At 44.7% G+C, this 144,179-nt stretch overlaps 1 protein-coding gene across 3 annotated transcripts; it reads left to right on the forward strand.

Annotated features, from left to right (window-relative positions):
* Positions 1-40,985: 40,985 nt before the first annotated feature.
* TUNAR (transmembrane neural differentiation associated intracellular calcium regulator) lies at positions 40,986-113,035 on the forward strand. 3 transcript variants are annotated; one of them, XM_083440698.1, is made up of 3 exons: positions 40,993-41,475; positions 52,309-52,585; positions 112,138-113,035. In XM_083440698.1, the coding sequence occupies exons 2-3, from the start codon at positions 52,550-52,552 to the stop codon at positions 112,321-112,323; spliced, it is 222 nt and encodes a 73-aa protein (XP_083296824.1). In that variant the 5' UTR covers positions 40,993-41,475; positions 52,309-52,549; the 3' UTR covers positions 112,324-113,035. The 3 variants fall into 3 exon arrangements, with proteins under 3 accessions (XP_083296826.1, XP_083296824.1, XP_083296825.1); XM_083440699.1 differs by having other exon boundaries at positions 52,314-52,585; XM_083440700.1 differs by lacking the exon at positions 52,309-52,585 and having other exon boundaries at positions 40,986-41,475.
* The last annotated feature ends 31,144 nt before the right edge of the window (positions 113,036-144,179 follow it).

The raw sequence follows: 144,179 nt of genomic DNA on the forward strand, positions 1-144,179 counted from the left end.
TCCAAAAAATGATAATAGAGCAAGTTCATTTGGCATCCAACTGAACTTAAATAACCCATCCAAGGATTGCAGTTCTGCCTCCTAAGCCAGTCAGAGTTGCCAAGAAGCACACCGTGGTCTCAGAAGTGGTTTGCTGTAAGAGCTTGTCAATTAGCGCTAAAGCTAGCTAATTGCTTAGAATACTAGCAATAACAATGAGAGGTTACTGCCAGGTTGGGTTTGTTTAAATTAAATTGCCCTTGAAATGAAAACTCTTGCTTATTAGATCCATCAGCTTTTGTTAAAAGCAAGAAACATGCTGTGCAGTTGATGCAGACTCTCTAAATTGTGCTTAATGTTTTTAACATCCTGATGGGCTGCTTGTCTCTTAGGAGTTCCACTTTTAATGCTGGTTTTTAAATAGCCCAGAAGGCTAGCATGACTCGAGACGTGCACACCTTAAAAACAAAAACAAAACACCTTATTGATATTCCTGAAGCACCTGGAGGGGAAGGCAGAATCATGGATGCTGAATATAGCCCCAGCATGGACACGTTGACTGTGCCTGGGTTGTCTCTGCACAGTAATTGGGAACCCTGCAAGTGGTGGATTCCTTGTTGCAGGTACGGCACTTATGCAAATTCAACTGCACCAGAATCTCAATTCAGATCTTCAGCTGAAGGCATGGTGGGAGAATAGGAAAAGAGACACAGCAGGTGTTCCACAACTTGCTTCTCCATGCATTCATTGTGTATGTAATTGTTACCTAAATAGGGCTTCCATTATCCCTCCTTGTGGTTTTTTACCATCAGCAGAGAATGACCTCTTGATAGTGCTCTCTGTGTTGTACGTTAGAAGAGAAGTAGACTGTAGAGAGATGTGTTTGATGGTGATTCTCTGGACCAGCTGAGAATTAGAGCCTTTTCATGCAATTACTGACTTATTTAAAAGATTAAACAACTCTTTTTGTTTTTTTAATATTGTTGCCCACATCAAGCCTTTGGGACAGGGAGGTCCCAATATGAGCGAGTGGTATTAGATCTCAATTTGTGAATGAATGGTACTGGACTTCATTATGTGAATGAAGGGCGCCCCTAAGAATTTTATGCCAGGGCAACTGCTGCTGTGGCCCCACCCACACTTCACAACCATCCACAAGAGGTCCAGAGGGCGGCAACATGAGGGCCTTTTCTGCAGTGGCTCCCCGCTTGTGGAATGCTCTCCCCATGGAGGCCCACCTGGTGACTTATATAGCTTTAGGCACCAGGCGTATTCCTCTTCTCCTGGGCCTCTGGCTAATTAAAGAATCTGCAGCCTTTTAAACCATGTGTAGGCAGAGGTTATTGTTTTGTTCGTTATTATGTTATGTCCTCTTGTGTTTTATGTATTGTTACAATAAGTGTCACACTTTTAAACTAAAAAAAAAAAAAGAGGAACAGGTACTAACCATGAAGTTGTTAGATTAAGTGTGCCACATTTTTAACAACAACAAGAAAGAGGTGCCAGTGCTGGGTACCCTTGAGTACCCCCTGAAAAAAGCACTGCCTAACCCTAATGATAAATCTAATCCTAACCCCAGCTCCAACTCTAAACCTAACCCTAACCCTGGCTCCAAACTTAACCCTAGTCCTAACCCTAAACCCAACCCTAACCTTACCTCCAACCTTAACCCTAACCATACCTCCAACACTGAACCTAACTCTAATACTGCCTAGAATCCCAACCCTAACACTAACCCTAATCGCAATCCTTGCCCAACCCAAACCTGAACCCTAAAAACAACCCTAACCCCAACCCTACCTCCAACCCTGATCCTAACCCCTTGCTTCTGCTGAGCCTCTCACTATCAGGCAAGCCAGTCCCAGCTGCTGACAGCAGCATTATTGTTGTGACCTCTGAACCTGCAGCCAGTCTTCATCTCCTGGCTGCAGCACCAGCTACAAAGCAGAGGCAGAGCTGCTGCTACAAGAACTTTTAACTATTTAAACTGTTTTTAACAGTTTTCTTTCTGTGATTTTCGGATGAAGGTCAGTATAGAAATTGAATAAACAACAGCAATGGTAACATTTTAAAGGTTTAACAGCCACACTTTTACTTTGCTGCATATTTTGCGATTTTGAATTTTGGAGTATTTGCTCCAAACTTAGAACCCAAGAATTCACCTTTCTGTATTGTTTTTCTTTGTACCAATCTTGGCTTGGAGTGAGCCCATATATCTGCTCTCCACAAGTTATCTGAAAAGCTAGCTCTTGCGCTCAGGTCCTCCCTGCGAGGCGTCTAGTTGGCCACTGTGAGAACAGGATGCTTGACTAGGTGGACCATTGGCCTGATCCAGCAGGCTTTTCTTACATTCTTGTTTTACTTGTTGTGTTAGGGAGATAAGCTATGGTCTCCAGCCTTTCCTTCCTGTGCCCTCGCCTCCCTTTTTACCTTCCCATCTACCTGAAAAAAACATCCTGAACTTTGTAGCTCGGTGTTTTCCCATGGTGTTTCAGAGAACAACAACTTCCACACGGAATATAGGTTGGAAGGGGAATTCAAGAAAACATGCAGGCAGCCATCAAGCAGGCATTAAACACTACAGAACATTATTAGGGGAACATAATGGCCTGGAACCTGTTGCCTGGCAACAAATGCTTAGCTAACCAACTACCGGAGCTCACCTGCTCCAAAAAGCACCGACTTTAAACCACCGCACCCTCTAGGCCTACACAACTGCATATTCACCATGCTTCTTAGACTGAACTCCCCGTGGAGGTAAATTAAGACCTTTTTGTAGGTTGTAAGAATAAGGTTGCTGCTTTGTTCCTTGTAGCTGGAAAACCGTATCACCCCGGTATCATTTGGATGATGAAAGTCATCTGTGAACAGGGATGGGCAAATCAGTCTCTTTTCCCTTTTTTAAAACAGTTCATGTCAAAATTTGCATTTCTAAATGTATTTTCTCTCAACGCACACCTATATATTGAAAGGTGATTTGGAACATTTCAGAAGTGCAAAAGCCACTAGTTAATTAAGTTCTGTTCTGCACATCAGTCCAAAAGCTGCAGATCAAATCTGTTCATGTTGGAATTTGCAAAGATCGGATTCCTTACGCCTCCCTGGTATGGGAGTGCCCATATCAGTTTTCATCTCAGATCGCTTGGGAGCTGTGAAGTAGAAATTGACATTTCCCATACGAGACATCTTTTATCTTGTGTTTTGGGTCATCCAAACATTGCAAGAGTGGTGCATGACAGAGAAGGGGGAACCAGCAAATATGAGTTCATGCATAATAAGGGGAAGTGGGGGGGAGCCTCTGCCCCCATGTCACATGCTTGCATTCACCCGACCCCAAATGTTGTGGACTTTACGCAAGTTCTGACTGCTTCTTTAATCCATCAAGCATTCCACACTTAAATGCAGAACCGTAAAGCACCAAATTGGGGTCCTGAGGAAGGTCTTTGACTCTCTGAGCCTTCTTGTCAGCTTGCCTGAAGAGGGAGATATTGGACTAACCTCTTAGTTACCAGCACAGCGGATGTTTAGAGAGTGATACTTCAACTCCCCAAGGGTCTTATGAAGGGTCAGTGATATGAGCAGCTGGTTCAGTCTGAGCAACTTGACTTTCAGGTGAAGATGCCCCATCTTACTTCTCTACCTCTCCACTCTCTTGATCAAAGTTTGCACACTTGCCTGCCCAGCTCTTCTTCCTGTCTTGCTTTGCCTTCTCAAGGTCTTCAGCCCTTATTGAAACTATATGAAGTAGCTCTAGGAACCACAGGAACGTCCTGCAGTTCCCAGGCCATGTTCCATTCCCACCACTCTGTCAAGATAAGCCACTTCTCCCTTAGGGAGGAGGTGGGGTTGCAGGCTTCACGCCCCCTTCCACGTGACCAGGGGGTGGGAGGCCAGCCCCTGCATGACTGGGGGATTCCTGGCTGCGTCACCCCCTGGCCGGCCAATTGGCTTGCTTCAGGAGTGTGGCCTGCCCCTTAAAGGCAGGACGCAGCCGGGGATCTCCCTCTTTGCCTGCCCGCCAGCTGCTCCGGTTTTTCCACCCGCCCTTTAAGGTTGCTTCCTCTAACCTTGCTATGGACCTTGGTTGGTCGCCATTGAGGGGCCTGGTAGGAATTTTTCCACTTGGCAAATTGGCACCGGCCACTTGGTTTTCGCCTACCTCGTAGCAAATCGTCACAACTTTCTGTGTATTGGCAGGTAGGCATTGGAATAATTCTGTAGATGGAAAAAGGGGAGGTAGCACCATCACCTGCCCCGCATTTTGAAGGGTAGTCCATTAAAGGATTGGGGGGGGGGGCTGTCTGAAGCCTAGAGAGGTCAGGGCCCAAGGCACGCCCCCGAGTGGTGACCCGGGGGAGCTCCTAGTTGATGTGCATCAGCAGGACTCCCCCTACTGGTGGTTAACCCTTCCCAGACTTCCAGCAGATGGCCTGGAGTCAGATATAGTCAGTTAGGTCCAGTGCCTAAGCCAATACCGCTCATCACCTGTAACCAATAAAGTTGTGGCCTTTTTTAGCCCATTAACCTTAATAATTGTGTCATGTGTCATTATTTCTACATGGGGAGTACAGGAACTCGCCACACAAAGTTGTATCTGTTGCCACTGTGGGGCTGGAAGCTTATGGATCCAAGGGAAAAGGCCAACTTCTTGTGTATGTATGCAATGAAATTTTGTGCCAGATGTTATGCTTCAAGAGTTTGTGTTCTCCCACCAAGAAGTACAGCAAGGAGCAAAGCTGTTCTGTTCCATTCTTGGGTCTCTGTAGCAGCAAACATGCTGCATGGCTTCTCTATGTGCCCTTTGCCAGATGTTCCAGTGGGCCACAGGGAGCCATCTATTACCCAAACAGCTGTGCCAAAAGCTGTTGCACAGCTGAATAATTAAGAGGGCATTCTCAGTTGGCTGAGAAATCATGGTGGAATACAGAGCAGGTAAAGGAAACAATTTCATAGCAAGATGATCTCAAAACCATGAACTGTGGAGGCATGCAGTACAGATGGAGATTATGGAAGAACAAACTTTTTTTGCAGTGAGTGGATACTCTGTGAATGGTAAGGAACATATTTAACTAGAAATTCATTAATTCTTACTAACAGCAGAGAACAATAAAATCTATCAGTGTTATTATTCACCACAAATATACATTTGAGAGATCACCAGTGATATGCCATGTGCAGCTGGAGGCTTTTGTACACAATCCCTTGTTTTGTACCCCCTTCATATGGCATATGAGTACAAGTTAGTTAGGCCTGGGGATGGGAAGGTACCGTACTTGCAGATTCAAAAGCAGGCAAATCAGATTTGATCCAAGAGGATAATGACCTGGACTGGATCACGAGGCCATTTTGCGAGATTACCCAAGGGCTACAATGCTGCCGCTGTCCTTTGACTTTCTAACTTCCATTTTTGAAAGCTCCAAAGCAGTCATCCAACTGCCCACAGCCTGGAGTGGCTATCACATGAGGTTCCTTGCCATTGCACATTTTGAATTACAATAAAGGAAATCCACCTGGGAGAAATGCAACTTGTTGACATTCTGAATTGTATAGAAAAAGTCTACGGTAAAAATTGTCTGGAGAAGGCAGCACAGCAGGGAGCCCTTGAACTATCTTATACTTTAAAAAGCAACAACACCTTTGTATTTCCATACAGGTTTTTGAGGGTTCCCCCTGTTGAATCCACGAGGAAATAGGATAGGACAGACTTAATTCTGTCCTCATGTAGAGCTGGAACAGACCTGCCCATCCATCCCTAGTTACATGCTTAACTGTTGTGCCTTCTTACTTACAATAGATTTTTAGCATTTGTGTAAACAGCGGAGGAAACCTCCACGTAAGCATCTTGCAGCCTTGATTTGCCTGCCAAAGAGTTGTCCTTTGGGAGAAAACTCAAATAAAGCACCGTCTCAAACTGCAGCCCAGAAACCGAGGGGAAGAGAGAGAGAGAGAGAGCGAGAGAGCAGAACTTTTCAAGAAGATGCTGATGAGTTAACATTTCTTCAGCAAGGCAGATCAAACAAAGGCAATTCTTTAGGATGATGTAAACTCAAGACTAATTAATAGCTGCTCTTTTCAACAAATCACATGGCTAAAAACATCCATTCCCTCTTAGCTGATTGAGACCAAGTGCTCCCCAGCCTTCATCTTTCCTAGTTTATAGGCTGATTTGTGAAACATCCTTCCTGACACAGAAAGAACAATTTGAAAAGGTAACAGAAAATCCCTAAAGGCACCCCCTCTCTCTAACACACGCACCTCAATAGGAAAAGCAAACAGTAAATTAAATTTGTTAGCACCACAAAAGGGTAATTTGTACGCGTTGCAAGGGCTGGGAGTTATAGCTTCCCACTTATCTACATCACATTCTTTCACTCCAAACAGAACAGACCAAACAATTTTTTCCTCATGTAATTTTGTGAAGGCTCCAGCCATCTGAAATACCCGATAATTTTGCCATGCTTTGTTATGATGATGAATCACTGTGTATTTTTCTGCTGCACTTGTTAATCTCACTCGGCAGTCCAGGGCCTGTATGTGCACTAAGAGATAAATTGGACAGTGACCCCCATGTAGCAGTGTCACAGCCAACTGTCTAAGGACGTTCTTGAAACATATTGCTAAAGTCATGCAGGTTCTTGCTTTGTGGGATGTTGGATTCGCCACTGGCCAGGAAAGGCCTGGTGCCAGTGGCTCCAGCTGAATTAGAAATCGCATAATAAACCTATGAAGAAATGGGATAGCCATATAACCAATCCTTCTACTATTCATTGGTTACTTAGAAATCCAAAGAGGCCAATCTCAAAACAAAACAAAAGCAGGTTTCTTGTCACCACAGAAGACAACCATGAATTCAAGAAGGGTCTGGGCTGTTGCTGTTGTTTTTTAAAGCTATTTAGCAGAACAGCATTATGAATAAGTAAGACAATGATGAAGACAATCTATCGTGAGCAGCTCCATCATTTTATTTCAACTGGTCGATTGTTTACCACTTGGAAGAGAGCCACCATAGCCAAATATGAAAATGAATGCTCTCAAGAATTCTGGATGATACAACCGTTGTCAGTTGAATCAGCAACGAACAACGCAGAGAAAAGAAACCAGTTTAATGCCCTTTGCCTCACTGTGATCACATCAACACCACACTCTGATGCAACTTTTAACAGCCAAGACTTCCCCTTGGAATCCTGGAAACTGTAGTTTGTTAAGGATGCTAGGAACTGGAGCTCTGAGAAGGGTCTCCTAGCAACTCTCAGCACCCTTAACCAACTGCAGTTCCCAGAATTCTTTGGGGGAAGCCATGACTGTTCAAGTGGCATCAGAGAATGATGTGGATGTGACCTGTGTTGATGAGGCCACATTGCACACACATTGCACCTTTGACAATTGAATGATCTCAGATTGACCATCAAAGACACAGATGCTGACGTACAAGGTCTTTGTCCTCGGCATCTAGCTGCATGGCAGTGCACTCTCAGAACACCTATTGTGGCGATGACTCAAGAGAAGAAACCCAGTGACTTCCACAGCCGCTGTTGGCAAAGTGCCTTGGCACTCCTTGGCATGCTAAGATAATCACTGAAGGCCAATCCACCAAGCACCCTCATACTTTGACTTGCGTATGTGCTTCAGGTGGAAGATGACCATACACCTTTGGCTCTCTTGACATTGCTAAACTACAGGTCCCATCATCCCTGGCTATTGGACATGTTTGCTGGGGTTCATGGGAGTTGCATTCCAGCAACATCTGGAGGACCAAAGCTTCTCCACACCTGCCTTGGTATATTTTTTAAAAAATAAGGAGAACTGCTTCGCTACCAGAGGGTCATCCTATTTTATTTTATTTTATTTTATTTTATTTTATTTTATTTTATTTTATTTTAATTTTGTATGAACACAGCGAAGCCAGAAGTACAACAGCACATGGAGAAAATGTAGTGGCCAATTTTCATCAAGTACTCTTCCTCATGTCACATCTACCCTGTTTTTGCTTTCATTATAGCAGTGGGGCAAGCTCATCAGTTTCTTGAGTAAATGGGAATGCATTTGCCCTGCAGAGCAATTTGTTCACCCTCTATGAATGACAGTTAACGGTTACTTTACTTCGATACATATTTTCATTTCAAAATGGAAATAACTTTTCACTGTTCTCATACCTTTCACCACACCGCTTTGGACTATTTACAACCGCAAATTAAGGTATAATGGGTTTCAGCTGCTGTTCATCCTAGGTTGCATGCTACTGCCCAAAGAGCCCAAACATTAAAAAAAAAGAAAAAAAAGTAATATATGGCAAATGGAAATTGCTGCTTTGGAATTGTTTGCATATGATTGTGTAGAGAGTGGAATGGGAGGAAGCAGATAATGAAAAAGAAGCCTTATATATTCACATGCACACACCTCAACCAACCCCATTCCCCCAACAAACCCTGGATGTCCAGAAACTCAATCAAAGAGAGAGCATTCCATGCTTTGTCTAGCAAACTCATGGATAATTAACTCATTAGACACCAAGTCCATATACCTAGGAAGTGCATGGTGGTCTTGTAATAAGGTTAAAGCTTACTGGGAAACTATATACAGTGGTACCTCTGGTTACGTACTTAATTCGTTCTGGAGGTCCGTTCTTAACCTGAAACTGTTCTTAACCTGAAGCACTACTTTAGCTAATGGGGCCTCCCGCTGCTGCCACGCCGCCACAGCGCGATTTCTGTTCTCATCCTGAAACAAAGCTCTTAACCCAAGGTATTTTTTCTGGGTTAGCGGAGTCTGTAACCTGAAGCGTATGTAACCTGAGGTACCACTGTAGAATGAATTGAAAAAGATGTTTAAGATAACATTTGTAAAAAAACAACAACCCAGAAGCTTTCCTCTTGGGGATTATGGGATCAGAGCTACCTAAACAATATAGAAATTTACAGCTGCAAGAATGATATTTGCCCAAAAATGGAAAGGACGAGTCCCGATGAGAGAAGAATGGCTACAGAAATTAATGGACTATGCAGAAATGGTGAAACTTACTGGAAGAATAAGAAATCAAGACAACAAATTGTATAATAAAGGACTAGAAATCATTTAGTGAAATTATATTTTGAGGCATCTTGTCTTTGCTATTTAAAGGAATGGATATCATTGGAAAATGGTTCCATATTAGATCTTGAAGGACACCTTAACAGATTTGGCTGGCACACCTATTTGTGGTATGACAAGGTTAAAGTTCATAAGCTTTTTTGAATCATGTTATATGGAAACCCCACGTGACCTGGAAGTGTCTCCGGACAGCGCTGGCCCCTGGCCTCTTAAGTGAGATGGGCGCACAACCCTAGAGTCGGACACGACTGGCCCGTACGGGCAGGGGTACCTTTACCTTTATATGGAAACCAGTGTATGAAGTATGGGATAAATACAAAAATACAAAATACAAAAAACACCATGGTGGCTCTCTCCACTTGAAGCAATATCGGTGGGGGGGAAAGGAATATGAGAAATGATTGGGCAACATATAAAGAATTATTAATAGAAGTAGATAAATATTTAAAATTAAGGAGGTTCGAAGATATAAGGGACTTAGGAGAGGGGGGAAAGTTTGGTTGTGCAGACAGAAATGCTTGCGCTGATGGAACTTAGTACCATCTTGGATATAGTTCATTGGGTTGGACAGGACCTTAGAAGTCATCTAAACCAACCACCTGTGCAATGCAGGATCTACAATGCAGCATGCAAGGACAGCATCCTTTTCTTGGACCATGCAGCCTCTGCTCAAATACCTCCAGAGTAAGATAGCCAACACCTCCTGAGTCAGTCTATTCCACTGCTGAACTGCTGTTACCATTAGGAATTCCTCCTGATGCTTAGCTAACTTCTGCTTCTCTGTCGTTCCCATCCATTCATTCTAATCCTGCCCTCTGGAGCAAAGGAGAACAAGTCTGCTCCATCATCCACATGACAGCCCTTCAGATCGTTGAAGACAGCCATCTTGTCTCCCCTTAACCTTCTTTTCCCCAGGGCTAAATATACCCAGCTCTTTCAAGTATTTGTCTTAAGATGTTTTACTTTGGCGGCTGCAGGAAGAAGTGACTGCTAGATGTTAACATCTAGCTACCTGGAAAGCTGCCTCCAAGCAGTGGCTAGTGGTAATTCATTAGATGTGAGCAAGAATCTGGCAGAATATAACTCAGGATGGAGTTTTCTGAAAATCTCAGGGTTGAACTTACTCAACACAGATTTCTCCCCTCCCAATTTCTGTCTCACTCCTTGGTGAGTAATGTTATTTCCCCCCACTAGTTCTACTATAAAAAAAATCTTGCACATTACAGTGGTACCTCGGGTTAAGTACTTAATTCATTTGGGAGGTCCGTACTAAACCTGAAACTGTTCTTAACCTGAAGCACCACTTTAGCTAATGGGGCCTCCTGCTGCTGCTGCACCGCTGGAGCACGATTTCTGTTCTCATCCTGAAGCAAAGTTCTTAACCTGAAGCACTATTTCTGGGTTAGCAGAGTCTGTAACCTGAAGCGTATGCAACCCGAGGTACCAACCACTGTATATGCATTTTTTTCTATGAACATATATTATTTGTATCTGAATATACACACCCAGTGCAGATATACATACAACAATGCATGTACTGGAAGTATATTAAAATACTTTTAAAATCATGATTCAGAACTAGAGTACCACATGGGGCTTGAATCTCTTATGTATATTTCTTGCATGTAATGTATATAATTAGGCTTTCTTTAAAAAAAGAGAAATAAAATGAGCCTGCTGTTTGGACATAAGCTCAATTCAAAAAGCAGTCTGGTGTGAGAAAATCTTGATTGGGCAAGAACCGCCAAGTTCTGTGTATAATTCCATTTGAAATGGAATCCTTTCCCATTCCCCGAATTCACTGGAACCTTTCTATAGCCCAACAATTCACTCACATTTGATGTCATATGCTACTGTTGTTGTTGTTTAGTCGTTTAGTCGTGTCCGACTCTTCGTGACCCCATGGACCAGAGCACGCCAGGCACTCCTGTCTTCCACTGCCTCCCGCAGTTTGGTCAAACTCATGCTGGTAGCTTCAAGAACACTGTCCAACCATCTCGTCCTCTGCTGTCCCCTTCTCCTTGTGGCCTCCATCTTTCCCAACATCAGGGTCTTTTCCAGGGAGTCTTCTCTTCTCATGAGGTGGCCAAAGTATTGGAGCCTCAGCTTCAGAATCTGTCCTTCCAGTGAGCACTCAGGGCTGATTTCCTTCAGAATGGATACGTTTGATCTTCTTGCAGTCTATGGGACTCTCAAGAGTCTCTTCCAGCACCATAATTCAAAAGCAAATACTACTACTGTCATATTATTATAGTAGTAATACTATAAGGGCGGTTTGCAACATACTAGCATGCCACATTGAATAACTCAATGAATGAATGAATGAATGAATGAAGAAGCTATATGTTGTACTTTTGCATGAATCACTGATTTGGATTGCTCCTTCCAATGAGCAGGCAGGCACAGAGCAGTGACTCAGACACAAGAGCAGAAATGCAAGGCAAAGGGAGATTTTTCAGAGTGTTCTTACTCTCAAATTCGCCTGTTTAAAGAACACAGCTACTTCAGTCATTAAAAGACTGACACTATATCTCTGAATACCAGTTGCTGGGGAGCACCAGAGAGTGCCGTCGCTCTTGTGTCCTGCTTGCCAGTACTGGACTAGGTAGGCTGTTATTCTAATCAAGCAGGGCTATTTTTCAGGCTCTCATATTGCATGAATTCTGCAGATTTTTATAGTCTGTCCTGCAAGGTTCTTGTTTCCTCTGATCCTGTTTCAGGGTGAGTCAAGGCTAACCCTTGTTTACGTTTCCCCGCCATAATCACCCTCTCCACACAGGAAAAACAAATGTAAGTTGTATTGTACGGACGGTGACAGAAAAGCCCATTATTTACAGCTGCACAAGCATTTGTTCACTGTTTATAAACAGTTGCACAGGTCCAGTGGTTGGTGAGTCATTTCTAGATATTCACTTTCTGCTACAGCAGGCAGGTTTTAGGATTCTGCTGTAGGCAATCTGAAATCTAAAACCACCCAGTTTAATCAATCTCTTTATAAACCTGATGCCCTTGGAAAGTGCTAGGAAGCTTCAGCTGATCCAAAATGCTGTGGCCAGACTGCTGACTGGAGCTAGTTATGGGAAGCATGTTAAAGGTAAAGGGACCCCTGACCCCTGACCAGTCGTGACTGACTCTGGGGTTGCAGTGCTCATCTCGCTTTATTGGCCGAGGGAGCCGGCGTACAGCTTCCGGGTCACGTGGCCAGCATGACTAAGCCGCTTCTGGTGAACCAGAGCAGCGCACGGAAATGCCGTTTACCTTCCCGCAGGAGCGGTACCTATTTATCTACTTGCACTTTGATGTGCTTTCAAACTGCTAGGTTGGCAGGAGCTGGGACTGAGCAACGGGAGCTCACCCAGTCACGGGGATTCGAACTGCCGACCTTCTGATCAGCAAGTCCTAGGCTCTGTGGTTTAACCCACAGTGCCACCGCATGTTACTCCTCTGCTAAAACTACTTCAATGGCTTCTTGTTCGTTTCCAGGCACAATTCAAAGTGCTGGTTATGACTTACAAAGCCCTTTATGGCTTGGGCTCAGACTACCTGAGAGATCGTATCTCCCTATATGAACCTGCTCAGGTGCGATGATCCTCAGGTGAGCACCTTCTCTTGGTCCTATCATCACCAGAGACATGGCTGGTGGTGATAGGAGAGAGGGCCTTCTTTGTGGCTGCTCCCCTATTGTGGAATTACCTCCCAAGAGAGGTTACTTTGGTTCCCTGTTTGTTAACCTTGCTCTGGCAGGCTAAGACTATTCAGGCAAACCTTTGAAAATTGAGGTGCAGGAGATGCTGATCACTGATGCTGATCAGGACAATCTGTAGTTCAATTAAATGTATTCTGCTGTGTTTTAATTATTGGTTTCAAGTAGCTTGTTTTTATTACTTGTATTTTATAATGTTGTTTGAAATGTTGTAAGTTGCCACGAATCCCAACTCAGGCAAATAGTGGAATATAAACAGAGTAAATGACGGTGATTATAATGTTGTTGGGCAATGGGGATATATGTGTGTGTCTGGTTCTCTGTGCTTTAATAGATACCTCACCTAAGTCATCCTATCTAAAACAAACTTTATCATTCTAGGTCATGGGTAGGCAAACTAAGGCCCGGGGGCTGGATCCGGCCCAATCGCCGTCAAAATCCGGCCTGCGGACGGTCCGGGAATCAGTGTGTTTTTACATGAGTACAGTGGTACCTCGGGTTAAGTACTTAATTCGTTCTGGAGGTCCGTTCTTAACCTGAAACTGTGCTTAACCTGAAGCACCACTTTAGTAATGGGGCCTCCTGCTGCCGCCGCGCCGCCGGAACCCGATTTCTGTTCTTATCCTGAAGCAAAGTTCTTAACCTGAAGCACTATTTCTGGGTTAGCGGAGTCTGTAACCTGAAGCGTATGTAACCTGAAGCGTATGTAACCCGAGGTACCACTGTAGAATGTGTGCTTTTATTTAAAATGCATCTCTGGGTTATTTGTGGGGCACAGGAACTTGTTCCCCCCCCAAAAAAAAATATAGTCCAGCTCCCACAAGGTCTGAGGGACAGTGGACCGGCCCCCTGCTGAAAAAGTTTGCTGACCCCTGTTCTAGGTCTTTGCTGAAGCTTCCAAGTCTCAGTCAGCCACAGATCAATATTATTAACAGGGCTGTTTGCGAAAGGAACATGTTTGTGGAATAAATATGGGGTTTTTTTTTGGAAAGCATTTAGTGTGATGTAACTAAATGATATTTCGAAGAAGCCTGAGAGTGCACAGTCCTTTGAAAGATCACAGACGTCCGGAAGGCATAGCGTTCAATTCGTCCATGGTGGAACTTTTGGAACGATGTTTGATAACAATGAATCTTATTTACATCCCCTGTGGCAGATCTTCTGCAGACGGTCCATGGTTCAATCCATAGGACTAGGAGTGTTTCCTGGAGAGCTGCTTCCAGTCAATGTAGAAAATACAGAACGAGAGGTCTGACTTCCAGTAAGGCTCCCCTTGTACCTGTGTCTGGTTCCAAGCATCTGCTAACCACCACTCGACATAGAATTCACATAGAAATTTATCTTGGCTTCAAGTACCTAATTTCCTTAGGCTGCAAAGCTTTCTTTGAAGGAGTCCCAGTCGTTTCCATGATTCTCATTCATGCCGTTCTTTGCCTTTGAAATATCGCTGCCTCAGAATCAAAGAAAGATTGAATTAGATGGCACTTGTTATAAACTCAAGCAAATCTGATGAAAGAAGTACCCATTGACCCTCTCCTTTTTCTTTTTTCTTTTTGTCCTTGGGAGTTTGAAAGACCGAACTCGTATGAGCTTGTGCTCTCCTCCACCTTTTTCCAGTTGAACAATTAACTTGCCATTTTAATTCAAAATTGATGGAACATGCCTGTATTGTTTTGCTGCCCTATTTATTCGCTTTTAAAAAGTGGACTGAGAACATCTCCTAAAGCGCCAGCACTAATATTTCAGCAATAACCCAATGATCATTAGAGCAAAAAGAAGACTTGGGGGGTTGGGGAACCCAGTAAACAGATCTTATGAATGCTGCACCATGCAGATTTAATTCAGATTCCACCCTGCCCCCCTTTCTATTATTAACTAATTTTTCTAGAAAAGAACCAGATTGTCACACTGGAGTAGTTAAGAAGATAATTTCTGTCGTTACTAATAGAGAAAGAGCAAACATTCATTATAAAGACAAATGAAAATTAAGCCATGACGTTCTGAGATTATTTAAAACATAACTCATCCTTTGAACATTTGAAACCTTGAGTTACTGTGTGGGTGGGTGTTATATATATTTTAAAAAGATCTAAGAATGAATGGGGAGGATGTAACACATGGATGGAAGAAAAGATGCTTGTTTCCATAATTCCGATTGTACATACACTATTAAACTTTGGGAAGAGCTTAATGGCAGCATAGGACAACCACCATGGGAGTCAGAGGGGTGGGAAGAGATTTAAGCAGTTCAGCACAATTACAGTGGTACCTTGGTTCTCAAACTTAATCTGTTCGGGAAGTCCATTCCAAAACCAAAGCGTTCCAAAATCAAGGCACACTTTCCCATAGAAAGTAATGCAAAATGAATTAATCCGTTCCAGACTTTTAAAAACAACCCCTAAAACAGCAATTTAACATGAATTTTTACTATCTAATGAGGCCATTAATCCATAAAATGAAAGCAATAATCAATGTACTGTACTATAAAATAAATAAGACAATACTGTAGATGATAAAAATTAAAATTATTATTTTTTTCTTACCTGCACTGATGATAGTCATTGTTTGGATGGGGGGCTTTTATCCATTTTTGCAGTCACACAATCATTCAATCAGTAGCTGAACTGGGTTCCATACAGTCACAAAAACAAATTAATCAAAAAAGCCTCAAAAACAAAAACGCAAAATAAATAGCAAAAACAAAAGCGCCAAACTTAATCCCTTCCAGAAGTCCGTATGACTTCCGAAATGTTCGAAAACCAAGGCACAGCTTCTGATTGGTGCAAGTGCCCCAGAAACAATGGCTGACAGCTGCATCGGATGTTCGGCTTCCAAAAAACGTTGGAAAACCGGAACACTTACTTCTGGGTTTTCGGAGTTTGAGAACCAAGGCGTTTGAGAACCAAGGTGTTTGAGAACCAAGGTGCTGGGAGAGAAAGAGTGGGAAGCACCTTTGATCCTATCCACTGCCATTTCGGGCCCCATCCATTGCTGAAAGAATCCTGCTCTTGATAGTGGAAAAGCGAGGGACTCTTGCTTTCTGATGATATGCACCCCCCCCCCCAAGGCCTGTTGGAAAATTGAGAATGTTCACCCCGCCCCCGGTATATATCTTTATTGAGTTTACAAGAACACAAATTAAAAAGAAAGCAGTGGAAACTCATCTGGGAAAATACAAATAGTAAAGCACGAACATATGAGAAGGGAAGCAATTTAGTAAGTATACATTATAACTTCATCGTTAATATCATTATCTAAACATTAACTTTTACAGGGTTTGAGAAGGAGACGTGAATTAAAAGTTCCATAATCAGAAGAACGCTGGGGGTGGCAAAGAATAATCTTTTTTCAGGCTCACATAGCTAATGAACATCTTCCATGTTGTCTCAAATTAGTCCTTTTCCTTTTTGTCGCATGATAACTTTTAATTTTTTGTGTTCATTTCTCTAAAAGAGTGCATGGCCAAACTCTCCGGTACTGCTGATCAGTATGTATGCAATGAAATGTCATTGAGTTCTGTGTTGTGACCGCTCTCGTGGCTGAAAATGGATGGTTCTTTATGACTGAGATCTAAACTTGCATCAAGAAACCAATGTAACAGTGTCAATGTTCCGGAGCTGTTCCGCCAGGCCTTTGGTCGGGGCTCAGTCTGACCCCTCTCCTTTTACAAGACCCTGCATATAAGTGGCCTCTCTAACTCTTCTCACCGGCTGATACAAATAGCTGAGCCTGGTGAGTACGGAAGGTTCCCAACCCGTATAGTAAAGGTAAAGGGACCCCTGACCATTAGGTCCAGTTGTGGCCCACTCTGGGGTTGCGGCGCTCATCTTGCTTTATTGGCCGAGGGAGCTTCTGGGTCATGTGGCCAGCATGACTAAGTTGCTTCTGGTGAACCAGAGCAGCGCACGGAAATGCCGTTTACCTTCCCGCCAGAGTGGTACCTATTTATCTAATTGCACTTTGACGTGCTTTCGAACTGCTAGGTTGGCAGGAGCAGGGACCGAGCAATGGGAGCTCACCCGTCGCGGTGATTTGAACCGCCGACCTTCTGATTGGCAAGTCCTAGGCTCTGTGGTTTAACCCACAGTGCCACCCGCGTCCCTATTCCCTACCCCTATAGTTATAATTTGCGGGTAGCCATCTGATCTTATTTTGATTTTAATCTGATTTTAAGCTGTATCTCCGTTGATTGCTGAATTTTATGTCTTAATGCATTATATATTTTGATGTTAGCCATTCTGAGCCCTGTTGTGGCCAGGGAGGGCGGGATATAAAATTATTATTATTATTAATGCTCAGGAGGGGTGTACCCGGCCCAAATCACCATGTGGGGAAAACTGTGAAGACAGCCAATGCCTCTATATAGCTCCATCTTTATTTCAGACATCGTGATATACCGATATATCATGATGTTTAGCAGGTGACATATCATGATGTTGAAAATCAGATATTGCCCATCCCTACCTCATGCATGCCAAAATTGGGCCAGGGTGTGTGTGCAAGAACCCATGGAACAGCATGCAGTGGAGGAGAGGACAGTTGAAATACTTGTGCAGATGGGACGATAGGAAGAGCACGGTGTTGAATTCTACCCATTGCATATTGACCTGGAAATGTGCATAGTTCCCTCTTCCTAGAAGGGTTATGTACACTTTCCCCAAGTGGCCTGGTGAATGTGCACACTAGCCAGTTGTTCTGCACATTAATCACTCAACTTACATTCATATATATATATAATGATTCTGAAGGCCTTGGGAAAAAGCAGACTTAAGAACAAAAAACCTATCAATTAATGGTTATAACTCTCTCCGGGGTTGGCCAGTTAGTGAATAAAAAATAGATTTGCTTACTGCCTGATTCCTTACAGCATCCTTTTCCTGGTGTAACATCACACAACCTTCAAGTTTTTGATGAGCACAGCATATGGGTCCATGTATTGAGCTGGCCTGTGCAAAATATCTGCTGCAAGGTTTGTCAGAAGGATAGGAGGAGTTCTTTGATCTTTTCAAATACGCTCCCCCACCCTCGGCCTGGATAAAGTGCATGCAAATCATAATTAAAATCATGTCAGCTTTTTCATTTCCACCCTCCCCAACTTTCTCCACTTCTTTTGCTAATAGGTCTTCTCTCGCGTTTGGTTATAGATCCAGGTGGCACAATTCATTTCAGCTACGGAAGAACAATTCCTTCCCTTTCCTAAGGCGTCAAGAAATAGGCAGCCCAATGCTTTTCATACCATGAATACAAACCAGATATTAAATAAAAGATTAAAAGAAAATCTGGGCAGCTTCTTCTGGGAACCACTTCAATGGCCCTTATAGGAATGGGGACCATCTTTACCACTGCACACCTTCCTCCATCACTTCCTGTAGTCATGACTTCCTGGAATCCCTCTTGCTGTCAGCGGTTATGAGATCACATAGGGCAACAGAGGGAGCTACTTGATACCAAGACAGACTATTGGTCTATCTAGCTCAGCACTGTCCAGACTGACTGGCCATAGCTTTATGTGGTTTCAAGTGGTGAATGTTCCCAGCCATACCTGTAGATGCCAGGGACTGAACCTGGAATATTCTGCCTGCAAAGCAAGTGTTCTTCTGCTGAGCTACAGCTCTTCCCCAACACACAAATTTCCTAGCAGCTAGAATGTATTGTATATTTTTTTGATAATACTGTAAATTGCTTTGGGGTGCCTCATGGGAAGTGATGCATAACTGAAATAAAGAAACAGCAACAACTCTTAGACTATCATGGCAAGACTGATTCCTAACTTTCGGTGTGGAAAATAAGAGCCCATGTTTAATGCCCCAATGCTTTCCCCAGGATCATTACTCTTCACCTGCTGCTAATGTCACATATGGTCCAAGGTGCTACTTCCACCCACCACTTTTAAGAAAGGCATTTGTACTTTAGGTGCAAAATATACTGTTGCAGTACAGTTGTACCTTGGAAGTCGAACGGAATCTGTTTTGGAAGTCCACTCGACTTCCAAAACATTTGGAAACCAAAGCGCAGCTTCTGATTGGTTGCAGGAAGCTCCTGAAGCCAATCAGAAGCTGTAGAAACCCCACCAGACATTCGGGTTTTAAAGAACGTTCACAAACCGGAACACTCACTTCCGACATTGCGGCGTTCGGGAGCCAAAACGTCACTAGAGACAATCCTCCCATGCTTTCTCCCACTTGGAGGGTCAAACGACATGTGGTGTGATAATTCAGTTATTGACAACTTTTTTTTATTTTGCAGAAAGCAGCTGTCTGGGGTGTGTGTGTGTTACAGTTTGAATTGAGGCTGTTGTACACGGGGTTAGCTAACCCTTTGCTGCCAGGCCTTGACCTTGGTCCAAATGCCAACTTGGGGGGAGTTTAGTTGGGGCAACAGTGCAGGAGAAAGGATTAGACACCCTCTTCCAACACCACAGTCCTAATCCAATTGCAAGGTGGAGGAATGTTCCTGCCATTTTTTTTAAATATAGCATGAAAACAAAAACTCTCACATCATGTACTGTTTGACCCTGAGTTCTATATCAGTGTATCTGAAGCACACAAAAGCTCATACCAATAACAAACTTAGTTGGTCTCTAAGGTGCTATTGTAGCACCCTGCTTGTGGTTAACGCTTAGCTGGAATGAAATATTCAACGCAGCAATAGAGAAATTAAAATAATAATTTATTTGTCAGACAAATAAATGATTGGCACAGTGGTATATTTACCAAAAGCTCTGCACACCCCAGCCCTGGTGGCCAGCACTTATATTCCCTCAGCCCAGCCTCCTTACTCCTCCTTTGGCTGCCTCTGTCCAATCAGCCTGGTTGAAATTCCTATTGGCTGTTTGCTAGAACCAATCATAAAAGATACACCCATTTCCTATTACCTTTTATGGGAGACAAAGAGCTATATTTCCTTCTATCATATATCTTACATTTGCCTTGACAAGGCATCTTAATTATGAGATTACCCTATGCCCTTTGCTCTTCTGCTCTTGGCTCTTCTGCCCTTGGCAACAGGGACAAATGGCTAAAACAGATGGCTCATGGTTTTAAATCTTGTCATATAAACAGAGGTCTTGGGTTCACCTTCTCACACACCATCAATGAAATAAGAATCTAACATAAGAATCTAACATTTCTTACTTTCTAGATTTTGCATAATTACACTAAAGTCAATACATTTCATATATATATAACATAGATTGATTTTTTGGAAGAAACGATTAGTAAAGAACAGTTTCTAAAGTGACCTAAAAACAACCTCAGAGCAGTCTCTCTTCCTCACCAGGCTGCAGCTGTTGTTGCTATTAGCTCTTTGCCTTTTAACCTTCTCAGGATATCTTAAACCTTGGGAAGATATGGCTGAGTTTGAGTAATTACCAACTCTAATTAATGTTTTTGCAGCTTGGATTGTATTCTGTAATTTGTATGACCTTTGTTCCCAGCTTTTGCTCCTTTTTACAACTTTGAAGTACTGCAACAAATCAATGAGGGGCCCTGTTCAGAAAAATAAACATCTGCCAAGGCTAAACCTCTGCCAAGGCACTCAGCCAGCTTTTACTGCCTCGCCTGGAGCAAGCATCTGAAAATATATTTTTAAGCTTATTTTAAAATACAGATCTTTGATCAGATGCCTCACTATTGGAAGGAATTTTTTTATTTTGTTTGACCCTGACTTTTGGTATCTGGAGACTTTGGAGGAAGGATCTGAATGGTGAAGAATGACAGCCGTGGCATCTCCAGCTCGGCAGTCCAACAAACCTATCAAGTTTCGCCTGTAGGCCTAGATCAGATGTGGATCTGGCCCATGGAGCCAAAAAGGTACCTTGCTTGTGTCTTAGAGGAAAACTTGGCACCTATCATTTTCCCATTCCCGTGCTGCGAAAGCCTATTTGATTGCAGGGTATCTGCTATTGCAGAAGATTTTAGCCTGCTCTGTATTTTAAGGATTTGGGTTTTAATTGTATTTGCCTTAGATGCTCTTGTCCTGAAGCCAGTTTCCGACTGTGACTGTTTAATTTGGATGAGTTTTAATCGTATGCGACCCACTCTGGTGCCAGTTATGACGAGGGGCGGGTGAGGGTATTTAATAAATATTCTTATTAAGTAAACATTTACATTGGCTGGAGTCTGCCCCATAGCCATGAAAGGGAGCACACCTTAGGGCAGTTCACATAATCAAGCTGTTACTGGAATGTACTGGGACCAGGTGCACCAAATCTAGGGGGCCAAAGGCACCTGGGACCCCTCAATATTTGCTTCAAGGGAGCTGGGCCCCTCAATCTTGAGGCAGCCCTGTGCATGTTGTGTGTGTGATGTCACACCTGTGCCACAACCTCCTCCTTTGCACACATGATGTGTGTTGCACATGTGATGTGTGCCATTATTATTTTTTATAATTAATTTTTATTCAGTTTCCAATATACATTCCATCAATATTTAACATTCGTCTTTTACATATACATCTTTTGGACTTCCATCAGCCTATCTGACAATTCTCCCTATTATCACTACTACTCACATTTCTTAAATTTATATTGCACTTTACCAACCTTAATCTTATCATAGCACTCAAGCAACATTTCAATCGATCTTTTTCACAAAGCTTCTTGAAAGCCAACAAGCGTTAGTTGCTCCTCACATACATTTTTGATATATTCTGTAAATTTATTCCAGTCCTCGGAAAATCTCTGGTTGCGTTGGTTCCAAATTTTTCCAGTCAATTTGTCCATCTCTGCATATTCCATCAGCTTCATTCTCCATTCTTCCCTAGTCCATTCTTCCCTGTTTCCATTTCTGGGCCATCAAAATTCTTGCTGCTGTCATTATTAATGTGTGCCATTATTGGGATCAACCCAGTGCCTCTCACTGGGAGACTGTGGGTAGAGAGAGAGAGAGAGAGAGACAGACAGACAGACAGACAGGCACAGAGAGAGAGAGAGAGAGTTCAGTTGGTGGAGGTACACACATTTCGTTTATGAGCTTCAGGGAAGTCTGGGTTTGCGAGAGCAAATGATTTGTCATTTGAACTTGCGTTAACTTTTGCAAGTGCACCTTTCAGCAGGACTCACCATGCAACATTTATGAAACCCGCACAAGCCTTTTGGAAAAAAAGCAAGAGTGGAAGTTTTAGGTCGGATATCTGAGATTTCCAATAGGGCTCGCAATGTGTCTGTAGAACAAGGCCATTAAAAGTGATTTGGTGTGACATTCCTAGCACGCCACAAAAGAAGGGAGAAAGGAGCCTTTTCATTAACAATAACCCTCATGCTCTTCAAGCTCCTGGAGCAGTGCTGCATGGGACGAGGTGCCTCTTCAGATATGGTCACCTTCTGCATCTCCTTGATGCAGAGAGGCAATGTGTAATTAGGAAACTGGCTAGAAACATCAAGTTAATATTTTTCTTTCCATCCCAGCTCTGTCCTCTGTGATCACAATAGCAACTCCCAGATTCTCTCCAGCTGTGGCAGCTGTGGCAGGCATGGTATTTATTCATTTAAAATCCGCCTTGAAACATTCCTCCATTAAAAATACTTTAATGCTGCATTTCAATGAAAAATTGCCCATATATGCAGGCATCATTTACATTTATATTTTGAGTTGTTTGAATTGATTGTTGACTGCTGGTTTGTTTAATGGATCTAATGTCACTGTGTGCTTTGTTTTTATTTATTTAACAAAATCACCATTAAACAATTACAACTAGAAAACAAATAAGAGCAGGTACAATTAAATACATCCATCCAGCCAGTGATCTTGGGTTTCCCAGCAACCTTATCCTTGAGCTACCAAATGCCTGCGTGAAAAGTAAGCAGTGGCCATGAAAAAGGCAAATTCCATGCTATGGATCATTAGTGGATCTACATTGTTGAGGCCCTGAAGCTTGATCTGTCATGGGGGCTGGCAGGCATTGGAGCCAGCAAGAAGGTCATCTTCAGTGGACTTGTTCCATGACAGATCACTCCACCTTTACAGCATCTGTGCTACTGACACCCAAACCTTTGGCTTGTTGAAATATATGCAACACAAAACTGAGTTGTGCAAATCAAATTGGGTCTACTAGACTCCCCCCCCCCCAAAAAAAAATTAAGCAATGTGGACTAAAGTCACTTTTGGAATCCCTACAGGACTGGGGCCCTGGAGCTTAAGCTTCATTAGTTTCATAGTAGATCCGTCTCTGGTAAACATCCAATGAACCTGAATGCTGGGAGATTCAAGACAGATAAAGAAAAGTGCATCTTCACAGAGTGCATAGTTAAAGTATGGAACCTGCTCCTTCAGAAGGCAGTGAAGGCCATCAACCTAGGTGGCTTTGAAAGAGAATTAGGCAAATTCATAGAGGAGAGAGCTAATGATGTCTACTTGCCGTGATGGCTATACTCTGCCTCCATGGTCGTAGGCAGTAAATGCTTCTGAATACCAGTTGTTGGGAACCACAGGAGGGGAGAGGGCTCTTGTGCTCAAATCCTGCTTGCGGGTTTCCCTCAAACATCTGGATGGCCACTGTGAGAAGAAAGTGTTTGACTAGAGGGGCCATTGGCCTGATCCAACTGGTTTTCCTTTTGTTTTTATACCTCACAAAGCCAGCACCCAGAGGTGTGTGTTTCTACACACATACACCTCTGTCCTCCATCCATGCAAACAAAATGCTTTCTTATCACAGTTTGGGGATACCCTCCTGCTAGGGAACAACAATCAAGGAAGGTGTGGAGCAGGACCGGTGGTGGATGTAGCCTGGGAGGGGATGTGATTTAGTGAGAGTCCACAGGCTAAGGTTAAAAAGGTAAAGGTAAAGGACCCCTGGATGGTTAAGTCTAGTCAAAGGAGACTATGGGGTTGTGGCGATCATCTCACTTTCAGGTAGAGGGAGCTGGTGCTTGTCTGCAGACAGCTTTCCGGGTCATGTGGCCAGCATGACTAAACCGCTTCTGGTGCAACGGAACACTGTGATGGAAGCCAGAGTGCACAGAAATGCCGTTTACCGTCCCACTGCAGTGGTACCTATTTATCTGTGTCTCTGAAAATTTTTACACAGCACTTGGGAAGACAGGCGAACCAATATCAGTGTACTGGAAGAAGCAAAGATCACCAGTGTTGAAGCAATGATTATTCAACATCAACCTTGTTGGACTGGTCATGTTGTGCAGATGCCTGATTATCGTCTTCCAAAGCAACTACTCTATTCCAAACTTAAAAATGGAAAGCGTAATGCTAGTGGTCAACAAAAGAAGTTTAAAGACTGTCTCAAGGCAAATCTTAAAAAATGTAGTATAAACACTGACAACTGGGAAACACTGGCCTGCGAGCACTCCAGTTGGAGAACAGCCTTTACCAAAGGTGTCATGGACTTTGAAGACACTTGAACTCAGAACGCAAGGGAGAAACGTGCTAAGAGGAAGGCATGCTTGGCAAATCCACAACGTGATCAACTCCTGCCTAGAAACCAATGTCCCCACTGTGGAAGGACGTGTGGATCCAGAATTGCCCTCCACAGACACCTACAAACTTATTGTTAAAACCGTGTTTATGGAAGACAATCTTACTCGGCTACAAGTACCTATTTATCTACTTGCGCTGGCATGCTTTCAAATTGCTAGGTTGGCTGGATGTGGGACCGAGCAACGGGAGCTTACCCGTCGTGGGGATTTGAACCGCCAACCTTCTGATCGGCAAGCCCAAGAGGCTCAGTGGTTTAGACCATAGCGCCACCTGCATCCCCTACAGGCCTGGATAGAAAGTCCCCAAGCCCTAAGGTTCTGCATCTCTGGTGCTGATGGTGGTAGGCGTGAGCCATTAGAGATGCAACGGAGGTGTAGGGCACCAGGAATATGGACTTGCACTTCCACTCATGCAATTCCAATTTTGTGAGGGGCAAATGCCCAACTAGGACTACCGTTTGATGGTGCATATCATGATTATTTCTAGTCTGATTCTCTGTCTGACGTGAAATATTGCACATGGGCATAAGGATCATTTTCAGTCTGCTGCATGCACTGCAGTGACGGAGAGGAGAAAGTGTCTTTGGTTCTCCAATCTTGCAGATTTAACATCTGCTCAAGCCCTTCTTCTTATTCTTATTATACATGCATATGATACTCAGGCTTCTCCTTTTCTTCTGGGCATGAAATTAGAGAAAAATTCCAAAGAGAAGACAAACGCTAATAAAAACCACATCTGTTCAAGGTACTTGAATGGGGTTTAGGCAGATATGATTGAAACAAAAGTCGAGTCCTGGAGGCTTATATGGAAAGCAAGAGCCGGAGACCTCCCACGAGTATGCAGAAATGTAAATTAGAAGCAATCAGATTGTTTCTCTAGTTAGAGGCGTAGGGAGTTTTTAATCACCGGGATGTATTTGTTCCTGACCTGATTTTTGTACTTTACACTAAAGATATGCCAGAAAAGCAAAATGGTCCAAGAAGCTATTACCAGCCATTCAAAATGAGCCCCACTAGCATGTGAAAAGATTGATTACGCTGCATGGAATCAGTGTTCGCGCATGTGTGTTTAAAAAGACAGGTGCATTAGAGATGAGGTCTATTTCTTTACAGTCCAATTACGCAGAGTTAAGCCCATTTAATTCAATGGGGCTTACTTCGAGGTTAGGAACAGTGGCAGAGCATATGCTGCTGCTGCCCGGGGCAGGTGCGCAGTGCACTGGGGGCGGTATGTGCAGGAGGCAGTGTGTAGAGGGAGCCCGCTGCAGTCACAGCAGCCCAGCCACTGCTTCAAATCAGCCTGTTGAGCCTGATCGGTCTGGTTGTGCCCCCTCAAAAAAATGTGCCCAGGGCCACGGTCCCCCAGTCCCCCATGCTATGCCACTGGTCAGGATTGCAGCCATGAATATAGTCAGATATTCACAACATATATTTAAAGCATGCAGCTTCCTCCTAAGAATCCTGGAAGCTGTAGTTTGTTAAGGGTACTAAAACCTCCCAGGGTGGTTTAACAATTAATCCCTCCCAATTAGGGACTCTCACCTTCTGTGGTTTCCAGCAACTGGTAACCATGGGACTGTGGCTGCCTACACCTCAACCCCTGCCCCCAACTACAAGATCTGCATGTGTCAGGGAGCGGGCAGAGGAGGAATGGTGGAACCGCCTCCCCATCCTGACCCTTCCAGGGAGGAGGAAGAGGAAGACGGTATAGATTTACAACAGGGGTTGGAGGGAGGTCAAAGCTCAGAGGCAGGTGAAGAGAAAAGTTGGGAAATAATGGGAGAGGAGGAGCAGGCAGGGCCGGAGCAGCAGCTGGCTGACACATCATTAGAAAGCATTTCAAGACCCACCATCTCCCAGAACCCAGCGAGACTTAAAAGTAGGAGAGCAAAGAGCTCAAAGACAGAGGGCATGTAGCAGCACTCATAGAGGAGATAATGAGAATGAGGAATGAGGAAGTAGGAGAGATGTGGGTGGAGATGATGATGATGATGATGATGATGATAATTTATTATTTCTACCCTGCCCATCTGGCTGGGTTTCCTCAACCACTCTGGGTGGCTTCCAACAGAAGGTTAAAAATACAATGAAACAGCAGTCATTAAAAACTTCCCTAAACAGGGCTGCCTTCAGATGTCTTCTAAATGTCATATAGTTGTTTATTTCTTTGACATCTGATGGGAGGGCGTTCCACAGGGCGGGCGCCACTCACCCAGGACAATGCCATTATCCAACAGGCTGGGTTCTACAGCCTCTCTCCATAAAGTTTGAAATAAAAAAGGACTGTAAGAAACTTTCCCTTGTCTTTATACTTTCCAGGGCGACCAGCCGGGAGCCACTGACAGCATCCTGACAGCCTGTTGGGTGTAACATCTGGAAAAGGTCACTGATTCACATACATCTGTATGTCCATAGGCTTGCTTCTTTCCAAGGCCATAGAGTGAATGTGTAAACTCTAAGAGGGGGTATGTGATGCACTGAACTGGGGGGTGGAGCTGGTTGCTGTAAGTCCTCCTGTTTCCCCCATGTGTTGGCTGTATATGTTGAGGGATTCACTTGTGCTTCCTTCCTTCCATGGAAAAAGCAGGACCACACCTGCTTCCTAAATCATATGTTACCACTACTCAGCCAGCCCAGCCCCTTAGACCAATAAATAATGGACTAGCATTACTATGCTGCAGACCTCCTTTGCTGACCTTTCCTCCTCCCGACACCATCCCAAAGCAAACATCTAATAATAAATTACACAGTTATGTTCTCATTTGTTCCTGTGAACATCCAGAGTGAAGGTGTTCAGTGGTTAAGCTATTCCTCTTGAGATGGAATCAACCAGCTTAGCCTGAAATCCATGACACCATCATGTCAATCAAATAATTCTTTGTGGGCATGTGATGGGCATATGGAGTTCCTCTGGTCACAAAGGCATGGCCATTCCTTCCAACAAGGTGATAAGTTCAGTGGCCTCACAGAGATGTGCAGTTTTTTTCTGAAGCAAATGAAGAAGCTGGCTGACTAAGAAGCACTGAGAGTGTGTGCAATGTGTTTTGTGCACTGGAATGAGTAATGAGGGAGCAATTCAATTCACTTCTCATTTTAATGCAGACGTACCTAATCTGCACTCCCTGATACAATATGCAAACTGAGACACAGCTATCCTTCAAAATCCACTTTCTTGAATCTTGTGATGCCATTCTCCAACCAAAAAATGTGTACAAATTCTCTCTCTCTCTCTCTCTCTCTCTCTCTCTCTCTCTCTGTGTGTGTGTGTGTGTGTGTGTGTGTGTGTGTAGTTAGGCCTCAGCACAGAAGGGTTATGTGCAACTTCATTCCATGTGGCTGGTATTCATTACAACACCTCTGGCTTGGCCTTTGCCTACTAAACAGAGAATAAATTCTTACTGAAATATACTCGGAGTCGAGTGTAGATTTCATGCTCTATATTCAGCTCATAGTAGCGAGGAATGGAAGTTTCCCCAAACTGTCTGCTTTATATACATTATTTACACAATGGGCCCCACGTGATTGGCTAGTTCCGGATTCTCCTGTGGGCCAATCAGGTTGCGGATTCACTTCCACCTGGAACTGGAATGGGTGGCTCCTGCGGTCAATCGGACTGCTGCATTCTGAATCCTATTGTTCTAGGACCAATCAGACTGCTGCATTTTGGATCCTATTCAACTCAGTACATAACACTTTCCTTCCATTCCTGACCACATCCTCATCAAACATTGAAAACACTTTAGGCAGGCATGGCTTCTCCCAAAGACTTCTGGAAGCTGTAGGGTGCTGAGAGTTGTTAGGAGACCCCCCTGTCCCCCTCACAAAGCTACAATTCCCAGGAGTTCCCTGTGAAGTGAAATTGTTAAACCACTTTGAGAACTGTAGTTCTAGGAGGGGGAAAGGGGATCTCCTAACATCTCTCAGCACCTGTAACAACCTACAGCTCCCGGGATTCTTTGGGGGAAGCAATGAATAATTAAAGAGGCATTATGATGCTTTCATTGTAGGGTGTATGTTATCTATGTATGTTATGTTTGCCTGAGCTTGAGTCTGAACTAGGATCCAAAGTCCTGTGTTTTGATTCAGTACATGATATCCAATCACATAATATTGTCAGGGTTTGGGCTACTGGCATTGACTCTTAAGCTCTTGGTTATGATTTGCAGCTTGGGGATTTAGATAGCCAATCACGCTGAGAGTGGGTGTGGCCCAGGCCTTCAGAAATATATATAAGCAGTTGCTTTGCCCTTGTTTGACTGTTCTGTGCTGTTAGTCATCAGCTCGATAAAGTCTCTTGTTGTAATCACTGTGTCTCACCTTGCAGAAACCCATGTACACATCCGTGTGAATGCAGCCTACGTATGTTGAGGAGCATATGCTCCAGGTTGCAGCAGGGTGTACACACATAGTTGAATGAAGTAGGAGCAGGGCTTTCTTCAGCCGGAACTCAGTTCCAGCACCTCTCAGGTGGGCTACATTGACATTATAAAAGAACAAGGGAAGTGTTCATGGTGAGTTCTGGCACCTCTTTTTCTAGAAAAATAGTACTGATTAGGAGCATTCTGAGATGGGAGAATGGGCCGCAGTAAGGGGTGCCATTTTGCAAGTATAAGATTAACAGACCAGGGACAGGACTGGTCAAGAACTTCTCTTCTTGGAGAAGTCTGTTGTTGTTGATTAAGAAACGGCATCCCGGCCAGCAGTCTGAAGTGGCACAGTCCATTCTACCTCCTCAATATTCTTCCATCTCATTTTGCTGCATGCATAGAGACTAGGCGTTTCTGTTAGAACAGCAGCTCAGGGTACAAATATAATGCGCACCCGCTCCTCGTGACAGAATTTGAGAGCGTCTGCTTTGGAGGAGATAAATATGTCCAGTTTAGCAAAACGGCAACTGGATTGCTTGCATTCTTCAATATGCCCTTGACACATTTTTATTTATGAAATTTGCTGATATATCTGAAACAACTTACATCTGGGAGTCAGAGGAGAGAAAAAAATCGATAACTAAGCATGTCTATCTTTGCCACTGGTGTAAAGGGAGACAACAGAGGCAAGCCCTTCTGGAGGTTAAAACCAGCTTTCTATCTGAAATACAATAAGGTTGGTGGGCATGAAATTTGATAAGATCCTTAGCAGACCATTCTTAAGGCACAAGGGATTAAAATATCCAAATTACTTTGTGGTTTAAAGGATGCCCTTCATCGCAGCTTTTGTTCAGGGTTGCAAACTTTGTTATGAAGCAATTGTTGTGCCCAATTATTTGATCCTATAATGTTGGTTATTCCTTAATTTAAAACTTTTCATTGTGTTGCATTCTTGAAAAATGTAAAGATATACAAAAAATAAAGGGGTGGGTCTAGACTTCCCATCATGCTTAGAGTAGACCCGTTTAAATAAGTGACATTTACCGTATTTTTTGCTCTATAAGATGCACTTTTTCCCTCCTAAAAAGTAAGGGGAAATGTGTGTGTGTGTGTGTTATGGAGCGAATGCAGGCTGCACAGCTATCTCAGAAGCCAGAATAGGGAGAGGGATCACTGCACAGTGCTCGCTATCACTGTTCTAGCTTCTGGGATAGCCGCGCGAAGCCTCTTCAGGGCAGTGGGGAGCCTTCATCTTCTGGGATTCGGATTTTTTTCTTGTTTTCCTCCTCCAAAAACTAGGTGCGTCTTATGGTCTGGTCCGTCTTATAGAGTGAAAAATACGGCAAGTATGTACCTTTGATTTCAATGAGCCAACCTCAGGCATGACTATGGCACCTTCTGCACTGCACATTTAAAGCAATATCTTAAACAGACATGTCATCCCACAAAGTATGTATTCAGTGGTCGTGTGCTGGTCCTGGGGGCTAACCGAGAGGCAAGGTCCGAGTCCAGTCTGAGGTCGATAGTGCAGTATGGAGGCTTGTCCGTCAAAGCTGTAGCTGGGTCCAAGGCAGGAAGTGAAAACTCAGTTGCAGAAGAACAGTCAAGAGTCTTAAATGAACTCTTAGTTGTCTCTTGGCAATGTATTTAGTAACTTTTAAATTAGAATCTATGAGATATTAAACACTGGATGGTGCTGCATTTCAGTAGTTTTTGTGATCTTAAGTATGTCACTATTAAACATTTTTGAATCCGGAAACAATTTTTTTTTAATTGTCTGAAATAAACTTCTTTGGAGAGAGAAACAGAGCCCACAAAATATGTTTATTGTCATATTGGCAAAATAACCTGAGACAAGATGGGGAAAATAGCTGTGGTAATTCTCTTAGGTTGTAGCAGGGAAACTCTCTATAAATTCACATATATAGATAGATCAGTAGGGATATATTTGGAAGCCCTGGTGCCCAGTGAAATAGCTATAATTCGTTCTAAACTGAATTTGAACCTAGCCTGTCAAAGCCATTTTCCCGCACAATGAACAGTATGGGAGAAGATGTAAAATAGAGACTTTCGTGAACCACACTATGAGATTATTTTCGCTTTACTTTTTGTGCTTTAATATGTGTACCTACTATAGTGCCCCAGGACTCCTCCAGTTGTGGCAGGGAGGCTTAAACACTGTCTCTGTCCTGGCTTCCTCTTTGGCCTCCCAAGATTCTTCCTCTCTTGACCTCAGAATTAGAGGGAAGAGGGTGAACAAACTCAGTTCTTCAGTCTTCTCTCCTAGTACTGAAGCAAAGCCACAGATTTGTCCTCTGTGACCAGGAACATAATCTCACGAGAGTTCCTTGCCATTATCTCCCGCTTGGACTACTGCAACACACTCTACGTGGGGCTACCTTTGAAGGTGACCCGGAAACTGCAATTAAGCCAGAATGCGGCAGCTAGACTGGTGACTGGGAGTGGCCACCGGGACCACATAACACCAGTTCTGAGAGACCTGCATTGGCTCCCAGTACGTTTCTGTGCACAATTCAAAGTGTTGGTGCTGACCTTTAAAGCCCTAAACGGCCTTGGTTCAGTATACCTGAAGGAGCGTCTCTATCTCCATCGTTCAGCCCGGACACTGAGATCCAGCGCTGAGGGCCTTCTGGCGGTTTCCTCTTTGTGAGAAGTGAGGTTACAGGGAACCAGGCAGAGGGCCTTCTCAGTAGTGGCACCCGCCCTGTGGAACGCCCTCCCTTCAGATGTGAAGGAAATAAGCAGCTATCCTATCTTTAAAAGCCATCTGAAGGCAGCCCTGTTCAGGGAAGTTTTTAATATTTAATGCTGTACTGTTTTTAACACTTGATTGGGAGCCACCCAGAGTGGCTGGGGAAACTCAGCCAGATGGGCGGGGTAAAAATAAATTATTATTATTATTATTATTATTATTATTATTATTATTACTACTACTACTACTACTACTACTACTACTACACTTTCTGGGCATACTCAAGCTGAGATTGTCCTTCCCACTGCCATGGTAACGGGGATGCAGCTCCCCTAGCCACTCACCTACTGTATTGAGGAATGCATAGGTCTCCACACGACCACACATGGATTCCTGTCCTGCTGTGGGTGCCACCTGAAAAGATGACAGGCAGATGAGACAGGATGGGGAAGTGCTCTCCATATTTGATTCACATGGGAGGCAATTACAGACATCCACACAAAAACATATGGATTTACCCAGGCAAGGGTGTCACAGAAAAACTTGGAAGCAGGAGATAATGATGTCCTTCACTCTTCACCCGAGTTTTTGGTGTGACATATGTTCACTGCTACAAATCACCAGTGTTGAAGCAATGATTCTTCAACATTAACTTCGTTGGACTGGACATGTTGTGCGGATACCTGATGATCGTCTTCCAAAGCAACTGCTCTATTCTGAATTTAAAAATGGAAAGCGTAATGCTGGTGGTCAACAAAAGAGGTTTAAAGACTGTCTCAAGGCAAATCTTTAAAAATGTAGTATAAACACCGAAACTGGGGAACACTGGCCTGCGAGTGCTTCAGTTGGAGAACAGCCTTTACCAAACATGTCATGGACTTTGAAGACACTCGAACTCAGAACGCAAGGGAGAAATGTGCTAAGAGGAAGGCATGCTTGGCAAATCCACACCGTGATCAACTCCTGCCGAGGAACCAACGTCCCCACTGTGGAAGGACGTGTGGGTCCAGAATTGGCCTCCACAGTCACTTACGGACTCATTGTTAAAACCATGTTTATGGAAGACAATCTTACTCGGCTACGAGTGATCGCGAAAGAAGAAGACTTGATGGGCACATGTCTATGTTGTTAGGAGTATTCAAGCACAAAAAAACAGAAGCCTTATGTTGAATTGGAGTCTGTGACTGGGCGATTTGTGATTAACTTTGTTTCCTGATGACTTTTCTCAACGTGGCTCCAGTGACCAGCTCCTCCTCTTCCTTCTCCTCCAGCTATACGGGGGAAGGAGGGTCAAAACCACTTCTCACTGGTGGCAGTGCTGTTATGTACTAAGCTTGGATCCTAGAACAATAGGCAAGTAGGATCCTAGAATGCAACAACTGATTGGCTTGCAGGAAGAGACCAATCTGGCTCCAGGAGGAAGTTAATCAGTCTATTAGGCTGGTAGGATTGTAGAATGCAACAACTGATTGGCCTGCAAGAAAAGACCAATCAGGCTCTAGGAGGGAAGCAGAATCAGACGGGACTCATTGTGTAAATAATGTATATAAAAGCCTGGGGTTTTGGGGGTAATTCAATCACTGATTTACAAACTGCAATAAAGAGTGTGAAATCACTACAGGACTCCGAGTATATTTCAAGTGCCAAAAGAAGTTGGAGGAGGAGCTGCTGGCCATTGAAGCTGTGTGGCCGACATGTTCCTCACAATATTCTGATGTCGTGTGTGTGACATTGCCCTCATCCCAATTGCCTTCGCAAGCTGGCGCCTTTGTTTCCTATGAACATATCTAAAAGGTCTCATCCCTTATATACCAAGCTGATCACTGTGTTTTGCAGGAGAAGACAAATTCAAGATGCCATCTTATCAAAAGGTCTGCTGCACCGCAATGTTGAAACTGGGCCTTGAGTGTGGCAGTGCCCTTTGAACCTCTCTCTTGTTACACACCACAGAACTGCCACCTCTGTTGGCTTTCCTTCATCATTTGTTGTAGACTTTCTGCTTTCAACAAGCTTTCTAAGTGAAGTTTTTTTTATATATCCCCATCAGGATCTGAATTTTGAAATCGTTTTCTATATGCAGTTGCTGGTACATACACATTTTCATTTGTTTAAACTGTTTTTACATAGGTAATTATTTGGATATGGTTTTTATTGCATTGCTTCATAGGCAGCAATTCATAATGGGTAATAGTAACAGAAGGATAATATATTTATTTTCCTGTGTGGCAAGAAACTGGATAATAATTTTCATTTCATGCAGTCATCATAGCTCTATTCAGACGTAAGAAAAATACATGAAGTCAGAAGCAGGGCCATTCTGGCTAGCCGGATTCAGCTACCCTATTCCACAAGCAGAAGCCAGCACAAGGACTCCTGCTACTGCAATTGAGCTTTCCACCTCCTCCTCCTGTGCACTCCCCGAGTTCACTCTAAAAGATCAGGAGAATCCCCAGTATGGTGCATGAGAGGAGGAGAAGAGGAGAGAGAGAGTTGAATTTCACCCCATTGAATTACACTTTGTTGAGTTTCATCCTGTAGGTGCTATGGTCTAAACCACCGAGCCTCTTGGGCTTGCCAATCAGAAGTTCGGCGGTTCGAATCCCCGCGACTGGGTGAGCTCCTGTTGCTCTGTCCCAGCTCCTGCCAACCTAGCAGTTCGAAAGCACGGCAGTGCAAGTAGATAAATAGGTACCACTGTGGAGGGAAGGTAAACGGCGTTTCCATGTGCTCTGGCTTCTGTCATGGTGTCCCATTATGCCAGAAGTGGTTTAGTCATTCTGGCCACATGACCTGCAAAAACTGTCTGTGGACAAACACTGGCTCCCATGGCCTGAAAGTGGAGTTGAGTGCTGTATCTCATTGTCAAATTTGATTGGACTTAACTGTCCAGGAGTCTTTTACCTTTTCCTTTTCCTGTAGGCCCTAACTAAGGATGCAATCTGATTCTAGGTACTGGTTTAGATTACAATTAAGTGGACTCACTTTTCACTTTTCAATGTTTCTCTTCAGTTATTCCTTCTCTAGTTTTACCTGTTCCTTTAGCTTGTTGAATATAATGCTATTCCTTACGTTTTTTATGACAATTTCAGAGCTGGCTGTAAACTCAATGAGCCAGTAATTGCCCACTGAAGTATGCTTCTTGCTTGAGGGTTGCTGTCTGCTTAAGTGAGGATGAGGAGGTGATGGACCCCCCCCCCCATGAAGTTATTGTGTTTTTGGTCATTTTTTACTGTCAGCTAGCTAGCATATTAACAGCGTATATTGTCAAGGACATGAGCGACCCACCAGGCCCCCCAAAACCCAGCTCACATTGTTCAAGGCATGTTAGTTGTGGTTAATGGCTAACATAATCACCTCAACACATAATCAATGAGCAGAAGATGAAGTGAATACACATTTCAAAGGTACCGTGTTAGCAGGCAGTTAAGATAAACATTGGTGATGGTAGCTGACTAAATTGTATCAGAACAAATTTGACAAATTCTGTAAAAAAAACACACCAAACAACCAGCATAGGGAAAATCCACAGAAAATTGTTCCAAGCAAGACTGCTTTGGAAGGAGACAAGTGGACTACGGGTCAGTTTGATACGCAGCCCGTTTGCACATTCCACCTCCACCCCTCGTCTCAACAATTCCTTGTCTCAACAATTCAATGTGTTGCTTTCCATAATAAGTTTTAGAGAACTGGGTTTTCTGCAGTGCTTGGTCCAGTAAAAAAAAAGCAGCTGGCACTGGTCCAATACATAAATATAGAATAGCAAATGTCTTTAATAATAATAATAATAATAATAATAATAATAATAATAATAATAATTTATTTATACCCCGTCCATCTGGCTGGGCTTTCCCAGCCATTCTGGGTGGCTTCCAAAAAAATATTAAAATACTGTAATACATCAAACATTAAAAGCTTCCCAAAACAGGGCTGCCTTCAGATGACTTCTAAAAGTCTGGTAGTTGTTGTTCTCTTTGACAACTGGTGGGAGGGCATTCCACAGGGAGGGCGCCACTACCGAGAAGGCCCTCTGCCTGGTTCCCTGTAACTTGGCTTCTCACAGTGAGGGAACCACCAGAAGGCCCTCGGTGCTGGACCTCAGTTTCCGGGCAGGACGATGGGGGTGCAGACGCTCCTTCAGATATACTGGAGATATGCTTTCTTTTCTCTTCAGTATTCCAAGTCCAAATCTAATCCCAATATGCTTCTAATTACATAATCAGGAAAGCAGTGAGGTCCAACCACTTGCACCACAACTCCTGCCATTCCTTCCTACTTACGTTGCCTAGCATTAGTAGAATGGTTGGGAGGCCTCACCAGAGACCTTGTTTCCTCACTTTCCGACAGCTGTTGGAATTTCTCCCTGGGTAAGCTATGGAACTCCTCAGCTGTTTAGAGGTAGAAAAGGTCGAACGAGCTGGAACTTAAGAAGAACATAAGCAGACTGCTGAATCAGGCCAGTGGCCCAGCTAGCCCAGCATTCTGTTGTCACAATGGCCAACCAGATGCCCATGGTGAACCCTCAAGCAGGATTCAAGCACAAGAGCGCTGTCGTCTCCAGTGGTTTCCTGCAACGGGTATTCAGAAGCATCACTGCCTCCAACTATGCAGTAGACAACATGGCTTATAGCCATCAACAGCCCTCTCCTCCATGAATTTGTCTAATTGCTTTTCATCATCTTGGTTGGTGGTCAACCATCTTGGTTGGTGGTCACTGCTGCATCCTGAGGGAGCAAGATCCATAGTTCCATAGGGAGCTGTTCTTTTTTTTATATATAATATTTTTATTAAGATTTTCACATAAAAAAAGAAAAAGAAAAATACAAAAAATAAAAACAAATAAAAACAATTCAATTTTCATAATATTTCTTGCATTTGCTTGTTTCCCGGACTTCCCCACACCTCCCCTCTCTGTATTCCAGTTCAATTATTTAATCAGCAAATCCCTTCCCTCTACCTTATCCTTATCTTTGTCTTAGTATATTATACCTTTAGTTCTTCATCTTTTAACCATCCATTTTTCCATATTCCTTCACCACATTATTACTAATAACCCTTTAATCTCAATCCAACATCATTCTAACATTCATTAATTTTATAATATTTCTGTAGATAGTCTTAATATTCTTCCAATCTTCCTCCACCAGCTCTTCTCCCTGGTCTCGGATTCTGCCGGTCATTTCCGCCAGTTCCATGTAATCCATCACCTTCATCTGCCATTCTTCCAGGGTGGGTAGATCTTGTGTCTTCCAATACTTTGCGATAAGTATTCTTGCTGCTGTTGTGGCATACATAAAGAAAGTTATATCCTTCTTTGGCACCAATTGGCCGACCATGCCCAGGAGAAAGGCCTCTGGTTTCTTCGGGGAGGTATATTTAAACACCTTTTTCATTTCATTATAGATCATTTCCCAGAAGGTCTTAATCCTTGGGCATGTCCACCAAAGGTGAAAGAATGTGCCTTCAGTTTCTTTACATTTCCAGCATTTATTATCGGGCAAATGATAGATTTTTGCTAGCTTGACTGGTGTCATGTACCACCTGTATATCATTTTCACATAGGGAGCTGTTCTTGATGGAGCAAGATCCATAGTTTAATCATGCTCCTTGGGAGGAAGTTATTTTCTCTGTCCTGAATCTTCCAACCTTCAGCTTCATTGGACATCTATGAGTTCTTGTATTACGACAGATGGAGAAAAGCTTTTCTCTGTCCACTTTCTTGATGCCATGCATAATTTTATAAACTTCTATCATTACTTAAGCTACTTATCCCTGGTCACCTTTTCAGTAAAATGTCCCAAACGCTGTAACCTTTGCTCACTCCACCTGCTTGATCATTTTGCTTGCCTTTTTCCAAACCTGCTTCCACTCTGTAATATCCAGTTTGGAGCTGGAGTGACCAGAACTGTAGACAGCTTATTGTTTTATTGTTGGCTGTTGGATTTATCCTTATTTGGTCATGGAATGCATACGTTATTCTTGTATATTGTATTGTTCTTGTGCGTTTCAATATTGTTGTAGGCCACTTTGCGGAGAAGCTTTCTTGAAAAGTGCGGTATTAATTTCTTAAATAAGCAAATGTGTCAGTTTCTGATCCCTGTCACCTTTCTTCGACTTGTTCAGGCTGCTCCAGACTGTTTTCATCCCAATTGTTGTTTGGGAGGGAGGGGATAAAATGGTCAAAATGAATGAAAAATGAATTTCCATTCATTCATTTGCTTCCCCATCTGTTCCCATAACTAAGACAAATGAAACAAATGGGTCTCATTTGCTTTGTTTTCCATCCATTTTACAAAATGAATGTGCACCTCCAAAAATCTTATAGATAAGTAATATGCAATTCCCCACCAGCCCCTTCACTAGCACAGATATTGCTTTTGAAATCTTGCATGTGAGGTGAATGTATGACTGTCTCAGGACCCTATTGGGTAATGCCTGTGATATCACTGATACAATTCCTTGGGAAAGTTATTCCCCTGCAGCAGGGGTGAGGAAGCTTTGTGACTCCACAGCCTAAATCCTTATTTTGCCTTGAAGGTAAAATATGACAGGTGAGTGAGGCCATTTACCTGTCAAATGAGCACCTTTGCAAGTCTCGCCCTCCCCTTTTAAACTCCTAGTCTTGGAGGTTTAATAGGAGAGTATGGGGCTATGAAACAGGCCCTGTGCTCGTTTCAGCCTAAATTGGGAGTGTGCAGTGCAGGGATGTCTCAAAGGCTTTGCAAAAGTGCTGTTTGCAGCAGCTGCCTGCTTCTCCTTTAAATGAAGAAGAAGAAAACAGTGCTTTTGAGAAGTGCTTTCAGGCAGTTCCCACTATTTCATTTCTGCTGAAAGTGTTTCTCAAAATATGTTTAGGATTGCAACCTAAAGCTGTAGACTCACATTTACCTGAGCTTATAGGAGTTGCCACATATAGGATTGTACCGCCATGTATTGTTTGCTAAGGGCTACTTTAGCTCTCTACTTTTATTTCTTTAGCTATAAACTTATCTCCCACTTGTTTTTCAGAAGAAATTCTGGATGGCCAACAACAAAATAACAATAATAGTGTTAAATATAAAGTTCCCAATTGAAGCAAATCACAAATTGAGACATTAGCATTTTTAGCTTCTTCTGTTGGTTCAAACGTTGGGCAAGGGGATGCTGAACAAACACAAGCAACAAATCTCATCCCCCTCACAGGATAAAAAAACCCTTGCAAAATTAATGGATATGGAACATCTAAATTTGAATGAAAGTCATCATATCAGTAGCTGTTAAAATAAAGGATCAAGATCGGAACTGTTGCATTTGGACTAATTAAGAGTTTTGGAGCTGGATGGAATAAGAACGACACCCCCTGAAATCCAGAGCACGGGAAGTCATGCAAATTGTTTGATTTGGCATTGGATAATTGGCTTTAATAATTGTAGTATAATTTGGTATTGTATTAATGTGACTTTTATTGGATTGTTATAAATGAAAAATTAAAAAAATATATTATACAAATTCTCATCCCCTGTAGCATTTGCAGAAAGATTGTATGCATTCATGTCCAGAGATGCTTAACACCGAAATTCAGCTATTACTTTCATACCCTACTTATGCTCTTTCAAGAGACACCTGGCTGTCCACTGCTGGAAACAGAATACTTGACCAGATGAACCTTGGCCTGATCCAGGAAGCAATTTTTATGTATACAGTTATGAAAGTGAATACCTTTTCCCTTTTCTCTTTCTCTCCCCCCCCCCCTTCTCCTTCTTTCCAACCCAGCCCTGGAACACATGTGACTGAGAAAGGAATGAACAGAATCTCTCCTTCACACTGGCACTGGCACTGGCACTCAGACACTGGCATTTCCTCTTTGTTATATTGGCAGTGATCTCACACTACAAATACACCACACTTATCTCACCTATGCATGTGCCTGGGCATTTAATGTCCCAAAGTGTATTTACAAGCACTTGCAGACAGATGTTGATTGTGCACAGAAGAATCAACAGCTTTCCTTTTTGAAACAAGAAGGCAACACGGTTTTTATGTTGGCTGCGATCTAGCTCAGGAAGTGCTTCAGATGGTAAGAACATTCCCGAGGTTCATGTTCAAGCTAACAAATAGTTCTGAACTGGTGGTTCAGTGCTCCTAGTCCACATATATGGGGGATTTGAGCTTTTTCTGGTCTTCTCCAGTCTATCAGTCTATGACCAGCTGAGGCTGTATAGTCACATGACTTCTACCCAATGTACCTTATGGAGATGCCTTTAGAGAAAAGATATCCACACTCCTGGGTCATTCCTTGCACCCCATGTTAGCCATTACAGTCCTGAACAATATAGGAATGCACCCCAAGAAAGGGCTTCTTCAGCTATGTGTACTGCTGTTGTAACCTATTTTGATGTCCATCCTATAAATTTAAATGCCCTGCGCCATCTGGGCAAGGGATCTTGGGAACTGTAGTTCTGAAAAGAGGATAGGGCTGTCTACTAGAATATACAATTCGCAAGGTTCCTTAAGGAAAGTCGAGTTTCACATTGGCTTTAAATTTATAGTGGATATGTTACCGCTAGAAAGCGGATGTGCATGTAAGGTATGAATCCGACCTGTCCAGCCCTCAGACCACACTGGTCCTCTTCTCTTCCTGCACAGTGGAGAGCAAATGAACCACACTGGCATGTGGCTCTGCACTGGCAAATTAAAAATGCTGGGATGGGATTCCAGTTGCTTTCTTGATGTGATGAAGTGGCAGTAGCAGGAGGTCAGAGGGCCAGTCCTACCATTAGGCAGAGTGAGGTGGCCTGCCTCAGGGGGCAGGGGCGCCAACTTGAATAAAATATTGGGGGCAGGCAAGTCCTGCCCTGCATAATCGATCACATGATGCAGTGCATACAACACCATTTGAATGGCAATGTCCATCAACTTTTGGGGGGGGGGGCCTTCAAATATTTTATTGGGGGAGGGAGGCAAAGGGACTTTGACCCCTAGGAGTTGACTCCTATGTTGGGGAAAGTGAGAAGACAGCAGTGAGAGCCCCTCAGTTGTTCTTCCTGAGGTCCCTGAGCATTTTCCTCCTTTTGGAAGACAGGGCTGTGTTCCCCTGCCCCTTAACAAATAAGCTAGCCCACTGCCCTTAGGCACAGTGCAAAATGCAGTCTCTGCTGGATAGAAGAATTGGCTATCAAAATGTTACCAGGAATCATGTCAGGGCATCTTGGCCTTTCGTCTGACCCTTATTATCACAGAATAAAGGTGCTCCTGCCTTTGGTCATTGGCCTTATTGACTTCAGCAAATCAGGACCAGGGCAATATTTTCCCTCCAGATCCTGTTCTTCTTCATCTTTCTCGAGGAGGGAGAAAAGATACATCTGGTGAGTTAATCCCGTTGTTGTTGAACCGTGGCCGTAATGCCGAGCAAACCAGCAAAAGTAAATATACACATGCTGTATAACTTTGCCAGAAGAACTTGGCTGAGCCAACAGATTTTCACTCCATGAGACAGGTTTCGCTGTATTTGTAGAGGTCTCTTTTTTAAACAACAACAACCAACAAACAAACTCCCCTTGAGGAGCATTAAATTCAAAGCAATCGCAAGATGCCCATCCCTTCCTGATGCTCACTAAGCTGCTGCTTGTTTCTCTGTATCATTCCGTATTGCTTCTCCAACCAACCAAACCATTTGTGTGTGTATATATATATATCTGTGTGCTTGCTTGGGTTTATTTGAACCCAGGGGCTGCCTTCCACTTCGAAAAAAATGAATACCATTTGATATGGGAAATGCCCGGGCATGTGAGAGCATTTTTCATCTCCGAAGAGTTCAGTTTCATTTGCTCTCCTCCTTCTGTGTTCCAAGCAGGCAGTGCAGAACGCTGTATAAATAGCCAAGCCTGTGCTACATCCAGTTTGAGATATCCAGGCATCCAGGAGGGGAAGGCACACGGCAGGGGGAAAGCACTGAGCAGCTTGCGAAACTAAAGATGATGTATATTTCAGACTCAATCTCCTGAGCAATCTTGGGAAGCTCGGATGGATTACAATAATACTTCAGCAAGGCTGCCGGCGTCCGTAAAGAGCTGTCACTTACTAAGGAGGATAAGAGCTGGAGAGAATGTCATTATTTCCTTTCTACGTAAGATAAATGTGAAGGGCTGATTCTCTGGACAGGATGAGCAGCACTGCAAAAGATGATGGCTTAAACTTTTAACATCTCTTCCAAGTGGAATATGTGAGTCTTAAGAACCTTTTTCTTCTTCTTCTTTAAAAAAAACAAACAAACTGAATGGGGGTTTGAGTAGGGGGCAGTTGTTGTTTCGGAGGAAATTGTGTGACGCTAGTTTTTAGCTGCACAGTGCTATCTTGGCAAGACTTGCAAGACAGATTATTCATGCCCGAGTTGCACGTTTTTCATTAATAGATTTTAGCTGTTTCCATTCTGAGAACTTGGGCATGGCTGCCCAGCAAACATGTTACAAAGGTGGACCTTATCTTAATAGGAGGTCCTGTATCTACAAGTATCCTGGCAAATTTTGAATGGATCCTTATTGCACAGTGATGTGGGGGGTAAGCCCCAGTGAAGTCAGTGGGACTTACTTCCAAATAAACATGCATGGGGACAGGCTGTGTGATTGCTCAAGCACATCCTTCCAGTTCGTTTTCTCAATCTTTGCTTTTTGCAACCATCAAGTTCTTGTTTCACCAGGATTCCCCCCCCCCCCCCCCCAATTATCTAGGTTTCTCTTTGGTGGCATTTTAAATGCTGATAAGCTGAATGTAGTCTCTGGATCAACATGAAGATTCTTAATGGGTTTATGGTTAATCTGGGCTATTCAACTTGGCTCAGTTACAGAACTGCTGCATGAGTGAGGGATGTGCTAATAATGCCTTAATAGGGAACGCTATTTGCAATGACAGGCGATCATTGGTTCTTTTGTTAAGAAAAATTGAAAATTACTTTTGTGCGCATATATATATATATATACACATCAATGCCACACAAATTAAAACAGCAACCTCAGTTTTTTAGTTGCACTTTCATGGTTTTCAATATGAATCTTAAAGGTGTAAGATGAATCTTTAGGGTAGCCTTTCAGGAAAATAACCCAGAGGCAGTGTTGAGCAAAATTTTTAATTTTATGGCGATACCACAAGGGAGAAAGTATAGTTGATTGTGGAAAGTAATTAATTCGAATACTGGTTTGCATTTTAGTTATGCGATCTGCACACAAGCATGCTGACACAGAAAAATTACAACTAAAATATATGAATAGCTGTATGCTTAATTAACAGCAGGCAAAGCTGTTATCGTTTCTGCATAAGCCATTTAGCACCCCATTTCATGGAGGGCTCACGTTAAAAAGCCACCTCATGATCAGCAGAGGAAAGGAAGTGAGATGTTAAAATAGGAAGAATTTAATATGAACTTAGTAGCTGATTAACTGTGGAATATAGGGATATAGGCAAGCAAACAAGAGTCGCATCATGTCATGTCATATTTCTCAATTATGAAAGCAGCAATCTGGATGTACTGTAGGAACATGATTGCTTTGGCATGGTTTATTTCCTAATAGACATCAGCTGGGATTCTGAGTAAACTATTCCACAAACCAGTCAGTGGAGCATGTTTAGTCCCATGGAAGTTTCCTGACCATGACCTCACATGTTTGATTCTAGTCACATTTACCTAGAAGTAAATCCTAGCAGTATTGCTGCTACTTACTTTCAAAAAAGTATGCCGGAATCCTAGGCATGCTAAGTCCCATTGTGCTCAGCATCATGCCGAGTGTGCTTGGGACTGCAACCTTAGTATCACTATTCTGCTAATTTCCAAATGTCTTGCATCAAATTAAGACATTTCAAAAAGGGGAAAAAAAGAATCAGTCAAGAAAGTTTGTTGAAGATGAAAACAGATGCAGAGAACAGTGCTTCAGAAAGATTAAGTCCTTTCATGCTCTTCATGAGCACAGATTCCTTAAAAGCATTTTTGAAAAGCGATTTCCTAAATTCCATTTTCCGTCCCTTCACATCTAGTACTCAACCAAATCATTTCAATAAACTTTGGAAGCCTGGATAATACTATTCAGCACAGTAAAACGGAACAGAGCACAAAACTGACAGCCAGAGCATTAGTATTAAAGTCTCAGCCTTGCAACATGTTTTGATTTTTTCGGTTGCATTATTTGAAATGTATACACACACAGAGAGAGAGAGACATAAACACACACACACACATATGTATACTTTCCCAGAAGCTAATCCAGTGAAAGAATATATCCCCAATTTTCAGTGCATAGAAACTTGAAGAGAAGTTATTTTCCTGTTCATGATTTTAAGCCAATAATGGGGAGCTTAACTGAACTTTAATAAGACTAATTGAGAGGATAGCTGTTTTCTCCTCCAGTAACCTGATGCAATTCTCTCTCTCTCTCTCTCTCTCTCTCTCTCTCTCTCTCTCTCTCTCTGCGTGCCTTTTGGGCATTTGCACTAAGTTAAAGAACAATAATAATGTGTGTGTATTTATGCAGCAGTTACAACTGTTAATTTGGGTAACTTACTGGAGAGTTTTCTCTCTTTTTCGAAGTACAAATCTGCTTAGGGTGAAAAGGATTTCAGGCAGATGATCACTCTTGAGATTCAGTGAATTCGCACATTGCATGTCCTGTCTTATTACATGGTTGTACAGGAAGATGATCATCTCCCCAATGAGCTTCGACAACAAACAGAGGATGTGCAAATACATCACTGCATCGTATTCAGAGATAATCTGATTCTTATATGATGTTCGGAATGGAAATTCTGCAAATTCATCCTTATTACTTCTGCAGACTGACACGTCTCCTTCATAAGATTAAAAACAAAATCTACTTAGAAAAGAAGCAACGGGAATGAGAATAATATAATTTGGTCCCATGCTATGGGCCTGATTCAGACCTTTTCCTACACACAGCCCCCCTCCCCCCCATGTACAACTCTCAGTATGTGGTGCTATTAGGAGAGGCGAAAGCACATGGGAGCCCTGTACTCAAAACAAGGATGCATAAGAATAGGAAGAGAGACAGTGGTTGAGGATTACAACATCTATTACGTTTTTGCATTTGACTGATGGGGTGAGACGTTTTGTTGCCTGTGAGAGGCCGTTGCAGAAAATCCGAGAGTCAACTTCAGCAATGTTGCAAAGGCTGCTTAGGCACCCTCTTAGTTTCAGCATTGCTTCAGGGGTGGTGGTGGGTGTTTGCCTGAAGCATGAGAGATGAAATATGCACCGCAGGAACCTTTGCAACATAGCAGGGAAGGCGGAGGCACACCTCTTAGCTCAGAAGCCCCTTGCGCCAGCACATGGTCTGAGGGCTCTGCCCCAGTGTCCTCTGCAATGTTCACTTTGCTGATGGATCGCATTGGGTTGCGTGGGGCTCACACTGCCGATGCAGCCCCATGTTGCTGATGGCGCAATGCATCTGCTTCCCTTGGGATCTCGTAAGTAGGTGCATGATGGAGAGAGGGGAGCCACTATTAGAGGAGGCTGCATCAAAAAGCATGCTCACACCAGTGAACCTCTTGGAATGCTTGTGAAAGGAATGGCTAACTTTATTCCCTGCCAAGGTAGCTGTGTAATCATAGGGGGAATCCCTTTGTTTTGCCATCTACAGGGGAATAAGGCCCTGCTTTTATCCTTATTGCCCATGCAGGCAAGTTGAGGGACTCAAGGCAGGCTTTACTCAAGCACATCTGATCCCTTGAAGAAATGTTCTATGGGTACTACTAGATGAGATTGGAAATATACGATGAAGATCACCCACTCTTTTAAAAAATAACAAGAATAAAAGAAGTTAAAAACAGCTTTATAAGTGAGGGAAATGGGGATATGTGGGGATATCGTACTAGAGAATAAGAGGGGTCACTTGCATCATTTCTCCAAACTAAGGAATGCCCTTAAAAACTGTCAGTATCCCTATTACAACAAACAGAGAGATAACATACCGGTCCTTCTCTTGTCTCCCTCATGAAAGGGGTGATTTAGATAAGGAAAACAGCAAGGGAGAAGTCTTGACTGTTCTTTCCCCAGCATCTTGGACCTGTTCTTATTCAGGTTCCTAGCAGCTGCTTTGAACTTATTTTTCTTTAAAAAAAGGAGATCCTCATGCACTTTATTTATTTATTTATTTATTTATTTGCACCACAATCTAATTTCACCCTCATCAGCTCACCAAATTCTGTGAAGCCATTCCCAGGTCTGGCACCTAAGCTTATCTTAAATTTCCCAGAAGGTGTTTTTCTGAGGAAAAAGTCTGAGATTTCCTCTTTTCTCTTACCAACCCCTCACCTGGAAAAAAGGAGGCCGCTTTGCAAATTCCCCCCTCCCCCCAAAATATTCTTCACTTCTTTTCCCCCTTTTGGTGACAGTTGCCTTAGAACAGGGAGAGATCCAAGACACAGTGGAGGACTTTAAATGATGGCCAGGCTGCCAGCACAGTTGCTGCTTCTACGTCAACCTTAGGAAACCCACCAACTTAGGGAAAAAGGAAGAAGCTTTGTAACTGCTACTATACCGATGATGAACCCCATCCCTGAGAAGCTGTTGGAGAATTCCTCCTCTCTCTGGAGAAGTTTGGCGGAAAGCCCTTATCCCCAGCACAATTTCTCTGCGCGCAAATAGGATGCAGAATTTCTGCAATCAAATTATGCCTCTGCTATCCACATGCAGCCTTTAATGGCCATTCGCTGTTCCAGATCACCCCTGAGGGAGCATTGCTGGAGCAGAAGTAGATTCGGCCAAGGGAAGCAGTATGAATAGCGCACTGAAACACTGCAGAAATTGACTATTAGGAGTGTAACTTAGGTCAGCAAACTCTGGCTGTGGTTGGTATGTGCAGAGGTATGTGATACTTCCTTGCCCGGCTTGATCCGCAGCTTCATGAAATAATTAGGTATTGAACAGTAAGTATAATTTAAACACAGCTGCTTAACTCAGATGATAAGTGTTCTGCTTTTTTTTAATTTTTCATTTCTTTTCCATGTTGACTCAGTTGCAGTAAAATATTTTGCACTGAACTGCTTTTTTCTAGTTTTAGTGTTATGCTATACATAGTTGCTCCTGCCAACCTAGCAGTTTGAAAGCACATCAAAGTGCAAGTAGATAAATAGGTACCGCTCCGGCGGGAAGGTAAACGGTGTTTCCGCACACTGCTCTGGTTCGCCAGAAGCGGCTTAGTCATGCTGGCCACATGACCCGGAAGCTGTATGCCGGCTCCCTCGGCCAATAAAGCGAGATGAGTGCCACAACCCCAGAGTCGGTCACAACTGGACCTAATGGTCAGGGGTCCTTTATCTTTATACATAGTTGAGCACTGGAGACTTGAAGACTGTGTGGCAGTTTCAGCCACTATCTCTAAATGCTGAGGGTGTACTTCTTTTCCCTTCATGTTTTCAGGTGTACACTGATATTGACTGATGGAGTCTAATCTCGCCAACTTCCTGAAACCATTTTTCTTCAAAGCCGAGACTGAGTTATACTAGAGCATTCCAAAAACATGGCTTCTAAACTGTGTGCCATGTCACCTTCTGGCATGAGAATTTGAATGAGAAGTTGAACAATGGTAGTCAAGTTTTCATGAGAGCTAGCTTGTCTATCACTTCCAACCTACACCCCTTGCTCCCAGAGCTTTTTTCCAGCCGGAACTCACCAGAACTCAGTTCTGGCACCTCTCAGGTGGGCGCCATTTTCATTATAAAACAACAGGGGAGGCATTCATGGTGGGTTCTGGCACTTCTTTTTCTAGAAAAATAGCATTGCCAGCCTTCATGTATGACAGCTGCATATTTCTGCATTGCAGAGCGTTGAACTAAATGATCCACACAGTCCCTTCCAACTCTACAATTCTCTTACTCTGTGACTGTAAAACATAGTCGTGTGTGTTCTTTTCACACTTTCCGGCCCCAGGCCCAGGCCCGGCCCATACAGAGCTTATCTGAGACCAGGGTAAGAGTCCCCAGTCGGCTAGGAGGCCCGGGGCATTCTTGTCATGATTGTGTAAGTCCAGCAGCACCCCTCTGAGGCCTGGAGCAAGTGTACTCTGCTGCCCCACCTCTGCCCAGGCCTATCTAAGACTAATGCTGCCCAGGCCTTAGCCCACGACTAAACCCCTCACACACATTTTGCTGACCCATTCACAGAGTTGTGAAATGATGCGGACGTTCTGATGGTTCTCCAAGAGGGAGGCGGAAATTCCAGGAATGGAGGCAAATTCTTCTTTGTTCTTCTTGAGGGATGCTGACTGGCAGCTGTCGTTTCTCCTGAGAAGGCCTTTCCAAGAAAAGCTATGTCTTCATGTAGTTATCTTGTTATCAGTTGATCATTGATGCTTGTAAAGATGTAAGACCATAAGAAGAGCCTGCTGGATCAAGCCATCAAGTCCAGCATCCTGTTCTCACTAGGGCCAATCAGATGTCTGGGGGAAACCTATGAGCAGAATTTGAGCACAAGAGTGATCTCCTTTCCTGTGGTTTCCAGCAACTGGTATCTAGAAGCAGAGAATAGCCATCATGAAAAGGAGCCATCAATAGCCCTCTCCTCCATGAATTAATCCTCCTTGAAAGCCATCTAAATTGGTGGCCACCATTTCTTCCTGTGGGAGTTGGTTCCATAGTTTAACTATGCACTGTGCAAAGAAATAATTTATCTGTCCTGAATCTTCTAATTTTCAGGTTCATTGGGTGTCTGTGAATTCTGGTGTTGTGAGGGAGGGAGAGAAGTTTTCCTCCGTCTACTTTATTTCATGCCACGCATAATTTTTATAAACTTCTATCATGTCACCTCTTAAGTCCCAAACACTGCAATTCCATCCCCTTGGTCACTTTGGTTCTAGATCTTTTCTGACTCTATGTTTTTGAGGTGAGTTGACCCATGCATGGCACTTCATAAGACCAAATAATTAGCTGATTTTCACTGCTATGCAGACCACTAGTCCCTTCAGAAAGTTACAGTTCCTAGAGTTCTCTGTGAGGAAGACGAATTGACAACCACTATGAGAATTGTAGCTCTGGGCAGGAAACAGGGGTCTCCTAACAGCAATCAGCACTCTGACTACAGCTTTTTCTATAAAAAATAAATTGCATATGAATATTATCATTTGTGCATATGCATGTGTGTGTATGTGAAATTTTGGTGATGTTCTCATGGGTGTGGTGTAGAGTTTTGTTGCAGTTAACCTTACTTTGAGGTGACTGATGGGGGAGTAGAGATGGAGGCGAAATTAGTTTTTGTTTGCGTTTTAATGGGGCAATTCCTAATTAACGCTTCTTGAAACAACACGCAAAGTGAAACGTCGCTATCCTTTGGAATTCATACTTCTGAGAATTTTGCAATGCAGTTCTCCAGTCAAACAATATGTACCAAATGTATATATTGGGGGGGTGTGCAGAATACAACATATGTTAGTGAAAGCAATATACAAAAATGCATTATATCATGGAAAATTTCTTGCAGAAATGTGTTAGTTAATTATTAGTTAAAGGTACATACAATAATGTGTTTATCAGGAGAATTTTGCACTTAAATGCGGATGAATCTTCATGAGGATTTTCTTCTTCTTGCAAATGCCGCAGAAATGTGGAGAACTAAATTTAAGATTAGGAAAATGAAGACATTGGGAAAAACCAGTATTGGGAGATTCATATATAGTGCCAGCTGTTGGGCAAGTAAAAGCAGGTCTTGGGTTAAAAAGGCTTTACTGATCAGCACTCCCTGCAAAGCCCCTTTCACAATACTTCTCTGGCAGCGACAATCAGCTGTTTGTCAGCACTTGGGAAAAGTGTGCACAGTTTCCCCAGTGCTGACAATCAGCTTATTGCTGGAGTGTGGAAAGAACGGCACACTTTCTCCCCACCCTGCAAAGGCAAAAATGGGTCACGTGATGTCATTGTGACATCAGGTGTCAAACTTGGCCTGAGGGGTAGGAATGTGGAGGTAAGAATCTGGCCTACCACTCAGATCCTGTGACCCACCCCTGTTTCAGATAATCATAGAATCATAGAATTGTAGAGTTGGATGAAAATGTTGTTGTTGTTTAGTCACTTAGTCGTGTCCGACTCTTTGCGACCCCATGGACCAGAGCACGCCAGGCACTCCTGTCTTCCACTGCCTCCCGCAGTTTGGTCAAACTCATGCTGGTAGCTTCGAGAACACTGTCCAACCATCTTGTCCTCTGTCGTCCCCTTCTCCTTTTTTGGGGGGGGGGGCTTTGTATTGTTTTTTTTTACTTTAATAATTTTTTATTCAGTACAAGTTAAAATACATACATATTCACAACAAAAGAAAATACAAAAGAAAAAGAAAATACATCTATCCAAGGAAAAAGAATTAGAGAATATTTTGTCTCTTTTCATATTTACAGTTATTTATACCTCTATAAAATGCTATTCGTGATAACACAGTGAAATGAAATGTAAGATATCAGATTAAAGAAAAAGGGAACAAAGAAGGAATAAAAAAGTAAAAGAAAAGATCATATATGGAAATTTTTTAAAGGTAGATAAGCACTCACAATACATAGCCATTTCCAATCTATATTTACATTCAATTGTATAATTTCATCTTGTCCTTATCTACTTTAAATAAATTGTTTCTTTTGAAAGAAAAGAGAAAAAAAAGAAAAAAGAAAAAAAAGAAAAAAAATGACTTCCACCGTTTACCTCACGCATTTTTAATAATCCGTTCTTCAGAACCTCTGTTCTTCATATTTTCCCTTTGGATTTCCTTAATGTCTCACTTTGTATTTTTTATATTACGCACAAGATTATTCTAAACACAACCAGATTTTTGTAAATAATCATTTAAGCACTCTCATTGCTTCATAACCATAGTTTTGGATTTTCTGGCTGTGGCATCTGTCACCCCATTGATCGCCAAGGTTGATTTGGCTGATCTGGCTGGCTAGGCGGGTGTCCCCTTCCTCCCTCACCACTCCATGTGCGTCCCTCCCGAAGCTGCGTGCTCGGTGGAAGAGGACGACCATCCCAGATAGAAGGAGTGTACCGTTCTTCGGTCAAGGGTATACGATAGCTGCGCTCCCCTGCTAGAACCTCCAAACAAGCTCAAGGTCCGTTGTCCCCTTCTCCTTGTGCCCTCCATCTTTCCCAACATCAGGATCTTTTCCAGGGAGTCTTCTGTTCTCATGAGGTGGCCAAAGTATTGGAGCCTCAGCTTCAGGATCTGGCCTTCCATTGAGAACTCAGGGCTGATTTCTTTAATGGATAAGTTTGATCTTCTTGCAGTCCATGGGACTCTCAAGAAAAAATATTAGAATATGAAATATGAAAATATTAGAAATAAACTATGTTTAGAAATTGTCATTTTGTGAGAAAGCACATGTTTAAATGTGATTTTTTCCAGCAGTTTTTTTTTCTGTATTATTGTTATTTTTTTGCATTTTAATGTGGAAATAGCAGCGAAGTCACTTATGAATGCATGTGACAGTGACTAGCTCCAGAAATGGATCGATGGCATTCATCCCTAGCTACTGGGCACTGAAGAGCCTGAGCTTCTGGAGAGTCACTGTCCATCAAAGTTAACAATACTAAACCAATGGTATGATTTAAGACAGTTCCATGGAACCCGGCTCATGTCTAAGAGAAATACGGCAAACTCCTCTTGAAATACTTGCAGTGGTTGGGCTTTGAATGCGGCTTTCTGAATTTGGAAAGTAAACTTCCATTGGCTGCAATGCAGTGGTGGCAGATGAGCCAAACCATGTAATTTGGCTAAATTTTAATCCAAATTATTTTAACTGCCTTCCAAATTATTTAACTGTTTTACCTGAGCAGGAGCCTCACATTCACATTGCCGTTGACTTCATTTGCAACTTAATGAATGCATATTACTAGATACGTGAACATAAACTTGCAAGCAGCATGTCAATGTACTTTCCCTGCTTGTGATTCGCAGCAACTGATATCAAGAGACATAATATCAAGAGACTGATAGCCTTTTCCCCATGAATTTAACAAACAAACAAATAAAATAATAGGGAGGGCATTCCACAAATGGAGAAACTGCCAGTGAGAGGAACCTGTCACTTGTCAGCGCCGATCAGGCAGCACTGCTTTTAGCATAACTACATAGGCTTAATTTGTGTCTGAGCTTTCCAGTAGGTTTGAAAGAGATCTGGGCTCTTCTGAGTTGGTGCGCAGCAACAGCAGGCAGAGGCAAGGCACCAGTGCTGTGATCTGTGGCAGTGAGTTAGTAGGCCAGGGCCCCATGTTAAATTTCCAGCATCTTCAAGTGAAAGGAACAAGCAATGATAAGAAGACGTATGCCTGAAATGTATGCGTTTCCAACCCCATCCTTCAGCCTGGACACTGAGGTCCAGCTCCGAGGGCTTTCTGGCAGTTCTTTCTCTGTGAGAAGTGAGGTTACAGGGAACCAGGCAGGGGGCCTTCTTGGTAGTGGCACCCACCCTTTGGAAAGCCCTCCCACCAGATGTCAAGGAAATAAACAAGTATCTGACTCCAGAATCTCAATCACCTTGGTTATTCCCTCCCACTTCTCCATCACTCCCTCTCTTAAGGATCACAGTCCTTTGGTTCATCTCTCTTTTGAATTCAGAGTAAGCAGCCCCAGAGTGACTCGAGCAAATCAGCCCGCGGCCTTTTCTCTCGGCTGGAGGATTTCCCCTTTCCGGCAAATTTGTCGCCTCTCTTATCCCAACCGCTTTCTAAAGAGAAGGCAGAATTTCTAACGCTTGACCTAACACAGGTTAGGAAAGGAGAAACGGGGAGTTTCTTGTTTTAATCTTCTTTAAAAGCAGAGGGAGTCATTTGTCGGCAGTGGAAAGCTGAGCTGCAATTACAAAATATGCACTATGTGGGAATTGCGAAAGTTTGTTCATTAGAAAATAATTGCCTCTTTGTAGGGGGGATGGGCAAAATTTTGTTGCAGTGGAGTAAAGGAGATGCACCCTCCTCCTTTTTGGTTAGCTACTCCAGAGCTTCACTAAAATACTTCTCTCTCTCTCTCTCTCTCTCTCTCTCTGTCCTCCTCCCTTTCCTTTGGAATCTCTGATGACAGCACAGATCTCGGAATGAAGAACCTCTCCAGGCTGATTGGAAATGGCATTGCAGAGCTGAAACGTAACTGGAGGAAACATACCTCTCAATGAAGAAAGTACAATGCACTTGAAAGCTCTGACTCCTGGTGAAGAATTCAAGCCTAGAGAAAACTTGTCCGCTTGGCTGGGAAGGATGGGTTGGACAATCTTCACGCATTCCAAAAGGAATCTGGATGCCATGCTGAGCTTAATCTCTGCAGCATGCTCGGTGATTTTCTCCTCCTGATGCATTGCATGGTAAGGCCATTTCTCTTCTCGTAGCAAATGCTGGTTTCAGTTTGAAAGCATGTAAAACTGTGCTCGTCATTTGCTTATTATTGTAATCAGGGATCTAGGTCCTCAATGCTTGTGGTTTAAATGTTTCATGGTTTGTTTGTTTTAAAATGAAAACATTGGCCAGGTTGTGCTTTGTGTTGTATTTTGAGGAGCAATTTAAGATTATGGATTTGGTCCTGCTGTCACTTGTGTGCGACTGAGTTCCATTGATTCAGCGGGACCTATTCATGAGTACCTATGCATGGGATTGTAGTCTATAATAGCCTTGTTACAATGTATGACCAAAGTAATTTGGCTGTTGAAAAGTGGCCTTCTACTACCTCTGATTCCTGCATAAGACAAACTGGTAATAAAGAAGAAGAAGACTTCTCTGGCTTTTCTGCTGTGTTAGACTTGGATTCTACAGATACTAGGCAGGTAAAGAAAGTTTGTGGGTGGTCACCACTCAACTTTATGACAATGAAACAATTTCCACAGCCATTTTCTCAGCACAATTACTGCAGGCTACATGTGCAACTGTAATTGCATGGAAAAAGTATTGCGTGAGCCATCGGTACACTAGTCCCCCGTTGCAGCAATTTCCACGATTGCGGCAGTACTTTGTGCTCTCACTCCTGTGGAGGAAATCACTGCAAAGTGTGTTTGTGAACTTTTAGTAAATGCAATATTTCTCCCTACATGATCATATGCTTGGAGGTAGCAAGTGTACAGCAAGTGACAACACACTGAAACAACAAAACATCCCTAAGCTACAAAAGCAATCTAACATTAGCAACTATTCACAGTAGCCCATTCAAATGACAGCTCTGAGGACTGATGGGGTGTGTGAAGGAGGCAGCGGGTCACCAGATTGTAGAAACAGTGGGATTTTCCTCTTTAGGACTGGAATCTTAAGCAAACTTACGACAAACTCAGACTCATTGAAACCAAGTAGGTTTCTTTTTGATCGAGCTGAAGGTTCCCTTGAGGTAAAAATATATCATTCACACCGATGGATGCCTGTTGTAGTAGCATTTTGTTCTTATAATTTCCGGACATCAATATATTTTTGATTGGCTGGACAAGTCAGGCAAAAGTTGGAATACCTGAAATATTGATAGGACATTATGTATGTATTGTCCTGAAGAATCACAGTGTGAGCATGAAGGAGAAAGACATGAAGCGAAACTCCTTTGTTTGGACAGTCAGTGCATGAGTAATAAAGACAACATAGAGGTGTTTCGTAAGAGAATGGTTGCGGTGGTGTTGCGGCCTTTGCTGGCACCCGGGGCATGTGCGCATGCATGCACATGTACTGGGCAGGACAGGGGGCAGGGTGAGGAGGGTGAACAAAACCGGCTGTGCCAGCCCAGCACTCAGCGATGACACCATGGAGGGTTTGTGGGGCTGCTCTGCGCTGCTTGCCTGCCCGCCCACACAGGGCGGCCATTCAGCAAGGGGGCCGGGGACATGGTGGCAAGACAACCTTGGCAGGCAGGGTGGCACAGGGTGGCAAGACAACCTTGGCAACCAGCAGCAGGCAGGGTGGAACAGGGATCCCTGAATGGGTGTGCCTGGTTCACAAAATTGTGTGCCAGGGGCTACATCCCCTGCCCCCCCCCCCACGCTACATCCCTGACTGGTTGTGCCTTGCAGAATCTGGAAGTGTTCAAACGTACAAGTCAAACAGTGACCCAGATGATGACATGGTGTGGTTACAGACTGGGGAAGAGGGTCAGAAGGTATTAGAGCAGGAGAAATAAGGGACAGAGCAGAATGGTGTAAATAAATAATAAATATTTTTTTTTTTATTTATACCCCACCCTTCCCGGCTCAGAAAACCGGGCTCAGGGTGGCTAACAACAAATTTAAAACACTTAATTGTGATACAACAAAAAACAGCATAAAATACAGTATAAAAGCGTGAATAGCAATAAATTCAAAGTTCTAAAATCAATTTAGGGGGAAATCCATCCAATAAACATTAGGTGATCACCAGGGCTAGCTGGCTAAATTAGTCCTATTTGGGCCAGCAAGGAGGCCGGGGGAGAATTAGCTGTGGGATCCCAGAGCGGGTAATCTTCATAAAAAGGGGAGGGGGAGGGAAGGAAGGAGAATAAAAGATCAGGCTAAATTCATATTGAAAGCCAGGAGGAATAGCTCTGTCTTATAGGCCCTGCGGAAGGAGGTTAAATCCAGCAGTCTCATGGGACAGAGCATTCCACCAGGTCGGAGCCATCACTGAGAAGGCCCTGGCCCTGGTGGCGGATAATCTAACTTCCATAGGGCCCGGGACCTCTAAGCTATGATTATTCATGGGCCTTAAGGTCCTCTGCGGGGCACACCAGGAGAGGCGATCCCGTAAATACAAGGGCCCTAAACCGTAAATACAAGGGCCCTAGGAGAAGTACAAATGGATTAAAAGGAGGTTATATGGGAAGGTACAGCAAGTAGACTTGGGGGAGGTGCCATTTATACTTGTTGTGGATGCAGAAGGTCCGCAATTCAGTTCCCATCCTCTCAAGTTTACAGAAATGGGTAGTGGATAATGAGAAAGATCTCTGCCTCTCCCATAGACCTTGGAGAGCCACTGCCAGAAGTCTAATGACACTGTCTTAGATGCACTAATAAGGTGACCTGCTACAAGGCAGCTTCCTAGAACACAAGCAAAAGCTGGAGCGATTGGTGCTCTGTAACACATCATGCAGTTAAAGTACACGGCTTCCATCAAAGAATCCTGGAAACTATAGTTTACTCCTCACAGAGCTCTAGTTCCCAGCACCCTTCATCAAAGTTCCCAAGATTCCTTGGGGAAAGTCATGTGCTTTGAAGGTATGGGGTGTACGCAGTCGAGGATTTAGCACAGAAGGTTCTGCAGCGAATGTCCAGGGAGGCAATATATCTGAAGATCTCTGCTGGATCTTCTTTTCCAGGATCCTGTTCTCACAGTCACCAACTGGATGCCTATGCAAGCACAACATGAGGTTAACAGCACTCTCCTCACACTGATTCAGAGCAACTGATATTCAGAGACATATTGATCCCAACAGTGCAGAGTGAACATAGTCATCCTGGCTAGTAGCCACTGATAGTCTTATCTGTTATGAATTTGTTGAACCCCTTTTAAAGTCAGTGGCCATTACAGTGGTACCTCGGGTTAAGTACTTAATTTGTTCCGGAGGTCCGTTCTTAACCTGAAACTGTTCTTAACCTGAAGCACCACTTTAGCTAATGGGGCCTCCCGCTGCCGCCGCGCCGCCGGAGCACGATTTCTGTTCTCATCCTGAAGCAAAGTTCTTAACCTGAAGCACTATTTCTGGGTTAGCGGAGTCTGTAACCTGAAGAGTATGTAACCCGAGGTACCACTGTACTATAGCAGGCAGAAGTGAATTCCATAGTTTAACTATTTATTATTATTATTATTATTATTATTAATCGCTATGTGAAGAGAGATCTTCAGCTTCACTGGATTGACCCCAAGTCCTAGTGTAGGCGGGAGAAAACTACTTATCTACTTTTTCTATACCATGCCCAGCTTTATACACTGCTATCATGCTCTCCCTCACTTTTCTTTGAAACTAAGAAGCTCCAAATGTTTTCACCTTTCCTCATAAGGCATTTGCTCCAACCCTTTGGTCACATTGGTCGCCCCTTTCTGAACTTTCTCCAGCTCTGCTCTCCCCTATTTGGTGAGATGGCCAGAACTGTACACAGTATTCCAAGAAAGAGGACATGCTGTGGTACTCAAGGAATCTAGGGTTGCACAGACACCTCTGGTGTTGGTGCAACATTGAAAAAACATGGTTGGGAGAGGTGATACTGAAGTTCCATCTGAGACGGTCCATTCCCATGTACAAGTCACTACCAGTTCCTGGAGTGATCAAATAGCAAATGTGCTTGGCCCTTAGTCCTAAACCGAGATGGGGGGAAATACAGCTGCTTGTCAGGGACGCGGGTTTCGCAGTGGGTTAAACCACAGAGCCTAGGACTTGCCGATCAGAAGGTCGGCAGTTCGAATCCCCGCGACGGGGTGAGCTCCCGTTGCTCGGTCCCTGCTCCTGCCAACCTAGCAGTTCGAAAGCACGTCAAAGTGCAAGTAGATAAATAGGTATTGCTCCGGCGGAAAGGTAAACGGCATTTCCGTGCGCTGCTCTGGTTCGCCAGAAGTGGCTTAGTCATGCTGGCCACATGACTCGGAAGCTGTACGCCGGCTCCCTCGGCCAATAAAGCGAGATGAGCGCTGCAACCCCAGAGTCAGTCACGACTGGACCTAATGGTCAGGGGTCCCTTTACCTTTACCTATAGCTGCTTGTACAGGCAACCCCCTAATTACACACATTCTTCTATGCAATCCTGCTTACTATACTTATTTTTGCAAATACTTTTGCCTAATTGCACCATGCATTTTTTTGTATGTTAACTTCACTCATAGATACATACGCTTCCCCCCATTTTGTACACAATTTTCGTTTGGAGAACCATCAGAGCCGTGCAAATTTCAAAGGATAGCTGCTTTGTGGTTCACTCCCCCCCCCCCCCCGGAAATGTGAATCAGGCAGGTTCACATTAAAAGGTGAATTGAATTCCTTCCCCATTCATATGATGGTGCATACACAGTAAACCATTCACTATGTTTTCTGTGACATCTAAGTGCTCTCAGTGAAGGATCTTAAATACCACGAAATACCATTCCCTCTGAAGAGGATTTGAGAAGAGAGAGGTACCGATAATTCCATGAAAAGCACAAGAGAACAGGGCAGACTTTGCTTGGCCCTTTAGAAAGAATAAAGATGGTGTCAGGCGAACATGCCTAGGGTGTGAGTTCAAATGCTTAGGGGCCACCACAGAAAAAGCTCTTTCAACAATAGCCATACATCTGACCTTCAAAGGACATAGGAGGAAAAGATCATAAATGAACCACATTTGAAAAAAATCATTATTACAGTTCTTATTTGTTTGTTTCATTTATGAATTGCTTCCCATGAAGGACTTGCTGAAAAGGCGTGTCTTCCACAGGTGCCAAAAGCCCAATAGAAAAGGTGTCTGAGGAAGTTGTAAAGGATAGGAACCACCACACTAAAAGACCAATTCCAACATTGTGTGGCACAAACTGTGGATAGGATAGTTTTTAGCATTTCCTGTGGTTAGAACTGAACGTTGAGGCAAATTCTGACTTACGGCACTCAATCCAGTGAAAAGTGAGGTGAAGCTAACATGTGACTAAAAACAATTCATGTGAGTAAAGGTTTTGTCAAGTTGGGTTCCTTCATTGTCATGGCAGCAGTCATTAAGCTTGGGGCATAATTCCTTTTTTTCTCTTCTAAACAGAGTCACTTTAATAACATTATTTTTGCTCACGTAAATCTTTCCTTACTGTGTAATTACAGCTAGCAAACTAGGTCAATAACAGATATCTCAGTTTTTTAAGCTCTGTAAATGCATTATTTAGCAATCTTTTCCAACTGCAAAAGTTTACAATTAATTACAGGTCCAGAGGCACAAGTAAATATATTTCAACAGAAGCTCGTATTTTAATAATTTGTATATTTTTCATATAGTAAAAACTAAGGAAAAGTTCAAAGTTAGAAGGGTCAATTACACTCTTCAAAGCCCTGAACCAGTTTGAGGGATCCAAGTGTAAGCAGTACTGCAATGTTGGTGCTTTTTTTTTTTGGTGTTTTTTTTTTGAGGGGTTTGGTTCATAGTGAAGAACAATTTTGGGGTGGTATGTGATGTTTTCATCAAAAGGGAGTAAAATCTGCCCTTTGCTAGGAGATTGTGACTGTCCCCAAGTGTCCCCAAATCTCTCCTTGCGTGTCAATCCTGAAGGGGGGAGAACAGTAAATTAAGATCCAGACTCCCTGGGAGAACAGGTCTGCCACACGACTCCTATTTTAATAGTACAGTGGTACCTCGGGTTAAGTACTTAATTCGTTCCGGAGGTCCGTTCTTAACCTGAAACTTTTCTTAACCTGAAGCGCCACTTTAGCTAATGGGGCTTCCCGCTGCTGCCGCACAACCTGAAGCAAAGTTCTTAACCTGAATTACTATTTCTGAGTTAGCGAAGTCTGTAACCTGAAGCATATGTAACCTGAAGCGTATGTAACCCGAGGTACCACTGTACATTCGTGAGAGTCAACCTTCATCCAGAGAACTACCCAAGACAAGAGGCTTAAGCAAGCGCACATCTCAGCTGGGCCTCCATACTGTGGTGTGATGCATTGCATTTCTATTTGCACTATGGTAATTGCATTTTTATGCAACTTTAGCCAATGCAAATAAGTATGCAAATCTGAGCCCCTTCTTTGAACTCTTTTTGAGAGATGCAGCTCCTCTTTTTTTAATGATGGGTAAGTGACCAACTTTTCTTAATTTGGGGAAAGCTTATGAGCCCCTTGCTACAATGGCCAATGTGCAAATTCTAATTTGAGTACTATAGAGAAACAGGAATCCAGAAATAACTTGAGTTTCCCTTACACCAACACATATATTAAGGTCTGCATGTTGCTGCTAGGTTCTAGAAGCAGGTCTGCATTTTACTTTGATTCTGGATTCATTACACCGGCTCAACTTTCCAGTTTGTTCTGCAGATCAGTAGTGACATGCAAGGAGCTTAAAACTGAAACCTTAGAAGTGTCTCTTGGTGATTTTCACTCTGAATGTTAATTTATTTGTTGCTTTTGGGGTGAAGAGGAGACAGAGAAAACACTTGTGGAATGGAATTACTGGGGTGCAATTTTTTTATCTTGTATTAAGGAGTTCTAGATTCCCCAGGCATCATGAGACACCAGCCCCCTGCCACATATTTGAAAATGTAATTTTTTTTTGCGTTTAACTGAGTCTGCAACACATGATTCAAAGGTGTGGAGCAGGATTTGCTTACTTGTGGTGCTCCAGGTGTCCTTCATAGAATCATAGAATTGTAGAGGTGGAAGGGACCCAAGGATCATCTAGTCCAAGCTTGCTCCATCTTCCATGTGACACAGCCTTTTAGATAGTTGAAGATGGCTATCATTGTCTCAACTCCTCCTCTTATCCAGGCTAAACATACCCAGCTCCTTCAACTGCTCCTCATAAGGCTTACTTTCCAGATCCTTGATCATCTTGGTTGCCCTCCTCTGCACACGTTCCAGCTTGTCAACATCCTTCTTAAATTGTGGTGCCCAGAATTAGACGCAGTATTCCAAGTGTGGTCTGACCAAGCCAGAATAGAGTGGTACTATTACTTCCCTTGAGCTGGACACTATACTTCTGTTGATGCAACCTAGAATAGCATTAGCTTTTTTGCTGCTACATCACACTGTTGACTCATGCTGAGCTTGTGGTCTACTAAGACCCCTAGATCCTTTTCACATGTACTGCTGCCAAGCCAGCTGTCCCCCATCTTCTGTTTGTGCAGCTGGTTCTTCCTGCCCAAGTGCAGAACCTTACATTTGTCCCTATTAAAATTCATGCTGTTAGTTTAGAACCAGTTCTCCAATAGGTCCCGATTCTGTCTTCCAGCCCTCCAAGTTTGGTGTCATCTGCAAATTTGATGAGCATCCTCTCAATTTCTTCGTCCAAGTCTTTTAAGAAGACGTTGAATAACAAAGAGCCCTGGACAGAACCTTGCAGTACCCCACTTGTCACTTTTTCCAGGATGTTGAAGAACCATTAGTCATTTCCAACTCACATCAGCCCCAACTGGCATGGCCAAGGACAGGGATCATGGGAGTTGTAGTTCAGCAAACATCTGGAGGGCAAAAGGTTGGCCTTGCCCTGATGTGAAGAAGATGCAGATGTACTTCTTCCTTCTCGAAGCATCTGGGCTCATCCATCTGCCAACATAGTCGTTGTTATCTGCTGGTGTATCATTACCATTTTAAAAGTATACAATTTTTTAGGTAGACACCTAAAATTTTAAGTGTATGCCTAAAAATGTATTTGTTGATACTCTTTAGAATTTTATCTTTATTTATTTATTACATCTGTGAAGCATCTTGAGCACACATTTTAAATATGTAAAGGTGACTGATATACCCCCCAAAATAAATAAATGAATGCAGTTAGAAGACGGAACAGAGCATGAAGATTTTCTTGTAAATGTTTAAAAATGGGGGGGAAAAGAAAATTAAATTACTTTAAAATTTAAAAGCACATTTGCTGTGATTATGCAAATGAGGTGGGGTTTCTGTAGGAATTCCTTAAAGCAATCCTAACCATGTTTACTCAAAAGTAAGTTCAATGGGACTTAGTCCCAGTTTAGTGGAGTCAGGATTGCAGCTTTAAGGATTTTTGATTTTGAAAATCCTGAAAGACAGATCTAGACCAGCATGTGTGTGTGTTTGTAACTTCTGTAGTTGGGTATTCATTGTGTGTTTATGCAGATTTTTGAGAATATCCATAAATAAATCCAATGTGGTAATGGAAAACTATCCTGCTGAGAAATATCAAAGAAAGGCCATTTGTGGTTCGAGGACCCCAACCCCCCCGTGAGGTGGAAATAAACACACAAGGACACGTGGTATAAGGTTTATGGGCAAGGAAAAGGCCACAACTTTTATTGGTTACTGCAATGAAAAGGTATTGGCTTAGGCATTGGATGACCACAGCAGAGGGGTTGAACCACCAGTAGATGGAGCCAGTTGATGCCTATCCAACTATAGGCTCACCCATGATGTCACCGGGGGTCGTGCCATGGCCTCCAGCCAAGCAGGCATCGGACAGAATACACGACCGCCAGATTCCTTTAACGGAATACCCAAATCGAAGGCGTAGGCGATGGCCACACCTAGCCTTCCCACACAGCATAACACCCAAATCCAATGCCTAACCTACCCACCAATACCACAAAAGTTGTGACGGTTGCTACGAGGTAGGCGAAAAAACCCAAAGGCCTAATGCCAACAGGAAAAACTCCTACCAGGCCCCCAGACAACCGGGCGACCAACCTAAGGTCCATAGCAAGGCCAGAGAAAGAACTAAACCCTGAGCTAAAGGGAGTGGAGGGTGGGTGACTCTTGGAGCGGCGACGTCGAAAAGAGGCTGAGGGGGGGCCGGCGCCTGAAGATAAAGGATGGCTAGGCACGCCCCTGCTAGGGGCGGCTCCAGGTGGGAGCCGCCCCCTGGGCGTGAGGCGCCAGCCAGGTGAGCAGGAAGGGGCAGGGGCTCACGCCCCTGCGTGGGCGGGGGTTGGAGCTCCCGCCCACAACCACTCCCCTCCCCTCTGGGGAGGAGAGTCTTTGTGGTTCGAGGACCCCAACCCCCCCGTGAGGTGGAAATAAACACACAAGGACACGTGGTATAAGGTTTATGGGCAAGGAAAAGGCCACAACTTTTATTGGTTACTGCAATGAAAAGGTATTGGCTTAGGCATTGGATGACCACAGCAGAGGGGTTGAACCACCAGTAGATGGAGCCAGTTGATGCCTATCCAACTATAGGCTCACCCATGATGTCACCGGGGGTCGTGCCATGGCCTCCAGCCAAGCAGGCATCGGACAGAATACACGACCGCCAGATTCCTTTAACGGAATACCCAAATCGAAGGCGTAGGCGATGGCCACACCTAGCCTTCCCACACAGCATAACACCCAAATCCAATGCCTAACCGCCACCCGAGCCGAAAAAGGCTCGCCGCCAATACCTTCAAAGCCGCAACCAATCCCTAACACTCCTGATAACGCTGTCCAACCATAAGTCATTCCCTTTGTCCGTGAGGTGAACCCCGTCATCCCGGTATAAGGCCCCATTGCCAATCCGGATGCGGTCATGACTGATAACTTGGCCATACAAAAGCGCACCCAGCGGGACACGGCCCGGTTCATGACTTTCCTGGTTCTTTCAATGGCCATACAGCTCTGCGCACCACGCCAAACAGTTCTTTTCAGGAGGGAGGACCAAAACACCATTGTTCCGGGGCACAAGGCCGCAATTTCGTCCATATCATTCCTTATGGCCCAAGATAAGTCCACACTTTTCCTGCTCACAAGATCATTCTCTCCCAAGTGAATGATCAGAATGTCGGGAGGGCCGAATGCAGCCACTTTTGCCCTCAGCAAAGGCATAAGCTCCTGCCAGAGCATGCCTCTTCTGGCGAACCAATATACGCGTACTCCCGGATGTAAGCCCAGATTGGGAGTGAGGCCCCGGCTGATGGCCCTCTTGTGGGCCCAATGGACAATACTGTGGCCGCAAATCCACACGTTCTTCCTGACAGCAACTATGAAATGAAGAAGAGAAAAGAAGGGTAAGGGGGGGTCTGGAAGTAGACACGATTTAACGTATGTAAGTTTTATAAGCATTAGACTTCCAACGGCCCATCTCCTTAATCCTATCAGCTGGTGGCCCAAGCACGCGGCTGTTGTGGTGGCGCCGATCCTGAACGAATGCGCCACGTAATCCCTTGAGGGTAAAAACCGCAAGCTTCAATGGCCTTGCGGAGCACCCTTGAAAACTGGTGTCTTAACAGAGGAGATCCATCCTTGTGGACCAGAAGTGGACCGGGACCGGGAGGGCGCAGGCGGAGGACTCATGCGGGCCTCATACTTGGACCAGCAGATGGACCTCAGCTTTAAACGGATCTGAGAAAGTAAGCCATACGATATAGGCTTACGGCCCCTGGCCCTTGGAGGTTGCAGCCTACTCCATCCCTCTATGGCTCGGCGAACTAGGAAGTCACTGCATGGGTCAGACGAAAACGTGGCTTTGGTGGAGAAGCTAATGGCAGCTACGTGAATCTTAAGGGTTTTTGGGGCCCGACCCAGATCATCAAGGTGGGAAAGGTATCTTAGGACGTCGTCGGTAGACGGTGGCACACTAGGGCCGGTACCGGATAACCCCATCCTGAAGCCCAGGAAATCGCACCAGGCCTTCTTGTAAGACCTGAGGGTGGAGGGTGCGACAGACGCTAATACTCCCTTAATCATTTTGCGTCTCCAACGTTCCACAGGTGCTCCGGAAAGGGTTCGGGCAACAGTTGTGCTCCAGGTGCAAGCGACCGGAAGCGAGGCATCTGAAAGCGAGACAAAGCATCCACAATATTATTATTGATACCGGGTACGAATTTGGCCGAAAAGATTATGTTATACTCGAGGCACCGGAGCACGAATGACCGCAGGAGGGCCGCTACCCTCGTAGATCGAGATGACTGCCTTTCTAAGATTTTCACCACCGCCTGGTTGTCGGTTCTGAAGCATACCCGATGATTTTGAAACTCCTTTGTCCAGATGTGCACCGCGACCACTATCGGAAAAAACTCGAGAAAAGTCAGGTCTCACGTGATAGCCTCACCCTGCCATCCTGCTGGCCACCGCTGAGCACACCATCGCCCCCTAAAGTACACACCAAAACCTAGCGACCCTGCCGCATCCGATTGGACCTGAAAATCTGAAGTTAAGAATATCCTGTCATAGCGAGACTCCATTATAATTATCTAAGAAGGTCCCCCTAACCTCCAGGTCTTCCTTGACCGATTTCGGGAGTCTAACCCTGTGGTGCGGATGATTGAGGCCTACTGACAGCCTGGCCAAGCGGGTGCAGAAGGGGCGTCCCGGGGAGATCACCCTGCAAGCGAGGTTAAAATGACCTAATATGGACTGGGTCTGCCTAAGGGTAATCTTTTTTAGCAGAAGGGTGGCCCGGATTATTTCCCTAAGGCTGTCAATTTTTTCCCTAGGTAAGCGGGAGGATTGAGCGATGGTATCTAACTCGATGCCCAGATACGTGAGGCAAATAGTGGGTCCCTCTGTTTTCTCCGCTGCGAGAGGAACACACAAGTCCTGCGCCAAGGCTGCAAAGGCGTCCAATAGAGAGGCACATTCCCCGGTGTCGGGCCTCCCCACAAAGAGAAAGTCGTACGTGAGGCAAGTAGCAGGGCCCTCGGTTTTCTCCGCTGCGAGGGGAATGCCCAGGTCCTGCGCCAAGGCCGAAAAGGCCTCCAGCAGTGAGGCGCATTCCCCGGAGCCGGACCTCCCCACGAAGAGAAAGTCGTCCAAATAGTGCGTAACCCCAATGGAATTTGTTTTAAATCTTAAGGCCTAATCCAAAAAGGTGCTAAATGTTTTGAAAGCCGAACAGGCTACAGAGCAGCCCATTGGCATGGCCTTATCCACATAATATTTACCTTGAAATATGCACTGGCAAAAGGCGGAAAGCCGATTCAATATCACACTTCGCCAAAAGGGCCCCTTGACCAAAACTCCTGATCAATTTAACCGCGTGATCGAAGGTGGCATACTTCACCGAGCATAACTCTGGTGGAATGGCATCACTTACTAAGCCGCCCTTCGGATAGGATAAATTGTGAATGAGCCGAAATTCCCTGGGATTCTTCTTCGGCACGATGCCCAAGGGCGATCTATGCAGATTTGGGAAGGGTTTTTGTTGTTGTTGTTGTTGCTGCTGTTGGTTTTGTTGTTTTTGTTGTTTTTGTTTTTTGTTTTTTTTTTGATACTGTAAATGTCAGGTTTCAGTTTCACTCTAGCTAGAAATAACTGCTACATATGCAACATGTTCTAGAAGATTGCCAAAGGTGAGCTCTTAGCCAAAGCGTTATCCACTTCAGTGTTATTTCTCACAAAACTAGCAATTTGTTTACTAACTATACATGTTCCCTAATATGGTTAACGGACTGAAATTATGCGATTCCGACTGTTGGGCTTAAAGGCTTACTAGATTCTAGGACTGAGGACTAAATCATTATTGTACTTCTTTGCAATTTTGCCCACAGCTGCCCTGCTCATTGGGAGAACAGGGAATGGATCTGGAACACTTCAAAGCAGTACCATTGCTCCCATGTGTCTTCCTGTTTGGGCTGTCATTTTGTTAAAGCTGTGGTCTTGCTCTTGTAGTTGATCTGGGAGAAAAGGCAGGTTCCCCAAGAAAAAATAATTCCTGTATGAGGTGTTATGGAATGATACATTTGGTTGCCTAATAATCTCAAAAGGGGAGTGGGTCTGGGAAGGGGTGCCTCTGTCTGGAGACCAAGGAGGGGCTAAGTGGCGGCCCTGTTGGGTTCATCCCATAGTGTATGCCATAGTGTGACTCCAGAGGCAGAGCTAGCTGCTCTGGCACCCAAAGTGGCACACATGGTGGGGTGGGGCTAGCTACCCTTGGGGCGGGGCAAGCGTCCTTTCCCTTACTGACTTCTGATTAGTAGAGTCCTACGTGGTTAAGGAGCCAACTACTAGGATTCTAAAACCCTCTGAGAAACCCTTCCAAAGATAGGATGCTGCACTTCCGTCCAGATGGATAGACAAGTGGTTGAGGAGAGGAGAAAGCTGAATTTGAGAAAATGCTAGACCCAGAAGGACTTTATCGATGGTTCCCTGCTGCGGGGGTTCGTCTGGAACTAGAGTGGTGAAAGCCCCGACCGCCCCGAAAGAGCCGATTCCCTTTGTAACACACTGTGGCTGGGTGAGCCCCTGCACATCTCTCACACTCGTGCAGGTACTTACAAGACTGCCTTTGGCATTGCCCTTTATTGAATTACCCGCACACCTTACGTTTTAAATCCTTCTAAGGTCCAGCTTTCCAGTGCGATACACCTCTGATGGCTTCTTCTCGACATAAAGGGCGTAAGCCATTCTGACTCGTCATCACCGGCTGATGAAGTGCCTGATTCTGGAAGCTAGACCCTGGGCTGCTTATTCTGCAAAGAACTAGAAGAACTGGAAGCCTCCGGGTTATTGATACGGGCCGGCAGCCTCCACGCAGGCGCCCCGATGCGGTTCTGAAAGTCAGTCGTCACCGAGCAAGCCCGAGACCTAGTTTGCACAGCCGCCGTTCCTGACTGAGGGCTTGGGCCTGCACCTGGGTTGTTTAAAGGCTGGAACTGGTTTGCGAAACAAGGAAGTAAGAAACGCAAGGCAAATAGAACTAAAGAATAGCTAAGAGAAAGCACTGCTCATAGTCAACAATGAATGATCTGAAAGCATTGAGGAAATGCGAAATGGGTTTGGGTTTATTATTATGACGGTCGCCAGCAGCAGTGTGTGCTGGTGCTGCACCCGTGCGCTTCCTCTTGGGCGCCATGAGCTGCTCTGTGCAATAGTAAAATGCGCCTACTATTGATTTTGTCACTAATTACTTTATTTTATTTTAAATTTAATTTTCATTTATTTATTTATTAAATATTTATTATTATTATTATTATTATTATTATTAATTATTTATTATTATTATTTATGATTATTTATAATTATAATTATTATTTATAATTATTTATTATTATTATTATTATTTATTTTTCAAATTTATTTTATTTATTATTTTATTTTATTATTGTTGTTGTTATTTTTAATTAGTATTAATATCACCAATCAATTAATAACTTGACTGTAAATAAATGTTAGTAAACAATTATTGTGCATCAATAAAGTTCGGAGCACGGTTGATGAATTAACTATTAATCAATAGTATCTCAATTAATAGCCAACGGATTTATAGCTATGAGTAGGAATTACTATTATCAATTGCTCCGCGTAAATGCTGACAAAATGAACAATAACCAGCAACCTTGGCATTATCAGCATTATGCTCCAACCAGTTGAGCTATCCAGGCTCTTAAGTTGCCCCTTTTAAATGATAGGCAAATCTAGGCGCAAAGCAATGCCAAGTAATCAAACAGAATTGAAAATAACTGCTTACAAGGAGATGCTCAGAAGCTGCAGCCAAAATAAGAGAAAAGGAAATCAGTAAGATTCCACACCAGCAGCCCTGCTGGAGAAACTTTATCAAACAAAGGAAACTTTGCCAAACAAAGAAAAGTAAATCTTTGCCCACAAGGTCGGCTCAAGACCAGTTGAGGGAAATAAGGGTGCTTAAACAGACAAAAGACTGTAATTGGTCAAATTGCTGGTTAGTTAAACTGACAATGCAACTAGAGCTGCTGAACTGCCAGGTGCATAAAGACAATGCCTCCCAAAATGCTGGTCACTCAGAGAGCAATCAAGCCTGCCCCAGCAGTTGAAAAACCTGTCTGGCAACTGTGATTACTCAGGCAAGAAGCAAAGGAGAAGGAAAGGGGGGGGAGAGTTGGGAGGGAGGGGGGGTGTAAAATGAACATGCCGGGCAAGGAAAATCTTTTTGAAGAAAAGGAAAAATAGCTGTCATTACAGTGAGCCAAAATAAAGTGGAAATATAAACGGTGTATTAACCTGGACTTTTCATTAAGGTACCATAAGCCGTAACCTTTGTTGTTGTTGTTGTTGTTGTTGTTTAAAAGTGGTTTTCTTTAGGGAGCCTGTACTGGCAAGTGAAGCCAATGACAAGAACCAGGCAAAGGCACACCTTCAAAGGTTCTAAACGTATGAACGTGCAGTGCTGAGGAATGGTTCCCTGATCAGAAACCCTGAATTGTCCACCCCAAGCTCTGCCTTATTTCTATCCCCCAAGCATCAAGCGAAGGGGGGGGGGTGGCTTAGAGAAACCAAGAGGGGTGAGGTTTAAGCGCACAGTCTTTCCCAAGCCTTTATAATTTACAGGGGGCTCCCGATTTAAGTGGTACCAATGGAAGGGATGGCAGGGTAAATTAAACCCACGCTAGAAGAGTAATAAATCAATAAATGGCAGGCACAAACACACGCTGCAAGCACACACACACACAACTTAAAATTAGAGAGGAACAGGAAAAGGAACCCTGAGGATCATCTAGTCCAACCCAGGCAATGCAGAAATATTCAGCTGTCCCATACAGGGATCAAACTTGCAACCTTGGCATTATCAGCACCATGCAGTCACCCAGACCAGCCACACAATTGGACAGGCAAGGGCAATAGAGGGGAAATGTACAAGCACCCTGGCAAAAAATTAAAATAAAACGCACAGCTACCAAGCAGAGGCAGGGAAGACAAGCGAGGAGACAAGGGAGAAAGAAAGATGGAGCCACACTCACACTCAGACCTCACCGGGGGCATGTGCTGGGCAAGGGAACAAGCTGCAGCTTAAGAAAGGTAATTTGCACTTAGACCACACAAACAAATCAAGCACCAGGAGAGGGGGGAAATGGAATGTTAAATATAGATTTTTACATGGAAAAAAGAGGACACAGCAAGGCAAACCTGGATTTTTAAAAGCAGTAAAGCAATGAGCGCACGCAAGCCTCCTAAAGTTAAAAGGCAAGCCAGGAAGCAGGCAGCCTCCACACACACAGACCCCCCAACTCCAAACCTCGTGGCTCTTCCCTGTGATGACTGTGATGACTCCTAGCTGATGACTCTTGGAGCGGCGACGTCGAAAAGAGGCTGAGGGGGGGCCGGCGCCTGAAGATAAAGGATGGCTAGGCACGCCCCTGCTAGGGGCGGCTCCAGGTGGGAGCCGCCCCCTGGGCGTGAGGCGCCAGCCAGGTGAGCAGGAAGGGGCAGGGGCTCACGCCCCTGCGTGGGCGGGGGTTGGAGCTCCCGCCCACAACCACTCCCCTCCCCTCTGGGGAGGAGAGTCTTTATTATGTGAAATTGGTGCAGAATATTAATAGTGTTATTTGTGCCCAAACTTGGAAGATATGACATGAGCAGGTAATTGGTGCCTTTAATAAGGACGCTGTAACTCTTCAATTGGAAGTAATCTCTCAAATTTATATAAAGAAGGGGGGAAATGTTTGGGAAGGTGGATAGGAAAGGTTCTCCAAAACAAATCAGAAAACAAAGGAAATTCAGTTGATCACTCTTGTACTATCAATAAAACATTTTATCCACCAGAGGGACAGCTTTTATTAAGGCACCAGGCTTTTGGAGGAGAAGAAGTAATTCTATAGCAGTACGTCCATGAAGATAAATTGCGCTGTGAAGTCTCTACCTGTGTGACTGGCGAATGCTACTCCATGTGAAATAGCAGAAGACAATTTAAATGATGGAGAGCATTGTTTTTCAGCCAGTTTAACTAGATATGAAATTATTAGGAGACAGTTTAATTGAATACATTGTTCTTGCCAGATACAACACCTGAAAATATAAGCTGGGTATGCAAGAATGCAAGCATAAATTTAACTGCTTTTGCACCAACCTTGGCCTGATCTCCTCGCTGATTTTGGAGATGGAGGTTGCAATCCTATGCACTTATCTAGGATAAGTCCCATTGAACTCAGTGGGGCTTACTAGGCCTCTGACATCATACAGCATGCATTTGGGAATCCCAGGGCTTTTTGCCTTGCAGGGAAAATCTAAACAGAGTTGTGTACCTCTTCAAAAATCTGGGGGAACTGGGAAGGTGCATAACTCTCTCCACAAAGAGCCACTTCCCAGGAATAAAATGCCATGTTGCTGTGCATGTAATGACTTCCCAGGATAACCTTCCCAGGATAACCAAGCAGCACAGGTTCTATTGCTGCCTGGGAAAAACCATCATCACTCTGGTGCTTGTGAATTAAACCATCACAGGGCAGGACCAATTGTATAGGCCAGGGGTAGGAACCTGTGGCCTGACAGATATTGCTGGACTCCAACTCTCCCTCCCGTAAAATTAAACCCATGGGTGCCACCTCCAAGTTGATGGGCATTGCCATTCAAATGGTGTGTGTGTGACCCATGTCTTGTGATCAATTATGTGGGGTGGGGCTTGCCTGGGGCCCCCAATATTGATGACCCTGATTCCACCTGAGACTTCTGGAATGTCATCAAGTCCCATCAAGTTAATAATAATAATAATAATAATAATAATAATAATAATAATTTTTATTTATACCCCGCCCTCCCCAGCCAAGGGGAGCTAACAAACAATAATAAAAACAAGTTGAATGAATACAACTTAAAAGCAACATTAAAATACAACATTAAAATATTGAAACATTAAAATATTAAAATGTAGCCTCATCGCAGAAGGAGAAAGGAAAAGAAAAAAGAAAGAGGGGGAGGGAATCAAATTGGCTCCAAGCCAAAGGCCAGGCGGAACAACTCTGTCTTACAGGCCCTGTGGAAAGAAATCAGATCCTGCAGGGCCCTGGTCTCATGAGGCAGAGCGTTCCACCAGGCCGGAGCCAGTGTTGAAAAGGCCCTGGCTCTGGTTGAAGCTAATCTAACTTCCTTAGGGCCAGGGACCACTAGGGTGTTGCTATTTAGGGACCTTGAGGCTCTCCGTGGGGCATACCGGGAGAGGCGGTCCCGTAGGTATGAGGGTCCTAGGCCGTGAAGGGCTTTAAAGGTCAAAAGCAGCACCTTAAATCTGACCCTGTACTCAACCGGGAGCCAGTGCAGCTTGAAAAGCACTGGGTGAATATGCTCCCATGGCAGAGACCCTGTGAGGAGCCTCGCTGCAGCATTCTGTACCCGCTGGAGTTTCTGGGACAGCTTCAGTGGCAGCCCCGCGTAGAGCGTAGAGTTCTTGGTGACAAGAACATTCTGTGGGGAGCTAGATTGTCTATTTTTAAAAATTTAAAAGGAAGAAATACATTTCAGAAGAACAGACGCAGTGCTGAAGCCCTCAGACTGCCTTGTAGTTACTTAAAAAAAAAAAAACAGTTTGCATTTCCATGCAGCTGTCTTAAGGATTTCTCCCCAAAATCCACATGGAAATGGGATGAAACAGCCTTAGCCCCACCCTAACTGGGATGGACCAGCTGTTAATGGGGGACACTCAACCCCATCCTGTCTTCAGTTTCAGCAAGCTAGTGTCCTGCCACTTCCAGTCAGTGCAGAACAATTTCTACTCACCCACTCAAAACAAGGCAACTGGCCAATTACAAGCTTGTTACATAATTCTGCTATAGCACAAAAGCTGATTGTGAATTTAAATTATTTCTTTGCATTGATCTTCACTTCAGGCGTAGATGGAGAAAAATCTATAGAGCGTGCATTCTTTGAAAAAAAGGAAACAAGCCAATTGCATTTTTAAAAATAAAATAATAATAATAGTTTGTCAGGCATCCCGTTACATAATTATGAGAACAACCCAGAGAACACTTTGCCAGTACGAACTCGGTTGAAACTCAAAGTGCAAATAGAGCAATCAAAAAGGAAGTGGAGTATCCTTTGCATCCAGTATTGGATTTAAGCTCAGCTCCTCAAACCAGAGCACCAATATAGAATCATAGAATTAGAAGGGATCCTGAGGGTCTTAGGGTTGCCATATTTCAAAAGGTTGTTGAGCTTCTTCTTATTTTAGTTTTGAGCTATTTTCGGGAAATCACCAAAAAATTGACTTCCGACATGGGTTGCCATACAGTATGTCTGGATTTTTTCCAGACTTCTGCATTTTCAACCTGGACAATGCTCCCAAGTGCCATTTTCCGGCAATGTCTGGGAAATTCCGGATGTATGGCAACCCAAACGACCCCCTGCAGCGCAGGAATCTCGACTAAAGCATCCATGATTTTTTAAAATCACAATTTTTATAGATTTTTCCATATTTCATCTTAATTCCATACACATATTCACAACTTACGTTATTTGCTCAGAATGAGCTTTGACTTCCTTCCGTCTCTCTTTCTGAAAATATAATTTTTATTCAGTTTACCAATAAAACAAATTAATACAATTCAAACAATTTATAAAACCATTCTCTCATTTTTTGACTTCCCTCAACTTGGCTGGTACTCCTTCCCTTCTCAATTTTCCACACATTTCTTAGTTCTTATCTACTTCTTAAATTAAATCTACTTTCAGTCCATAATTTTAACTTTCTTTTTTACAAAGCTTCGCTAAACGTTACAAGCGTTATTTGTTTTTCACTTAAATTATGCATATATTCTGAAATTTTTTCCCATTCTTCAATAAATCTCTGATCTCATCGATTCCTAATTCTTCCTGTCATTCTATCCAGTTCTGCAAAGTCCATCATTTTCATTCTCCATTCTTCCAGTGTTGGTAGTTCTTCTTGTTTCCATTTCTGGGCTAACAATATTCTCGCTGCTGTTACTGCGTACAAAAATAATTTCCTATCTTTCTTGTTTATCTCATTTCTCACAATACCTAGCAGGAATGCTTCTGGCTTCTTAACAAATGTATATTTAAACATTTTCTTCAATTCATTATATATCATTTCCCAATAATTTTTAATTTTCTTACATTCCCACCACATATGATAAAATGTACCTTCTTTATCTTTACATTTCCAACATTTGTTACATCCCTTGTACATCTTAGCTAATTTCACTGGTGTTAAGTACCATCAATACATCATTTTCATCACATTTTCTTTTATAGTTGTACAAGCAGTAAATCTTAATCCTTCTCTCCACAATTTCTCCCAATCCTCCATATATATGTTATATCCAAAATCTTTCGCCCAGTCAATCATAACTGATTTTATCTCTTCATCTTTTGTGTGCCATTCTAACAATATTTTGTACATTTTAGCCAAAATTTTATAGTCACTGTTTATTATTTCTTTCTGGAATTTCGACTCTTTCTCCGCAAAACCATTTAACTTAAGCTCTTTTCTAAACATTTCATTAATTTGGTAATAGTGCAGCCAGTCATTCACATATCTTTTCACTTCTTCATATGGCTTCAACGTCCATTTACCATCTATTTTCCTTATTAGTTCTCTGTATGTTACCCATTCCCCACTCATATTCGTCTTTTTCACACATAATACCTCCAATGGTGACAACCACTATGGTGTTTTTGCCTCCAACAGATTTTTATATATTTCCCAGATTTCTATCAATGAGCCTCTTATGGTGTGGTTTCCAAACCCTCTATGTACTCGCTTTTTATCATACCATAGATACGCATGCCACCCAAATCTATTGTCAAATCCTTCCAAATCCAACAAATCCATCTCTCTGACATCCCTATCACATTTAACATATCTATCGCATTCCCATAATCACTTCTTTATCATATATTAGCCTTAAGAAATCACATTCTTATTTGTAAATATTTAAATTAAATCAGCATCTTAATTTCTCATTACAAAACATTTCACGTTAACGCTACAAACGTTTTCATGTGGGTACAATTTTCTTTCAAATAATAAATAAATTTGCTCCAGTCCTTTTGGTATTTTTCTTCATGTCGATTCCTAATCTTCCCCGTCAGCTTTGCCAACTCCACAAAAGCATCCATGATAGTTGGCCACCCAAACTCTGCTTAAAAACCTCCAAGGAAGGAGAGTCCACCCCATGAGGCAGATTAGGCTGAAAGTGAGGGAGGGTGTGGCCCTAGGTCACCCAGTAAATTTCATAGGCAAGTAGGGGATTTGAACCTTTCTCCCCCAGGTCCTAGTCTGACACTCTAACCACTGTACTACACTGGTTCATGATAAGAGTATTTACTCACAGAGGAGACCCACTGAGTTCAGTGGATTTACTCAGTGAATATGCTTAAGATTACAGTTGTGCAACCCAATCCTATGCATATTTGCTTCAGATTAAGACCCATTCAATTCATTGGGGACTACTCCCAAGAAAGTTTCCATTGGGCCACAGCCTTAATTAGTGGGGAAGTCAATGTAAGGGAAAACTGCAATTGGTGAGACTAAGAATTAAGACCACAACAATTTATTTTCAAAGCTATTTTGATTCTGGTGTGTTCACAGCCATAACTAAAGAAAAGAACACTAAAGATTATCTTTCATCCAAACAAAGAATGGCAGCTTCTGTTAATTAAATTATAATCAGTTTCACACTTTCCTTAGTATCTCATGAGAATAATCTATATTGAATTTTTTGTGATATGCAAATTTACTTAAATGTAATCACTTAATTAATCAGTTAAAAGTCAGGTAATAGTGCAAGCCTGGACATATCTAATCAGAAATAAGTTCTGTTTAGATTATTATTGTCAGGAGTAATGCAGCAATAAATCACACAGAGTACATAAAGTTAACTCTTTCTTAGAAGAAACAAATTCTCCTCAGGATTGTCAGGCCTAATGAGCACAGCAACTCTTCTTGGTAGGTCTTGCCCCTATGAGGCATTTGTGGAGACTGAAGGTCCCCATCTTCCCACAGCTGCCTAAGTCTCCTCCTTTCCCAGATTTCCCCCAAGAAATCTGAGACTATGCCAGTGTGCTTGCCTTTGCTCCTCCCACTTCATCCCTTTCCTGGTGCTGGGCAACCAGAGGAGGGGAGGTTTTTTTGCAGAAGGAGGAAGAGACACCTTTGCTTCTTCACCAGCCTGACTCATCTTTGCCTCTTGGCCTCCCTCCTCTCTTGCTTCAGCTTCTGCCTCTGATTCTGGACTTATCTCTGCCCCAGCCTCTTCCTGCTCACTAAACCTGGTTACCTCTTCAGCTTCCAACACCTCCTCCTTCCAGTCATCTCCCTCTTCTCCCCCTGACCACTCATCATCATCTCACTATGAATCTCCGGGCTCTGAGCCTTCTTCCCTTGAGGGTTGGGATCTGTGTACTTCAATGGCAATTAATATAGACCTCCTTAGCCGAATTAGATTTTAGTTTATGACCTGCTGTTTAGAATTTAACTCTTCCATATAACCAATAATCTGGAGCAGAACTAAACTAAATTTAGTTTAGTTTATTGAATTTGCACTTCCAGGTGCCTTAGGAAACTCAGAAGGAGAGCAAGCCTCCAAATAAATCCTTTAAACTGCAAAGGGAAAACCTCCTCACATTTTAAATCAGTGATGACAGCAGTGCAGGGCTTTGTTGGATGTCTGGAATAAGGATGGAGGAGGATTTTGGTTGGCTCCAATCTTTGGAGTAAGCCTCTCCAGAGGCAGAGCTACCTGCTCTGGCACTCAGAGCGGCGCAGGGGCGGGGCTAGCTGCCCGCACAGTGAGTGTCCCTAGCCTTCTGCCGCCCACTTGGTGAGCATCCGGGGGGCACAGTGATGTCGCCCTCCCCCCCAGGGATGGCAACCGGGTGTGGGCCGCACTCCCCCTGCACCCCTCTTCCTCTGCCAGTGAGCCTCTCCAGTCCACATCTAACAGATCATACTTAGCTTGGACACAGACATGCAGATTAGGTTGCACAGCTGCACACTTTTCCAGAACACAATTCCTTTTAACTTAAATTTATTCATTTAAATAATTTGTATCCCACGTTTCACTGTATGCCTCCAAGTGGCTAACACACACACTCCCACACACCATGCAGTATACAAAATTTAAAACACAGATGAAAACAATAGAAACATCAGAACCATGTCATGGTGAAAAGAGCCCCTGAAATTCGTGGAATTGTTTTAACTTGGCACCTGACATTTAGGAGGGACAGAGCCTATCTGACTTCTAATGGGAGAGAGTTCCATAGATCTGAACCCACTACACTGAAGGCACAGCTTTTCGTTACTTGTGCGTATCGCCAATCGGTTTACCAGGTGACCTAAGATTAGGCTCTTAGGGGAAGCGTGAGATGCTTATTGCAAGGTAATGGCTTAATTTCGAGAGGAAAGGTAATAAACACAGATGTTCAGAACACCTGTAATTGCTTGTTTAATTTAGAATGGCAATTTCCCCATATGCAGAAGATGATACAAAGCCCTTTACACTTAAGTGTCATTCTGACACGCATTTGGAATAGAGGGAATCAGTGGCAGGAAGCAGAGCAGCCAGGAGGAGATGACTGCCCTTCTGTGTGGCTGAATGAATTATGCTACGCTGGAGGAATTTACTCAACGGTGCCTGCATTTCTGTGCTTGCTTGCTTTTTTCTTCTTTTTAATTATTGTGCCCTTAGTGTTCTTAATTGCATTTGTACACTTTTGTATTTTTTTAAAAATGATGTTTGCATAGTCGTTTTTGTTGGCTACCTTGGCCTTCTCTCTTTCTTTCTCTCTCTCTCTCTCTCTTAAAGGAAAGTTCACATGTAATTCAAACACATTCATGATATTTCAGATTTTCGCATGAGAAATTCTTCCAGGGACATAAAAGGCCTTGCTGAGCTAGAAAAATTGGTACTGTTGTTGCCTCTACACTGTCGGTGAAAACTTTTAACCTGTATTGTGGAACCGGCATTACCTACCATATCCTAGCAGCTACTCACTCTGTTCTGTTCCAGCTTTTCCTGATGGTCTCTTCATTTGAGCATCAAATTGGGCACATCCCTTTTCCATGTCTGAAGTTTTGGAGGCACTCAGAGCTGGCCCAAGACATTTTGCTATCTGAGGCAAAGGACAAGATGGCTCCCTCTAACCCTTCCATGAATCAAAGCTGATTGGACTGACAGCTGTGAATTCCCCACCACCACACACACACATCTTGTCTGTGGGTAGCATTGTGTTTTTCTTCACTTACATTAGGGACAAACATTGTCACACTTCACTTGGCTGTTCTTGTTGTTGTTTTTGGAAGCCATATCTCAGGGCCAGTTCATATCAAGTGGATGTATGGATGATCCGTTACAGACCGAATTCATAGAATCATAGAATCATAGAGTTGGAAGAGACCACAGGGGCCATCGAGTCCAACCCCCTGCCAAGCAGGAACCACCATCAGAGCACTCCTGACATATGGTTGTCAAGCCTCTGCTTAAAGACCTCCAAAGAAGGAGACTCCTCCACACTCCTTGGCAGCAAATTCCACTGTCGAACAGCTCTTACTGTCAGGAAGTTCTTCCTAATGTTTAGGTGGAATGTTCTTTCTTGTAGTTTGGATCCATTGCTCCATGTCCACGTCTCTGGAGCAATCAAAATTCCATTATGACCCAAACCCCAATGTTTTTCATTGGAGTCCCTAGCAGAGGTGAAAGAGATGTACAGAAATCACATGGGATGTATGTGTTGGAGGACTGGCCCATTTAAGCTGCTGGGGAGCTCAAATGTTCAATTGGTCCCCCATGTCTCTGCATCTGCAGGCTAACGCAACAGCCTTTCCCTTCACATGCTTGTTGTCATACAGGAGTTGTTACTGTTGTTTCCATCTGTAGGAGCATATCAGGGTTCAGTTGTCTTCAGCTGAAAAAATAATAATAATAATAATAATAATAATAATAATAATAATAATAATATTTTATTTATACCCCGGCCATCTGGCTGGGTTTCCCAGCCACTCTAGGTGGCTCCCAACAGAATATTAAAAACACGATAAAACATCGCACATTAACATGGTTGCCTTCAGATGTCTTCTAAAAGTCAGATAGTTGTTTATTTCCTTGCTATCTGATGGGAGGGTGTTCTACAGGGCAGGTGCTGCTACCGAGAAGGGCCCCCTGCCTGGTTCCCTGTTACTTCACTTCTTGCAGTGAGGGAACCACCAGAAGGCCCTCAGAGCTGGACCTCAGTGTCTGGGCTTAATGATGCTGTGTTTCTGTATATAGCTCCAAGGTTCTTTTCTGTCTTCTTTTTTTAGGACAAGTGTTGACCATCCAATGTTTCCTTCCCTTTCCTGCAGTTAATTGTGTTTTATAAATCCATGGAGTTGGGTTTTTATTTTTATTTTTTGCAAAAGTTTTCTGTTTGTCTTTTATTTACTGAAGAATTGATCTCGTGCATCTTGCATTCCTGCTGTTATAAGAGATTGATTGGGAAACGTGGGATCAGTCCGCTTGCATGTACGCGTGGGGTGATCAATACACTCTTTGCTGGTTCTTGCCAAAATGTTGGTCTCCATATCATGCTTCCAGTTCCATGGTGTGAAGGGTATAAAATATAAAAAACAAAACAAAACACAAATCAAAAAGAGAGCAGCATGTCTTGTTGTTGTTTAGTTGTTTAGTCGTGTCCGACTCTTTGTGACCCCATGGACCAGAGCACGCCAGGCACTTCTGTCTTCCACTGCCTCCCGCAGTTTGGTCAGACTCATATTTGTAGCTTCGAGAACACTGTCCAACCATCTCGTCCTCTGTCGTCCCCTTCTCCTTGTGTCCTCCATCTTTCCCAACATCAGTGTCTTTTCCAGGGAGTCTTCTCTTCTCATGAGGTGGCCAAAGTATTGGAGCCTCAGCTTCAGGATCTGTCCTTCCAGTGAGCACTCAGGGCTGATTTCCTTAAGAATGGATAGGTTTGATCTTCTTGCAGTCTATGGGACTCTCAAGAGTCTCCTCCAGCACCATAATTCAAAAGCATCAATTCTTCAGCGATCAGCCTTCTTTATGGTCCAGCTCTCACATGTCTACTCAGAGCAAAAACAGATGTTTTTATGCAATAGCAATGTCCCCTAAACCAGACCCATACATATGTTTTGCTGTAAATGTGCATCCTCTAGCAAATTTCTCCTTTCATATTAAACACAGCCATGTCCATATGTGAATACAACAGCCAGTCCTTTTCAGCCAGTCCTTTTCAGTGGGAAAGTCCTTGTTGGTTTTCAAGTCTTGTGATTCTAAGTAGGATAGTCAACTCTGCAAGTAAGAAATCATGGAGAGAGAGAAAACCTAAATAAATTAAAGGGGTTGGTTTGCTGCATTGTTTTATATATCAGTTATGGAAATAAAAAAATCAAATAAATCCCTCCTGATTTGAACTCCTCTTGAATAAGGTTTTTAGGACAAATTGTTCCGAATTCGTCATGGGTCCAGTGCTACCAGCTATCACTGGCTTGTTTCCGGCAAAATTAGTGCAGGGATTTCTGATTTCCCCTCTCAGAAGGTACATGGGATTCACAACACACATTACAGCCACATAGATCTCCCCCTACCTCTGTCCCTCTAGTTCTTTGAGGGTCTTCCCTTTGGGATGATATGGGATTGGGGGGGCAACTCCCATCTCTTGCGGGGGCACAATTAGTGCCAGTGCTGTCCGTTAAGAGTTTGGGTGTGGCGTTTGCCCATTCCTTGTGATTATGTTTGTGCAGGGGGATGGAAATGGTTAATGTAGATAGACCAATGAGAAAGCTCAGAGGCGGAGCCTACCTGGTTTTACCATAGGGAGGTAGAGGGGTGAGGGTCAGACAGAGGCAGTAAAAGTCAAACATAGTGGTTATGACAGTTAGAATGAGAGACCGGGATAGAACTGAGAGAGAAGAGTGTGATAGTGTGAGATAGTGCCACATCTAGTTAAGGGTGTGCATTTGAGAAATCTGAACATATTTAAAACTTGTTTGTTCTTCAATAAACTTTAATCTTCGTTGTTGACTTTACAACCTGACTGAGACTCAGGATTTCACCAGAAGAAACCTGGTTGGTGGCAGTGGAAGGATAAAGCTGTGGTATACAGGTCAATAGTCCGTGAAACGACCGGGGGCTCTGTACATACGCCACATTGGGTGTAATCTTCGACACTTCCCTTTCTATTGAGGTGCAGGTTGCAGCTATAACAAAGGCGGCATTTTTTCATCTCTACCAAGCTAAGCAGTTGGCTCCTTGCCTCTCTCACCCTGACCTAGCCACTGCGATCCGCACGATGGTCACCTCCAAGCTGATTATTGTAACTCACTCTATTGGGGCTGCCCTTGAGACTGACCCAGAAACTCCAGCTGGTGCAGAATGCCGCGGCGAGACTCCTTACGGGGTCCTTGCTGCAGGATCACATTCATCCAGTGCTATACCAGTTGCACTGGCTCCCGGTGGAGTACGGGATCAGGTTTAAGGTGCTGGTTTTATCCTTTAAAGCCCTATACGGCCTAGGACCCTCATACCTACGGGACCGCCTCTCCCATGGAGGACCTTACAGTCTTCAAATAAAAACATCTTGGAGATCCCAGGCCACAGGGAGGTTAGACTGGCCTCGACCAGATCCAGGGCTTTTTCAGCCCTGGCCCTGATCTGGTGGAATGCTCTGTCACAAGAGACTAGGGCCCTGCGGGACTTGACACCTTTCCGCAGGGCCTGCAAGACAGAGCTCTTCTGCCAGGCCTTTGGCCAAGGCACAGTTTCACCCCCTTTCTCCTTCTGTAATCTTCATAGAACTCCAACCCGATTGTTACATTAATAACGGTAACAGATCTTGAAAAATTCCCAAAGTGTTTTATGGAAGCAATGCGCAAAAAATAAGCAGCTCCATGTTTAGATAGTTTCTCCTCTCCCTCCCTCCTCTCGCCCTCTCCCATCCCTCTTTAGACATTTCTACTAGGGTTGGAAGCATTTGTCCATTTCGATTTTCTCAGTTTTTCAGTTTCAATCTTAAATTTGGTTCTCTACATTATTATTTTTTGCAGCAATTTGTGGATTTTCTTTTTTCTTTTTTTAAATCCCCAGTTTTGCATGGAAGGTCCACACAGGATCCTCCTTGTGTTTGCTCCTCCACATAATAAAGGATCCTGACAGAACAAGGTCCTGGATAACACAGGGGAGTCTGCTTGCATTAGAGACAATGTGAGTAGGATCCCTGCAGATCTTCCTTGTGCAATAGAGGGGAGCTTGGCGACCAAGGGGGAGTATACAACACGTGTGAAGGCACTGGGGGCAGGGCTTGCATGCCCCCCATCACTGTCCATACTTTGAGTGCACACATTTCAGGCAAACACATGTACACGTTTCAGGTCAAGCGTCCATTCTTGAATATATTTTTTTAAAATAATATTTATTAAAAGTTTAATAGTTACAGGGGGGGAAGGGAAAAAAACAATAAAAAATTTAACAAACAATACATCAAAAATAAAAATAAAAATAAAAAAATACATCAAAACAACAAGAAAAACAAAAACATTTAAAATCACATCCAATATTTCCATATCTTTACCTTTCATTTACTTGTTTCATCGAGCTCCTCACACCTCCCTTTTTTGTAGTCTAGTTCAATTAGCTATTTCAGCAAATCCTTTCCATCTTTCTCAATTTTTTGTTCTATAATTTATCTTAACACAATCTAACTTTAAATTGTCCACTTTTGCCCATTAACAATCAGCTTTTGCTTAATTCTTTATAACATTTCTGCTAAAACCATATAACTTCATTCTAGCATTCTTCTAACATTCATTAATTTTGCAGTATTTCTGAAAATATACTTTGAATTTTTTCCAATCTTCTTCCACCGACTCTTCTCCCTGGTCTCGGATTCTGCCAGTCATTTCCGCCAATTCCATGTAGTCCATCAGCTTCATCTGCCATTCTTCCCAAGCGTCCATTCTTGAATTCACATTCACACAAAACATTTAGTAGGAAGCAACTAATGAAACACATACCTGTATATAAATGAGTTAAACTTTTCCCACACAGATAAGGTGCTCCCCAGCAGCAGAGAACCTGAGCGGTTCAGGTTGCACAGAGCTGGGTCCCCATGGTGCATATAAGCTACTTGGGTGATGATTTTTGCTCTAGACAGTTAAGTCCAGTCAAAGGCGACTATGGGGTTGCGGCGCTCATCTCGCTTTCAGGCTGAGGAAACCGGCGTTTGTCCACAGACAGCTTTCCAGGTCATGTGGCCAGCTGGACTAAACCACTTCTGGCACAACAGAACATTGTGACAGAAACCAGAGCACATGGAAATGCCATTTACCTTCCCGCAGCAGTATCTATTTATCTACTTGCATTGGCGTGCTTTTGAACTGCTAGGTTGGCAGGAGCTGGGACAGAGCAACAGGAGCTCACCCCATTGTGGTGATTCGAACCGCCGACCTTCTGATTAACAAGCCCAAGAGGCTCAGTGATTTAGACCATAGCACCACCTGCATCCCTCTGAGCTTGTAAGGATATAAGAACCTATGGGAACCTATGCCTATGGGAAGCCTGCACGTAGGGCACCCCAACACCCCAAGTGTGATTCCCATCAATTAATATTCAGGGACATACTGCCTCCAACACTAGAGGTAGAACATACCCATCATGCCTTGTAACCATTGATAGCATATCCTCCATTAATTTGCCCAAGTACCTTTTGAAGTCCAAGTTTGTGGCCATTATTATTATTATTATTATTATTATTATATTTCTATCCCACCTTCTTTTCTTGACACGGCACCAGCCCTTTTATTAAAAGCTGTCAATTCCCAGTAGTCTGTTGCGAGAGGAAAGTCACCTGCCAGCAGAAGGACAACAAGGAAGGAGCCAAACTAACTTTTCTAGGGAAGGAGGTCCAAAGTCTGGGAGCCACCACTGAGAAGGCCCTCTCCTGCATCCCTACAGAATGTGCCTGTGAGGGTGGTGGGACTGAATAAGGGAATACAGTCTTTCAGGTACCTTTGACCTAGGCCTTGCAGAGCTTTTTATGTCATAATCAGCCCTTTTAATTGTACCTGGAAACTGCCTGGGAGCTGTTGGAACAAGGGAGTCAGGACTGAATACCATACTTTAACTATGCACTTAGTGGATAAGTACCGTATTTTTCGCTCTATAGGACGCACCTGACCATAGGAAGCACCTTGTTTTAGAGGGGGAGAACAGGGGGGAAAATTCTCCCCCTCTCTGCTCAGCGCCCCTTCAGTGAAGTGGCAGGAGAAATGGAGCACCTTCCATTTCTATTCCCGCTTTGCTGAAGGGGCGCTGCACAGCTCTCCCTCTCTCCGGAGGCTTCGAGTTCCTTTCGCTGAAGCCAGGAGAGTCTTGCTCTCCTGGCTTCAGCAAAAGGAACCCGAAGCCTCCGGAGCAAAGCTGGAGCTCCCGCTGCACTCCAGACGCTTAAGGCTTCAGTGAAGGCAACCCGAAGCCTTCGGAGTGCAGTGGGAACTCCCGCTGCACTCCGGAGGCTTCAGGCAGCTATCCCTGAAGCCTGGAGAGCGAGAGGGGTTGGTGCGCACCGATCCCTCTCACTCTCCTGGCTTCAGTGAAGGCAACGCGAAACCTTTGGAGCGCAGCAGACACACACATTTCCCCTTAATTTTTGGAGGGGGGAAAGTGCGTCTTATAGAGCAAAAAATACGGTTCTTCCTTTTGTCGATCTAGGACATTTCAACATTCAGCAACATTGGATGGCACCATGGTTCTACAGTTAAGAGAGAGGGAGGAAGACTTCTTCTTATCCACTCTGTCAAATCATGCATAATATTATACAGCTCTACCATGTCTCTCATTACTCGTATTTGTCCCTAAACTGTCCTGTTTTGAACTGTCCTGAGATCTACGGGTATTGGGCAGTATACATATTTAACAAACAAACAAACAAACAAACAAACAAACAGCCCCAAACACCATGACCTTCCATCACAGAGGACTTGCTCCATCTACTTTTCTGAATCTTTCCCATTTCTACGATAACCCTTTTGAGGTGTGGCAACCAGAAGTGTACTTACTATTCCAATAATATGGTTGTGCTACAGATGCTCTAGAGCGGCGTTATGATTTTGACAGCTTTATTTTCAATCCATTTCATGGATATTTTGCCTGCCTCACCTGCCTCACAAACTGGGGCCGGCGTTTTCATCAAGCTATCCACAGTGTCCTTTTCTTGCTTCTCTCCTCCTTTGGCAACATTCACAAATGATGTGCTGCAAACTAGAAGGCGTTCTCAGCTTCAGATGTGAAGAATGTCCTGACAATGCACTTTGCCTAGCCTTTTAGAACTCCTGTCCTCTAGGATGCCTGTGCCCATTCTCAAGCAGAACACTAAATCTTGCTCTTTGATGAGCACCTTCAAAAGAATAAAGTAACTCTTAGAAGATGAAGGAGCCTTGAGCTCTTTCTTCTGACCTTTTGAGCAGCCTCCCTCCTCAGCTGCAGCCAAATATAAACGTTGTGGAACTTTTTTTGCCCTTGTATCCAAACCTCCAAGTGCATGGAAGCTGTGTAAGCTACCCATTCAACAGGCCTGCGAATGCAGCCTGCATCTGCGGGTAGCGATTTGCCGCTCCTGCGCATGCGCATGATGTCATTTTGACCATCTGCGCATGCGCGACCGGCAAAACCCGGAAGTAACGTGCTCCATTATTTCCAGGTCGCCGCAGCGTGCAACCCAAAAATACTTATCCCAAAGCTACTTCAACCCGAGGTATGACTGTACTGCCTTCATCTGAATATCTCAGGGTGGTCCACAACAGAAAAATCCAAAATAAAAATAAAATACACAATAAAGCAAAAACAAACAAAGCCAATAGCACACCCACACACCCACAATATATGCACCTTTGTAACTACTGCTTACTTGTAGAATGGCATTGCAAAATTCAGAGAGGTGCGAATTTTGAATTCTAGCTGTATTTTGAATCTTGTATTAGAACTTACGAATTAAGTAAGTTCACCTGGAAATGTGAACAGAATCATCCGTAGCTATAAGAATTAGTGTCTCTTATCTTGATTTTTGTTTGTCCAGAGACCAAAGCAGAACAGAAAAGAAGAGTATGTTCACAATGAGCATCAATGGCTACATTGCTTTGCTTTTAAAAAAACCTAACATGATGAAGCAGATGTGCATGTATCTGCCCGGTTCACACCTAAAGCAGGGAAGAGGTGGGTCTACTCCAGGGGAGGCTGACAGACTACCATCATTCCTGACCATTGGCCATGCCAGCTGGGGCTGATGGGAGCTGTAGTCCAACAGCATCTGGAAGACTCCATGTTGGCTATCCCATGTCTACTCTTTACATGAAAAAATGTCTTCCCTATACTGATCAACCATACCTGCTGATCACCATACCTCTCCTGATCACAGCAGAGAATATAAAAAGGCATGTCAAGTGTACAACGCACTGGTTCTGATGATTTAACAAAGGTAGTCTGGGCTTTCCATACCCCAGCTCATTTGTGCTGTTGAGGTTTTTATCTCTCTGAAGTTGGAATCACATCAACAAACAAATATAGTGTGAAATGCCATTGTCGTGTAGTGAAGCATCTCCATCCCATTCCACATCAACGGCAGCTACTAATGAAGGCAGAGAAAGGAAACTTGTTATATGACAGCACACCATGAGATCTTTATACTAGTCATTATGCTGGGAAGGTGGAAACCATGACTGGGAAATAAATTCAGCTCAGCCTGCATTTAAAGTTTACCTAATCCACAACCATAGGCAAACCAAAACACTGCCATCATTTTGACATTCCCTCTTCTCCAAATTTTCCAGCCAGGTAGCATGTACAAAATGCATATACTAAAGTAAAGTATGCATAGAAATGGATATATCGGTGAAAATAACAAAAAAGGCATTATATTAAAGAAAAGCTTTGAGAAATGTGTATATCATGCAAAAATGTGTATATTGGAAGAAATTGACACTAAAATGACGGCAAACCTTCACGATGTGCAGATGTGGAGAACTGAACTTAAGACTGTGAAAATGATTCACTGGGAGAAACATGAACTGGCAGATTCTCCCATCTCTAGAAGAAATCCCATACAAAGAAGCAGTTGATGCATAAAAGAGGCAACGTCTAGAGTTAGGTGATGGTCATTAGCCTCAGTGACCTGTGGAGATGGTAGTTCAGGAAGAAGCTAGAGATTAGCTATGCTTCCTTGCATTCTTTGTTTGTGGCATAGATACATCGAAAGCAGGCATAGGCAAAGTCGGCCCTCCAGGATGTTTTGGGACTACAACTCCCATCAACCCTAGCTAACAGGACCACTGGTCAGGGATGATGGGAACTGTAGTCTCAAAACACCTGGAGGACTGAATTTGCCTATGCCTGGTCCAAAGTATCTTCGTCTACCAGAAACCGCTGAGGGTTTCTTTTGGCTTCACAACATCAAAGTGGAATGAAAGCAAAAGTCCCTGGAGGAATCCCTATTCTGACTGGGGTGAATGGCATTCAGACTATGGCTATTGATGACTCTTAGGCACGATGGCTACGCTCTGCCTCCATGTCAGAGGCAGCCATGCTTCTGAATACCAGTTGCTGGCACTGCAGGAGGAGAGAATGCTCTTCTGCTTAGGTCCTGCTTGCTGATTTCCCACAGCCATCTGGGTGGCCATTATAAAAACAGAATGCTAGACTAGATGGGCCATTGACCTGATACTGGAAGGTGTTTCTTCTGTTCTTAGGGCTGCCAAAAGGAAAAAGAAAAATAGGGCAAATGAGGTTTTAGAACAGGCATAGGCAAACTCGGTCCTCCAGATGTCTTGGGACTACAACTCCCATCATCCCTGACCACTGGTCTGTTACAGTAGCTACAAGTCCAGTTTCTTCACAGTTCCGCTCACATACTCCTACAGGCAGTGCTATTATTTTTTTTTAGAAAAAGAGGTGCTAGATCTCACCATGAACACCTCCCTCATTCTCTTAGAACAACAACAACAACAACAACAACAACAACAACAACAACAACAACAACAACAACAACAACTTATTATTTATACCCCACCCATCTGGCTGGGTTTCCCCAGCCACCCCAGGATGGCAATGGCGCTCACCTGAGAGGTGCTGGAACTCAATTCCGGCGATTTCCAGCTGAAAAAAAGCTCTGCCTACAGGTCTCCCTACATTTGATGACACTCTCCGTATGCACAAGAAGGAAGCTGGTGTAATTACAGCCCAAGGGCAATTTTATGTGTCCCAATAGACGCTTCCACAAAGCAAAAGGAATATAAATTTTGGACCAGTGGAAGGAAAGCTTCTGTTGTTAAATCCAACGGGCAAACACATATTTTTAAAAAGAGTGCTCTACTTCAACTTGAATGTCAGCTCTGCTGCGATTTAGAGTCTGTTGGCCCTTGCTCTAGTTTTTATCTTAAAAGCAAAGTCAGGAGCAGTAAACTTGTTTCTCTACTTTTCTGCTTTGTCTTTTAAAGCTAGCTGCTTTGCAAAAAAAAAAATCTGGAGCTTTAACTCCTTAGCTCCTCTGCTGGTAGTTTTTCTTGTAATGAAGGACCAGATTGAACTCATGAGTCCCCTCAGCAGAAGCCCTGTACAAGGACCTTTGCTTAAACAACTAGGATTTCTCCCCGTTCTCCTCCTCTGTGTGCCACTTACACTCCCCCCCCCAAAAAAAATACATGGCTCAGGGGAGTCAGGAGAACTTTTAGAACAGTGCATGGGGCAGGAGAGGGGGTATCATCCCAGAGAGGGGGTATTATGCCATCTGGCAAGCCCAAATCCTTGCCCTGATGGAACGATCACCTTAGCATGATGCTGAATTCCTCCTGAAGGATGCACATACAGTCCTGTGCACACTCATACTTGGCAGAAAGCTCCATTGAATGCAGTAGGACTATCGTCAAGAAAATCCAGATGGGATCAGTATGGGTGGCTGCCATTTTGTGCAAGCTTACATGTAAGTCTTAGCTTGGAGTCTACAACTAGCTTGGAGTCATAGCTTGTTCAGGTGTTACTGCAGGCCACGGGTGAGGATTTTCAGGTCTGGAGGATAACTGCAACCTCCCATCTCACAGGCCTCTGTGCCCCAGCCCCTGGCACTCTGCCCAGACTATCTCCTTTTCTGGCCCTGCTCTGCACCTTTCTCAAGTGCTCTTACCTGACTTGGGCTGTGACAATGCCTCTTGCTCACATAGATGGTTGATTATGATGATGTGTCTGTATGTAAACCTTCGGCTTTTGCCTTGGCTGAAACATAGCCTGATGTATAATGGAAAGTGTTGCCTATGCTCTACCTCCATGTTCAGAAGCAGTAATGCATCTGAATATCAGTTGCTGGAAACCACAAGTGGGAAATGTGCTCCTGTGCTCAGGTCCTGCTTGCCGGCTTGCCACAGAAATTTAGTTGGCCACTGTGAGATGAGAACAGGATGCTGGACTAGATGGGCCATTGGCCCAATCCAGCAGGCTCTTCCTATGTTCTTCTGCCATGCCTGTTGTTCTGGTTCCACCCACTTTTGCCACTCACAGTGTGACTTGTGGCCTCTGGAATGGTGCCCATAAAGGAATGCAGCCTTTGCAGCCTTGCCCACCACTACCCAGATTACTTGGAGAACAGCCATATACAATTTTTGCCCTCAGACAGCCCTAGAACTACTGACCATGGTGCTCATAGGGAAGACAGCAGCACAACCCTCCATTTGAAGGATCATGAAAAGAGGCCAGGAAAGAAACACTATGCATTGTTATATTTTGGTTATGACTCCTTCTTCATGTCTCAGGAGCCATAGATCAACTGTTAGTGTTTAGTGACCTTCTGCCTAAGAGTAGAGAGCCCCTGGGTGGTTCTAACTTGTGTAGCTGGCATTGAATTGCAGATAATCTAAGATGACACAGACCTTGGCAACCTTCTGTGAGTAATCTTTTCAGCAGGATAAGCTCTTGTTGAACAATTCCTTCAATGTACTTTTGTTTTGTACACACTCTCGGCCATCATTTCAATCCACATCACTATAGATTTGTTTCTTCCCTCTCCACCGGCCGACACTGCCTTCAATGAAAAATAACATCTCAGCCACCGCCGTGTGGTCACGTGCTTACTTCATAGCCTAGAGTGCCACTGAAGTGGGTAAAGCTTTTTCGCTTTGCTTGGTTGATGAGTGGTATATAGAATCATAGAATCATAGAGTTGGAAGGGACCCCAAGAATAATCCAGTCCAACCCTCTGCAATGCAGGAAAATCAGCTAAAGCATCCATGATGGACGGCCATTCAACCTCCTCTCCAAGGAAGGAGAGTCCACCACCTCTCCTGGGAGTCTGTTCCACTGTCAAACAGCTCTTGCTGCCAGAAAGCTTTTCCTGATGTTTAGTCAGAATCACTTTCTTGTAAGTTGAAGTCATTAGTTTGAGTCCTACCCTCCAGGGCAGGAGAAAACAAGCTTGTTCCCTCTTCCATGTGACAGCCCTTGAAATATCATATCTCCCCTTGGTCTCCTCTTTTCCAGCACTTCAACTGTTCCTCATAAGGCCTGGTTTCCAGACCCTTGATGTCAGGGACTGGGCAGATGAGGAGGAGGAGTGGAGACCACCTCCCTCCAAGATCCTTCCAGAGAGGAGGAAGGGAGAGAGAGTATGGATGGGTCACTCCCCATAAGATGAAAGGAGCAAGATAACAGTGAACAGAGACAGGAGTCAGATGTGTTAGAAACAGTACTGTGGCCAAGTAACATGCTGTCTCTGGAGAGTTTGCCAGAGCCCCCTGCTTCCCCTAGCATCAGACGTGCCCTTTGTGTTTCAGAGCAGAAAGCCAAACAGAGAAATTCCCTTAGCAGCCACCATAGGCAGCAGGAGGGGTCTGAATGCTAGGAAGTAACTGCCAGGGGGGCACTCTGAGCAACATTGGTTCAAGTGTGAGGATGTACATTCCATATCTTCCTGTGTTTCTGTGGATTGAAATAAAGTAGCTGAAAAGCTCTCTCTCTGATTTCAATAGGCAGATAGCCAGTGAGCTGTTGACGGCACCCCTGACACTTGATTATCTTGGTTGCCCTCCTCTGCACATGTTCCAGCTTGTCAACATCCTTCCTAAACTGTGGTGCCCAGAGTTGGACACAGTATTCCAGGTGTGGTCTGATCAAGGCAGAATAGAACTTTCCTTGATCTGGACACTATACTTCTGTTGATGCAGCCTAGAATAGCATTAGCTTTTCTTCCCCCCCCCCCCCGCTGCGTTACATGGTTGACTCATGTCAAGCTTGTGGTCCGCCAAGACCCCTAGTCCCTTTTCACATGTAAAAGTGAAGTAAGCCAGTTCATAAATCAGGAGTGGGGAACCTCAAGCCCAGGGGACAAATACGGCCACCAGACTTCTCTAGCTGGCTCTCAGAACTTTCCCCAGGCTACACCCCAGGTTTCTTTGCCTGGCTGGGATATTTCCTAGAACTATGATAATGCCTCTTCCTTGCTTGGGTAAGGATAGGAAGCAGTGTGCATAGAAACTAGCCTACTGCGCTGTCCTCCATCCACTTTTTGCACCTGGCTCTATTCACTGGTGGCATGCAGCCCTTGGAAGGTTTCCCAGAAGGCACTGCAGCCCCCAGGCTTAAGAAGGTTCCCAACCCCTTGTGGTTGTTGGCATCTGTCTGCTGTATGCTAGGGAATCTTTAACTTGGAGTGCTCTGGCAATCAGAGCCATTTTTCCCATAGGGCTTAGTGGTGCATCGTGCCAGGGCGCTGGCCTCTCAGGGGTGCCCCAGCAGGTGGGGGAGCTGTGCGGCTTTGCTGGTGGCTTCCCCTTTCCCTGCATGCCCGCCAGCTGTGCCCCGCCAACCATAAGGCTAGCGGGCATGCAGCTTCCCTCCCAAGCCTCTGTGGGGATTGCTCTCCTCCCAAGGAGGCTTGGGAGGGGCGCAACTTCACTTCCAAGCCCCGGGATCGCTCTCCCGTAGTGGCATGGGGGAGAGTTCCGCCCCCCCCGGATGGCTGGCAGTGCGCAGCTACGTCTACCCAACACTATCCGTGGTACTTTGGGGGCGCTGGGCGGATATTTGCACCCCGGCGCCACAGCTGCTAAAGACAGCCCTGCTGGCAATACCAGTTGATGGAGACACCAGGCGATGGCTTTCAGGTGTGAAGCAGAAAGAACAGGCTAACCCAAATGATTGAGGGGCTGGGGCAGCTCCCCTTTGAGGAATGCTTGGGCCTTTTTTGAACGGAGGCAAGAAAGGGTGACAAACATGTATGCAGGATGGTCAAGAGAAAGTAGATAGCGAAACATTTCTCTCTGTCTCTTGTAACACTAGAACCCAGTGGTAATCCATTGAAGCTGATTGGTGGGAGATTCCAAATAGACAAGAGGAAGGACTTTTCTTTGCGCTGTGTGTGAAATTCACTCTCCCAAGAGGCAGTGATGGCCACCTGCTTGGGTGGCTTTAAAAGAGGATTGGATAAATTCACGGCACATAAATCTATCAGTGGCTACTGGCCAGGAGGATAGCTGGGTTCTGTTTTTGCTGCTGGAGGCAGCTGCCCCTGAATACCAGATAAAGATGAGATTATCAGTGTCTACTAGCAGAGTTGGTTGTATACTACCATCTCTAGCATCAGGCAGCAAGCTTCTGAAAACCAGTAGCTGGGAAACATGAAAAGAGAGCAAGAGAGAGAACTGTTGCTACGTATTTTATTCATGGGTGTTGGGAGATATTGTAGGTTTTTTTGCTTGTTTGTTATTATGTTATGTATTTTTGCACTGTTATACTGCAAACCACCCAGTGATCTTCTGATGAAGGCCACTATATAAGTTTAATAAATACTGATAATAATAAGCTCAGATGCACCTTCACTATAATGGTGCCTGGATACCGCCACTGCAAGATAGGGGCAAGATATAATTTGCTTTGGGGGCGAATTCTTGTTTTTATCTCCTTTTTTACATAGTCACTGTTTTTCAATTACCGATGATACATTAGAGCATGTCAGGATGCATCATGTACAGCGGTGCAACCTACCATGACCTTGAGGCATTGCAATGTATATGCTGCATTGCAAGAGACATTCAAATATGTTCTTTATATAGTGTGATGGCCTGGGATTCCGATTCGGAGGATGAAACAGAGGAATCCCGGCCTGCACAGGAGTCCCCGCCTCCAGGGCCGGCTGAACTGGGGCCAGGCCTAGATGCTGAAGAGCCTGCACCTGTGGCAGTGCATCAGGAGCTGGCCCCAGGTGAAGCCCTTCTGGCCCCAGAGAGGCTTGACGACTCAGTGGCCACAGGTGAGCCTCCTCCAGGGCCCAGTAACCCTTCGGCCTCTCCTGATCTGCAGAGGTTTAGAGCAGAGAGGCGAAGGGAACTGGTTGCCCCCAGGAGGAGTGCTCGCCTTAAGGCCAGAGGAGGCGGGGCTCCTGGGGGTCGGGACCGCCCCTGGCCTTAGAAGAGGATAAAAGCCCAGTCAGCCCGGCCCCAGGTTGCGGGAGCAACGTCGTTGTTGGCTTCGGACCTTCCTGCGTTCTTGATCCCTGCTCGGCCTCCTGTTCCTGACTATCCGGTACCCCTGTTCCCTGCTCGGCCTCCTGTTCCCGACCATCCGGTGTTCCTGCTCCCTGCACAGCCTCCTGTTCCAGCGTTCCTGTTCACCGCCCGGCACTCTGCCTCGGACCTTGCCCCTCTTCGTGTGGACTTTGCTACACCCAAGGTACCTTACCCCCGGGACCAGCACAGTTTGCTCCCGCCACCTCCCGCACTCCCCCTTCGTCGGGGTGCGTTCGGGAAGAGCCAGAGGCCATGGCTGAACAGGCGGCTGCACTGGTGGCTTTGGCCCAGGAGAACCAGGCCTTGTCTCACACCGTGCAGCAGCTCAGTGACGCGGTTGAGGCACTTCAGCAACGCTTGGAAGCCCTACCGGCTTCTGGGGCCGACGCCCCGGCTCCGGGCAAGTACCCAGTGGCTTTGCCTGAGAAATTTGATGGAGCCCCGGCCAGCTTTCCCATGTTCCTGGCCCAGGCCAAACTGTATATTCAGGGGCGAGCCCGGAACTTTCCTGACGACCGTACCAAGGTGCACTTTTTGATTAGCTTGTTAAAGGACCAGGCGGCCAAGTGGGCGTTGCCGCTACTCAGGCAAGACTCCCCCTTGCTGGCAGACTATACGGGGTTTTGCAATCGTTTGGAGGCCGCGTTCGGCAACCCCCAGAAAGAGAGTCAAGCCAACCGGGCGATTCGGCATTTGAAACAGGGCAAGTCCACGGTGGCCACATATACCACGGAGTTCCGGCTGTTGGCACAGGACTTGACCTGGAATGACTCGGCACTGCGGGACCAGTATCTCGAAGGGCTTTCGGACGAGGTACTGGACCAGTTGGCCACAATGGAACGCCCCACCACGCTGGACACTCTCATTCAACGGAGTCTACAAATAGGCGACCGGTTGGAGGATCGTCGTCAGGCCCGGGGTCGCCGACACTTCCAGTTCACGGCACCAGCTTTTTCCGGCAGCCCCACGGTCACAACTGATTTAACGGAGGAGCCTATGCAGCTCGGGGCAGTGCGGCCACGCCTTTCCCCCGCAGAGAAGGCGCGGCGTCGGGATGGAAATCTCTGTCTTTACTGTGGCGGAAGTGGACACTTCGCTCGGTCCTGCCCTGAGAAACGCCAGCCGCAGGGAAACCGCCAACCCCAGTAGCTGATGGCCCTAGCTACCGGGGGTCCCAAACCGTACAGAATGGGCCCGCACCAATGGACTTGCAACATCTTATGGTTTCGGTACGTTTATACCCTCCAGGTGGGCCCTGGATCCTCACCCATGCTTTGGTAGATTCAGGGGCAACCCGCTCCTATATGGATGCTGCTTTTGCCGCCCATCATCAGGTGCCACTTCGGAACAAGCCAGTACCGGTCCAGGTGGAAGCGATTGACGGACGACTTCTGCGTTCAGGTGCCGTTACTCAGGAGACCCAGCCTCTGGTCCTGTGTCTCCAGCAGCACCGGGAGTTGCGAACTTTGGACATTGCCTCTATGCCCCGCTTCCCCCTGGTGCTCGGGATGGACTGGCTGGAGGCCCACAACGTTCAGATTGACTGGGTCAAACGGACCGTGCACTTCCCAGACCCATGTTCCCATGCTCAATCCGGAACGCTGGCGGCCGCGCCCTCAGAGGAGGCAGCACCCACGCTCCCGGCCGTGTACCAGGACTACCAGGACGTGTTCGAGGAACGGGGGGCAGACCAGCTGCCGCCGCATCGGCCTTTTGACTGCGGCATAGACCTCCAACCCGGAGCGCCTTTACCAGTGAGTCGCTTATATTCCCTAACAGAGCCAGAGCGCGAGGCTTTGCAGGACTTCTTGCGCAAGAACCTGGAGCGTGGGTTCATTAGGCCTTCCACCTCGCCCACCGCGGCGCCGGTGCTTTTTGTTAAGAAGAAATGTGGGGAACTCCGCCCTTGCCATGATTACCGAGCCCTGAACAAAATTACCGTCCCAGACCGGTACCCCTTGCCCCTTATCTCGGAGCTGCTGGAGCGGGTGCAAGGGGCACAGGTGTTCACCAAGCTGGACCTCCGGGGGGCCTACAACTTGATTCGGATCCGAGCCGGGGATGAGTGGAAGACAGCGTTTGGGACCCGGTACGGGCAGTTCGAATATTTGGTTATGCCTTTCGGTTTGTGCAACGCGCCTGCTGTGTTTCAACGCTACATCAACCACGTGTTTCAGGACCTGTTAGACAAGTACGTGGTGGTGTATTTGGATGACATACTGATTTACTCCCGTGACCCGGCTCGCCATGAGGGACATGTCCGGACCGTGCTGCAGCGCTTGCGTGAGCACCGTTTGTACGCAAAGCTCAGCAAGTGCGAGTTCCATCAGCGGACTGTGGACTTCCTTGGTCACCGGCTCTCTCCAGATGGGGTGCAAATGGACCCGGGGAAGGTGACAGCGGTTCAAGAATGGGCGGCACCCCGGAACCGCAAGGACCTACAGCGTTTCCTGGGGTTCGCCAATTACTACCGGACCTTCATCGCTGATTATGCTCATCGCACCACCCCGTTGACCCGGCTACTGCGCCCAAAGACGCCGTTTTCCTGGGACAAGGAGGCAGAGGAGGCGTTTCAGGGGTTGAAGGCCTGTTTCCAGAGGGCACCAATCTTACAACATCCTGACCCCTCTCGACCCTTTGTGGTGGAGACCGACGCTTCCAGTACGGCTCTCGGTGCCGTCTTGTCTCAACAGATTGGTCCTGAAGCGCCACTCTTACCCTGTGCCTTCTATTCCCGCCAGCTCCTACCAGCGGAGCGTAACTATACTGTGTGGGAGCGGGAACTACTGGCCATCAAGGTAGCCTTTGAGGTCTGGCGCCACCATCTTGAGGGGGCACGACATCCGGTGGAGGTGAGAACCGACCACCGGAACCTGGAGTACCTCCAGACCACCCGCAAGCTGAACCAAAGACAGATCCGGTGGGCGTTGTTCTTTTCCCGGTTCCAGTTCCGGATCCGCTACATCCCTAGCTCTCAGAATCAGAAGGCGGATGCCCTGTCCCGGAAACCTGACGACAACGCAGACACGGTACAGCAAGCAGAACCCACCACGATCCTACCTCCGGCTGCATTCCTGGCCACCCAGGAGGCGCAGCCACTGCAGGTTCGGGTGCGGGAACAGCAGCGGGTCGACGCTTGGGCCCAGGAACGACTCCGGGAGCTGGCTGAAGGGTCCAGCCCACAGTATCCGGGGCTGGTCCTGCATCAGGGCCTTCTGCTGCACCACGGTCGTTTGTACATCCCGCCAGGGCCACTACGGCTGGAGGTTCTCCGGATGGCCCATGATGCCCCAGCAGCGGGGCACTTTGGACGGTATCGGACCACCCATCTGGTCAGTCGAGAGTTTTGGTGGCCCCGCCTGAAGGCTGACGTGGCTCGCTACGTTGCTGGTTGTGATGTCTGCCGGCGCGCCAAGGGACCTACCGGGCGACCCCCCGGCCTACTTCAGCCATTGCCAGTTCCACCGCACCCTTGGCACACGGTTTCGTTGGACTTTGTAGTGGACTTACCCTCGTCTCGTGGCTGTACCTGCCTTCTGGTTTTCTCCGACCATTTCACCAAGATGGTGCACTGCGCTCCCTGTCCATCTGTACCCACAGCCAAGGAAACTGCTCAGCTGTACCTTCAGCATGTCTTCCGCCTGCATGGCCTACCTGAGCGCGTGGTGTCCGACCGGGGCGTTCAGTTCACATCCCGGTTCTGGCAAGCACTACACCAGACCCTCGGGACGGAGGTCTGCCTCTCGTCAGCCTACCACCCACAGACCGATGGCCAGACGGAACGGGCGAACGCGGTGCTGGAGCAGTACCTCCGGTGTTACTGCAGCTACCAGCAGGATGACTGGGTCGACCACCTGGCATTGGCGGAGTTCGCCTACAATAACGCGGTGAATGCGTCCACCCAGCAGACCCCGTTCCAGGCCAGTTATGGTTATCATCCACGGCTGTTTCCAGAGGTGCTGCCGACATCCGCAGTCCCGGCGGTGACGGAGTGGCTTCAAGAGCTCCAGTCCCAGCAACAGCTTTTGGTGGAGCAACTGCACCAGGCCAAGGAAGCGTACAAGGCCCAGGCCGACCGCCACCGCCAGGTGGGGCCGGAACTTCGCGTCGGTGACCTGGTTTGGCTCTCCACTCGCCACCTCCACCCCTCTCGACCTTCGCGGAAGTTGGACGCCCGCTTCACCGGCCCGTTCCCTATCGTAGACCAAGTCTCTCCTGTGGCATTTCGTCTCCGGTTACCCGCAACCCTGAAGGTTCACCCGGTCTTCCACAGGTCCCTTTTGAGTCCGGTGGCCCCACCCGACGAGTTCCACCCGAACCGTCCCCGACCGCAGCCAGTGTTGGTTCGGGGAGAGCCTGAGTACGAGGTGGAACGCATCCTGGACTCCCGATACCGCAGGGGGAAGCTGCAGTATCTCATTGACTGGAAGGGGTACGGACCGGAGGACCGTTCCTGGGAACCAGCGGCCAACGTCCACGCACCTGCCTGCCTCCGAGAGTTCCATGCGACGTACCCCGGCAAGCCGGGTCCGGACCCTCGGTTGAGGGGGGGGCCTGGGAGGGGGGATGGTGTGATGGCCTGGGATTCCGATTCGGAGGATGAAACAGAGGAATCCCGGCCTGCACAGGAGTCCCCGCCTCCAGGGCCGGCTGAACTGGGGCCAGGCCTAGATGCTGAAGAGCCTGCACCTGTGGCAGTGCATCAGGAGCTGGCCCCAGGTGAAGCCCTTCTGGCCCCAGAGAGGCTTGACGACTCAGTGGCCACAGGTGAGCCTCCTCCAGGGCCCAGTAACCCTTCGGCCTCTCCTGATCTGCAGAGGTTTAGAGCAGAGAGGCGAAGGGAACTGGTTGCCCCCAGGAGGAGTGCTCGCCTTAAGGCCAGAGGAGGCGGGGCTCCTGGGGGTCGGGACCGCCCCTGGCCTTAGAAGAGGATAAAAGCCCAGTCAGCCCGGCCCCAGGTTGCGGGAGCAACGTCGTTGTTGGCTTCGGACCTTCCTGCGTTCTTGATCCCTGCTCGGCCTCCTGTTCCTGACTATCCGGTACCCCTGTTCCCTGCTCGGCCTCCTGTTCCCGACCATCCGGTGTTCCTGCTCCCTGCACAGCCTCCTGTTCCAGCGTTCCTGTTCACCGCCCGGCACTCTGCCTCGGACCTTGCCCCTCTTCGTGTGGACTTTGCTACACCCAAGGTACCTTACCCCCGGGACCAGCACATATAGTCTGGCCACCATTGCAGAGAGGAGACTATTCTCCACAACAGCAGAGAATTCAGCCCTGCATAGGAGAGTTAAAGGGTACTTCCAGGTGGGTGTTACAGATGACCAACAACTTTTTTTTCTTTGGCAGTGTCCGCATGACACCCTTGGCATAAAAATGGCAGGTTGTATCCCTCCCACCCCATTTAATCCAGATGCATTCTTCATGCAGAAAATTCCGTAAGATTTTTAAAAAATATATATGGGGGGGGGGGAACTGTTGCTGGTTACTCATTTGCATTATATGACTGACACCTCTGCAATATTAAGTGCCAGTCTGGAAGCACCCAGGGTGACTCTGAAACACACTCATCTTTGACCATACACAAGAGTCTTGTGACGTTACAGGTTTGTTCTGAAGAGAAGTTCCAGTGGGTGAGATCCAATGCCGCCATTTTGGTCCCATAGCTGATTTTGATCCAGTGGAGGCATCCCTTCCCCCCCTGCAGCACCCCCCCAGGCCACTCTTTGTGCTGTTTTGGAGGGTCTCTCCATCAGTGCAGGGACATAGGATGGGACGAGGACATGAAGAAGAAGAAGAAGAAGAAGAAGAAGAAGAAGAAGAAGAAGAAGAAGAAGAAGAAGAAGAAGAAGAAGAAGAATAGTAGTAGTAGTAGTAGTAGTAGTAGTAGTAGTTTGGATTTGATATCCCACTTTATCACTACCCTAAGGAGTCTCAAAGCGGCTAACAATCTTCTTTCCCTTCCTCCCCCACAACAAACACTCTGTGAGGTGAAAGAGGCTGAGAGACTTCAGAGAAGTGTGACCTGCCCAAGGTCACCCAGCAGCTGCACGTGGAGGAGCGGGGAAGCAAACCTGGTTCACCAGATTATGAGTCTACCACTCTTAACCACTACACCACACTGGCTCACAGTGAGAGAACATCACCTCCCCTTACCTTAGCAGGCACCTTTGTTGCAAGTGGAACAACAGCAGGGGATTTCACTCCACGGGTGCTGACCTGAGGAACAACAGAACACAAATGCGATCATCCAACCCTTGTGAAAGGTCTATCATTTAGTTAGTTGTGGGGCACAAGGCAGGTAAAGGAAAGGATGGAGAGTCCATATCTGAAGATATGTTTACATACACTGTCTAATCCTCACAGTGTAGGTAAGCTAACCTTCTCTAGCCTGAAAGCTGCATTCAGCCCTGGTCAACCCTCTGTCCAAAAGTGGGTGTGGCTATCCAACACTCTCTCATGCAAATCCACACTGAGAAGGTCACACAAGGACCCTGGGAAGTGCAACAGCTTTCCCATACTCTCCATTTATTTATTTATTTATTTATTTGCTTACTTTTTGGGCATGCCCCTAATGTTGCATTGATGTATGCAAGTTGCGTGTTCAGACCCAGAGACCTCCCCCCTAAATAAAGACACACTTGACTCAAATTTTAGTTTTGTTTTTTGGCAGAATTTAGGCCACAACTTTATTGATTACAGAAAAGTGAGTGGTTGCATAGATTCTGGTTCGACTAGCTCCCTGCACCCTTGCAGGCAGCGCTGACCCAGAGCTCTATCATAGGTCAGCAAGGGTGAACACCTGAGGAAGGTGAAAAGCCTGGGAGCAGACTCTGTTCACTCTTCAGATGCTCCCCTGGACTCAGGCACGGGCACAACCTGTTTTCGGGGGTTGACCAAACCAAATTGAGTCCCTGGATTCCTTTAATGGAATACTCTACACATAGGGATGGCGAGACCATTCTCCCATCCCCATCACATGAACCAGTGCCTATCCACAACCTTACAAGTTGTGACGAATTGCTACGCAGCGGGTGAAACCCAAATGGCTATAACCAATCAGCCAAGTGGGGAAATTCCTGCCGTGCCCTGTCCCAGCGACAGACAATACATGACGGCATAGCAAGGTCAATCGCAAAATGCCCTAAAATTAGGGAGAGGTGGGCGGGTGTTCTGATGCACGAGCCGAAAGAGGAAGCTCTGGGTCATGTGCATGGATTTAAATAGGTCCCTCAGTCCTTTTAGACTGCACCCCATTGGCCAGATTAAACCCAGCAATGAGGGACCAATCGGGTATTGTGGCTATCCAGCAGACCCACCCACAACCAGGAGGTCAATCTCCAGGTCTCACCACAACACATGCCCTCTTTTAGGGAGGACACAATTTACACGTTATGTGGTGGGCCCACTGTACTGTGTTGCATGAAAAAGTGCTTTCTTTTGTCTATCCTGAATCTACTGACAATTTCCTTTGATTACCGATGTTCTAGCATTCTGAGAGATGGAACAGAACAGCAATATGGTTGCCTGAGTTTTGTACAGGTTTCTCAGGGCTTCTTTGTGGGAAAAGGGAGGATACACATTTACTAATAGACAAAGAAGTGGTTTGGTTTTTAATTTTGATTGCAGCGCTCTTAATGTTGCATCTCTGTTTCCCTGAACCTTTCTTAGCCTCCTTGGGAGGGTTTTCTACCCTGAAAGGCAGGGTACACATTTATTAAAGAACTGCATGAAATAATTGAGCAGGGAGCAAATTCAGCCTGGCCTGTTCCCATATCTTTTAACGGAAGCTTGATCTGCAGAAATCACCAGACAGAGGTTTCTAGAGCATGGAGATAAACAAGGCCGCCTGCTGAAGCCTTCAGATGCAGCTGCTGCAGGGGCCTGTTGAAAATCAGGAAATGCATTAAATACTCATTGTGATCAAAAACGCAAAGGTTCACCACTCCGCAGTGGTGTGGATTTTGCATACTGTAGTGGGATGTCAAGATGTGCATTGAACAGCATCACAGAGTTCAGATGAGCTTTGGCATGGAGGGCATTATCTTTAGAGTGCATAATTGCTGCATGTTAATTTTATTTTATCCTTAGCTGCCATGAGCGTTGGGCCGTGCTGGCAGGATCCAAATTCAGTATCTGAAGAAAAGAGAAATAAATTCTAAATCTGACTCTGGATCAAGCTCCGCAGATTTTGGCCATTATGGCATTGATCACTTTTGTTCCTTTTCTTAGACTTGCAAAAATTGTGGTGATGGGCAGGTGTGTCACAAGCTCTCAGCATTCCACGAATGGGAGTCTACTGCAACTTATAGCATGCACTGACTTCTTTGTGGTAGCCCCCATTTATGGAATGCTGCCCCTGGGGAGGTCCATTTGGCACCAGCCTTCTCATTGCTTTGATACCAGGCACAGGTGTTTTTGTTTTCCCAGGCCTTTGGGGGAGCACCAATGATACTGCTATATTATTAAATCTGTTTGTAATGGGTCTATGTGATTTTCTTATTGCATTCTCTCCCCCCCCCCCCCGGTTGTAAATTATTTCACAACTCTTTTACTAGGAAGCAGCACACAGGCCATAAGCACACCATACATTGAAAGCACTATCACACCACTTTGACAGACCCTCCAAGCGTCCCTATTTTTTCAGGGGCAGTCCCAGATTTACAGAAGCCATGCCAGTTTCTGATTTGATCCCAGAATGTCCCACTTTTCCTTAGGATGTCCCTATTTTCATTGGAGAAATATTGAGGGTATGGTATGGAGTCACGTGGCCCCGGAGTCAAAGAGATAAGTAACTATGGTGGAACCTCGGTTGTCAAATATAATCTGTTCTGGAATACCATTCGACTTCCAAAACATTAGACAACCGGGGTGCAATTGCCAGCCAGCAAATTCCTTTTAAAAATAGAGAAACACACCTCAGAAGCTGTTCAACTTCCAAGGTGCGTTCAAAAATGGAAGCATTCACTTCCGGATTGTCGGCATTTGGGTTCCGAATTGTTTGGCAACTGAGGTTCCACTGTATACAACCTTTTGAAGACACCTGAAAGCAGCCCTGTTTAGGGAAGGTTTTTTAACATGTTTAATGTTTTATTATGTTTTTATATGTGTTGGAAGCCCCCCAGAGTGGCTGGGACAACCCAATATAATTCTCAGCAAGGTATTATTATTATTAATTTTGTTATTATTAATATCCCTATTTTTTCTCATTTTGATTCGAGAAAATCACCATTTTATAGTTCAAAATGGGGAAAAATAAATACAATAAATGGACAAATGGACAAAGATTCACAAAATGTTTAGGGGTATGTGTACCCCTGCATCCCTCCACCAAAAAAGCACTGCCTATTTTCATCAGAGAAATGTTGGAGGCTATGCTTTAAACAGTCATGGCTTCCCCCAAATAAGCCCAGGAACTGTCCTTTGTTAAGGATGCTGAGAGTTGTTAGGTGACAGACTACTCCCCTCACGGAGCAACATTTTCCAGAGTTCCCTGGGAGGAGGGATTGGCCTTGCAGTTTGAAAGCACACCAGTGCAAGCAGATAAATAGGTGGGAAGGTAAATTCTGTTTCTGTGTGCTCTGTTTTCCGCCAGAGTGTTCCATTGCGCCAGAAGCGGTTTAGTCATATCGGCCACATGACCTGGAAAGCTGTCTGTGGACAAACGCCGGCTCCCTCGGCCTGAAGTGAGATGAGTGCCACGCCATAGTCGCCTTTGACTGGACTTAACCGTCCAGGAGTCCTTTACTTTTTTTCCTATGTGGGTTAGAGTTGCTGCTGAACTTCAGGAGACCAAAAAAGGTTTATTTCCTGGCATGGAGATGTTCACCATTATGAGATCTGAGAACCTTTCCGACTCGGGGGAAATTCTTTAATTTGCAGCCAATTTGCATGTCCTCAAGTAGCTTCTATTCTCATCATACTTCTTGGCCACAGCAATTCCCTCCCAGCTGTGTGCTGAAGGATATGATGAAGGCTTTGCAACCTTTATGCTGCCATAGAATGTCTCTCCCTTGGCCCATTTGACTGCCTTGCATTCCTCTAAAGCAACATTTTGTAGCCAGATTTCAATTGACCCTATTACAGTTGTTGTTGTTAATTACATCCTTCCTTTCCACCCAAATGGCTCTTTTGCTGTTTAGTGGATTTGGACTGCCCCCCCTTCCACAACCTGCTCCTCTCCAGATGTTTTAAACTGCAACTCCTATCATCCCAGACCATTGGCTTGTCTCTTATCTGACAGCCCCAGTCATAAAATTGTAGAGTTGGAAGGGCCCCTAAGATTCATCTAGTCCAACCCCCTGCAATGCAGGGATCCTGTCAACAAGCTGCCCTTGGTGGGCTCAAACCACCAACCTTCTGGTTAATGGCCAGACACATTTACCCATAGCATCACCTGGCACTTTTGATGGGTTTATCTTTTAAACCAAAGATGGGGAAAATATGACATTCCTGGTTTTGTGGTATTCTCATCCATCACACTCAACATGACCAATGGTCAGAGTTCCACCCACTCTCTGGAACACAGTTTTATTTGCGGTTCATGAGGCAGGAACTGTGAACCGCCTTGAGTTCTGTGAACTGCCCGGAGATGCGGGTGGTGCTGTGGTCTAAGCCACTCAGCCTCTTGGGCTTGCCGATCAGAAGGTTGACTGTTCGAATCCCCATGACTAATCCCCATGAGTTCCTGCTGCTCTGTCCTCACTTCTGCCAACCTAGCAGTTCAAAAGCATGGCAGTGTAAGTAGATAAATAGGTACCACTGTGGCAGGAAGGTAAACAGCGTTTCCATGTGCTCTGGCTTCCATCACGGTGTTCCATTGCACCAGAAGCGGTTTAGTCATGCTGGCCACATGACCCAGAAAGCTGTCTGTGGACAAACACTGGCTCCCTCAGCCTAACCCTAACCCCATAGTCAAATTTGACTGGACTTAATCATCCAGGAGTCCTTTACCTTTACCTATAGGGCAGTATATAAATTCAGTTAACAACAACAACAACTGTGGCAGACTTTAAGCACTCCTAAAGACCTGTCTATTTAAACAGGCATTTCATCACATGGTAATTTTTTTTATGTTTTATTGATATTTAACGGAATGCTTTGTTGATAACTTCTTTTTGTTTTTTACTTAGGCATTTTTTTGTATTTTTGGTTTTAAATGTATATACCTTTTTTCTTTTTTAATTATCTTACTAGATTTTATATAAACTCATTATGGACTTTGCATATTAAGTAATGATCATAAGGATGATGGGAGGTTGAGGAAGGCTGATCTGGGCTGTTCTCATTCACTAAACTATTACTAGAGAGCGGAGGGAAGTATTTTGTAAGGGCTAGATGGGAAGAACCACGGATCCAATGTGTGGAAGGAAATCAGCCACTGGGGCCGCTCTGCGAAAACTAGCAGAGTTCTCTGGGTGCTATAATGTGCAGCTTCTAAGTCTGTTCTCATGCTTCCGTTCATGCAAGACAATATGCCCAAGTGGAGACCATCTCTGGATCTTGTGCCACTGCTTTGCACATTGCTTCAGCACATGGTGAGACACCACCCTTCCGTGAGTGGAACGCCTTCTGCATATCTAATATGCCACATTTCATTTGGATCCAACCCATGAGCTTGGAAGACTAAGGGGAAGCAATATACACGTGCCATAACAACCATTAGTCTAGTGTCTAGAGTAATCTAGGACCAGCACAGTGTAGTGGTCAGAGTGTTGGACTAGGACCTGAGAGACCAGGGGGTTCAAATCCCTACTTAGCCATAATGCTTCCTGGGTGACCTTGGGCCAATCTCTCCCTCTCATCCTAACCTACCTCACAGGGTTGTTGTGAGGATACAAGGGGGGACCATGAGTGCCACCTTGAGCTCCTTAGAAGAAATCTGGGATATAACTGTGATATAAATAGATAAGGTCAATGATCACATTGGCTTTGCTTTATTTAGTTATTAATGAAGAACCATCTCTACGCTCACTACCTATTGCAGAGCACTTCCTCATTACACCAGGCCAATTCTGAGTAGTATATTGCAAAAATATAATTGTTAGCACTGGTAGATTCACAATAATAGCTAAGGCTAGATGTGAGATGATAAACATAGCAATCTCTGCATCAGATAATTTTTGGTTGCCTTACTTGTAAATGGCATTACTAACTGTATTTGTTTTATTCTTTTCATGTTCTTGTTTTATGATATGTTGATTATTCATTGTTTTGTGGTTGTGGGCACATCTATACTGTTGGTTAATGAGGATAGTAAGTTCCCTGTACCTTCATTATTTCTCCATTTTCCATAGGACCTTCTCCTCTAAATCACTGCCTTCTCACACTTCCCTCCCCTCAGTACAGATTTTCTCATACAAGGGATACTCCAAAAGGGACTGGGGTATAAGAAAGTCCAGAACAGGGGAGGGAAAAGTGTGGGAAGGCAGTGATTTAGAAGAAAATGGTATACAAACAATGGTGAATTAATAGAGGTGCAGAGAGCTTCCTATTCACATTAAACAACTGTATGGACAAGCCTGGTATTTTAGTTTATGCAATTTGTCCTGAGATTTTAGGGTGAAGGGTGGGTAAGAAATACCAGAAAGAAAGAAAGTCAAAAACATATTAATGCATGATGGAGTCAAGTAGTTGCACAACTAACAAATTACTGAACTGATTGCTCAGTTGCCCAATGGTAATCCATTTTTCCAATATTGTACTCCATTCCAATGCACAGTTAAGGCCTCCTTGAGAGGCTTCTGCATGGCTGGGAGAATGTGCAAGAGCCTATTGGATGGATCTGTTAATGGAGAATTGGTGTCACATAGAAAGAGCTGGTGCTCATTATGTGGGAAGACTCACATAACCAACCCCATTCTATTTCATATATATAGACACGAAAGGATCAATGTGGAGAGCCTGCTGGTGCTTTTGCACCAGCATAGCGCACTACTGCTTCTCCCTCCCCCCTCCACCTGATTGTAAGCAGCAGCAGCGCAACCGACCGGAGCTCAGGGGACCATTGTCACCCCACCGCTATTGCAGTCAGCTGCATTTGTGCAACCTGAATTTTCTGGTATGTGATTGAATCCTACCTGAAAACAGCAACTACAGTGGTACCTCGGGTTAAGAACTTAATTCGTTGTGGAGGTCCGTTCTTAACCTGAAACTGTTCTTAACCTGAGACACCACTTTAGCTAATGGGGCCTCCCACTGCTGCCATGCTGGTGGAGCACGATTTCTGTACACATCCTGAAGCAAAGTTCTTAACCTGAAGCACTATTTCTGGGTTAGCGGAGTCTGTAATCTGAAGCGTCTGCAACCCGAGGTACCACTGAGAGCCAGTGTGGTGAGAGCCAGTGTGGTGTAGTGGTTAAGAGCGGTAGTCACGTAATCTGGGTAACCGGGTTCGCGTCTCCGCTCCTCCACATGCAGCTGCTGGGTGACCTTGGGCCAGTCACAGTCTCTCAGCCCCACTCACCTCACAGAGTGTTTGTTGTGGGGGAGGAAGGGAAAGGAGAATGTTAGCCGCTTTGAGACTCCTTAAAGGGAGTGAAAGGCGGGATATCAAATCCAAACTCTTCTTCTTCTTCTTCACTGTATCTAGAAGCACCTAGATTTACCCATGAGTGCACAACAGTTTTTTCCAATCCTGGTAGGAACCTTTCCTGGCCCTGAATAGCTGCATGAAAAATTGAAAGTATTTACTATCATAGAATCATAGAATTGTAGAATTGGAAGAGACTGTGAGGACCATCTAATCCATGGGTAGGCAAACTAAGGCCCGGGGACTGGATTCAGCCCAATCGCCTTCTAAATCCGGCCCGCGGATGGTCTGGGAACCAGCATGTTTTTACATGAGAAGAATGTGTGCTTTTATTTAAAATGCATCTCTGGGTTATTTGTGGGGCATAGGAATCCATTCATTATGTTTTTTCAAAATATAGTCCGGCCCCCCATAAGGTCTGAGGGACAATGGACCGGCCCCCTGCTGAAAAAGTTTGCTGACCCCTGATTAATCCAATCCAATCTTTTGTGGGGCTTGAACCCATGACCCTGAGATTATGAATCTCATGCTCTACCAACTGAGCTAGACTATACTATGAATTAACCTTACTGGAAACCAAAGAAATCACAGAATTGCAGAGTCGGAAGGGATCCTGAGCATCATCAAATGCAACCCCCTGCAATGCAGGGATATGCAGTTGTCCCATACAGGGTTCGAACCTGTAACCTTGGCATTATTAGCACCACACTCTAACCAACTGAGCTAGAGCAGGAGAAGTGTTGAATCTCTGCTTGTTGCGCAGCTGTTACATCAGCACAGGAGTCATGCCACAGAATGAACCCAGCAAACTTACCAACTTGTACCCCCGGTCCAAGAGAAATCATTAGTCTACCTTAGTCGATAACAAGCACCAGAGAAATAAGGCTGCCAAATGACCAGAAAAGGGGTCTGGCATGCTCTTGTGCTCCTAATTTCAGGATCATGTATGGAAACACAGCCTGGTTGCTATTAAAGGCAGTGCCACGGGGGCTGGTTTAAAACTTGGCAACCCTGCAGACAGAGAGTAGCTCATGAGTGAGCCCAACAACACCCCCTGCTATGCTACATTTGGGCACCCCTGGAAATGCATTCCCCCAAAATAATCCGAGAGGAAATGCTTCAACTTTTTTTGAGACAGGCTCTGAATGTTGCCGGCACCTTGGCTTGCACTTGAAAAAGTTGTGGGAATGATGTGATTTGAGATTAAAAGCAATAATTTATTAAGATGCTCCAGAGAGATGCATGAGGAAAGCTTATCCCGTGGAGAACTGAACGGATTCAACTCTCACAGCTTCCGCAGCGCCAGAAGTAATTAATTATCGCATCGCAGAAACTTGCTTGACACCATGTTGGACCAGGCTCAACATTATGCTGGCAAGCATTATCTGATGATTTGCAAAACAAGTCAGGCCTCTTCTTTGGTAACCATTTCCTAAAGGCCACATCTGCCGGTGGTGTAAATCAAGAGCAGCTTTCCCTTTCTTTGAACGGAGCATGAAAAAAGACCGAAAAATGAGGATCTGTCCCACACCTCTGTTCAGTCTAGCTTGACTATCAGCCCCCAGTTCTGTATGCTTTCATACACAATCGCAGATCTCCCAGGCAAATTGTTCAGAAATTTCAGCATGTTTTCTATCCCTAGGCTATTAATTGTGATGACACATTAAGAGATAAGGGAGCATTAATTTTGGGAGGATAGTTTCATCCCTCTGCAGATGAGAGATATACAACAGAAACCTGCTTTGATTGGCAAACTGAAGTAACCCCCAGAAGGAAGGGGTAAAGAGGTGTGTAAGTTCCTGCGCTGTTGGAGTGCCGAGTCTCCCTTATCTCCTAAAGAAGAGAGGCACCAGCAGTGATCAAATTGCCAAGTAGGGAAGAGAAGATTCTGGGGAATGCGTAGGCTTGAGCCATATGAATGAGACAAAAGAACGGAATATTCCTTTGTTATTTATCATTTCTTTTAAACGTGCTGCCGCTCCCTTCTTCTGAAGCGCAGAAGGTTGTTCGAAGTTTGGCCAAACTCATGATGGTAGCTTTGAGAACACTGTCCAACCAACTCATCCTCTGTCATCCCCTCCTCCTTGTGCCCTCCATCTTTCCCAACATTAGGGTCTTTTCCAGGGAATCTTCTCTTCTCATGAGGTAGCCAAAGTATTGGAGTCTCAGCTTCAGGACCTGTCCTTCCAGTGAGCACTCAGGGCTGATTTCCTTCAGAATGGATAGGTTTGATCTTCTTGCAGTCCATGGGACTCTCAAGAGTCTCCTCTAGCACCATAATTCAAAAGCATCAATTCTTCGGCGATCAGCCTTCTTTATGGTCCAGCTCTCACTTCCATACATGCCACACAAGTTAGTTGTTTGGAAATCAGGCAATAAGAATCCCTGGGATCCTAAAGAGCTGTTTCCCCATTCTCTTTAATGTACATTTCCTGCTTCTCTCTTATTTTCTAATAGCCTTTGGAATATCCATTATTTGCTCTTCCTTTTTTCATAGAGACCAGGATGTACCGTATCTTTCCTGTGGTGGGCTCATTTGAGATCAGGTACTCCCTACACATTATTTGCTGCAAATACTGCTACACAGTAAGTGTGGTTGGGGGCTAAGGACTCCTGTGCCCAAATGGCAAATGCACAGTGTGAAAATTTAGCAAAAGGGCTTGAGCATGTCTCAGCTGTGCAGGACCTAAAGCCAGGAACTCATTAAGAATCCACTACATATCTCACTTACAGAATAAGGATAGACATGCTGCACTTCTGTGGAGAACAAGCCCCTCTTGAAATGACCATGCTGTAAGATCTGGGCTCCCTCCACGCAGACTGAAGGTGTAAATGGGTGAATACTCATATTTCTTAAAGCTACGGCAGTCTCCACTGTGTCTTCAATTCTCCAAAACAGCACAAACCCTGGGTGAGCAGCTGGAACCCCCTGGAATCTTGCTGTCACTCGGCAGAGTGTGGAGGTGGCTCCCAACTTCTGTAAAAACATTACCAGCCTGGGTAGGGGCTGAGAGATTGGTTCTTCAACACCTTAGGACATGTTTTCCACTGGATTTTGATGAACACCAGTTCACTTACAGGAGAAATAGGTCAACAGACGAAGCCATACCCACAGCTTTTCACCTTGCAGCGAGTCATCTGGAGAGACCGGGGAATTAATGCTGTTTATTGATTATAGCTCAGCTTTTAATGCCATCCTTCCGGACATTTTTATTAAAAAGCTGATGGACCTGGACCTTTCCCCTACCATCTGTGATTGGATTAAAGACTTTCTGAGGGCTCGCGCACAAATAGTGAGGATTGGGCCTGTTACAACTACCTCTCTGAAGCTCAGCACTGGCACCCCACAGGGATGCGTGTTGAGTCCCTACCTGTACTCGTTGTATACATATGACTGCATTTCATCTGATCCATCCACTGAAATTATTAAGTTTGCAGATGATATCACTATAATGGGTCTGATTGCAGGTGAAGATGAATCAGCGTATAGGGAGGAGGTTCAAAAAGTCTCCACATGGTGCCTAGAGAACAACTTGCACCTAAATATCAGCAAGACAAAGGAGATGGTGCTGGACTTTCAGAGGAAGAGAGAGGAACTAGCCCCATTGTATATCAGGGGGGTGTGTGTGTGGAGAGAGTCTCTTCCTTTAAATTCCTGGGAGTTTTCCTCAGTGAAGACCTCACTTGGAAAATCAATACAACCCAGGTGGTTAGGAAGGCCCAACAGAGACTCCATTTCCTCAGAGTCTTGTAAAAGAACAATGTCAAACAAAAATTGATTATCTCCTTCTACCGGGCCACAATAGTGTCCTTTCATACCCTATAACAGTGTGGTATGCTGGTTTGACAGCCACAGACAGGAAGTCCCTACAGAGGGTGGCGAATACAGCATATGACATCATGGGCTATCCTCTGAGTTCGCTAGATGACATCGCGGGAGACCGCTGCCTCAGGAGAGCAAGGAAAATTCTTAGGGATGACTCACCCCCTGCCAACATTTCTTTAATCTCCTACCTTTGGGCAGGAGATACAGAAGTATAGTCAGTCGCACCAACAGGTTAAAGAACAGTTTTTTCCGTGGGCTGTTGGGCTGCTGAATGGGAAAAAATAGTGGTGTAATTGACTTCCGACAAGCTCACAGAGCGCGAACAAGACTGTGTGTAGGGGGGGGGGCTCATTTAATTTCACTGCACACAGGTGGTGTAGTGACAATAAAGGTTTATTATTATTATTATTATTATTATTATTATTAGGGATGAAACCATGGCAAAATCAAGTGGGTCAAGATCCTGCCTTGCTTTCAATGAAGGATATGGAACTTTCTGAGTTGTGGATGCAGCTAGGCATAATGCGATTGCCTTTCAGAGACCAAATATCAGTCATGGGTGTGTGTGTTTGTGTGGGTGTTTTGGGGTGGGTGTGTTTTTCACTGTCCTAAAAAGCTTGCAGCTTCAGAAAGTGGGACTGTCCACCACCATATCCCACCGCCAGCAGCTGTCCATGCTGCAAATGTTTCATTTTATATTAAGGAGAAGGAAAAACAAAAACAAAGAGAAAAGCAGTTCCATCTCTGGTTTTATTCTGCATTATTTATAAGAAAGTCATTGTACTTTTCTTTCTGTGCAGGGAAAATATAGAAAAAAGGCGGGGGACTCTTGTTTACCTCCTGGGATTGTTTTCCTCCCCCTGATTATATTAGCAGAAATGAGATTTGGCCAAGCCTGTTCTGTTATGCCCTCACCTGTGCTGCTGCAGAGTGTCAGATCTTGAAATCAGAACTTCTGAGAACCTGGGAAAGGCTAATAAATAAACCCTTTTGGCTCCAGGTTACAGAGCCCAGAGATGGTCCGGGTGTGCAGCCTAACAGGGGGTCGGGGTGGTTTTCGTCATATCAAAGTGAGGTCTGGCAAGGTTTATTTATTTGTTTAAGAATAAATAAAAAGAGACAATGAGGTGTAGTTGTTAGAGTGTTAGACTAGAACCTGAGAGACCAGGGTTCGAATCTCCATTCAGCCATGAACAGCATTTGAGACTCCCCCATTGTTCTAGGCACATTTTGCGACAGGGAATTTCATTAGCTTGAGCAGTTTCTGAGCTCTGGGCACAGTATTACGCCTAAGATTTCAGTACAAGGAAAGGAGGACCTTTTTCTGCCTCCCCACTTCCATCTACTCTCTGAAGACGGGAGAAGAGACCCTCTTAAGAATATTAGGGGGCTGGGCAGGCGAAGGACTAGACCATGTAAAAAATGAACATAATACTTTAGCTGCCGTTCATACATTTTCAGCTTTGTATTCTGGTTATGTTAAAAAGTGCACCTAGACATTCCATTGCTGTGCCCATTATCCAGGTTTAAGGTGCCATTTAGCTCCTAGCTTTCATATCTCAGTTTCTAACACTGGCCAAGAAGCCCAGTGGGTGACTCTGGGCCAGTCATTAATTCTCAGTCCCACTTACCTAATGAGGCTGCTGTGAAGATAAAATAGGGAGGGGGAACCATATGCACCACCTTGAGCTCAAATGTGGAAAGGTGGGATGCATATTTAATAAATAAACAAGCAAAAGCTTTCTATTTGCCTGCACACGAAAACCCCATAGCCAGGCCGTTTTTGTTTGGGGGTGCTTGGTTTTTTTGCAACCCTATGCAGTCGAAAACTAGCCTTCCTGTTCCTTTTAGGAATAGACAAATCAGTCAATTTCAGATTCTCAATACTAAAAACTAAAATTATATTGTTGTAACCCACTGTGGACCTTACGATAAAGGGTGGGAAAGAAATCTTGTAAATAAAATAAAATAACATCTAGCTGGCTTGCAGAATGATTGGTTGACTATTATCAGCATAAGAGATGCTCATTATTATAGGGGTTATTACTATTATTTATTTCATTTCTCTATTTTTAAGAAAAATGCTAAAGTGGTTTACAGCATATTAAAACATCAATAAAACAATCCAGAATCAAACATTTCTGAAGAAAGTCATATATAGATTATACAGTCAGAGCAACATAATTAACAGAAAATTAACAGAAAACTAAAATGTTATCTTAAAGATTTCAAAATAAAACATTACAAAGGAGGTCAACTACAGAATTCAACACAAAGGGATGGGAGGGTGGGAATTCAATTCAGTTCTCATTTAAAAGTTACCCAATTTGCACTTTTCAAGACAATATGCAAACCAAAACACAGCCATCTTTCAGAATTCACCTTTCTCCAAAATTTTACAATGCAGGTCCCCAGCCTATAAATATGTACAAAAATGAATATGCGGGTGTAAAGTATGCACAAAATGCATTTATTAATGAAAATAACAGGCGAAATGCATTAGATTTGGGGACGGTGCTTTGCAAAAACATGCCTATCATGCAAAACTACATACAGAAGTGTGGTAAATATTGCCCTCAGGTACTAAAGCATTTTCACGAGGCCTTATTAGTTTTAATTTTAAAAATTGCAAGCTGATGTGAAAATGTGGAGAACTGAAGACTGGAAAAAACGAGGAACTGACACTGACAAGAATTTGTCCATTCACTAATTCATAAATAGAGCAATAGTATTCTGACTCTCTGCTTTGCTCCCTCCTTATCTCTCTTTTTTTTTACATTGTAGGTTAGCCTGAGGAGAAGGATTAAGAAACTGGCTACCAAGATGGTAATCACTAGTGGAAATGAAGAAGAAAAAGGCAACCAGGAAAAGGAGAGCAAAGAGGAGTCCATCCTGGCAATGCTGGGCATTATCGGGACAATCCTGAACCTTGTCGTGATCATTTTTGTGTACATCTACACGACATTGTGAGCCGCAGACGCAAAGCGGGGGAGACAGCTGACAAGAGGTGATGGCAAACGTGGCCGGCTATTGACACACGGCTTAATGAGAATTGACTCTGTAGTATATTAAGACGTCATAAAAGCTCTGCCTGAGGGCGTTGGAGGTTGAAGCACAATTAATTGAACAAGACTTTTTTCACACAGTTACAAGCAAAACTCGCATCTCTCTCTCTCTCTCTCTCTCTCTCTCTCTCTCTCTCTCTCTGTTCTAGAGAAATGAGTGCAAATCTGTAAGTATCAGCTTTGGACAGGGGGGTCAAGGGAAAACCCCCCACTATGGATAAAACTTTTCAATATAGCCAAAGACTGGACACTATTATAAACAGTGACAAATATATAGCATATCTGTGCCAAGTTACGTTCCATGCCCAATTAGTCCGCGTCTTCTCTTCTCTCCTTTCTTTGATTTACATCGAAGCTAGCAAGCTTTTCTTTCTCTCGCTCTTTGTTTTTCCAGTTTTTAACTTAAAATGAACATATGGTGCAATCACAAGGTAGGGGGGAGGGGAACCAGCTACTCCGCTGAGCTGCCTGAGCTACCAAAGGGTAAAACCTTGAGCAAAGTAAGGTTACCTGACGTTCCTTTTCTCTCTCGGTTGCTTGACATCTGTGTCTGTTCAAACCGATGTTTATAAATATATATTTTTAATAAATGTGCTATATTTTTAGCATGAGCCAAACTTTGGGCGACGCCAGTGTTGTTGTTTTTCAGCCTGGGTTTGTTCCACAAAAGAACGCCCCTCTCTCTCCCCTTCCTCCATCCTCCCCCCCCCCCACCTTCTAAATCAGCGTATGCCAAGGGTTTGGGCTTTAGTTTTGTTTCTTTGCAGCAGAGACAGACACCTTGTTTCCTGCTCCACTGCAGAGCACAGACACATCATGCTTACATGCCTGACTTGAAACGGGAATATCAGTTGGAAAACATCGCATTTCATATGGAGGTATGGCACGGCGACCTTTGCCAAGTCGTTTCATGGGCACAACTCTATATATAGACAGACGACAACAGGGCCAGAAAGAGTTGTTCCACCTCCACGCTTCCTCTCAGAGAATTTCAAGCCTTTCAAATACGTACTCAGTTCCCATTTTTGACGGGGACTTCAAGGCTATACTGAAGTCCCATTAAGTTCAATGGGGCTTGCTGTGAGATAAACGAATATAAGATTGCGGCCCACATCTTTGAATGGGATTTAGATTGCGAGGGGAATCTGAAAATCTGTGGCTTCTTCACGGTGTCCGTGGACATAGGAGCCAACTCCTTTCGCCCCCCCCCCAAAATAAAATATTTGAGGGAGACGGGCCCCTACAAAGTTGATGGGCATTCCCATTCAAATGGTGTGTGTGCACTGTCATGTGACTGATTATGTGGGGCAGGGCTTACCTGGGCCCCCACAATATTTTATTCAAGCCGGCACCCCTGCTCTTGGATATGAGTTCAAAACTGGATAGTATTTGTTTGAGAGGTCCTCCCACTTCTCTTACTAATACTTCGCAAGTACTGCTTTTTGTTTCGCCTGCTTTGGACTAATGCTGGGGTGCCCTCAAGACCCCCGGGGAACCTTCACATTTTTATGCAGGGGGATGGAACTCTGTGAGAAAGGATAAATGGCAGTGACAGGAGGTGTGCAGAGAAGTCCTATTATGGGGTGGCTGATTTTAGAGAGGGACAAAATGGATGGAGCAATGGAATGAGGGAAAAGAGGGTTTTGACTTACGTTATGGATGGCATGCATAATATCTGTATTATGACAAAACAAAGGTACATAAAGGTTTCAAAAACCATGTAGTAAGTAAGAAGGAGCCTGTACACCGCCTGGCTAAGACATAAGGACCTCTTAGAAAGGAAAACCCCAAGGTGGTTATCCCCTACTGAGGTGGTATCAGTGAAAAGGATAAACGTGGCTAAAAGGTGGGCTACTTATAAAGATCTCATAGAGTTTAAAGAAGAAAGAGTGAATGGTGGTGGTGATGGAGGAGAAGAGCTACTGTACAAAATTATACTACGGATTGGTTCCAGTACTTCCAGTTGAACAAGCTATTTTAAAATGATAAAGAAAATGGATTGGGGGGAATTGGCTCAGAATTCAAATAAATTGTATTAGGAAATGATGATAAACGAATCTCTAAAATATATAAACTGTTAGTGAAATTGGAAACCAAAGACAAGATGGTAAAGGCAACAATGACTACCGTAAATGGGCAATTGATATTAGAAATATCTGCCTGGGGAAAATTATGGGGGGAAACCATGAATTTCTCAGCCTGTTATTTTATCAAGGAAAATGTACATAAGATGATGTACAGGTGGTCCTTGACACTCAACAAACTGGTAAAAATGTACAAAAACGGGATCTATGTTATGTTGGAAGTGTCAAGAGGTAGATGGAACTCTGACGCATATGTGGTGGTTGTGCAAGTATGCTAGAGAGTACTGGGGAAAGATTCATCTGGATTTTAAAAAGATCTTTAAATTTGCATTTCACAAAAGATCTGAAGCCTACGTACTAGGGATAATAAGCGATGATATCCCAAAGAAGAAATTCAACCTCTTCTTACACACAACCGCTGTGGCTAGAATAGTTTATGCAAAAAAATGGAAAGAAAAAGAAATACTAACAAAAGAAATAAAGCAGAATGAACTGATAGAATTTACAGAATTAGCAATTATGACTGTGAAAATAAGAAATAAAGATGAGACACAGATAAAAGAAGGGTGGAAGTCTTTTGGAGAACATCTCAGGAGATATAATACCCCATTTAACCAGCAAGTAGGGGTATCACCTGTATGAGGAGCAGTTAATATTAAACAAAGGAAACACATGAGATAAAATTGGGTGGAAGTGATATATGATGGACAATGTATGATGTCTGTATAAAATTTATGGGAAATGCATAAATATTTTTTTTGAAAGAAAAGAAGAGAGGGAAAAGAAGACCACTGGAAGCTTCAATTCAGATCTCTGGCAAGAGCTACCTGTTCATTCCCCAGCAGGCTGCTAACCATTGAAAGGAGTGGAGAGATAAAGGGGATCAGTGGGAGAAAGAGAGAAAGAGAGAAAGGCGGAAGATGGAAAGAATGAGGTGGGGGAGAGAGAGTGGGAGAAAGAAAGAAGGGAGTACAGTGGTACCTTGGGTTAAGTACTTAATTCGTTCTGGAGGTCCGTTCTTAACCTGAAATTGTTCTTAACCTGAAGCACCACTTTAGCTAATGGGGCCTCCTGCTGCCGCCGCTCCGCCAAAGCACGATTTCTGTTCTTATCCTGAAGCAAAGTTCTTAACCTGAAGCACTATTTCTGGGTTAGCGGAGTCTGTAACCTGAACCGTATGTAACCTGAAGCGTATGTAACCCAAGGTAGCACTGTACATTCTTTTTTGTTCCAGCCATACCTACCAATGGCTTCAACCTTGCCCACTGCCAGCGTGTGGCCTCTGGCAGGTTACATTGAACAGAATGTGGCCCTCAACAGATAAAAGGCTTCCAACCCTGGGACTAAACGCATTAAACCAGTATGGGAATTTTCCATCCAGATCCAATACATTCAACATTCAGGTCTGATACAGCTATAAATATATTGGACGGGATTCACCCACTGAACGCTGCCAGCACATGGGCTTCCGCTTGCGCAGTGGTCTCCCCCCACTCTCCTTCCCCTGTATACCCCCGCAGCCCATGAAATGGGCTTTTAAAGGGTTGGGAGAACCCCCAGAAAAAGCACATGGAGAGAGGGGAGGGGGATCATTCCATCTGGTAAGCTGATATGCTTGTGCTGATGGAACGATCAGAAGAGCACGGTGTTGAATGCCGCCATTCCCTTTTCAAGCAAAGCCCTGTAGTAGCAAAAAAAGGAGCCATTTTGCCCCTTCTATAAAGCAGGATGTGAAGAAGAACTCTTCTGCACACAAGGACAAACGTGAGGCTGAACTTATTGGAAAATGTAACCCTAATTGGAGATAATTAGCTCTTTTGAAAGCTGGCCCGATGACAGGTAGACTCTCCTGGTTATAGTTTAGGACTGAGAAACTAGTGAAAGGGTTATAATTTGGTTTGTGTTTACATCTTGCCTCCTCTGTGCCCGGGGAAAGGCAGTTAACCTCTCTTTGCTTTGGATAATAATGTAGATCTTTCTCGGCGGGGTGCTAAGAGGCTTAATGTTGAGAAAGCACTTTGAAAAGCAAGCATGGGGGAGCTATCAAAGCGGTGTCTTATGACTGTGTATCTTTGCTTCAGGTTTTACTAATTCAACCTGCGCTGTAAGAATGCAGAACACACAGATGGGGGAGGAGAACCAAGTCAGCCAGCCCTGATTCCTTGTACGCTCAAAATTAGATAAGAAAAAGGATATGGGCTTTTCTTTTCTTTCCCCCCAGCAAACATAACGGCTTGGCTATGCAAATCCATCACTAGATGGCTGCATAGGATGCATAAGAGTTGGCAGGGATCTTGCAGGTCATGTAGTCTAACATGTACAGCCATCTTGCAACTGCAGCGTCCTTGGCAAATGGATGCGTAGCTCCTGCTTAAACAACAGCAGCAACAGAGAAACTATCACCTACCAAGGCAGTGGAAAGGCTCTTGCCATTAGGACATTTCTCCAAAATCTGTTTGCTTCCCATTTCCACCCACTGGTCCCAGTCCTGCCACTCCAGAGCAACAAAAAATAAGTCTGCTCCATCGTCAGCATGGCAGCTTTTCAGATATTTGAAAGCAGCCCCTTGACCTTCTCTTCTCCAAGCTAATCGTAGCCATTCCTTGTAGGACTAGAGCCAAATCTGTAATAATAATAATAATAATAATAATAATAATAATAATAATAATAATTTATTTATACCCCGCCAATCTGGCTGGGCTTCCCCAGCCACTCTGGGTGGTTTCCAACAAAATATTAAAATACAGTAATGCATCAAATATTAAAAGCTTCGCTAAACAGGGCTGGCTTCAGATGTCTTCTAAAAGTCTGGTAGTTGTTGTTCTCTTTGGCATCTGATGGGAGGGCGTTCCACAGGGCGGGTGCCGCTACCGAGAAGGCCCTCTGCCTGGTTCCCTGTAACTTGGCTTCTCGCAGTGAGGGAACCGCCAGAAGGCCCTTTGTGCTGGACCTCAGTGTCTGGGTAGAATGATGGGGATGAAGATGCTCCTTTTTATTGGACCGAAGCCGTTTCGGGCTTTAAAGGTCAGCACCAACACTTTGAATTGTGTTCGGAAATGATGCATTTAAAGCAGTATCACGCCACTTTCACATGCACAGCTCCCCCCAAAGAATTATGGGAGCTGTAGTTTCTTCAGGGTGCTGAGAGTTATTTGGAGACCCCTATTCTCCTCACCGACCTACAATTCCCACACTTTTGGCACTCGTGCAAAGGCTCACTAAAAACTTAAGAATGTCTGTGTGATCCCTTACTGCTGCATTGGCAGGTTATATTTCCTCCTTTGCTACACATCCAGTGACTTCCCATGAGCTCAGCTTGGTGACCAGAGCAAAAGAAGACCACAAGAGAATGCCTTGAGGAAAAGCAGGCTTCCTTTTCCAACCCTCTGGAAAAGAGGCCATGAGCACTGATATAGCATGGGAGTGGCTCGGGCACATGGACAGTCCGCTCTCTTTCTCTCCTTTTAAACAATTTTTGTTGGTTTTTAAACAAATGCAAAAGCTATTAAACACTCATCCAGCAGTACAGCTAATGGTGTTTGTTCTAGCCATCTGTTATAGACATAAGCTTACACATTCAATGTTCAAACATACTACTTGACGTAACCTGTCCATTGAAAATATTGAGTGATGGGTATAACAAGGGCTGGATCTACACAGATATGAAAAACGCTATAAAATGTATTGATAGCTCCCAGTGCAATTTACCATTGACTTCTGATTGCTGCTCTATAGCACCATCTGGTGTCACATTTTTACAGCACATGTTTAATGTTAGAATTGACCTGTGTAGCTGAGTCCTGAGTCTTGATTTTAGTCATTAACATGGTTAAAGAAAGGGGTCCACATTTCTTGGAAGGCGCCTCTTTTCATTATGCCCTTAATTACCCACCTGTGTCTAGTGAGATGCTCAGACATTGCTGTATCCCAGATATCATTTTCCCATACGTTCATTCCTCTCTTTGAAGGGCTGTCCAGTTCAAATCCAGTTTCATTAGAAAGGAGAACGTTGAAGTTATCCATCAACAGACTGGACAGCAGAATGAGCCCAGGTACATAGGTCTCCTTTTAACAGTCTCTCCACTATGGTGAGCTTTATTGCATTTCTGTTTAAATTATAGCAATTACTTCTAAATTTGCATCTGTCCCTAAAAGTCGGCAACTGCAAAATTTATGCAAATATGTGCCTTAAAAAACAACAACAACAACCCTGTTTTGATTCTGAGACAGAAAGGCACTTTCAGATCTCACCACTGCTACAAACTCTCCAAGGCTGTCAAACATTTGCAGAGAATTCAGCGGGGCTCCCTACTGAGTAAAAATGCAAAAGATTGTGCTGCACACCTGACTTTAAGTGAACCACTGTTCTCCCTTACCTGCCATTTGGAGCTGAAAATAACTGGGCATGTTTTTTGGAGGGGAAGGAGAAATTTGTAACGTGGATAGGGAGAATAAGCCACTGGAGGGTGGGGATTTGAAGCGCTGAAACAGCGGGCAGAGGAATGATTAACACACACACATACACCTCCTTGCTGTTTCTTAGCTTCAGATTCCCCTCCCCTGGCACTGCGTTTCATTGTAGGAAGTAGCGCTAGGAATTATCTTTGCACATTTGCATAGCCTGTGCTGTTATTATTCCCTTCTTTAAGTATGTGTTGAGCAGCAGAGTCTCACTCTAGATCTGCGTACGGAACAATACGTTTATTTCTTCTGCTTGTTTCTCTGCTTGCAATCACATGTGTACATTGAAGTTGCAGAGATCAGTTTAAAAAGCCCCCATCCCCATTCCGGGATATAAACCTCTTTCCTGTGTCACATAAAAGAGCTGCCATCCCTATATCCTGTGGGTGCCCTGTGTAGCTAGCCACTGTTCTCCATTGTTGCTGTTGGTGGTGGTGTGTGTGTGTTTGTGTGGCAGGGAGAGTAGAGTTGAAAACAAACACACAACGTAAGCACAAGCCTGAGGGCAAGAAATCAAATCAAGGCCTCTCATGAAACAGTGTGGAACATTGGACAAATCATTGGCAAATGCACTGTAACAAACACTCTTGCACAGGTGGGACAGCCAACTGTACTCTGTGTGCTAAAGTGGATTTTTCTTCTTCCAGACATACTGTAGGAGCCTATATGTAGGCCACAAAATCTGTACTTAAGTATTCAGCCAATAGCCTTTAATTGTTTGTTTTTTAGATTTTGCACCCACAGTTGGCATAGGAAGCCCCTTCTCCCCCCCCCCCCCCGAAATAGTAATGATAATAATAATAGTTGTTGCTGTTTTACGGCTGCTACAAAATCTGATTATATGGTCATGAAAACTACATTCTCAAACCATTCTAATGCTGCACACTGCTATTTACAGGGGCAGCATTGCAGATTGCATCTGTTTTTCAGCCCAACTCCCTGCAAAACACAAGGCTTTTGAATTAGTGCCACCCAAACCTTTAATCCGTGCTATTTTTCTAGGAAAAGAGGTGCTGGAATTCACCGTGAATGCCTCCTTTGTTCTCTTGTAATGGCAATGGTGCCCACCTGAAAGGCTCCACCACATCAAACTAGCCACTCCTGACACCGGTCCAGTTGAATTCTATACATGGAATGATGAGGAGAAGAGGTGGGAGACCAGAGCCCTCAGGCAAACATACTCTCTGCCTTCTCAATTGCTGAAGAGCCAAAGTTTTGGATTTGTTTTGTTTTGACCTGTGGTTGGCCCTGCCCCCAAGGCACAAAATCCAATCCTGACATGATGCGCAGCAAAAGACAGGCTGAAATGTCAATGTTAGGAATGGATTCATCCAAAAAAATCTCGCAACCATGTAGTGCTGCTAGGTTGCACATTGTCCAAAATTCGCTGGGCACCCAAAATGAGCAATGAAACTTTTGACAAATCTGCACTCTCCTCTATGTCCACATGGGGAGTCTTGCTAACTCTAGAAGGCGGTTGACAAGAAACATCAGAAAGGACTGGAAAGGAATTAAGGTTATCCCTCCATTCAAGCCATCTTCACATCAGCTAATTGTATTAATTTGGCTAGCCCAAGACATTTTGCAAGATGGCACTAAGCCGCTATTGAGATCCTCTTGGGAACTTTCCAAGTTGATCAAAGCTATGGAATGGGTTGAGCAAATTAGCCCAAGTCAGACCAGTGGTCCAACCAGTTCAGAATTGTCTACACTGACTAGCAACAGAAGACATTCTCAGTCATACCTGGAGGAGCTAGGGATTGAAGAGGAGGAGGAGGAGGAAATGAAAAGAGAGAACCCCTTGTACAGGGATTCCACTGCTTGGGAATCAAAATAAAGAAGCGATCGATAAACAAGCTGGCTGCTCTTCGATCACTCAGCTCTGGGCTTACTGCAAGATTTACTGAGATGGGAGTAACTATAAAACAGAGCCCAGCCACCACTTTTCAAATCAGGTAATTATTTATAGGCTTTGTCACCTGGCCAGGGGTACCAGTTCTTTCCCCTTTTCCTCCAAGCCCTGATACTGACACTGGTTGTTGTTTATTTTTTCAGTACTGCTTTGTGGACATTTAATTCCGCATATACTGCTCATGTGTGACTGAAAGCAAAAGTAACAGGATATCAAAAAGCAAAGGGCAAACCTTTCCACCATACATCCCTTCAGGCAGGCACAGGCCACTAACAGCCCAGAGGCCCAAGCTGGCCCCCAAGGGATTCTTCCATGGCCCCCAGTTTCAAAGGGCCCTCCTTTCCTAATTATTACCTTCGCCATCTGTTTATTTGTATGCCACTTTCCCCCAAATAATGTGCCTGAAGCGACTCACAATGTATCAAGAGAACAATGATGTACAGTGGTACCTTGGGTTACAGACATTTCAGGTTACAGACATTTCAGGTTACAAACTCCGCTAACCCGGAAGTAGTACCTCAGGTTAAGAACTTTGCTTCAGGATGAGAACAGAAATCACACAGTGGCAGGGGGAGGCCCCATTAGCTAAAGTGGTACCTCAGGTTAAGAACAGTTTTAGGTTAAGAACGGACCTCCAGAGAGAATTAAGTTCTTAACCCGAGATACCACTGTACAGTGGTGCCTCGCAAGACGAAATTAATTCGTTCTGCGGGTTTTTTCGTCTTGTGAATTTTTTTGTCTTGCGAAGCACCGCTGTGTATTGACAGTTTCCCATAGGAATGCATTGGCGGTTTAAAAAAAAAGGCGAAGCAAGCCCATAGGGAAATCCGTCTTGCGAAGCAACTCAGAAAACGAAAAACTCTTTCGTCTTGCGAGTTTTTCGTCTTCCGAGGCATTCACCTTGCAAGGTACCAATGTATAATTGTTCATATTGTCTATGCATATGAATATGAAACAATTAGAAATACCATCAAAAATAGTAAGTACAGAAAGATCAATCCAAATTTGTTTAAACAATGCAAATAAACCAATCTGTTTTGACAGCTTCAAACAAGAGAGAGAATAATGCCTAAGACAGACAAAAGATGCTCCAGAAGATGCATCTGTTTCTAATAGTTTGGCATTAAATCTCTATCTTCAGTTATCTATGGGGCCTCACCCCATCTCTCATCTGCATATCCCTAGCTAAAACGTCCCATGCAGAGCACCTGCTTTGCAAGCAGAAGGTCTCAAGTTCAATTCCTGGCATCTCCAGGTATGAGAACCCTGCCAGAAACCCTGGAGGGCTGCTGCCTGTGCTGAACTAAATGGAGCAATGGCTTTACTCAGTAAAAGACAGCTTCCTATGAGCCTACCTATTTCATTGACATATCCCTGAATATGCATGGCTAGAAAGCAGGGAGCAGAATGGGTGTGTGTGTCATGTCTATCACTTTACACTCTTCCCAGAATGGTGAGATGTGTGGTTGTCGAAAGTGATCTGTTCTGGAAGACCGTTCGTCTTCCGAAACATTTGACAACTGAGCTACAATTGCTGGTCGGCAAAATCCATTAGAAAAAATGGAGAAACACACTTCGGAAGCCGTCCAAGGCACATTTGAAAATGGAAGCGTTCACTTCCGGGTTGTCGGCATTTGAAAGCTGAAACGTTCGACTTCCAAAGCGTTTGACAACCGAGGTTCCACTGTATCTGTTTAAATTTTAGCAGTTATTCCTAAATCTGTACCTGTACATATAAATTGGCATGTGTGTGTTTTCGGCAGTTCTTCTAAGTCATGGGCAGTAGATTCAGAATGGACTGCTGAAAGTGCTTCTTCACTCACAACAGATAACCAGTTTGCCATCACAGGATGTGGTGAGAGCCACTGGATTAGAGAGGATTAGATAAAGCCATTGGGAGCCGGAGGTGGGGGGGGGCAGGCTGTTTATCAGGAGCAAATACCCACAACCAATACAGGAAACTCCAAAATGAATTCCACCTCCTGAAGGGCAATAGATGGAGAGGGCTGTTGCCTTCATGCCTTGCAGGTAGACATCAGGGAAGCCATTGGTCATATCCAGGAGAACTCTTCTTATATCCCTCAGTTTTTGATGCTTTGCAAGACATAGCACTGATATGCAAAATCTGAGTAAACAGCTGGAGAAAGGTTTCTCCTTTCAACTGCAGTCATTCCAACGATGTGGTAGAACAGGGATTTCAGCAACCCTGGGCCTAAATTCAAAAGTCCTCTGCTCAGATCTCTGACGAAAGAGGTGGAGGAAGAGAGAGGCCACCTCCATGTCATACATTTAAAGCACTCTTGTTGTTGATGTTTAGTCCTTTAGTTGTGACTCTTCGTGACCCCATGGACCAGAGCACGCCAGGCTATGGTTACCAGATTTTTTTCAGTGAATCTGGGGACACTTCCCCCCCCCTTTTTTTTGTTTGAAGCTGAGTAGCAACAGGGAGTCAGTAGTGGGGATGGTGAGGCAAAAGACGCTGGGCCCAAGCACACATGCATATTGTATAAAGGTGCAAAGCCCTTCTTTTGTACCCTATGAAACATAAATGCACAGTTTTTTAAAAAACTGGGCAATGGCATGCCAATGACTCCCAAGCTTTCCCTGTTCTGCTGTCCCCTTCCTGCTTTGTTTTGACAGATCGGGGGAGACTCGGGAGTTGCGGGTGGGTGGCCATTGCCCAGTTTTTTAAAAACTCTGCACATTTATGTTTCGCAGGGTGCGAAAGAAGGGCTTTGCACCTTGCCTAGCAGAGAAAACGCATGCCTTGTGCCCCTCCTGGGCAACGGCCACCCACCCATGACTCCTGAGCCTCCCCCACCCTGTTAAAACAAAGGGAGAAGAAGGCAGATCTGTACTGCCAGATGTCCCCTGTTCAGTTTTGGCAGTGGCGGCAGCAAGCGAGCAGCTCCTGAAGCCAGCCAGAGCCAACTGCACTAACAGGCTGGCTCCGGGCTGCTGAGGCTGCCACTGCCACATTTCCCAGGGACAGATTTGCAAATCTGGGGACATTCTAGGGACGGAATTTGTCTGGGAACAAATTTGCAAATCCGGGGACTGTCCCCGGGAACCGGGGACATCTGGTAACCCTACGCCAGGCACTCCTGTCTTCCACTGCCTCCCACAGTTTAGTCAAACTCATGTTAGTAGCTTCGAGAACACTGTCCAACCATCTCGTCCTCTGTCAGCCCCTCCTCCTTGTGCTCCATGGACAAAAACAACAGGCAAAGCACTGTTATACCGCTTTAAACACCCATAACTTCCCCCAAAGTATCCTGGGAACTGAATTTTTAAAGGTGGTTTGAAGAGACCCCTGGTACCTTCACAGAACTACCACTACCAGAGTAGGTTAACAATCAATCCCTCTTCTCAGGGAACTCTGGGAATGGTAGCTCTGCAGGGTGAATTGGGGTGTCCTAGCAACGTTCAGCACCTTTTAACAAACTAATTCCCATAATTCTTTGGAAGAAACCATGACTGTTTAAAGTGGCTTTCGGTGTTTGGTGCTGAAATAGTCAGATAAGAGTGCGAGGGGAGAGAAGAGGATGGTCTCACCCCCATTTGGCTCTTCTCCCAACTATTGGAATGTGCCCCCCCCCCCCAATATTCCACCTGAGGGACTGTAACACTCACCAGAAAAAACATGGCCTGACTCTGAGTTAGCACGCTGAACTTTTTACAAGACAGATTTTGCACATGCAACGTGCACATTTTATTTTCATGGGAATCCAGGCATATCTGCCAAGAACTGCTCTCTACCTTAAATCCACAGCATGAGAATTGGACGCTATAGAGAAACGTACAGGTTCAAGTTGGAGTGATGATTCCTGGCCTTAGGTTTAGTTTGGAACCTGGAGTGCCTCACATTCCTGCTCCACATGCAACTCAACCCATATTTATCACACCACTACAAATCTTCTGAATGTGAGCTGACAGTCTATAGATTTTATGCAGGCTAAAATGAGAGGTAGGCATGTGATTCAAAGAAGCAATGGCCTCCATGCCTAACTCTGCAAGGATCCACTCAACCCTCTGTGCTAATCTGCTTGTGCAGAGCACTCCCAGTTCACCATTCTTGCTACCCTAATGTTTCTCTAACTTTGCAAAGTCCAGCAGAGCTCTGTGTGTGCAGCAAGACTTGAGCCATGACAAATTCTTCATTGGTGCACACGCTGAAGCATGTCTGCTCAACACGCTGACAGCTTGTGGGTGCAAGCTGCTTGCCATAACTCTTTGGCTGCTCTGCATCTGTTAAGCCGTTGGCCTTGTTAGAGGGACTCTGCCTTCTGCTTGTCTTCTCCGTTGTTTAGAATCCTGTTCATAGCTTTCCCTTTTCACAATGTGCTGAGATGAGTCTTTACTTCAATACATCCTGCTGTCACCACCATCATCTTCTAGGCTTCAAAATTCTGGCATAAAACTCTTCTCCTTTACATACAAAGGACCATTTGGAGCAAGCTTGTATTCTCCTGCTCTGGACCTGAACCAATGGATTCACTTTACAAGAAAGGAGATTGCAACTCAACATCAGGAAGACGTTTCTGGGGGTGAGAACTGTGGAACAGACTCCCTCAAAAGGTGGCGAACTCTCCGTCCTTGAAAGTTTCCAAGCAGAGGTTGGATGGTCACCTGTTATGGATGCTTTAGTTGAGATTCCTGCATTGTCCTCTAAAAAATATTTAGCATACATCAGAAAACTTTAATGTGCAAAGAGCAGCAATGGGTGATTATGCCATCTTTGGTTTCTCGTTTTTCCAGTCGTAAGTTTAATCCTCCACATTTCCACATCGGTTTGTGATTTTTTAAATTTTAAAACATCCTCATGAATTTTTTTTCACCTAATTATGCACAATTTTGTAGGCACTTTTGCCTAATAGGCTGTGTTTTTGTATGCTATATTCACAAATAAGTGAAACTTATAACCGCACCTTATCCTATATACTATTTTGCATGCATTGCCTGATTTGCACAGCAAGATTCAAAGAAGTGTGAATTTTGAATTCAGTTTCTGAATCATTTCAGAAAAATTGAAAAGGTTAGCATGATTTTAAACACAAATTGGATTGAATATTGACCCCACCCCATGCTTGGAGAAGTAGAAGCTAAGGACAGGCTTCGTTTTAGCTTTCCGTTATGGGAAGGGGATTCATATAGAAATACCAGAAGTACTTGGTGTGGCAGGACACTGAAATGAAATTAAAACTGGCTTCAGTGCGGGCATGAAGACTCTCACGTCTCTTCCCTGCACCACTAATCCCAGAATCTAAACCGCAGCTCTGGGAGCCCAGACAATGAGAGCGCTTTGAACGCAGGCCTTTTGCCTTCCCCTGTGTATTTTTCCCACCTCTTCTTTTTTATCTTTTCCCTGCAGCGTGCCTTATGCTTCATAACTAATAAATCTTCTTTTGCACCTATTTCCCCAGAGTGGAAATGTGTTGAAAACTTCCCTTTCCCCCCACTGCCTCCAGAGAGTAAGGTAAACAATAGCCTCCGCTCTCCCCCAGGCTACTTGTCATCTCGAGCAAGGCGAGGCTTACCCTCCAAGGAGGTGCTTTCGCTGCCTGGCTGCGCGGTGCCGCTTTTCTAAAGGTGATTTAAAACCAGCCCGCCTGCACCTGCTTGGGAGGTTATTAGTCCGCTCGGGCTGTATCGATTCATCATTCACCTGTCTGCAGGTGTAGAGCATGTGTCGGGTCACTGGCTGACTTTTCCAGGGACGGTCCCAGCAAACTTGTCTGCTGATATTTCCCTGATCAGGATGCGACGCAGCCCTTTCAGTGTGTGGTAACTGGGTGTGTACTGTGAAATGGATTGATGAAGCTCCTGGACCATAACCCGGTGTCATGGCCTGGAACAGAATTCCCTTTCTCCAGAAGATGAGATGGGGGCTGCCGAGTCAGAGGGGGTATCATAGAATCATAGAGAAGAAGAAGAAGAAGAAGAAGAAGAAGAAGAAGAAGAAGAAGAAGAAGAAGAAGAAGAGTAGTTTGGATTCGATATCCCACTTTATCACTACCCTAAGGAGTCTCAAGGGATGTGGGTGGTGCTGTGGGTTAAACCACAGAGCCTAGGACTTGCCAATCAGAAGGTCGGCGGTTCAAATCCGCATGATGGCGTAAGCTCCTGTTGCTCGGTCCCTGCTCCTGCCAACCTAGCAGTTCAAAAGCACGTCAAAGTGCAAGTAGATAAATAGGTACCGTTCTGGTGGGAAGGTCAACGGTGTTTCCGTGCACTGCTCTGGTTCACCAGAAGCAGCTTAGTCATGCTGGCCACATGATCCGGAAGCTGTCTACGGACAAACGCTGGCTCCCTCAGCCTATAGAGCGAGATGAGCGCCACAACCCCAGAGTCGGCCACGACTGGACCTAATGGTCAGGGGTCCCTTTTCCTTTTTAAGGAGTCTCAAAGCGGCTAACATTCTCCTTTCTTTTCCTCCCCCACAACAAACACTCTGTGAGGTGAGTGAGGCTGAGAGACTTCAGAGAAGTGTCACTAGCCCAAGGTCACCCAGCAACTGCATGTGGAGGAGCGGAGACGCGAACCCGGTTCCCCAGATTACGAGACTACCGCTCTTAACCACTACACCACCCTGAGGACCATCTCGGCCTAGTCCCTGCGATGTAAGAATCTCAGCTAAAGCATCCATGACAGGCAGGGGCATGGGAAGGGAGTGTGGTAGGGGCATGTCGCCCTGGGTGTCACTACTGAGGGGGGTGACAAAATTCCAGGCGGAACTCACCGCGGGGCCTGCAGCACGCTCAAACCACACGTCCCTCCTGGGAGTGACATGGTGACTTGGGAATGCGCAGGCTCCACGCTGCCCCAAACAGTCCACCTGCCACCTCCCCCTCAGCTGTAGGGCAGCTGTGAGGGAGGTGGCAGGCAGACTCCGGAGGCCCCACAGAGCATCCTGGCCTGGCTGGCTCTGCCCCGTGGGTGACTGGTCCCGCCCCTGGATGCATGCCACCCCAGGCCCCCGATTGGCTTGCTCCACCACTGATGAAAGGTGGCCATCCAACCTCTCCTTAGAAACCTCCAAGTAAGGAGAGTCCACCACCTCTTGTGGGAGTCTGTTCCACTGCTGAACAGCTCTTACTGTCAGAAAGTTTTTCCTGATGTTGAGTCAGAATCTCCTTTCTTGTAACTTGAAGCCATAGGTTTCTCCAGAGCAGGAGAAAACAAGCTTGCTCCATCTTCCACGTGACAGCCCTGCATATTGTATTGTACAATGGTACCTCTAGTTATGAACTTAATTCGTTCCGGAGGTCCGTTCTTAACCCGAAGCTGTTCCTAACTAGAGGCGTGCTTTCACTAATGGGGCCTCTTGCTGCCGCTGCAATTTCTGTTCTCATCCTGGGGCAAAGTTCTCAACTTGAGGTAACTCTTCCAGGTTAGAGGAGCTTGTAAGCTAAAGCGTTTGTAACCTGAGGCGTTTGTAACTCGAGGTACCACTGTACTACAGTTTCAAACACATCTTTCTCTTTCCTTTTTTGTTTTGTGATCACTTTTCCTCATGCTTTTTTAATTTCATCCCTTTGCTGAAAAGTTTCAATCAAACGTAAATATTAGAAGGCTGCTTGTTGCTGAAGCAACACCAGAGCTCCTCTCTCTTATAGCAGCGCCTGGCCTGCTGCTTCTACTTAAGGCTGGTCTGAAGCAAGATCATAGCTTGGTAGCAGTACCTGAGCCGGCACTAGTGTGTAGGAGAGAGAAATTCAACAAGTGTAGCTTCTCTCAGTCTCATCCCTGCATAAGAAACTGCACTTGCAGTTGATCACCTTCCTGCTTATCCCCAGAGTGCTCATGGCTATAGTAATCTGTTTTCATCCTCCACTTTGTGGAATGGGAATGCACCTTATACTTCCATGCACCATATGCATACCCTCCAACATTTCTCCTATGAAAATAGGGACATCCTATTCTATTATTATTATTATTATTATTATTATTATTATTATTATTATTCCCCACCCATCTGGGCAGCTTCCAACAGATAGAAAAACATAAAACATGTGGTTGGTTGGTTTAAAGTAAAAATAAATTATTGATACTTATTCAGAGATATAAAAAATACATACCCATTACAAAGTATATTTTTTATAAGATACTGATATGAAAAAGCTATTAAGTATAAAAAAAAGAATAAAGGCAGAAAAAAAGACAAGAGAAGGGAAAACCTAAAAAGAGAGAAGATGAGAGAAGTTGCAACAAGTGTTTTTTTAAGGGACTTAATTTGATTTAGCATTGGTCATTTGTTCTGTAATGTATTCTTTTACAACTTTATGATGTTTGAATGATGCTACTAATAAAGAAGTAGATTCAGCAGTTTAGACATGTTCTTATAATTAAAGGAGCATTCCTGTGAGCTTGTGATGGCATTTCCTTTTAAAACTTGATCAGAAAAACTCAGCCTCAGTTACAGCAGCTGGGATTTGGGTACAAAATGCCTTGAGTGGAGAAATGGTGTCCTGAGCGTTCTTCGGAATGTGATTTGAGCAACTGCTCCAAAGTTTAGAAGCAATTTCGCGACTTGACCCGTGCGGCTCACTTCAAACGCCTGTCCTCTGATAGGTTTGTGTGGGAAGATCCTTCCTAATACAGAAGCGATTAGCAAGCTGTGATGTGGCGAACTGTAATTTAAGGCCTCCCTTCCAAAGATAATTAATCCAGTTAGTGAAGAAAGCCCTAGAGCTCATCTCAAAAGAGGCCATTATCAAACAATTGTTATCTACTGAGAACCATTTCTTTCCTCTCTCCTTCCAAATGCCCTGCTGAGGCAGAGTAGAATATTTGCCGAGTGTCTGAGAGTTTCCCTCTGCCTGAGGGATGGACTGCAATTACGGCACAGTAAATATTTCATTAGAAGAAAGCAAAGCAATAGAGGCACCAATGGGAGGCAACCTTCTCTTTATTTAAAACTTTTATTATAATACAAGGAGGAAATCTAACAGAGGGATTATTCTTCATGCCCAACATGCCAATCAGACAGAGAGACTGCAATACACTGGGGTGACATCTGGTCTGCAGATGCCTCGGCCCAGTATACCTGAAGGAGCATCTCCAGCCCCATTGTTCAGCTCGGACACTGAGGTCCAGCGCCGAAGGCCTTCTGGCAGTTCCCTCACTGTGAGATGTGAAGCTACAGGGAACCAGGCAAAGGGCCTTCTCGGTAGTGGCACCTGCCCTGTGGGATGCCCTCCCATCAGATGTCAATGAAACAAACAACTATCTGACTTTTAGAAGACATCTGAAGGCAGCCCTGCTTAGGGATTTTTTTAAATGTTTGATGTTTTATTGTGTTTTTAATATTCTTTTGGGAGCTGTCCAGAGTGGCTGGGGAAACCCAGACAGATGGGTGAGGTATGTATAAACAAACAAACAAACAAACAAATAATAATTATTACCCACTGAATCCTAAATGTTTAAAGCAGCTTAAAACTATCCGCCTTTTATCATTGTCCAAAGGAAGGCCAGCTCCATGATGCTTAAGAATGAACGCTCACTTGGGCTCTAGCTATGGTCTTAACATATACCAGAACTCAGACCCATCCAATAGAGCTGGTTGTTAGAAGAGTCAGGATAGGCAAAAGAAATACTTTAGTACACAGCACATGGTTGAACTACACAATTCACTCCTACAGGATGCAGTGGTGGCTACCAACTAGGCCCACTTGGTCTAGACAGGAATCATGAGCCTGGATTCCTGGAAGTCCTGACTAGGGGAATCTCAGCCTCAAGAACTCCTGATCCACTGGACTGAGTTTTCTTAACAGCACTGCTAGACTAATGGAGCAAACAAATATCAGTTGCAGGGGTGGAGAACACTTCCTGACCATCATCTCCCCATATCTGAAGGGCCGGCTTTGTCAGATTAGCGTGGTTGTGCTTTGAAGGCCCGATTGTTGGGACTTCAAAGCAATTTCCCCAAATACAATGCATTTCATGCTATTTCCATGTATATATGCCTTGTTATACCCACTTTGTCCAAGTATATGCTTTTTTGTACACATTACCGGGCTGAAGAACTTCATTGTAAAATTTAGTGTGGATTTAGAAAGATGATAGTGCTTCAGTTCCCATATTGCTTTGGACGGTACAGATTTGGTAGGTCCACCTTGTAATGTGAACTGATTTTAATTTCTCCCCCATCTCTACTTGCTGCAGCTAGTAGGAACATTTCTGGTGGTACCGTCCCATCCACTGAGTTTTCCATGGCTGCAGAGGGGGCATCTTTGCCAATGAAGGCACCACCATACCTGGCAGGTGATGAAGGTCGGCAGATGGACACCTCCACTATATCCTAAATCCTTTCTATCAGTAAAGACCAGGAGGTTAGGATTTCTCCCAAAGTCCCCTCAAGCAAACGAACAAAACAGTGCAAATTCATTGCGGATGCTTTCACTTGTTATCTGCTTTTAACTGTTCTTAAACTGCCTAGTTTGTTTTAAATATATGTCGTTGATAGCTGCCTTGAGGTTTCAGCATTTAGGTGGATTCTACAATTTCTAATATATATATGTGTGTGTGTGTGTGTGTGTGTGTGTCACTTGATTGTAAAAACAAAGAAACATACCACTAAGTGTTTTAGGAAAATATGAAGCCTTAAAATTGTCAATAAAAAACTTAAAAACAGGTAATTAAAAATATTCAACAGATGGTTAAAATCAACAGTAGCTAAAAAGAAATGAAATGCATGTTACATAAAGGCAACTTTCTTGGGGGGAAATGGAAACTTGCCAAAAATCCAATACGGCATCGAGTGGAAACGATTCTCACTAGTATTTATATGCATTCACACAAAATTCAACTATAATCCAATTACTGGAGGTTATTCAAAGGTTATTTTTAAAGTGCTCCGCAGAGGTGGGAATACAGCATTTCATTCATTGACAACAGTGGCTGAATTGGGGAGAGGAACTCCTACTGGAGGCATCAAAATAGGTTTGAACTCCTGCACTATGGGGAAATCTTCCAGCAATCAAAGGGTGACCTTCACAGAAACAGGATTCCGCTGTGCTCCCACGTCCTGAAGAAAGAGGAGTGCTTGCATAATTAAAATAAAAATAAAAATGAAGAAGGTGCTTTTTATGTGACTGACATGTTGACATTCGTTAATTATCTTAATCTTTGCTCAGAGATCTCCAGCTGTAGGATGTGATTAAAGCTACTGTTTAAAAGATGCTGTTTATTTGCTTTCCATCCTTTAAGTTGTTTGCAAAATATTTTACAGTAATTAGGCATTTAACTACTGAGTATTTCAAGTGTGGATTAGGTAACGTGATTCCCAAGAAGTGCACAGAAACAGGACGGAGAGGCACCGAGCCCCTTAGCAAAACTCACTGATTGATCGAGAGTCTCTCCTTGGCCTCAAAAAGCAAGTCTGTAATCTATATGCTATTATCCAACTCAGCCCACTATGCCAATACCATTCGGAGACATTCACTGAGCTCTGGAACACTTGACTCCTCTGATATTCGAAAGCTCAAAATTCAGAGCTGTAACAATGACAGGCTTCAGAAAAACCAATGGACACATCACGTCCCCTTCCCTCCACATTCCCTGCCCCAATCTGCTGAAACCTACTAAATTCACTTTATTGAAACTTTTTAAATAGAGTGCAGAACTATAGTGTCTTCTCTTCTGGCTTTTACAGATTATGGTTTTAAGGCTGCAAACCTACAGTATATCCTCTTCCCAGGGAGTAAACAATCGATGGATTTAGCGGCACTTATTTCTCAATAAAGAGATACGATACCCAGACTGGTTTAACAATCAATCCTTATTCGCAGGAAATTCTGAGATTGTAGCTGTCTAGAGGAAATAGGGGGGTCCTGTCATAATTCTCAGCACCCTTAACAAATGACAGCTCCCATAATCCTTTGAGGGAAGCCATGATTGTTTAATGTGGTATCACAGAGCTTGAAATGCATGTCAATGTGGCCTCTGTCTTTTCCTACTTCTCTTAAAAATAAAGAAATAAGCAAGCAAAATAGAAAAGAATGTGGTGGTTACAGTCAAGTAAGGACATAGCTGAGAGCTAAGGGCGAGCTGGACCATAAAGAAGGCTGATCGCCGAAGAATTGATGCTTTTGAATTATGGTGACTCTTGAGAGTCCAATGGACTGCAAGAAGATCAGACCTATCCATTCTGAAGGAAATCAGCCCTGAGTGCTCACTGGAAGGACAGATCGTGAAGCTGAGGCTCCAATACTTTGGCCACCTCATGAGAAGAGAAGACTCCCTGGAAAAGACCCTGATGTTGGGAAAGATGGAGGGCACAAGGAGAAGGGGACAACAGAGGACGAGATGGTTGGATAGTGTTCTCAAAGCTACCAACTTGAGTTTGACCAAACTACGGGAGGCAGTGGAAGACAGGTGTGCCTGGCGTGCTCTGGTACATGGGCTCACGAAGAGTCGGACACGACTAAATGACTAAACAACAACAACAATCTATTTGGCCTGGCAGCTTTGCCATTGTACTGCCACATGCTTTAGAGTCTCATAAGCCACTTTGTGAAAGCAGGGCACCCTCAAAATAAAAATAAGCAAACAAACAACCCCCATTGCATCTTAGCTAATTTTCGCTTGGTCTGATCTCTGTGCAAGCGGGCAGTGGGAGATGCCTGGCACGAGTGAGACATTTGACTGTGGAGAAACTTGAGACAGGCAAATAGCATTTTCAAAGATCTCTGATAGAGCTGGCAATTCAGTTAGGCCATGAGCAGCAATGTGATTGCCTGTCTCTACCTCTTTGAAGGGCAGTGGTCAGGGATGATGGGAATTGTAGTCCCAAAACGTCTGGAGGGCCACGTTTGCCTATGCCTGGCCTAGACCCTGTGCAGCAGCTACTCATTTCTTGTTTGATAAACTGGTTGTTTGGAAAGGCCTTTCGGAAATTCAGCACTAACACATTTGTCCCAAGGACTGAGTGCAACCAGTGAAGAAGATGCACCGCTACTGGGCCAGCTGGGCGGCTGTGTCACAAAGAAATGGCCAAGGATGGTGAAGATTAATTCACTGTACAACAGGGTGCCGGGTGCGTTTGAAGCAAATAGGTCGCCCTGTTTTATTCCTGATGCTGTTAACAAGCACGGAGAAGCTATATCCCCAGTGAGTCAGTTGTATGGTCTCCAGGAGGGAAACACCATTTGTAAAGTGTCAGGATGGAGAAATTTCCCTCTGCTGTTTTGTATGTGTATATGCAAAAAGACAGCCTGGCAAGATAACGCTCTGTTTTCCTCAGAACGCTCCCTCCAAACTTTCTCAGCGGTGCCCAGAAGACCTGAGCTGAATGATGCACTACATATACTTCTGTGGTAGACTCATTCTCTCTCTTCAGATCTGGCCTAGTTTCCCTCTTCTCTGTTTTGTAAGGAACCTATGGCGATGAAACTGCCCTTGGGAACAAGCTTGTTTCCTCCTGCTCTGGAGGGTGGGACTTGAACCAATGGCTTCAGGTTACAAGAAAGGAGATTCCGACTAAACATTCGGGGAACGTTTCTGATGGTAAGAGCTGTTCGACAGTGGAACTGTCTCCCTCAAGAGGTTGTGAGCTCTCCTTTCTTGGAGGTTTCTAAGCAGAGGTTGGATGGCCATCTGTCATGGATGCTGTAGCTCATATTCTTGCATTGCCGGGGGTTGGACTGGATGACCCTTGGTGTCCCTCCCAACTCTACAATTCTATGTGATCTGCCAAGGGAAAGCCACCACAGCTAGGAAACGCACCTATCACAAGGTGTGAGCTTTGGCTAGCAAGAATTGGGACACTCTGTTGGGCTGCCCCTTGACCTGAGCTATGTCCTTGTTGTTGTTGTTTAGTCGTTTAGTCATGTCCGACTCTTTGTGACCCCATGGACCAGAGCACGCCAGGCACTCCTGTCTTCCACTGCCTCCTGCAGTTTGGTCAAACTCATGTTGGTAGCTTCGAGAACTCACCCCGCTGTGAGGATTCTGAGTTGGTAGCATTGGGAGCTCACCCCGCTGTGAGGATTTGAACCACCGATCTTCCGATCAGCAAGCCCAAGAGGCTCAGTGGTTTAGACCATGGCGCCATTCCCACATATATAACACTGGCCTGGATGGACCCTGCATGTGAAAACAGGCTCTGACAGATTGAGTGGATGAGATCAAAAGTGGGTCCAGCAGTAAGAAGGCAGTTTCTGCACATGCTGTAGAGGGGAGTTAGGGGCAGATGGGGCCTGTCAACCTGGGAAGGTAGCCCATCTGGGAGAAGAAAAACTCTGACCATAAACATCTGCTGCCCTGCAGAATATCTTCAAGAGAGGAAAAGACTAAGCAGTAAGCCCTACACAAATCCAAGGTGGAATCCATAAGGTTGGCGCCTTGTATGCCTCCTTCTGGCAACTCCTGCAGCTAAGCTGGTGCCAAAAGCATTGCTCTGCTTTCCTTTGGACCACATCAGCGAGGCCAAGAGGAGGGTCTTGCTTCCATACACATTGCCCAGGCTTGCGCCCTAGAGTACTCCATTGTCTCTCGAGACAGACGGATGCTGTTATGTACTGAGTTGAATAGGATCCAAAATGCAGCAGTCTGATTGGTCCTATAACAATAGGATTCAGAATGCAGCAGTCTGATTGGTCCTAGAACAATGCAGCAGTCTGATTGGTCCACAGGAGCCACCCAATTCAGCTCCAGGGGGAAGTGAATCCGCAACCTGATTGGCCTACAGGAGAATCCAGGAATTAGCCAATCACGTGCAGCCCATTGTGTAAATAAGGTATATAAAGCAGATATTTCGGGGGAACTTTCATTCCTCCTCACCACTATGAGCTGAATAAAGAGCATGAAATCCACTCTCGACTCCGAGTATATTTCAGATGCCAACAACTAGCTGGACCAGTGGGTCTGACTCAGTATAAGGCAAGCTTCCTATGTTCCTCTGTTCATTTTGTATATGGTACTAAAAGACCATCCTAACAGTCCATTTAGCACACCTTTAGATATCAAAGCAAAAAAATGATAATCAATCTTCAGTTCAAAATTTCTGCAGTTCTATTTTTCAGTCCCTGACCATTCACCTTCTATCAAATCCCATATTTGCAAAACAGTTTGGGGACATGTATTTGTTTTACCGCTGTTTCTGCCTTAACCTCCTGTTTCTGTTTCAGATGGAACAGGCAGGAGTGCTCCTTTTCCTCCCCCAAACTTCTGTCTCCAGCTTTTCTGTCACTGTCGGACAGATTGTCACCCGATATTTGGGTATGCAACCTCAGGGGTTCTCTTCGAGGGCTCTCGATTCTTCCAGCTGCCACATATCCAGGTCTTTCCGTTCTTTCATCTCCAGCATCTCCAGCACCTAGGCTTTCAACTAAAGCCTTCATCTGTGTCCTCATCATCTCCTCTCCCCCCTCTATTGCAACCGCCTGATGTCATGTCACCCATCCTGTCAATTCCAAAAATGCCTCTGCTACAGTCATCATCTCCTGTCACTAGGAGCTTAAATCCCCTCTCATTAGATCGCTTCACTGTCAGTATCAGCTTCAAAACCTTGCTCCACGTCTCTCCATCCCTTATTATAGAATCAGACAATATGAGCTTATACAGATAATACATTTTCAAGTGACCTAAACCCATCTCCACCTTGCCCCAATCATGCTGGACTTGTAAACTGTAGTACCATACTAATCATTTTCTTAAAATGATGGACGTTTTATGATGTAGTATCGCTCTTGTTTTCTGGACTGTATGCTGCTATAGGACGGTTTTTTCTATTGTTTTGATTGTTTTAGATGCTGTGTTGTTTTATTTATGCTGCTTTGATTGGGGGGAGCTTAGTGCTTATTCCTTTGATGAAAACTGATATACGTATACTTGAAATACTTGTCCCTGCCTCCTGGTTCCTCAGAATCCATAGTGGTATCCTGGGCTAAATACAGACCACAGATTTAAAGCACATGACTTGCCCCAAAGAATGCTGGGAACTGTAGTTTATCCCCACACAGAGCTACAATTCCCAACTCCCTCCAGTTCCCAGGATTCTTTTGAGGAGAGTCACATTCTTTAAATCTATGGTAAGTACACAACCTTTATTATTATTATTATTAAAATTTGTATGCTACAGCATAAAAATACAAGATAAAAATGCAAAATACATAATACAAACAAGAACAAGAACAAGACAATAACCCCCCCTCCTGCCCCTTCCTCCCACAAACACATTTAAAAGGATATATTATTGGATGTTTGTCAGCTGAAAGATTGGTTGAAGAAGAACGCTTTCACCTGGCGCCTTCATTATACACCTTTAGGCGCCAGGCGAAAACCTTCCTGGGGAGAGCATTCCACAGAAGAACTCACCTTAGTGACTTCCTGAGTCTAGATTGATGGTCACGCATGATCTCCAGGCTGAGCCTCACAATCAACATGGAGGAACAAAAGGGAAACAGGGAAGCCTTGACTTCTTTGTCTACGCCTAACTCTGATCAGCTCCACCCCTCTCCCTCCCTCATTCAGAGCAGACCCAAGTCATTTCCCTGGGAAAACAGAGTCTCTGTGGGTAGCTAGTTTCCATGTCTGGAAATTATTAGCAAGTTTCTGGCTTGGGGACACATCTGGATACATCTTTGTTGTCAGAGGCCTAGATGGCGTCTGTAGTTCGGAGCGTCTTTTGGCTCCTCGTGGTTATTTATTTATTTGTTCGCTGGTTTTGACATTTTATGTTTACAAGGAGTTCAAGGTAGATGTTATGTACTGAGTTGAATAGGATCCAAACTGCAGCAGTCTGATTGGTCCTAGAACAATAGGATCCAAATTGCAGCAGTCTGATTGGTCCTAGAACAATAGGATTCAGAATGCAGCAGTCTGATTGGTCCTAGAACAATGCAGCAGTATGATTCGTTGGCAGGAAACACCCAATCATGCTCCAGATATAAGTGAATCCACAACCTGATTGGCTTACAGTAGAATTCCAGAATTAGCCAATCATGTGCAGCCCATTGTGTAAATAATGTATATAAAGCAGATACTTTGAGGGGACATTCATTCATTCTTCCTCACCACTATGAGCTGAATAAAGAGCATGAAATCACTTTGCAACTCTGAGTATATTTCAGTAGAGTACATGGTTCTCTTGTCCTGCCACGAACACAAACACATCCATTTTTATCCTCACAACAATCCTTTGAGGTGTGTGACTGGTCCAAAGCCACACAGTGGGTTTCATGGCAAGAGTGGGGATTTGAACTGTGGTTTCCCTGGTCACAGACCAACACTCTAGCCCAGCCTTTCTCCACCTTGGGTCCCCAGATGTTGTTGGACTCCCATCATCCCTAATGAAAAGTGCCAGCAGTCAGGGGTGATGGGAGTTGTAGTCCAACAACATCTGGGCACCCAAAGTTGAGAGTGGCTGCTCTAACCACTACACACACTTGTGTTTTAGCCAATGGCAGAGTTCAGTACATGTCAGCCTTCTCCCTCGGAGTTCTCAATCAAGGACAAAACCTTAACTTTAAACAATTGCCAGCATTTTTGGAGGTCGTCCTACTGGGACGCGGGTGGCGCTGTCAGTAAAAGCCTCAGCGCCTAGGGCTTGCCGATCGAAAGGTCGGCGGTTCGAATCCCCGCGGCGGGGTGCGCTCCCGTTGTTCGGTCCCAGCGCCTGCCAACCTAGCAGTTCGAAAGCACTCTCGGGTGCAAGTAGATAAATAGGGACCGCTTACTAGCGGGAAGGTAAACGGCGTTTCTGTGTGCGGCTCTGGCTCGCCAGAGCAGCGATGTCACGCTGGCCATGTGACCCAGAAGTGTCTCCGGACAGCGCTGGCCCCCGGCCTCTTGAGTGAGATGGGCGCACAACCCTAGAGTCTGTCAAGACTGGTCTGTACAGGCAGGGGTACCTTTACCTTTTACCTACTTACTATCCATATATGCAGTGCTTTTTTTCTTTTAAAAAATGTTTAGGGGTACTCTCATTTTCCTACTCATATATTTAGCGGTATGCATACCCCTGCACCCCCAAAAAAAGCACGGCATATATGTGTATATATATGTGAGTTGTTTTCAAACCTCTCATCTGTTTCCTTTGACAGTCCACTACTTTCTCATCTATGAGAGTGGGAATTATACTTGAGTTGAGAATTCTCAACTTTGATCTAGATTGAATAACTTTAATTCCCAGATATTGTTAAGTTTGTAAAACACTTCAGCTCCCTCCTCTGCATTCTAATAATGCCTCCTTTTGTTATACCTCTGGCAGCTAGCATGGAGCTTTCCCCAGTAAGTGAAATTGTTTTCCTCCTTCAATTTCTCACCTTCTAATAAGATGCCTGCATTTCAAGCATGCCGGTCTTATTCCTATTGATTTCAAGTCTTAATGGACAAGCAATTTCTGCAAGCTTAATTGTCTCAGCTGTGCAATGTGTCTGGCAAAAATAAACATCTCCGGTGTATTTGGCATCTATCCGGGCTCTTTCAATGCTCACATTTTGAAGCATTTCCGCATTATCGAATCTACAGTCCCAAACCAGAAAGGTAATGTAACATAGGTTTGTTTCACACTCCTGCTCAAACTTTCCTGCCTTCAGATTGTTCACTTTCGTGCCTATTTTGCCTTAGGCAATCTAGTATTGAACTAGACAAATCGGCCAGATTCAGGACAATTTGGCCTTGGGTTGGATTGAGCTGAGATTGCCCTGGATTGCTTCAGGTTAGATTATCCCACCTGGAGCATTCCAAGGCTGTCAAAAAGCAGAGCTTTGGGGCAGCAGAATGGAAGAAGTGGAGGCAGGCGGCCTCTGCAGTGTGGAATGTGATATATAAGTAGCAGTCAAATACAACATTCCTTGTTTTCCTAGAGCGGACATGCAAGGGAATGTTTGGTCCAGCCAGTCAGAACTTCCTGTTTCCTCCTGGGCTGGGACATACTTCCTTTGCATGTGACTAGAGATGGCTGTGACCTTACCTGTGCAGGTAACAAAAGCACAAGGCATGCAGCACTCACTCTCTCTTTGACTTCCTCCTCTGTCGTAGGAGCAACATCTTTTTAGCTAGAGATGTTCTATTGGCCAATATTTAGCCAATAGAGGACACTGGGGTTATTCCCATATGGGATAGTTCCACATCTACTGTATATACTTTGTAACTAAGTCTGCCTTCAGGGATCCAACTGTGAACTGATGGTGTTGTGAGTAAACTTCTTATATTGACTTTAAATAAGATTGCTGTGTGTTCATTCTTTTAAGAGGGATAAAAAGGGGACTTACCAGTGAGAGGCTTAAACAAGCCTGCAACCAGCTACCCGCTGTGCGTTTAAAAGGGGAATGCACTCTGCTAAGTAAAGGGACTTGCTAGCACAGGTTAGGAAGGATATTAATAAACAATATATCTTCTCCTGCCTCCCTGAACATTCCACATGTAGAGTCTGCTTTGCTAGTGCTTCCCTACAGGGAACATCCTGGTGAAGCAGCACATAGCAGGATTGAAGCCTCTGCTCATCACCTGGTGAGCAGAGGCTTCAATCCTGCTCTCTGCAGGGGTCTGCTTCACCAGCACCCAGCAGGATTGGGTGCAGCACCTCCTTCTTCCCCACTTCTGACTGCATGATTCATTAGGGTTTAAAATTATTTAAACCTACTATGGATGTCAAGTGTATATAAATAATAATACATTAGGGCCACTCTAGATTAATTTTGCTCATGGTGGTATCAGGGCAGTTATATGAGATCCCAAGCTCAATACTATTTACACCTGCAAAGGGGTAGATTACTGGTTTGTTTGCAAACGGGGGATATTCTGTAGCTTCCTGCTGAAACCCTGCAACTTTTCATACTACAAATGTTGCCATGCAAGAGTGGGCCTCCAGACTGGGATAGCAACAGTGGCTGTATCTAGACACATCAAAAACATGTTTCAGGAAAACTCCTTCTAAACTACATTAGGGGAAATCATGTTGGTGAAAGACGGGACTCCACAGCGCCATCTGGTTTCACAGTGTTATAACACATATAAAGCGCTTTTTCTTTACCAATGTAGCTGAGTTCAGGGTAGTAATACTGGGGAAGCATCACAGCAGAACGGATAAACTGGAATGATGTGTGGACAATCCAGGATAAATCCACCACTACTGCAATATTGTTGCATCAGTGATGTGTTGTACAATATGCACACATACATAACCACCAGTGGTAGCAATTGCGGACAAACATCCCTAAAAAAAAACAGCTTGATTACAACTACTAAGCCCCCTGCAGTGCAAAGCCACAGGGAAAAACAGATTGATTGATTGATTGATTGATTGATGATTTGGTAGCACACACACAACAGGGGTCAGGGCCATCTTAAGCATATCCGGTGCCATGGTACAAAGCTCCCCCCGGCACACACACACACCCTTTACCAGAGTTGTCCACCTTTTTTGGGGGAGGACGGTGCTGCCAGCAGGGCTGGAGGAGGCAGGCAGCGGCTGGAGGGCGGCTCCTCCGGCGGTGAAGAGGCGGAGGCTGAACGCAGTGCCTCCCAGCTCAGCTGGCCGCTTCGTGCCATGGTGGCCATGGCAGACAGAGGCTCTGGGTGTGGCGCTGCTTTGGCTCAGCATGGCGGAGGCGGGCAAGGGCGGTGAGCTGATGCCGGGATGCACCACATCCAGCTTCTGCCTCTTTCCTGGTGCCCTCCAGAACTTGGCGCCCTGTCACCCCGCGCCACTAGCCTCTATTGGTAAGACGCCCCTTACAGCGGTGCCCAGTGCTTTTCTTTTAGGGGAAAAAGGTGTCAGTGCTGCGTACCCTTGAGTACCCCCAGAAAAAAAATCTCAATAGGTTATGATTGCTGGAATGTGCAGAAGTCAGACTGCTGACTGCAAGAGGCATTGGGGCTGACTAGGAAAAACTGAATGAGATTTGAGCACCCCCTGCTGAGGATGGGGAAAAAACGGAATGTATTCAGGCCATTACTCAGAGATATCAAGCTTTCAGGGGAAAAGATGATCTGGCAGATTGCAACATCTGGGAAGGAATTAAAAGAATTGTAGGGAGTTTCCAGATGGCAGGATCCCCAGCAGTGTTGTTGTAACCTGGGAGGTAGTTTTTGATCACAGGCATTTGGAAGTACCATTGCTGGGTCTGCAAGATTACTGCTGCCCTACTTTCACACACATACACACAGAGAGATGGGATGGGCATCAGTCACCAACAGAATCAGCTCATTTAGCTTCTAGCTTGTGGGTGTCTAGCATGCTGCAATCATAGAGCACTGGTTTCCTGCAAAAGCACCATGATTTGCTTGTTTCCTGTCAGATGAAGAAAGCAAACTCAGGTTTCTGTTTCTGCCAAAAACTTTTAATGCACAAATCTGAGCAATTCATAGGGAAGGCAAAGCGGGGGAATTGAGTGCTTAAGTGTGAGCTGAAACATTGATCCAACAAGGGACACACAGCCTGTCTCTTCCTTTTGAAAAGTGGGGTGGGTACAAGTCTCAGCATGGCAAGCGCCAGGCATCTCTGATCTGGGCAAGCAAACAAGCACTCCTGCAAATGGGATGGGCCTTTAAGGTCTGTTCATGCTGGCATATCTGTGTCCTTAGTCCTGGAGCTGCCAGCTCAGTATCTGGATGACTCTCAGGAACCTCTCTAACAAGAGGTTCCTCACTGACAGGAGGAGCTAGCAGAAGGTGCCTGACTAGAAGTGTCCAATAACACAGAGGCAGGACAACCCACTGGCCCCCTCTACCTTAGCCATTTCTCAAAGCCCATATCTCATCTCCCTCTTAGATCCCCCCCCCCCCCCGGTTGTAGAGCTCCAGCTCATTGATCTCCTCCACTGGATCTGCCCATCCACGCCATGGCATCTCTGTGGGATTGATGATAGCTTGACAAAAGCAATTGGGTGCAAGTGCCTGCAGAAGAAGAAGAAGAAGAAGAGGAAGAGGAAGAAGAAGAAGAAGAAGAAGAAGAAATGAAAGTAATAATGGGTGTTTCCTCGCATCAGCTTGGATTTGCCCAGCAATGCATGCACTTAAATTCCCACCATGCTAGATGCCAGATATCAGTGAAGATGGTTGCCATACTTAGAAAGTGCTAGCCCCATCTCTTTGAGTGGGGTGGTAGCCTAGTGGGGCAGGAACTGTCACAGGAACCCAGAAATGGTACCTGCAAGTCCCTGTTATCCAATGTTTCCTCCTATATCTGATGGTGCCTCTTTTGCAACTATGGGCACTTCCAGGCTGTTGGCATTTTGTGGGAGTGATCTGAGCAGACATTGGGACATTTAGGTTTATACAGTATAAAGTGGATGTATGTGCACTTTCTGCCTGGTGAACCCAATCCACTTTTTTAAAAAAGAAAAGAAAGAAACAGATTTCCTCCAGTTAGGAAAGTGACAAGGCCATTAGAGGAAGATGTGTAAACAACACCCCACAAGCAAATCAGGATGAACACCCAGTAAAGACTGGGCAGAATCTAACCTGTGTGAGTCGAGCTTTGTGCAAACAAATCAGAATGAATGCTCAATAAATAGGTCATTTGGAGGAGCCCAGTATAGCTGGAAAATCTGCCATCTGGGAACTCCCTCAATTCTTTTTAAGTCCCTTGCAGAAGTTGTGGTCTGCCTGTTCGTCCTTTTCTGAAAGCTTGGTATCTGCAAGTAATGGCCTGAACGCATTCCCCCTTTTTCGGTCTCAGCATGGGGTGCTCAAATCTAATTCAATTTTCCTGGTCAGCCCAAAGACTCCTCGCAGTCAGCAACCTGAATAAAGATAGATATTCTGCTGGCATTTGGTTGTTTGTATATTGCAATCTGCTGGTTTGGCTGATCTGTAGAGCAAATAGTTGCATCTAGGAGAAGGCAGTGGCCACTGACTGCGCCAGGCTTCTTCTACAAACAGCAAGGACAAATGTTCAGCAGCCGTTAAAGGTTTGAATATCCACACAGACATGGCAGGGTAGGATTGTGTGTTTTAGCACACCTTGCTCTGATATATAACCACATAACCAGTGCTTTTTTCTAAAAAAAAAATATGTTTAGGTGTACTCTCATTTTGACTCAAGAAAATCACCATTTTATAGTTCAAATCGGGGAAAATAAATAGAGTAAATGGACAAAAGTACAAAGATTCACAAAATGTTTAGGGTTATGCGTCCCCCTAGAAAAAAGCACTGCACATAACCATTAGAAGCACATAACCACTAGAAGCACATTTTTGATCTTTCCATGAACGCTGAGGATTAGGAACAGAATCCAGGCACTTGTATCTATTGGTATTCTGAAAGGGAGATGGCAGCGGTTTCAAGGCACGTCTGCATATGCCTTCAAGTGTCCTGTTTTAACAGGACATCCGGAATCACAGAAGCCAATCATG

Source organism: Podarcis tiliguerta (assembly GCF_965153285.1).
Source record: "Podarcis tiliguerta genome assembly, chromosome: 1".
Taxonomy (NCBI): domain Eukaryota; kingdom Metazoa; phylum Chordata; class Lepidosauria; order Squamata; family Lacertidae; genus Podarcis; species Podarcis tiliguerta.

What these genes read in the sequence shown, in the direction of transcription:
- TUNAR (XM_083440698.1), top strand. Translation starts at nt 52,550, where the DNA reads ATGCTCGGTGATTTTCTCCTCCTGATGCATTGCATG. An exon ending in TCCTCCTGATGCATTGCATG is followed by an intron (nt 52,586 to 112,137) that starts GTAAGGCCATTT and finishes TTTACATTGTAG; the next exon opens with GTTAGCCTGAGGAGAAGGAT.